Genomic DNA, 144,179 nt, shown 5'->3' with positions numbered 1-144,179 from the left:
AAGTATAGAAGGTGAAATCTAAATCGTTACCAGAACATTAAATTAAAAATGTTATGAAATATTATATACCCACGCTATAAAATATTATAAGACAGAAATATTGTGAATCAGAAACTTTAAAAGTACAAAATTATTTGAGTTTCCTATACCAACTTAATCCATAAATTGGTAAGAAATATTTAATTAGCATTATAAGTTAGACCTTCAGAAACAAGTGTGAAAACCGCATCAAATTTAGTGCAGTACATTTTGCTGTCTGAACAAACATAGACAGACAAAGAATTTAATTAATATTTTTTTATTGATATCTAATTATTACAATTTTGAATTCCTCTCTAATCGCGATAGAATTTATTTACAATGATAAAGTAGAAGTAATAAATAAATTTGAAGAGTAGATAACAAGATACAAGAATACAATAAAAATTATAATATATATAATAATAATAGATAATAATAATAATAGATATAAAAGACACAACACAAGCAACCGGAACAAACTTAATAGATAAAAAAATTAATATCAAAAATTTGTTTTTATTTAAATGGAACAGGATGTACATATGTTATGGACCAAGTGATTAATGTGGGCATTATAGAAAATTCCCGGCCTTTATTTATTTATAATATATATACATATTTCTGATGAGCTTTACAGATTTACCAATGCACTCAGCAAAAACTAAAAAATCGAACATTATAATAATACAATAATGGAATAATAATAATAAAAAAAAAATCTAATTATATTTAAAAAAATAAACATTAAAAATGCCTTTCTACGTAATTTGTTACCGCACTGCGAAACTCTGGCGGTACAGTGAAAAAAGTCCAGTTCAGAACTCGCTACTACCTCATAAAGCAGACGTAGCGCCTTCGTGAGTGGCGCCTGATCAGCATAGAATGTCCTGTTGCGTGGTAACGCGAACATTCCGTGATTACGGTCACGCTTATCCAGTACTGGTACAGACATGCTTATAAGATTCAACATAACCGCATTGTACTTAATTCCTCTAATTATACTGTAGAAATACTCTAGCAGAGAGATAAGTTGCCTTACCTTTAGAAAATTTTATCCCACCATACCCATCAGAAAATTGCTCAGATATATATGAAGAGAACCTACATGATATCCATACTGCTGTGGTTTTGTGAATAATGGCTAGCTATATCGGACCAACTAATTAATTATAATTAAAATTTTATTATTTATCACATTTTCTGGTCATTATGAATATTGCTACGTGAACATTGAATATCGCGTGACACGATTTGACCAATCAGAGACCGCAACGATAACGTGTAAAACAGTTATTGATGTTTGTTTATGTAAATAATCATGGATATATCAAAATTGAATGACATGAATCGTCGATTTGACGAAAGATTGAATGAATTATTTATCACTAAAAGGACAAAATACTCAGTTTTTCACCACACGAAAAAGTTAAATCTACAAATTCAAAAAAAAACATAAAAAAACTAGAACATTATCAGCATTTGCGAAGATTTGATGTTATGACGTTTTAAGTTAGGTTTAGGATTATTATAGATGTATTTAAGTTTTTATGTAATAATAAAACATGTTTTTTATTACTCTGTCCCATATGTGACGGATATTGCATGTATAATGCCCGGACAATAAAATTATTTGAATAGTTATTATCAAATTGTCATCTCATGTAGCTTATTTTTCATAATACCCGGGCATTATTCATAATAACCATTTTATCACGTGGTCCATAACAAATACATAGAGGTCGTACAAATAAATGTTTCAAATAAGAATTGTGTATTGTAAGATTTTAATGTGATATATATCATTTATGTCATTTTACACCAAAATCCCGATAATATACGAAAAAGCATATGTCTGCATACTATACAATTAGTCCTTTGCTTGAGAAAGAAATGGCCTTTATCTATTTATATCTATACTTATAATAAATCTGTAGAGAGGTCAATTCTGTACATGAAATATATTTCCAAAATAACTATCAGGGGGCAATTAGTGATCGATACTGATGCCAAAAAAGCAATAAGTAAATTTTTTGTCTGTCTGTATGTTCGTTATAGAAACAAAAACTACTCGACGGATTTTAACGAAACTTGGTACAATTATTCATCATACTTGTACCAAGTTTCGTATACTACATACATTCTGGGCGAGTTATAGTATACTTTTCATCACGCTACGATCAATAGGAGCAAAGCAGTGAAGGGAAATGTGTCTGTTACATCAAAACCACTGAACTGTGAGAAAGGACATATGCTACTTATTTTACGAAAAACGACGGAAACGCGGACAAAGTCGCAGGGAACAGCTAGTAATAAATAAAGCTTTGGCTCGACTACGTTGATTGAGCTCTTTTTCACAGATTAAACCACTACGTATGATTGTTTCAGGGGCTAATTTCACTCAATTCCGTCATCTGTCTTTTTCCGTTACTTGCCAAGCCTGCGACTATTTGAATAACGACGTTTTTGTATGAAGCTATGTTACCGTCCTTAGCTAATATTAACAAATTATGCTTGAATATGGCGGATCATAGCCATCTTGAATAGACTCCATAACTTCACATAATTTCCAAACAGTACTTCACCTATAAATAACTATTTTTAAATATTAAAATAACTTATATGTGTTTTAATAAATTAATATTTTATAATTGTTCTCTATACCAATGTAATTTAATATAGAGAACAAGCCACATTTTTAGCACAATTTTTAATAAATTTTAATTAGTGAATTAACAATAAAATTAATATAGTTAAGTGTATTATCTAATTAATTAATTTACTCGTTCATTTAGTAACGGAGCTATTTTCTATGCTATATTATCAATTTTAATTAATTTCTACAATTAATACTAATGGTAGCATTGTACTATTCGCTCTACTTTTTATCGATATGAATTGAAAATTAATTATAAGGAATTATACTATATTAATAAACGACGGTCAACAATTGCTAGGCAATACTCGCAATAGGTGTCACACCTCTTTTTAATTTTAGACAAATCAAAAAGTATTATCACAATATTCATTTATTTCATTGTACTATTAGTTCGCAAAGGTAACATGCATTTCATTTTTCTAGTTTTACATTATAAGGTCACTGCCAACTCGTATAACATAGTAATTTCTTACTCTGTGTTATTTCTTTAGAATCTAATCTGTGGTGTTATTTTATTTACTCAATTAATTTACCTACTTATAGGTCTATCTAATAATAATTTAATAAATAATACTACTTTTATAAGTACACATAGTATCGCTACCATTTTTCCTGCAGAAAATCAAGAACTGAAAGTTTAAAGAAAATTATGCTACGATAGAAATACGTAATAATTATGTCATCTCCAGCTTCTAAACTTGTCTTAGGATTGTCTTGTGCTTTAACGTTAGGGATCGTTACTTACGTACATGTGAAACAACAAACAGACAGGTAAATGGAAATTATATATATAAATATAATTAATAATCGTCTTCATGAAAACCTCCACTACTTACCCCACTCATGTCTCTAGTCTAGAGAGTTACTAAGGTATAAATATTTATAATATAGATAGTAATGACTTGCCCTTGAGTCGTATGGACTATATTGAGTGTTCATTTACCACCACAGCTAAAGCAACTATGGTTGCATTGCTATCAATTGAAGACAGTTAAGGTATAGCAGTAAAATTACTGGTTATGGGTCTTCATAGTGATTCGGACACAGTGAACCTGTCCAACATTTTGTCTACACTATTCAGAAAATCAAGAATGACAGTCCATATCAATGGTTACCACTTATAGTCCAAAATTATCAGAAACACTAAATGAACTTAGAAACAAAAATATTTAATCAATTGATTTTTGATTGACATCAGCATATTGTCATATGGTCAGATTGTTTGTTTACACTTTCATAAAATTTTATTAAAACAGACTATAATGATCCATTAGTGTGTGTAGCTTGGAAGCAGCACTTATTTTCATGGGCACTACTACAAAAATATCAGCACTATATTTACTGACTAGGATAAAAAGTAGACTATATACTTACCTTGCAGTATGGGTATACCAAATTTCATAGTGATTTGTCATACTGTTAAAGCGCTAAAACAAACTTAATCACTTTCACATTTATAATTTTGGTAATGACTACTAAAGTCATAAATATCTAATCTTATTTTTGAACAAACTGGTATATAAACTTTTTTGTCTTTTTATTGCTTGTATCCATTTAATAATGAAAGTATATATTAAAGTCCTTGATAAGAAACGTTCTCTGTAGTTATAATATTGAATATCAATGTCAATAATAAAGTATTAGGAATATTGTTAAACAGGTATATGAAATTAATCAACACTTTTATTTTTAGAGAGAAAATGCATGAAGGGGTTGTTAGAGACATTGAACGGCAGCAACGAAGGAAAATTGAAAACCTCTACTTGTTACAAAAACAGAATGACCTAACAAAACAAATAAAGAAGGAAATGGAAAATTCATAGACTTAAAAATTTACTAGGCATAGACTATTTATTAAATATAAACTATTAAAAACAATTTGTTAAAAACATAGACATTATTTTTTGTTTTCCTTTAGCCATACATCTAACATCACATCTTTGAGGTTCAAGTTAACACCAGTAGGTGTATTCTTATCTGTAGTATCTATAAAGCCATCATAACTTAGTTTCTGCTTCGCTACTGCTGCTAAACATTCAAATGTGTGTGGTTCCCAAGATGCTAAGTCTGATAATGACTTACGGTCCAGCATTATGTTTGCTCGATCTAAACCCTCCTTAAGAGTAAAATATGTGATATTATGCTGCTCACAAGCAGCTGTGATTCGAGTCTCCCATAAAACTTTCATATCTGCTTTTTTCAGTTTTCTTGCTTTTGTTGCATAAACCAAAGCTCTGTGAACATTTCTAACAGCTATTGAGTAACAATTTCTTCGGCGACCTATATAGTGCGCTGCTAAACGAAAAATTTTCCTTTTTCTCCAAAATTCATCTGGGCCTCGGCTTCTCACCCAATTCACCACTGATAAAAATACCATGGTTCTTTATCTGAAAATAATTTATAGGTTAGATATATATAGCAAAAATATAAAGTATTAGAAGTTCTCTAATCTTGCTTTATGAGAGATTAAAAAAAAATAAGAATAAAATATTATGTAAAACTACCTAAATAAATGAACAAAACACTAATAAGCAACCGTATATATAATAGAATTCGAAACCAAAGATTATTTGACACAGAGGAAAAACATAATTGACTTCATTCAATTGACTGACAGTTCTTACTAAAGATAGTGAAGTGAAGAGTGGCCTAAAAATCGTTAAGTATCGATTGTTAAGTGACAAACTAAATGAAAAGCCAGATCGTATTCGATTATACAATATAATCGAATACGATCTGGCTATAAAATAAATAAAAATACACATACGTTTGCCACATATGCTAAACGTATATTCTTATTATATAATAAAACACAAAGAACATTACACTCAAATGTGATGCACTGTGACAATTATAGACTCAGTAAACAATTAATAGGATATAAAGCAATTTAACTGTTTTAGTGAAAAAATCTAGAAAACATTATTTACCTAAGCAGAGTTGTCTACTTTTTATTTGAACATGTCCATTTTCAAATTTTCTACTTCAGTATTCCTTGATGCCTCTTCATCGTCACTTTCTTCAGGATCTAATTGACATGAAGCGCTGGATACATGAAATTTATCGTTTACAGACATTATGTGCCTAACTTCTGTTTTTTTACCAGATCGCTGATTTCCACAATAATTATTCTGTTTGATTAAAAATCTTACAATCAAAAGCTAAAAGAATAAATAATAGATTAAAAATATTATTTTTAGCACATGCCTTACTAGCCTATGTGAATAGGTACCTAACATAGTCTCAGTCTACTGTACTTACGTTCATAACCTAAGCTATGTACTATATGTAAAATAGTAACTTTAAGGAATAATGAGCACGGGAGCATAACACCAGTCCTCTGAAATAGGGATACATGAAATATACCCTGTGCGTCACACTATGAGAGGCGGTCAAAAAGTTCGCGGAATGGAGGGGTTGGTGGGGGTTGATTTACTTGTCCAAGTAGTCGCTTGTTAAGCACCACATTGAAAGTATATATACCAAGTTTGAACCAAATCGAGTCATTAACTTTTGAGTTATCAACCTGCAAACAAGTGAATCGGGAAGAAGTCAGCAAATATGGAGAAAATTGAACACCGCGTCATTATTAAGTTCCTCACCAAGCAAGAAAAATCTGCTCAGACGATTTTTCAAGAGCTGTTAGCAGTTTACGCGTACTCTACCCTTGGTAAGACTGTTTTACAAGTGGCATGGTCTTTTCAAATAAGGAAAAGAGTCATTGAAGATGACCCTCACTCCGGACGGCCGATTAAGGCCACCACACCGGAAATCGTCGCAAAAGTAGAAAAACTTGTATTAGAGGATACCCGGCTGAAGAAGAAGCAGCTTGCAGCAATGGTTGGAGTACCCGAAACAAGTATTTTAAATATTCTACATCATCATCTTGGCATGACTAAGGTCAATGCAAGATGGGTTCCTAGAATGCTCACTCCACTTCAAAAAAGTGAGTGTGTCGAGTGTTCTCGCCAGTTTTTGGAGCTGTGTGGAGAGAGTAGGGAAGAAGTTATAGCCCGAATTGTTACTGGAGATGCAACCTGGGTTCACCACTATGAATCTAAGTCGAAGCAAGAGTCGATGCAGTGGCATAATAAAAAGTACAGCTCCTCCGAAGAAGTTTAATGGGTCACAATCAGCCGGAAAGATCATGGCGATTATTTTTTTTTTATACAACAAGCTGACGGCACACCTGATGGAAAGTGGTAACCGTTGCCTACAGACATGAGCAGTACCATGGACATAACAGAGTTTACTGTTTTGCCCATGATACCCCCCATGCGTTGCCATTCCTGAGGACTCGGATGTTATTCCTCTGTACCCTGTAAATTCACGCCATGTCCCACCCTTCAAACGAAACACAGCCATGCAAACACAACTGCTTTTCGTTTGAAACACGAATGGGACAAAGGTATCCAAGCAAACGACTTTTGTACAAAGTCCAGTATCTTTTGGGATACAGAACGTATTTTGCTGATCGATTATAAAGATCGTGGTGTGACAGTAACGAGACAGTACCACGCTTCTTTGGACAGATTGAACGAAGCTATCAAAGAAAAAAGAAGAGGAAAACTGTCAAAAGGTGTGCTCCTTTTGGACGACAACGCTCCCGTTCACACGTGTAATGTTGCGACGGCTGCCATCCTCCGATGCGGGTTTGAAAAATTAGATCACCCATCTCATAGTCCAAACTTGGCCCCCAGCGACTATTATTTATTACCAAAAATGAAAAAGGAGCTACGTGGAAAAAAATTTGGCGACGATGAAGAAGTCAAGTCTGCAATTTTGGCCTATTTGGACAAGAAAGGTAAACCTTTTTTTATGGTATAAACAAATTATTTGAGGGATACGAAAAATGTATTAAGGTTAAGAGAGAATATATTGAAAAGGAAAAATAGTTTCATGTTTAATTTCAACCCCTCCCCCCTTATTCTGCGAACTTTTTGACTTCCCCTCGTGTATTCTGTGATGACCACGATTTTATTCATGTCTATAGACAATGATTACCACTTTTCATCAAGTAAGCCATCACCACATTAGTAATTCTATGTACCTATCATTAAAAAAATTTTGTAGTTGTGAATTAAATTCCTTGCATTTCCGGATTACACCTTCAAATATATTGCATTATAGAATGATGTAGATAAAAAAAAATCTACTCAAAAATCTCATTTATTTATCTCTAGTAAAATCTGCCAAACTGTCAGTTTACAGCTCGCTTCATGGTACAAATGGCAAAATATATATCTAGTAAGTAAATAAAGGTCTGTGGGAGAGGACTAAGTAGCTGCAGGTTTTTTTTTCTGTAATTTGTAGACAAATAAATTGAAGCTACACAGCTATTGCGATGTCATTGGATAACCGATATTTATTCATAGATAATCACTTTATATACCTTTAAACTAAAAATTGTATATTTAAATAGATAGGCAACTCACCTCAACTATTATTATTAAAATAAAAATTATTAAATATGCAGACATTGACAACATTATAACTCGACGTAAACGTTTTCCGCAACCCTTTGTATTGATTGAATTTGTTCCCAGCTCCAATAAGTAATTAGATATGCAGGAACCACTTTTGCAACAACTACGATTAAAAAACATTACGGTAACATAACCTAGTCGACAAAATATATTGTTTCTTAGCGATACAGCCCACCTAAACAAAGCATAAACTAATCTATTAATAAAATCGTGTCGATCAGCGCTCGTATGAGAAAAAACAAGACAGCGCGCACATTGCCATCTCATTTTATCTCTTGAACTCGTAGGCGATAACGATTCTATCAATAGATTCGATTGTACTTCGTTTAAAGAGGCTGGATAAATAAATAATATACTCGCTATCCCAACAAACGTCATTCTGCCTTTTCCATGGAGGGGCGGAGATGTTCGTAATGTAGGAAATAGGTAAATTAATCCTCATTGCTAGCAAATTATCCTATTGTTTAATAGATGAAAATGGAATGGTGCATCCGCCTATGCTAACGACATACAATGATAAAGCACCAGTGAAGGATGAAACGATGACGATGAAGACAGGTCAGTTGGCCCATCATGTTGAATTCATATAAATTAACTACAATTATCCCCATTGCAAAATGGGGACCGCGTAGAGATCGATGGGGATCTTAGTCTTCATTGTTAGCAGTATACCCCTTTATAACAATTCCATATTATACCAATGCCTTGCCCCCAATATACCCTATTAGATTAACTTCCACGCCGTCCCTGGAAACCAACGTCATTAATTCCTAGTGAATTGCCCACGATGAGTTGACCGACCTGACTCACCAGTAATCCGCCATCACATACCGATAACGCAAGCGGATTTACCTTTCCAGTCTCACCCCATTAGAAAATAAAAACCACTACCACCACCTATCGTGTCCATGTTTCATTCCAGGATAAAAACTCAAGTTAGAGCAAACAATATCATGACATTTCAACTCATATTATACAAGTCTAAGTATACAAGGTTTTGATTTTATGACCGAGCGGCTGCTTGATGTCAACCGTCTATTGGAAGAAACAATATATATTTACAAAATATTATTAACATCGATTGAGTATATTCGGAGATTAGTGTGAATACCATGGTATGGAATTTTTATATCTTACTAATATAATTAAATTGTACTCGTAAGTAAATGATGTCTGTACATGGAAGATATTTAAGAATAAGTAATATGAGGATCTTAATAAGACTAATTTTGCGTCTGCCAAAATAATATTTTTTAGAAAGTTTGTGTGTCTGTCTGTATATTTGTTCCGATATTACACAAAAATTACTACGCCAAATTGGATGCGGTTTTCACAGTTGTATTTCCGAAGACCTCATTTAAAATCTGATGCATGTTCTTGATACTCCATCTAGGAATGGTCTATTTAATTTTTTCTACTTCTAAAATCCACACGTAGGAGTAGGCAAAATGTTAATATGTACATATTAAGATATGATTGTTAATTGTACCTTAAAGGCACGCTGTCTGTTACCAATGGTTCTTTCTTATTACGCTTGTATAGGGATGGATCCCATTCATAATCTCTCATTTGGTCATACCAATCATAACTGAACCAGTCTTTATATGAGTTTATCTGAAATGTATATTTATTAATAATAGTAACCTACAATATTTTTTTAATAAAAACTTTACTTTTTGGCATTGGACATACCCCACGATGCAGTATGTGCCTGCCCATTAAAAAGACCTATGTTCTCTCAGACATGTCTGCAAAATTTTGCTTACATTCTGTATTGGAACCAGACGATTCTGGGGTGGGCACGTTATCCACCCTATCACTACGGACTAAAGAAAAAAATATTTTCTATACATTATAACACAATTGTGCCCTCATCAGAATAAATTAATTGTACTAATTATAATACCGGCCAAGAGCGAGTCGGACTCAAGTAATGAGGGTTCTGTACAAATTATAATTGAAAAATATTTTTTACAAATTTTCTGTTTTTTAATTTTCCCCTTTATTTGCACTGTATGAAAAGCTTCTTGCCAAAATCCATGATTCTATATCAACGGGAAGTAACTTACAGATTTTCATTCCCCTCCAAATGTCAGAACATATCCTATAAACGACGATATCTTTTGATCTTTTGATTGCGTTAACTTAAAATTTTTACTATTTTACAGCTTCAAACGAATGCAGACTTGAGTATTTGATATTAATTTCAGCTTCGAATCTCCACGCGATACCTCATGAGTGCCGGATAGATATACGGACAAAAACTAATAAGGGTTCCGTTTTTCCTTTTAGATACGGAACCCTAAAAAGGGTTGAAAAATATAAGTACCTAAATGAATTCTATTAGGTAAATACCTATAGTGAGTACGAGTGTACAAATCTAAGGATATACATATTTCTAGCTCTCACTATACATACCCCACAGCACTTTAACGACCACTGTAAGTTATCCATAAACTTTTTATAGTTTAAGAAACTTCTATAATTCTTCATGCTAATATTAAGGTGTTTTGAGGTAGCTTCTTGACACGAGTATATTCGATCGATGCATATAATTATAGCCGCAATGGCTATGATTACGATCCAAAATACACTTAACCACAATGGACAACAGACCACTTTGGCTTTATGACTGAAAGATAATACTTAATTAAAGTATATGGCTGGCCCTACAAAGGCACAGAATAAGCGACACATTAAGAGAGCGTTGTAAAAAGTAAGTACCGAATACTAAAACCTTTTTGAACTATGAACTAAGTTTATTAAAACTAGATCGATGTTTTATAACTATCTAATTGAGATTGTTAAAACTGTAATGAGGTAGTCGCAATAGGTACGACGTCGATGGATGTCTATGACAAAGTTTTATCGCCTATGTCAGAGCTGAACTAAATGTAATTTTATATCCACTAATACTGAATAGTTATATATTTATTTGAGAACTAATTTTAAGTTATATGTATCTTGTGTGAACGAAATGCTTGAATAATTTTAGGCTGTGTTCCATAAACAACCGACTTTAATAGTAGCAAAACCAGTTATTTTTTAATTAGAAACTTAATTTTTTAAATTAAAATAATTAGTAATAACTAGTAGTTTACTTCCGAATCGATTTTGATAAAATTTCTATGGGGACAATCTATAAGTATAGCCTTTCAGATAAAAAAGAATTTTCCAATCAGTTTACAACTGACGAAGTTATGAGGTAACAAACAAAAAAAAAATAGTACAATCGAATTGAGAACCTTATTTTTGGAATCGGTTAAAAAACAAATAATAGGTAAATAAATACTACACTCAATTTTCTTTCCATTAGCAATAGAATACAATATGTGAACATTAGTAGGAAGCATTATTATTCCCAAAAGCAGCAAAAACGCGTTGACTAGATCTGTGCCAGTTATCCATAACATGTCTCCTAGAACTAAAAAAATTAAACAGTCATAATACAGAAATGTGTGATCAATTTTAAAATAAGTAAGTAGGTAGGACATGCATATAACAGTCACTTAATCATGTTAAAATTATATTACTACATAGAAATCGTAAAAATTAATTGCAATAATGCTTGCTTTTATACGCAGATATAAAGGATAATTGCAAATAGTTTTTGCTACGCGGTAAAAATGTATTACATCATCATTAATTATTAGTTAAAAATAAATATATACTTCTCTACAAATCTTGCATATTGCTATTACAATAAAATTGTAATTAGACGATGTCTGTGCATAAGAAATATTTAAGAAAAATATATATCGAAGGCCTTCATTAAAGCTATAGAAATTCTAATGGAACAATCTAAATAATTAATATGTGTGTGAACTTACAAAAAAACATCAGCAGCGACCATGTTATTGAAAAAAATGATATTAACCACAAAAAACATGCAGCCCATAAAATGAATGGATGATTTTGTCCCTCACATTTCATTCTAAACTTTAATACACAATAAAATTCTTATCGAAAATAGGTATGTGTCACTTGTAACTAATAATCAAATCAAAATCAAATTTAAACAAAAAAAAATCAGAGCATAGATAAGTATTTCCGGTAAATTACTAAATTTAAATATCTTTGTGTATATCAGTTTGAATGTGAACTCCAACCTACTTCTAAGAATAAAATTTATATTATCGATCTAGATTACAATCCAATATAATGCAGGTTATCCATTTTATGATTATTTGCTTAACGATAATACGATAAATCGAATAGAAAAACAAACTAATTTATAGGTAATCGGCCATGTTTGTCCTTAGTAATCCATAGATTTTAGAAAATAATTGTCACGACTTTATGAACCATATTAGTCATTGAAATTAATATAAAAGTCTCATTAAAAATTGCCAACAATAGATATTGTATGAAGTGATAAATGCGCAGTTAGAGATTCTGAATTAAGATAGTCATAAATAGGTACCAACACTGTGCTTCATCCTAATGAAAAGTACAACTAAAGAGTAATAACTTACTATGGTCGTCCTGAAAAAAGTAATAATAAACCATATTATTAACAGTTCAAATTATAACATTTATGTACAGGTAATAAAGTAAAATATAGATTCAGTAACAAACAATAAAATATATTTCAGTAATAATATTACAATTTTCAAATAAATCATAGACAATAGGGCTTATAACCTACTTAATGAGCAATAAATTCGATAAAATGATATTTATAAGTAACTTAATCTAATAATTAAAGTTTTGTACAATATATAATTAAATCAGAACACTTACAAGTTAACATTTTTTTTTTTATCTTAAGTAATATTTATTTTCTTACTTAATAACTAATTATTTAAGTAAATAATAAGCATTATATTTAAAAATTAACTATTTTTTCAGCTTCATTCGCATTTTGACGAATCATTATTATTAACGCTTATTCACAAATATCACGATTCACACTTCAATTTATTTATATATATGATCGCCTGTTCATCCTTTTTACAATCTTTAGTCGAAACAATAAATCTCCAAAATATTATACGATAGTTATAAACCAAGATTCACTCATGAATTTACGTCACTAGTAATATCGTTAAAAATCTTTATCTTATCGCATAAGCGTTTGGTTGTAATTCTTTGTTTTTATTACAATTTCTATATAATAATAATATACCTAATTATAGTAGTGGAGATTATGAAAATTTTTTAAACAACGTAGGTAATTGACAATCAAGCATTCAGTCTACCTGATGGTAACACCTTCCGGCCTTCGCAACTCATAAGCACTTGCAACACCATGAGTATTACTCGCGCTTTAAATACATCAGTACCAAGTTAATATTGTGTGGTATATTTTATTCAATGAACGTCTCAGGACGCGTCACATCGCCCATTTTCTTTATTTTCGGTGCGACATTAAATTCGCAGCCAGTGCTCACCAACACATCCTCTACAGTAACACCGTCAGCCAGTTCGGTCAGCGTAAGACCTTTTTCCTTGTCCACTACAAAAACGCACTGAAAATTAAATTATTATAAATCAATTGTATATATTAATGTAGTATTTAAAAAATTATAAAATAATCCTCCTTCAAAATAATACTTATTTTAATGCTGATAACCCTTACATTAAAAAGTGAGAGGTGGTGACCCTATCGTATTTACCACTGTAAATGACTACAATAAAAAATGACAAATAAAAATCTCTTATCTCAATGAGTTTTTTTATAACATATAAAAAGCCAGAATGACTATTAATTTTATACTATCTTACCTTCTCTGTTATTATCATATCAACACAATTCTTCCCAGTGAGCGGCAATGTACATTCAGGTACAATTTTATGGCCACCATTTTTAGCCGCATGCTCCATAGTGACTACAACCTTTGTTCTTGGTGCTGATACCAAGTCCATGGCACCACCCATACCTTTTACCATTTTACCCTGTTCAAAATAATTATTTGAGTAATAAATAGCATGAAAATATAATATACATAATATCTACCTAGACAATTCCTCATTGTGTATTCACTAATCCATGCATGCTGTGTTACTTACACGTAGATAATATTTAACATAAATTACTCACAGGTATCATCCAGTTAGCTAAATCGCCATATTGAGAAACCTGCATGGCTCCCAATATAGTCAAATCAATATGCCCACCACGAATCATCGCAAAACTATCATCGGACGAAAAGAATGACGCACCTGAAAAAGATAACGAAAGCATTATTAAAAAATGTGTCCTACAAAAAAAAACCGACTTCAATTGTGACAAAATCTTCTTGACTTAAAAACTAAACAAACTGAACCGATTTTGATAAAATTCCTATGAGATTAATCTGTAAGTATATCCTTTCAGATAAAAAAAAATAATTCCAAATCTATCAAATCAAGAACTGATGGAGTTATGAGGTAACAAACACAAAAAAATACAATTGAATTGCAAACCTCCTTCTTTTTGAAGTCAATTAAAAATAAAAAAAAAATTGGAATTCTATTTCAAGAAATATATTTGTTACTTTATTTTAATTTATTTAATTAAACATATTATACTCATTTCTAACCAGGGAGTACAGTCACAGTTTCTTTTCCAGCATTAATAAGATCAGCATCCACCTCTTCCTCTGATGGAAAAGGTCCAAGACCAAGAATTCCATTTTCTGATTGCAACAGTACATTTACATTTCTTGGTATGTAATTACTAGCTAACATAGGCATTCCTGAAAATAAATTTATAGTTACAGTTTATAGATATCCTATTATATAATATTATAAATGTGAAAGTTTGTAAAGATGAATGGATGTTGGTACTGTTTCATTCAAAAATCGCTGAACAGATTACAATTAAATATCTTATATAAATAAAATACAAAAGGCAAATGTTCTTTACTTCACTTGACTGATGATACCATCTTGTATTTCCGTCTTCATAAGTTTATAGGAAACCTTTCACATTTAATGCCTTGGAATTTAGGAGAAAAAAGCATCTAATTTCTCACTAGATAAAAATTAAAAATTCTGTCATGTAATTTGTTATAAATAAGTAATATCTAGTACAAAAATTACAATATACCTATTCCAAGATTAGCATGCATCCCATCTTTAAATTCCAAAGCTGCTCTTTTAATGATTCTTTCTCTTAGGATATCTGATGATTTCTTCTCCTTTTGTATTACTGGTTTAGTTACAGTTCTTCTTTCTATCCTTTTCTCATAATTTTCACCTTTTATTATTCTATGTACATATATAGAGGGCACATGTACAAAATCAGGTTCAATTTCATCAACTATTTCTTCCACTTCGGCTATTGTAATACGTGCAGCTCTACACATTGCTGGATTGAAGTTTCTTGCACTTTTTCTAAATATTAAATTTCCATATTTATCTGCTTTCCAAGCCTTTACAAGAGCAAAATCACCTGTAATGGCTTCTTCTAATATATAATCTTTACCCCCAAATTGTTGCTCTTATATCCTAAAAATGTAACTACATATATCAATCTAAAAAAAATTAAGGTATCAAAAAAAAATTTAACTACATATCAATTTTTTTGTTGCAGATCAACATATTTTATTCTCATATATATGGCATTGTAATGGAATTTTTTTTTTTTTTTTTTTTTTTTTTTTATTTTTTTTTTTTTTTTTTTTTTTTTTTTTTTTTTTTTTTTTTTTTTTTTTTTTTTTTTAATTAAAAACAAATTTTATTTTTTTAATAAAAAAAAAAAAAAAATTACAACAGCGAGTACATTGGACCCCGCACTAGGAGAACCTGTATCGCGGGAGTCCATATGGTATCAAAAAAAAAGTTTGTAGAGACATTTATATAAATACTAAAAAAAATAAATACATACAATTAAATATACTAAAGACAAATTATATACGTATCAATAAATGGTATATAATATTAATTCTTACACTTTACTTTTAGCAAAAATCCCAGAGATTATTAAGTTTTTTATATATAAATGGGCACGAATAATAACTAAAGCGCTTTGCAAATGCAGTATGAAAAGCATCATTACTATTTTTGTTGCATTTTCCAAAATATGCAATCATATATGATGAAAAAAACAATGGCTCATCCTTATAGGTATAATTTCCAAGATTATTATTTCAAGTATCAAGGAAATCACAACTGCAGATTTTGTTATTATCACATGAATATTTATGGATAATCAAGGATAATGACCTAGAAGCTTCAAACATATTTAGATTTTGCAGTGTTTAAAGTAAGTAGGTTTGCTCCCAACCAATTTGATACATTAGTTGCAGAGATGTTGTTAATCAAAGACAAAATGATCCTTTTTCATTCAAAGACCGATAGCTCCGCATGAAATGATTGTATTGAGGATTTAAAAAAGTAATTTGAAGCTGAATAAACAAGTTATCTGGTCCATATTATTATTAGGTGATTTTTTTAAATCACCTGAAAAAAAATTGAAAGAAAAATTTTTTGAATTTAGACCCAAAAACTAGTCACTTAGAGCTACAATTTGCTTTTTTTAAAATGTCTCTACAATTATTTTTCTCCAAGTTACAGCCTATTGAAAATCACCTAAAAATTAGAAATTGCTTTTTGATCCCATAATTTTTTCCTTTAGTATATAAATAACAAATCCATCAGATAATATTATTACAATATGTCTTATTAATTCTAACATTTTATGTTTATTTTTATTTATGGAATTTATATTTCCAGCAAATCACACAAAATTTTGACCCTGTGATAATTTATGAAACTATTTAACACTTACTTTTCCCTCTTTAGTGTACTTAATAGGTGATCCACCTTCATGAATTAATGTACCAAAACCTGTAGGTGTAAAAAATGCTGGTATTCCAGCACCACCTGCTCTGAGTCGTTCTGCCAATGTTCCTTGTGGAGTTAATTCTACCTAAAAAGTTAATTTTTCATGTAAATACACTGTTTTAGAAATCATTAGCTTTATATAATATTCCTACATCATTATTTTGCTTTAATAATCCTTACAAATATTATAACTGTGAAAGTGAATTTGTCCTTAACCAATGATATAAAATGTTATTAAATTTGGTATACACATACTATATGGGATACTGAAGGACATAGATTACTTTTTATCCTGGTCAATGAACCTATTCTAGCCATGTGGAAGAGTTCAAAATAAATGATAAATAAGCATATTTATTACATACTAGAGCTAAACAATGTATATAAGTTTAAAAGGGTAAAGGGAAAACTAACTTTTTCAGGAAGTATTATGATAAAATAAACTTTTATTGTTATAACTGTATCTATGTTGTATCTAAATCTTATGTCTGTCTCATCTCTTCATTAAATACACATCTGTAATATAATATACAAACATGCATATTATTTAAGTGCTTACCTCTAATTCCCCATTTAAGAATTGTCTCTCAAATTCAGCATTTTCTCCAACATAAGAGGCAATCATTCTTTTAATCTGTTTACTCTTAAGTAAAATACCCAGGCCAAAATTATCAACACCTGGAAAAAATATTTACATAATAATTAAAATGATGGGTACACATGGGTACATTTATAATTTACAATAGCATAGCACAATATCATATAATTTTACCATCACAAAGTAATAATGAAATTTAAATTTTCATATATGTTCATGATATTATTATGAAAAATTTTGTATTTCTATTAATTTATTATCCACTGAATAACATAAGTACCCCCTTAAATTGATAAGTAAGTAATAGTCCTGAACTACTTGCATCTACTGATTCCTTGCAACATAATGAAGCTGTCACTCTATTGTGGAGTTATTATTAAGTTCTTACTTTTAAATAATTTTAATCATATTATCAATTATATCAAAAGTTCAAAGATTTAAGACTTAAAAAATACTTACCAGCATTATTGGAAACTACCGTAAGACTAGACACATTACTTGCATTCAGAGCTTTTATTAAATTCTCTGGAATACCACATAATCCAAAACCACCAACCAAAAGCTTTGATCCATCTTTAATATCAGCAATTGCTTCTTTAGCATTATTAAAGATTTTATTGGTACTTTTTAATGTGCTATAATTAGCACATAATAATATCTGGGAAATATTACATATAAATTATAATTTATATTACTTAGAGGTTTCAATATTGCTTAATATTATTTATATTAAGAATAATAAGCGTAATACATAAAATTTACCACATACATATTATAATTATTTAGAAAACTCACCTTAGAAAAACTATAGCATAATTTGATTTGTGAATAACTATTTAACTTAACAATAAAAGTAGACATAATTATGATTTATATCTGTACTTATTCCTTTAAGTTTTTCCTCAATTAGGTACAGTATTTAATGTAACAAAGATATATAATACAAATACTATTAAAATTCTTATTTTTAAAAGATATTTAAATAAACTGTAGAGAAAAGACACTACGCCACTGCCGCATAATATTTAAACAAAGATATCTATAAAAGTAAACAATATTTAATTTCAACTATACAGTATACTAATTTAGATAAATTAGTTTTGAACTTAAATGAAATGAAAGAATTTTTTTGACGCCGAATGTCATCAAATCAGCTGATTGTCAAAATAGTAGAACACATTTACAAATACTGCTCGATTTTAGAGAATTTGTAAGTACACAAAAACTCGGTGTAACAACTGTTAACAACCACGATAAAATGATAAGAATACAATTATTAGAGATGTTGTTTGTCTTGCGATTCACGAGGTCAACTGGCCCCTGTTATTTACATATCAACGTAATATTCCAAGTTATTTACATTTTAATTAGGTAAATATCCCAAATATCGTCATGTCACTTGAATATTGAAAAAATTAAAATTAAATATTTGTAATTTTAAATCGTCAATAAATAGTCACTCGCACCGTCCGCCGCTTCGTCCGTGTACCATTGAATATATTAATTGACGAGCATAAAAATAACCTAAATTCTTTTCTATCCTAAATATAGTACAACGATAAATCGAAGAGCACAACATGTATTTTCATCACGATTGATTGAACTCTTAATACTCAAAATACACTTAAGTGGCAGCAGCAAGCAATTTAAGTTTCAAAGCATTTTAAACTTTGCCAATATTTGATAAATACATAATATCGCTTGAATAGTTTCCGTTTTAACTGAACACAAGACTATTCGCAACGCTGCGAGCGGACACGTGACCCTTTCAATAGGAAACAAACTGCACAATGATCTGCACAAGAACTCCTGTACACTTCCGTGTCTGACATGAATCAACTGTGCTCGAATGTCTGATATTTTAGAAAAATTAACTAGAGAATGGAGGAGAGGAGGAAGAAGCGATTGTTAATAATGGGGATTAATAAACCCATTGCTAACAATACACCCTGTCAGGTCGACCTCCTTGCGGTTTCCCCTGAAAACCATCGCGTTCAATTCCAATTCATCACGATGGCCCTGACCTGCCCTTTTATCCTCACCTATCATCCCTCACTAGTGCCCGCTAGCGTACACCGTTAACGTAGGCGGGGTTACCATTCATTATTTTTCATTAGATTAATTGTAAAAGGTCAAAACATCTCATAAAGAATAGAAAAGTGTGAGCAGACCAGATTTCCCAAATTCAAATGAATAAAAGTTACCCAATTTTTTAAGAACCTCACGCTGTCTCTTGGAAAAACCTCGATAGAGAACATATTCCGTAACCAGAGCGCTTGAGGGAGGAAGCAGCTCTGAAACCGCGCTATACGCATAGCACGTTGTTGCACTAAGACGAAGGATTCAAGCTGGTATCTAGATACTTCCGCCCATAAGTGACAATAATATTCCATGTAAGACCAAATTTGCGCCTTATAGAGCAATAATTGTTTGTCTGGCTTAATAGAGAGAAGTAATATTTCATATTACTTCTCCCTATTAAGATCTAAGCATACCGGATTTTTTGGATACCAGTTCCACTTTATCTTCGAAGTGGCCACAAAACTGTAAGTAACTAATGATATCGACACCAAGGATCCCGATACATGATGAAGAGATGATAAGGAATATGTTCTTGAATTTTAAATCTACAGCAAATGGAGTATTTTCTTATTTAAGTTGTAAATGTGAAACCCTATCGCAAAAAGTTTGTTTTTGAAGATTTTTAGATATTTTTAAAACAACAGTGCTAATTAGAGACATCTTTTTATTTTTCCTATAATATGTACCTTTATAAAATATAATTATTTCAGATTTTTTTCTTACAAACTTCGGGGAATGGTTTTTGTTCTTACATTTTGGATCATAACTAAAAAAAACTATGCAGCATGAAAATAAATAAAATCAGTTTTAAAATGTACAAATGTAGCCGTTCATATTATACCCCACTTGGAAATTTCGAGCATCCATTTCGGACTCCCTAATAAAGAAATTAAAAATATTTTCTCAATTATTTCCATTTCAATATGTACGGACCAATGATATGTAAACCTATTTCAAATTTTAAATCAACAGGACTAGTAGGTAATTGCTGAGATATAACACTGTGACAAACGGGCCGACAAAGTCGTCATAAGGGTTCCTTTATACTTTTTTGGTATAGAACGCTAAAAACTTGGCAATATCGAACTGGACCAACCTATGATAGTAGACTATTAGGTAATTAGTACTCGCCTAGACTTCTTTGAACATCTGTTAGTACAACGATCGGCTCATTCACCTTACTATACATATATATATATATATATATATATATATATATATATATATATATATATCTTGAATAAACTTGAATAATGATAACTCGCTAGTCGCAATATAACGCAACACTCAGTGGTTATTACCAGTTTCAGTGAAGCAACTTTTGAATTAAAAATAATCAAATTTAATTGAAAAAAAGATATATTCGTAATACAGATGGTATTTCAGAAATATTGTAAGTATGTATATGGTCAGTCATTGCTTATTTAGTACTGAAAGAATTTGTGTATGACAGTGATGATATACCTAAACCTATGATGAATCTAAAACAAGCACAGCCTAAGTATAACAAAGATGGTAATGATAAGTAACGAGTTACCTAGGTACTTCCAAATGAAAAACTATGAAAACTTAATCGATTACTGAGAATGGTATTTGTATTTTAAATTGTTGCTGCACTATCTGTTTAAACTGACTGGTTTTTAACATGAAACTGAGAAACTAGTAGAGCATGACAAATAAGATTGAAGTGAGGTCAGCTGATTCATCATGATTAATTCGCTAGGAATTAACTACGATCATTTCTAGGGGGAACCGTGCGGAGGTTCACCGTACAGCGTACGAGGTTTGTCCGGAAATTACGTATAAAAGTTTTGTAAAAATTTTATTTTACAATTATTCAGGTAAATCCAATTTTATCCCCTTCAAAGTACTCCCCCTGTGACATAATGCACTTGTGCCAACGCCGTTTCCACTGTGAGAAGGCTGTCCTCTGGTTGTAGGTTTCTCAGCTGCCCCGTCGTAGCTTTTTTTATCTCATTTATGTCCCCCAAATGCCGCCCCCGAAGTACCAATTTGGTTTTTGGGAACAAGAAGAAGTCACACGGGGCCAAATCCGGCGAATAGGGGGGGTGTTCGGTCACCGTAATGGAATTTTTACTCAAAAACTCACGGACAACAAGAGAGGTGTGGGCAGGGGCATTGTCGTGGTGAAGAATCCAACGCCCTCTCGCGCCAATTCTGGACGAACTCGTGCCACACGAGCTTTGAGGCGTCTGAGCACATCGACGTAGAATTTTCCATCAACTGTCTGGCCTGGAGGGACGAATTCTTGATGGACAATCCCCCGAACATCGAAAAAAACAATCAACATTGTCTCGGCCCTCTCTGAATCTTTTTAGCCACTTGTGAACGGTTGGTTCCTTCACAGCATCATCCCCATAAACTGTTCTGAGATCGGCAAAAATTTCACGGCCATTCTTGCCGAGTTTCGAGAGAAACTTGATTACGACGCGCTGCTCTTCAACGGAAGCGGGCTTGCCGACGGGGTAAGAGGTAACTTCACAGATGGCGTGACAAGCCAGTTCGCACCGCACGGCGGTCAGACCAGAACTGAAGCATTGTTAGGGACATAAGGAAGGGGTCCTGCGCTTAACTCCTCTTTCTCGCATTCCAGAACACTTTTATACGAACTTTCCGGACAGACCTCGTATATTGCCATCATCCATGAGTCTCCTTTACTAACAGCCCCACCCCAGTTTTTGAATAGTAACTCCGCTGGCGCTACGTTTTTTATTTTTTATTTTTAATGGATGATAATGAAATGGTAACCCCGCCTGCGCTATCGGTATACACTAGCGGGGCACCAGTGAGGGATAATAGGTAAGGATGAAGCAGGTCAGATAGCCCATCGTGACGAATCTAACTATAAATTAATCACGATGGTTTCTAGGGGGAACCACGTGGAGGTCGACCTGACATATTGCTAGCAATGGAGCTATCAAACTCTAACAATCCCTCATTGCTAACAATCCCTTCCCCCCCCTATCGGATTACGTTGTCGAGGTACTAGTGACCGATGAAGATAGATTATGATCAGTTGGCCCATCGTGGCACATTAAAAATTAATCACAGTGGTTTACAGGGAGAACCACGTGGAGGTCAACCTCAGTGTATATATTCTAAGCAATGGAGATATTAGTCTTTTTTTTTTTTTTTTTTATACTACTTAGAATGGCAAACAAGCTGACGGTCCACCTGGTGGAAAGTGGTAACCGTCGCCTATAGACATGAGCAGTACCATGGACATAACAGAGTATACTGTTCCGCCCATGATACCCCCCATGCGTTGCCATTCCTGAGGACTCAGGTGTTATTCCTCCGTACCCAGTAAATTTAGTCTCCGTTATTAACAATTCCTTCACCCCAGTATCTAGTAGTAGGCATGTTATGCGATATCTTTGCAAATCAGATCTTAAATTGGGCTGGTTTTTAAAGAGAGTTATTATTTTTTTATGTATAATACGTACCAGATTTTTTTTTACAACACAGGGGGCAAATGGGCATGCGGCTCACCTGATGGTAAATGACTACCGCCGCCCGTGATCACCCACAACACCAACGGCATTACAGGTGTGCTGCCGGCCTTTTAAAAAGGAATATGCTCTTGAAGGTTATGATATCGTCGTTGTTGAAGATTAGATGCTTAGCTCGAATCTATGATATTAAGAAAAAACCCACGCACTGCGGCCTGCATTTTAAATAAATAAAATTTTTCCCGTATCTCTGACTCTATCCATGCTACAGATGCAGTATCTACAAAATAAACCACCATTCCAGTCGTAATAGGATCTACTAGAACTTGTTAACTCGGGAGCTTCATTATAAAGATCACAATAAATAACAGAATTGTCCACGATAGTTTATAAGGAGGAGAGCGTAAAGGTACAAATATTTTGTTAACAATCTTCCCATTACTAATAAAAAGTATGTTATGACTAATATATTAGATGCTTATTTGCATATAACACCTAATCCAAAACTTAAAGACGTAAAATAAAAGATAATAGTATTTTTTGTCTTTATAAATACTGTATCGCCTATGTAAAGCTATATTCTATATATATACTATATAGTACAGGTATTACGCTTATTATGTGTATAGTGGATAAATTAAAAGATTTTTGGTTTCATATAACTATGAAACCAAAAATCTTAAAATAAATAATTTAAAAAAGTTAAAATATACTTTCTATGTACTTAGTTATCTATACCTATTACTAATGACTGTGCATAAAAACTAGGCCAAGCACAATTTGCAGACACGTTTATAATATAGTAAGTAGTTTCCGCGGCATTAGTTGCTAGAAATTACTTTTACTAAAACTATCACAATATCACAAAAAAATTGCGTTATTTATGTAGACTTTAGAATATAATATAGATATAAACATGAATCGCACATAAAAATGTAAACTGAACGGCACCATAGATTTGAAATTTGGATATAACAAAATACATTCCATTACTGAATTTCATTCGCGTTTATGTTCACTACGAACTTACATCAATCCACATGCGTATGTATCATACAATGTAGCCTTACATTCAAATAATTTTGTGTACATACTTTATAATTTAAATTTTAATATGCGAATGCTCCTTTTGCATCTTGTTTTTATCTTTAGTTTCCTCCGTTTAGAATCTATCTAAAGATATACTTACAGATTGGTTCCATAGAAATTTTATATTTTTTCGGTTTAATTTAGTTTTTAAATTAAAAAAACTTGTTTTGCCACAATTGAAGTCAATTTCTTTGTGGAACACGTTCTTAAATTATTTCAATACAAGGATTAACAATTTTTTTTTCAATTTCTATTAATAAGTTAATGTTGTTTAAATTATTTTCTCATAGAAATTTATTTTTTATTTATTTATTTAATTTAAAATTAGTGAGTTAATTTTTAATACGAGTATTAACCTAAAATTGGGCATAGAAAGTGTTAGATACAGGATATAACCAATCATACCTAAAATATTCTTAACAAATGTATCTGGATATATATCTGAATTTATTAAATTGTAATAGTAATAAAAATTTGTTTACTCTTATGCGGTCTATCATAAAGTTCACGATCATACGCTAGACAAAAAATGGGCTGTTACAAATTTTTATCTTAAAAGTTTTTTTACTCGATATCTCCTTGATTTGTAGAGACTGTTCTTATTTATTTTATTTTTAAAGGCATCAAAAATCAATATATATTTAATATAAAACTGTAGCTAAAGCTGTTTGTTTAATAAAAATCTCACGACTTTCTCTATAAATAAATTTTAATATGAAAATTTAATACTAAGTTACTTAATGTTTTTAATGTGTAAATGTTTCATTAATTACTGTGAGAGTAGGTACAATAATAATGAAAATTCCATTAACTACGTATAGGTAATAATGATATAATGGCATACCAAGTGAATAAGTAATTAGTACATACAACCTAATATAGGGAGTATCAACTGGATAAATGCTCAAATTAATTCACTGTTAATCAGTATTGTCATTTATTATAAAGAGCGGCAAACATTAGTTTTTGCCCGAAACGACAAAATATTCACAACTGTCCATAGATACCTACTTATGTACATACTATTTTACATAACTGTTTTGTAACACACGTCTATGGAAATGTATTAAATAGGAATCAGTAAAACACGTAAAATATAATACTTATAAATTTACTTATATAAAAACAAGTTTCTGGAGTCGTTCGTATAGGTGGTCAAAAAAAAATTAAAATATGTCAATACCTTAGATCCATCTAATTTTGTATATGGTAATAAACACAATTTTATGAATAACAATAAAAATACAGGAAAATTCTACTTCGACTATTAGGTATTATCATACAAATATCATCATCATGGAATCAAAGTCATTTCAAAATATATCTGCATATCTAGGCCGCAATAGCTATATTTAGTTTAATAATAAATAATACTACCTACGTAGTTGTCTACCTAATCTCATTTTATTATTTAAGTTATGAGGGGACGTGTATTAATCATGGAGAAAAATAATATTTTACTAAATATCATTTTTAAGGAAGGTTAAAAAGTAGTACGTAACAGACATCAGTATAAAATCTTATTAGTAATCCAATAGAATGGAAAATTGTTACTTCATTCTGGTAAATCACGATCTTTTCACCAAGAAAAAAAAATTATATAATATCATACGTAAGAAGAGAGGGGAATTTTTTAAAAATCATCCACACAATTAATGCGCGTCCACTGATATGTCTCATTTTCAGACCGAGCAATATGGAACATTCAAATTTCACATTCTGCTATTACAATTCCAAATTCAATATGGCCGTTTTCTTGTTAATTAAGTACCTATAATATAAATCCTAGCTCAGTCTCCCTGATCTCGCGTCTGTAATGACACCCCACAATTCAATAATAAACTCGTCAGTGAAACCAAATTCCTGAAGATCACTATTGTCAATCGCTTCAGCCAGTTGCATCGAATTAGTTTTCCCATCGGCAAGATCCCACATTTGTGTCGCCAACTCCGTGTCGTTAATGCCCATAAATGTCTCCAATAGTTGATTTATTTTTTCAATCCCGGCCTTTGAATTTTCATCATGCTGAAACAATTTTTTTTAATTAATTTAATATTGCTAAAAGTTATTGTTGGTTTGGTTTATTTTATTTTTTAATCTAGACTGTTATCCGTATACGTAGTACTGATAAGCAATACGATAGATAGTCCGTATTTTCAGCCGATTTTTTGATCGTTTTTATTAAATAGGATTTACTTTACAGTTGGTTCAAAAGTAATTTTATCACGATTGATTTTTTTTATAAAACAAAACTTGTTCACTGCTGAATTTTGTTTTATAAAAAAATAAGAGAGTAATGTACACAAATAATAATTATAATACATTATACATAATACAAGAATTATATAATGTCACTAAAAATAACTCATTATTAACACGTATGTTAATATACAAGTATTAACTAAGTATATTAGTTGAAATAGTAAACACAAACAATACCACAAATGTCAAAAGAGATAAGATATATTGCCTGGGAAGAACTTCCGACTGATAGGAGAGGTACGTATTTAACCTAATTGTATTTCTGTAGTTAGTAAGATTGCTAGCCTTCTCCCAACTTATTTGGGTCAACAAAACACATACTTCAAACTTTTCCATTATTTGCGCTTGACACGCATGCTTTATCACATCTTATAAAAGATTAACAAATATTTCAAAACTTATTATTTTTGTCTATTTGAATAATTACCTCGTTTTCAATCGTAGCTGGCCCATTAGCCTTAAATCTTAAAGTTTCCTTTCCGGATCCATAACTTTGCTTTTTACCCGATTTGGCGCCACCTCTGTTAGGAGGACCTATGGACCCAAACCCACTCTTGAGTGGTGCTATTAATCGAATTATAAATGTCGTTCCTTTGGGAATATCCTTCAATATTTTAGCGACTTCATAATGCCTCTTTCCAACCATGTTCTCTCCGTTCAGCTTCTCAATATGATCGCCGACCTGCATTAAAGTGAATGATTTAATCACATAATAGTTTGTTTCCGGTTTAATTTTATTTTCTTGACGAGGTGAATAGCCGGATTGATGTCGTGACTTCTTATTTTTCAACTGTTAAGAGCAACATTTACTGATCTAGATAAATAAGTGTATAACAGCCTACCTATAAAAACAATTCATATCAGAACAACTAGTCAATATTTTGTATGTACCAATTAGTTTATCCTATTATCTTACTAAGTGTACCAATACTCGTATTTTATATACCTATAAAAGTTTTATAGATATTTAGATATTTTATTACTTAATTTATATATTATTAAATCACGATTAAACATATATAAATTACTGATATTTATACGTATTTAACCGTTTATCATGCGTAGCTATAACAAAATATGAGCGTTGTTACAATTAATTTGCTTCAGCACATGCTGAGTGGTAGCCGCGTTGGCAATAACAAATATGGAGTTTGTTTTCTATTATTAATAAGTATAATTATTGTTGTTATTGGCAAAAAACGTTTTTCTTTTTCTTCCTTTCTTTCTTTCTTTTATATACACATGTGAACCATATCTTAGAAATAATATAGAACTTAAGTAAAAATATTTAATGTTCTCCTTTAAAAAATATATCTATAGATGTTCTTGCAATTAAACTTCTTATTAATCAAATTACCTAATTAAAAACTGTATTCGACAATCAGGTAGTAAACAGAAGCTTTACACTCTATACAGTCTACAACCTTAAGTTATGAATTGAATGACAGCAAAATTACAATATTTGGAGGCATAACACCTTAATTCACAGGAATAGCAATTCATGTGAAATAACCATAGACATAATAATGTATTCCATTATGTTTGCTATGCTTATGATAGTATTCACTTTTAGGCTTCGATTATATCTTTAGGTATATGTAACGGTTATCGCTCTCCATCGTGTAGGTTATCAGTTTGTTTGAATCACATCGTTTATAAAATATTACACATTTGTGAACATACTCTTATTAACTATTAGGTATATGCACATGATATTCATTGATAATGGTGTAAGTAGGTATGCACAGCTTAATAAAATATGTGACAATTTCTACATACCTCTATATGACTTATTTTGGAAGCTATTGAACCTTCTTTAATTTTTTTAATAAATGCATAACCTGCAGCGTTATCAGTAATTGTTAACCCAAGAGCATCTTCTGTTTTGACAATCTCTATTTCCTTTGGTCTGCCTTTTCTATGTGCAAATATAAAATCTTCTAATCCTATTTGTCCTCCAAGGAGTTTTCTCATGTCCACTTTGTGGGTATTCAGAGTGCAAAACAGTATCTGAAACCATACAAAAATAATAAATTGTAGTTTAATCATACTATAGATAATATATAACGAACTGCCTATAAAACCTAAACATATAATTAGCATAAAACTAATTAACTACCTACGCCTAAATATCGCGTGACTAAGAAAATCTTTCTTTACCAGTCAGCGATCTCTTTATTGTTATCTACCATTAACGCTATTATTTTTGATTACAAAACTAAAGTAGACACTAATACCACAGATAATATAATACTACTAATACCTAAATCTAAGACGTCTTATTAAATTATGGCCAATGCCTTCAGCGACCTCGAATTCACTTTAGGTTCAAGGTGTCAATAACCAACAATATCTGTTTTTTTTTTAAATTATGCTTGCTATTCCAACCAGATGAAATTCGAAATAACTTAATTTTATAAAGACACAACTTGTTTATTTAATATTAACACCAATTAAGGGTTCTTTTCGTAAACATAACTAAATAAAAAAAGACATTGATATTCTCTGCAACTTAATACAAAGTAGGAATCAAGCGGTATTTCATATACTATTCCACCGATTTTAATAAAACAGAAATAAACTATTTTAAAAAAGAGAATAATGCTTAACTATTATTAAATTTCGTTGAAATCCTTTCAGTTGAACATTTTTATTTATGATTTGACACTTGGCAATTTACTAGATAATTATAAATATTTTTAAAATATAAAAATCATATCCCACAAATTTTTAAGTAATTGAAATATTTCAAAGTAAGCGGGATTTGAACCCGCACTTTCTAAGCCATGCCGAAGCCAGTTCTCTTACCATGAACTTTCTCGTGATGAGGTAAGTAACAAACAGCCATTTGACATCAATTTTTAATATGTAACTAATTGCAGCCTGAACACCAAAACGCAATAAAATCATAATTATCAAGAAAGACTATAATCTCTTATCTGTACTGACAATGTTACATATAAGTAAAATTTTTTTCAACTACAGCTCATTCTATACAGAGTCAATATAATATTATAGATAACAACAAAAATAAAGGCATGCAAGTGCGTCATTCTCACATAACTTAATTAGGTACCTAATACTATGATTATTATCTATTTTCTGCTTACTAATATGAAAGTTTTTTAAAATATGAAAGTTTTTTAAAATGTTTATATGTTTGTTATTCAATCACTAACTAAACGACTGAATTTTAATAAAATTTGGTATACGGATGTGTTATATCCTAACTCAATACATAGGACAGTTTATATACTGAATCACGCGGACAAAGCTGCGTAAAACTGCTAGCTTATTATAAATATTTAGTTACCTGTAGAAAGATAAATTGTTAGTGGCATTTTAGGAATTTTGAATTTTGTACTTATTAAAATTTAAAATTACGTTTATGCCCATATCATTATAAATATCTGAAAAAATAATATCTATTGATTGGTTTGGTAATTCGTGAAGTATAATTTATTATTGCCAATATTCCAATGAGTGCGTTACTCGTGTAATTTATTAAACAGGTACGTAACGTCATAAGCTTAGGCTATAAAAATAAGCAATATTGGAATAAATATTAACTTTATGAAAGCGTTTGAAGTTTGATCAACAAGAATTAAATATCAATATTTACTGATATTGATTTTTTTAATATTTTTATTACATTTTCATCTTAATTTTTTTTTATAAAAAAACATAAATCAACAAGTGCTGTTGGTATACACTGGCAGAATATCAGTGAGTGTTAAGAGGTGAGGTTGAAGTCAGGTCATCAATTCTCATCACGGTAGGCCAAATAGGTCCTGTAAATATCAGGAATTATTACTACCGCGATGGTTTCCAGGGGAAACCGGATAGAGGATATTGCTAGTAATCGAGCCGCTATCGAAAGACTGCATTACTAACAATACTTTTCCCCCAACACCATAAATCAGTCTATACATATTCAGTAGTATTATTTGTTTAAAATTAGTAATTCTACTCTACATTGATAAGACACACAAATTGAATTAATAAATACCTAAATTATTATTTATTATATTTGTATGTGTTTTTCAATCCGTATACCAAAGAAGAAAGGTAATGTTGATGTGGTGTAGGAATTAAAAATCCAGATTCAATGTCCAGATATTTAGCGTAATGAGTAAAATCCTAAAAGGTACAATAAAACGCAACTCATTAGATTTGTCTCAGTTACGATTGTGCAATTGACGACAGCATACAGCAGTTAAAAGTTTGTTCATTTAACAAGAAGTTTTGGTAATATCCACTTGGTTCTACCACAGAGAAGTACGTGTAATGAAGCAAAAAAATAAACAGTTCACATTATCGCGAACGAAGGCGCTCTTTCATCATTTTCATTAAACTTTTCATCAGATGAACAGTCAGACTATTCGTTACAATTTACAAAATATTTATTCATCCTATTTATTTCAGTAAGACACTGTATTCATATTTATTACTATACTGTATTACCAATGTAGCCGTGTGGTCCCGGCATGGAATGAGCCACCCCCTTCTTTTTGCGTCGATGTTCGTAAGAAGTTAGCGAACTTAATGGTCGAGGGATGGGCAGCAGCATCCCTTTTAAATCATCACTAAAACCTAACTGCGGTTGCCAATCCGCCTACCAAACGTGGCAACTATTGACAAAACCTTCAAAAGCTGAGGCCTATGTTTAGTTCAATGCAGAGTCTTAGAAAGGTAAAGTAGTTCAAGCAATAAAACGGATCTTTCGATGTTTCACCTATTATAATCTTGTAATCAATATCTTAAATGTAACTTAATAAACTAGAAACATAAAAATAGTAATTACTTATGTACCTACAGAATTCTTATTTTATTCATATGATGAGATAAGAAGAAATAATTAATATTCTTATGGTAGAGATATAAAAAATTATATACCAGATTGTTATTGTTTACAGAAATAATAATTTTCTTATTCGGGTTTTATTCGACGCAGTCCTCAAGAAGTTTAAATACAACTTTCTGTACACGTCAACACGCATTATTGGAAAAAAAAAAGAGAATTTTGCCATGTATTTAATGTACGTATCTATTTTACGCAATATCTTTTACAATTCTGAATAAATTATTAAACCGTAAATAAGAGATTAATTCTTAGTACTTTTTTCTATGGTACCTAATTAATTCCTTCGTAATTTATATAGGGATATTTAGTCAGGACTGTACGCTTGAACGCTCAGTTTTTTACAAAGTAAAATTTTAAATTATCCTAGTTGTACCTACTGGTAGGTAGTTAAATGTATTGAGAGTAATACCTACCGTTTAAATAAATATACGCCAATATTTATTTAGAACCATACAAACATTGCGATCTAAATTGGTATTGTTCGTTTTAACATTTATCACTACAACAAGCATTGCGCTGGGTATAATTATGCGAAAAAATAACCTGTGGATAGGTAACCTACAGTACACGCTTGTTTGCTGTTATACAGTACGCTATCGGTCTGTCTATCCGGTCCTTGACCTATGCGTATTCTGGGTCATCGTACAGGCACACATGGCGGAGCATACCTGCCATGACAATTGAAGAAACAGAACAATCGTATAGCATGAATATCTGATAATAGGTAAATCTAATATAGGAATCAAATTCAAATAAACTTATCAAAACATCATTAACATGACTACAATATTATTTAAATAAAAAAAAATTTAGAATAATTAGCATCTTTTTGTATAACTAGGTACCTACTACAAATCAAGTAAAATACCTACCAATTTAAAATGCAAATTAAACAAATTTTCAGATAGCTATCTCTCATGGATTCATCCGCGTGTATCAGTATATACTTATGTATCCTATGTGTTAAGTTAGGATATAACCTACCTATTGGTCAAATTTCATTTTAATCCATTCAGCCGTTTAAGCATGGTTGAGTAACAAACATACTCTACTTTTTAATAGTTTTTCTCTAGATTTTAACTTCGAAGTTGCTAATAAATAAGAGCTCCGAATCTAGTTGGACAACTTGAAGTTAAAATCACTTATGTAAGCCGATATACAATAATTAGTTACATATACCTGAGGTATATGTAATGAGTGACTCACAATGCTTATTCACCAAATTAAATAATTTCAATAACGACGCAATAGCAGAGATATCATCAATATTTTGCTAAGTACAGATTTTTTTTTCTTTTTGAATGAAGATAACATGTAATAATAAGATGTTTCAAATGTGTTCATAATTGACGAATATATCTCATAATATACGCATAAAATACAGTCTAACTGCAACCCTCCTACATTTTCAAATCGATTAACAACAGTTCAAGCTATTTATTTTATAACTTAAACACAGAAAGCCAAAAAACAGTTTATGAGACCGATTATTATCTATCATATCAGGTTACAAAAATATAAAAACGCATCATAACTGATACATCATTGCATCTGTTTACTTATACCTCACTTTTAGAGATGTGATACAGATAGGATAGTGTTAAAATTCCAATTATTATAATTAATGCAATAATTTGGCTGCATGGCCCATATTAATATATGAGAAAGAGACTGCGCCCCTGGCCCGATCCACTTCCTGGCCGCTCAGCCGTGCGCGCTTCCGCACATGCTGACATTATAATCTCGCTTACATAAAATCAACATCACAATAAAGCGTACGCTTTATACAACGATCTTTAAAAAATCATTTTACAGCTATGACATCTGCATAGGTTATTTTCCTTTTTTATACAGAAAAAAATCAACCGACGTCTGTGTTACCCGACTCATACGAATATAACCTGTTATCTTTCAAGACATAATTTATGGTCGTCAATAGATATAATTTGAGTTTGTGTGCTTCATATTGGACCATCTCATCAGTAAACGTCATGTGCGATTGTGGTTAAACGCGCTTAAATTTCATAATAAAAAAAAAACTCTAAGAATACTTTTAGAATGTTTTTACATTAAACAACATCAGAAGAGTAAGGGGAACTCAAGCCTTTCATTACTCGACCTAAATGTGATGTAACTGTACCGTTCTAGATTTATTTGTACACATATAGTACAACAATAAAAATAATATAAAGAAGGCGACAAAGGTAATTCTCGTTGTTTTTTTTACGATAAAAACATTGGAGTAAAAATTATTTTTATAGAATTTGAGGTTTATTTAATTAATTAATTAGAAATACATAATATCTAGATAGAAACGAATTTAAATAATCTTATATCCAATAATCTTCATTTTATTAATTAAATCTCTTGTAAATATATCTGGATCGGACTCTCTATCCGTAAATCTATTTTTTTTTCGAACATTTTTTTTTCATATGAATACATTTCACATTATTGTCAATACTAATAATTCAAATCTTTGGTGACATGAATTCTCTTTTTGCATTCGTAAGAAAATTGTAAGAATGGGTAATTTTTGTTTTTCCTCTCTTTGTTTTATTACACTTCCATTTTCTTTTTATAGAAGGTATTTACCATTTTAGTTAGAGATTTAAATGTTAAGTAATTTTATTCCAACAAAAGAGCCTTGACCTCAGATAGGTACACCCAAAGCATTTTCACAAGCTGTGAAATGTCAGGAAATTTGTGTCCGTGCCATTTTCGCTAGTGACCTTTACGGTATAGGCGATAGCAGCCGTCCGAACGGTGTCTCAAGGACACATATTGTCAAGTCTAATGATAACACAAAAACAGTATACACAGTGAACTGACTGGACAAATTATACATATAATGTAGCAGTTTTAAAGACCACAACGAAATATATAAACTTACTTACGTTGGTCCTGAAAAACACATTACTAAATGTGTTTTTAACAATGAAATGTTTTGATATCGGCTAGATTTTAAACTTACAGCCTTCAGTTTTCGATCTATAAATCTTGTTAGTATACTACTAAACCACAACGTTTTTATTGTCCGTAAGAAAAAAATTATAATACCTTAATATCTGAGTATATTAAAAAAGGACAATAGCTCTAAAATATAACTTAGGTTATAAATAAGAGAGGTATCAATTATATATACACTACTACACTTACAATAGATTGTTAACATACACTTAAAAATATTATTAAATATGTTAGTAATTTCAATTGTTTTCATCATTACGTAAATGGTAAAGTCCTTCAATATTATTGTTCATAATTATCGCTTTGAGTCAAGCAAGTATACGTAATCGATTAGTTATTTTCTTTTTCGATTCCATTTTTTAATCGTTGCGGTTCTAAAAGTTAACATCTTATACGCCATACCTACATAACGTCTAATTAAAATTAAGTCCAATTTTTAGTATCATTTAGTTTAACTTCACAGCTATTCTTCACAAGAATTTCACAAAGAACAAAAAACATTGAATTGATTCATTGTTTGTATTGCGAGCAATTGTGACCTCACCTTCAGTCTTATAAATACAAACCTGCGTAATTAAATTTATATTGATGTATTTTTCTGAGTGAAACTATGAAATATTACTACAATAGTAAAAATATATAGATATTATTATATAATCCGGTACTCTAATTTAGATACTTTATTATATGAAATAGTACATAAATATATTGGCTAGATTAAAATTTGATTTGTTAACTGTCCTTTAAAAAGGAGATGTATTTCAATTCTATATTAATTTTACAAGCAACAGGGTTTCCTCACATATTGTGTTAGTCCCAAGTAATTTTTTTCACATTTGAAGTTTGCTATTTTTAATAAATTAAAATGAGTAATTAGTGGGACCGAAACAAGATGCTAATTTTAATGAATTTCATATCGTACGTGGGTATGATATGAAATTCATGTTGCATCATGTTTTGGTCCCGGAAGTAAATCCTGCATTAAAATAATCCAGAAAATTCGTTTAGAACTTATAAAGACATCGCACTTTTTTTTATATCGAATGAATATGTAACTTCAATAATGTGTAAACATCTACATTTGCAATTAAAGGAACAATCTGTCACAAGTATTTTTTAGTATAAAGCGCACTTGTATTTAATTAAATAAGTAGACTATACAATACGTTGACAACTAACAAATTTATTATTATGTAAAATCATAAGCAATCACATCCTAAATGTCTATAAAGGATCTCGTTGTCCATCAGTGTATAGATATATTTATAATATTATAAGTGCGGAGAAAGAATACATACTTATAATGTGTCACACTTTTCAATCCCAGGAAGTAAGGAGCATACCAGTGCAAAAGAAGGAATACTCAAAGTAAAATCCTGCATTAAGTTTATGCCGTTAGAACGGCGTAATCCTTCTCTTATAGAGAACCATTCGGGAATTGTATGTGTGGCCAACGGTTAGTCGGCGGAGGAAAGGGATTGTTAGTAATGGTGTTTAATTGCTCCATTGCTAGTAATATACTCTAACAGGTCGACCTCCACGTGGTTTCCCTTGGAAACCATCGTGGTTAATTCTAGTGGAAATGTCACGATGGGCTAACTGACCTGCCTTTCATCCTCACCAGTCATCCCTCACTGGTGCCCTGCCAGTGTATACCGATAGTGCGGGCAGGATTACCATTTCATTATCATCCATTAAAAAAAAGATGAATCAGCAATGAGTTATGATAATTGCAAGCATTTCCTTTATTAATATAAAACAAATACCTATTTATTTATAGGTAGATATTGATAACCAGTGACGGAAATCCTGGCAAATACATATCATAACAAAATGACGTGTTAAATGTTAATCACATAATAAAAACTATATACAAGTCAAATACAAATGTATCAATTTGTAATAAATTGAACGCCTATCTACTTTTATAGTTATTTGGTTCACACATAAATTATTATTGTGCCATTTATTGTATATTAATAATAAAAATCGACAGTTCTGTTGTATTAGCTTTGTGATACTTTTTAGATATGCGTCGCGTGCTTTGCTTTTGAAACAAGTATTTTCATTAAATTATATTAATAAATTAAATTGCTCCGCCAGTTTGAGTTACAATATTGTTTTACATGTATATATATATATGTATATATGTATATATATATATATATATATATATATATATATATATATATATATATATATATATATATATATATATATATATATATATAAGAAGTACCGCATATCTACAGGCGTCTATAGGCGACGGTTACCACTTTCCATCAGGTGGGCCGTCAGCTTGTTTGCCATTCTAAGTTGTATAAAAAAAAATCTACAATTAGGTATATTGTACTCGTACCTGTGGTTGTTTAAGGCTTATATAACATACAACGATACCATGCATCTTCTTATCCCATTTGTAAGCACGTATCTCTCCCTATACGAAAAAAATAGTATAATGACTGCCAGGAATATGGGTAATAGTATATATATATATTGAATAGAGCTTTTATCATGTTTTACTAGATTGTGCTAACACATTGTATTCCTACTCCATCACTATACGGAACCATAAATAATCTCTATAAATTGTGATAATCATTTATTACCTACCGTGTACGTAAGTCCATATAGAGTTCGCAATGTACAAATTTATATATTAAACACGAAAATATGAATCTGATAATCATTAGATATCAATAAGGTATACGTGATAACAATAGATAGATATAATTAATTTCTTACATATATAAATTATACTCGTATAAGTGCAAACATAAATATTCTGGATCAATATATTCAAACCTGAGTGATACCTTCTATTTATTTATAGAGAGGCAACCGAAGTAACGATCTACCTGATAGGCAGTGTTCCAAATAAACCTTTTTATATACATAAGTTGACAATCATTACTTTTTATAAAACAAGAAATTGAAAAACAATTAATAACAACAAAAATATAATATATCACGTTGACAGACGGTATTTTTTATTTAAATTTAATGAAATTAATAAATAACTACATAAATAAAAAGAAGCAACATATTTATAAACAGAGACTGTCTTTGAACCTTAAAGAGAGAGGGATTGTTAGTCATCATCATCATATCAGCCTTTAATTGTCCACTGCTGAGGATAAGCCTTCCCCTTAGGGGATTTTGTCAGTAAATGCCAAAATTGGCAAACGGATTGACAACCTTAGTTAACTAGAAGAGACGCTGCTGCCCATCACTCGCCCTCCCTTAGTCACCTCTTACAATACCCACGGGAAAGGAAGGGGGGTCTATTCTATTCCGGGACCACACGGCTACAGATTGTTACTAATGGAAACTAATAGCCTCATTGCTAGCAATACTCTCTCACTAAAAATAAAATTTCAAGACCATTATGAATTAATAATAAATTTCAGTTGAAACTAAGTTTTTAATGCTACGTTATAGTTTTTTCGCTAAACTATCGAATTAAAAATTTCTTTTCAGAGAAAAGTTTAGAAAATGGCTCCTCAGAATGGACACTATTGTAATTTTTTTTAAAACCTGTTTGTGTATCTGTATTCTCCAAAAGAAAGAAACGCAACCCTTACAGGATCACTTCGTTGTCCGTCCGTCCGGACGGTCCGTTTATCAAGACCCTTTTTTCTTAGGAACGCGTAGAGGTATCAAATTGAAATTAATATCATATACTCAGATCTATAAAATCTTAAAGTAGTGAATAAATCAAGCTTCTAAATCTACACAATTAAAAGATAGGGCCGTTTAGTATGTTCCATTTATCTCGCATATTTTGACGTTCGCAAAGGGAATCATAACCTATAGGGTACTTCCCATAAAGAGACGAAGTAGGAATGTAGAGATGATATGTCTCAATAATAGCAATAAAAGTCAAAATAATTTTTTAAAACATTTACCTTTCTGTCTGTATGTTTGTTCCGATATCACGGTCTATTTTCAAAATTCAGACGTACAAATAGCGTGTAAAAGCTAGTCTTTAACACGTACATATTTTGTAACAAGTACCTACGTATTTTGATGATTATATTCAAATGGCTATAAGAATGATCACGATTTGCTGAAATAAGTGTCTAATTCGAATTAAATAACAATTTGAGAACGGTAACAAAGTCACGACCAACGAACTGTTATATTTTTAGTAACGCTATATACTATAGAAAATATAATAGATTGTTACTACTTCGAAAATTTAGGTATAGCCGCATGGCGGAAGTTTTATATTGGCCGAGTATTTAGTGTAATTTGTACAAGGCATTCAACTTCCGTTATCAATGCGGTAACGATATATTCAGTTAATGTGGTGTTGAAAAGTTGCACAGTACCTGAACAAAAAGGATTTACATAACTTCACTATCCAACTTAAACTTTTGTATCTATTTACCTCTATTACTTTTTTTTTATATACGTCTACCATAGAGCAAAACAGGAAGTTCACTATTGAAATATTTTAATTGTATTATATAAGATATTATGTGGGAAACTTATGTTGAACAATGGACAGTGTATGGCAAGATATTACACTATATAAGATGGATATATTTAAAGGATATACGAGTATGCATCAATTTCTAGGTACAGGTAATTTATGCTTAGTTTACTTATTTTGTAACTATTGTAAATACTATACTACATTATGATAAGTAAATAAGTAATAAATATTCTAAAAGGATTACCGACCCTTTTTACTTTTATTTACAACATATAACAGCAAACAAGCTAACGGCCCATTTGATGGAAAGTGGTAATCAGCCTCATACCCTACCCATGAACTAAATTATAAGGTATCTAGTATTCACAGCAATTGTATATAATTCGTAGAAATACAAATTGAACCAACAATGTTTACTTTTCTCCACATTAGATCTCTACCACTAATTTAATAGCATGATTTTAAATGAGTTTCCACAATCGATAGATCTGTGTCATCATAATTTTAATGAGATGAAAAAAAATATAGTATTTCTAAAAGTTTCATAAAAGGATACTTCGTTTGAGTAAGTCTTCTTTTTCTAATAATCTTTCTATATTCCTAAACCCGTGACCTGCCCCGAACGCGAACTATCAAAGTAAATCTTATCTCATCTTTCAATAAAAATTCTAAATTTCCTTAAGTTGCATTAAAGATACTATTATGTACCTGCCTGAATATATAGAAGAATGTATACCTAATTTAAAAAATCAAAGGAAACTAATTTGATAATTTTAATTCAATATTATTACAAAGATCTATAATTTTATTTTTTTTTTTTTTTTATACAACTTACAATGGCAAACAAGCTGACGGCCCACCTGATGGAAAGTGGTAACCGTTGCCTATAGACATGAGCAGTACCATGGACATAACAGAGTATACTGTTTCGCACATGATACCCCCCATGCGTTGCTATTCCTGAGGACTCGGGTGTTATTCCTCTGTACCCAGTAAATTCACGCCATATCCCACCCTTCAAACCGAAACACAGCCATGCAAACACAACTGCTTTACGTTTGAAACACGAATGGGACAGAGGTACCCAAGCAATCGACTTTTGTACAAAGTCTCCCTCTGGTATAATACCGCCAATTGACTTATCAGCATATAAGATATGATAACATTGGTACTATACATTATGTATGTAGGTACGCTATTAATTAATTTAAAGAAAGTGAAAAAAATGTTGCAAATTTTATAGAGTTATGTTACTAATAGTACCTATCTAATAATAGTGCTTTGTTTTTTACACTCACCCTATTACTGAATACTGAATTTACCAGAGGGAGACTTTGTACAAAAGTCGATTGCTTGGGCACCTCTGTCCCATTCGTGTTTCAACCGTGAAGCAGTTGTGTTTGCATGACTGTGTTTCGGTTTGAAGGGTGGGATATGGCGTGAATTTACAGGGTACAGAGGAATAACACCTGAGTCCTCAGGAATGGCAACCCATGGGGGGTATCATGGGTGAAACAGTATAGTCTGCTATGTCCATGGTACTGCTCATGTCTATAGGCGACGGTTACCACTTTCCATCAGGTGGGCCGTCAGCTTGTTTGTCATTCTAAGTTGCATAAAAAAAAAAAAAAAAAAAAAAAAAACATATTAGAATGTGAAAAATAAAAAAGATGTTTGGAAGCTAGTTACTCAATACCGCTTCTTATGGCTGAACTAGATGGATATGTATATATAGCACATACCTATATAGGTTTTATTAATAATATATAATAATATAATCACGAAGAAAAAGGCGCGTGTTATTACTAGTACCTATGTAACCATCATTACATGCCTATTACAGCACTCATAATTAAATATGGATTTCAACCACAGTATAAAGAATACGCTCACTGAATGCATTGCAATATGACATAAATTTTACTCGTAATTTAGCTAAATGTAACGGAAACTAGTAATACGAACAACATTTTATCCCCGACGACTGAAATCACATCTAAATACAGTTCATAATAATAATGCCTATATAAAGTAATAACTAGTACTATACCTTCCGATATTTATAATATATTTGTAAACATTTTTTTTTTCTAACTTTGACATTAAAATGCATATGTATAGTATATTTTTATAACTTAGGTATTTGGAATAAATCCAAAATTAATTTTCTGTGACTCCATTAAGTAATTTCATCTAGTCCGTGTTAATTAGGAGTTATTGGCGATAAATATCGATTACCATTTATTGCAACCTCAGTCTTGCTCTCCTGATGTTTGTTATCTCATCACACGTCATATAAGAAATATATTTTGAGGATCAAACAAACGATGTTGCCTCTGTTTGATAAATACAGATATTAAGTATCTGCTACCTACTTAGATAAATTACTTTTTTATTTTTAAAACTGATATCCATCCATGCATTATAGATTTTATGAAGATAATGATTGTCTATCATTATAAATGCACCAAACAAAATATAATTTACTTAACGCAAAGTATCTATATTACTCAGAGTATCAAATAAAATCAACGCTCCATTTTCTACTAATATTTTTGAAGAAATTTAGAATCTTTCTTCTATATTCTTACAACTTCCAAAACGAAGTATGTACCTACAAGTATTTTGTAATTAGGACCATTCTACTGGTTTTTAACTCTATATGACTCTACCAGGACGAGTTTCTTAATATAAATACGTAGTTACGTATATAACAATATAGGTAGGTACGTAGCTCACACAAAACGACGAAAGTAACTTTCAAGGCTGAATTATCTCATTCATTCATAATTATATATGTGTATTCTCTAAATTATTGGCCATTGTCTAACTGCAATATAGAATGGATGATAGCGCTATTTATTTACTTAAATGGCAGAATCAAGTAAAATTCGACTTAATTACAAAAAGTATGTAATAAAATTACAATATAATGTAGGTACCTGTAAATATACCTATGACTAACTTTAATGGCTACTAGCTAGAGTGATACGTGCTAACAAGGATGTAAAATTAGTACCTAATCTATGTTGAAATAAGTGTTTACAGACCTAAATTCCTAGATACTTTTTGTACGTTACATATATACAACGTAGATCCTATCTACTACCCTTTAAAACTTTATATTAGAATATTATTAAGTAATTACATCCTTACATCTTCAGGTGGGAAGTCGTAACATTCCGCTATCTTCTGGTAAAGTTCCTTGATATTTGAGAACCCGGAGATAAGACCCAGCGGGCTACCGTGGGCCTGCTGACAGTGAAATACCAGCTGCGACTTCTGTGACCCATTGTTATTGTCTACTCCGTTAGGATGACTTTGTGGCTCTTCTATTGGTGCAGAAGGCGTCGGCGGAGGAGGTGCAAGTTTCGACGACTTCTTCTTAAATAACGACATTTCAATGGAACACTATATAACGGTATTATAAATTTCCTTCGAGAACGTCAGTGCGCGCACATTCTACACCCGTTCACTGTAAAAATTTAATCACCACAGTTTCTTATCTTACGAAAACTTTAAAATGTACCGTCGCGTCATAGTACGCGATAGTGTTATCGCCCAATGGCGATGTTGGATAAGATTGTACAATTTAGTTGAAGGTAACTTGGTGCAATGACAGAGACACAAACCGGCCGGAGCGTGCAAGCGGCGACTAACAACGACTGAATTGAACTGAATCATTTCGTTCGTGGTATTCAATGCGAGAATGGAGCGCTCTCGCTTCGACATCGACGCACCTCTCGTGCCGCCGCTCGTTGGCCAAGCGTCATTGCTGGTAATATCATCAAAGGTACTACCTAATGTCATCATCACAAAGTAGTGAGAATATTCCGTGGTCATCCTTCAACCGCCCTATATTCTCTACATAGAATAAATATAGACATACTCATTTTAACAAGTAGTCCCTAAAAAAATTCTCCTAACTTTTTCTTGTAATATTAGAAGAAATAAGTACTCACTTCTACTAAATTATGATGACTATCTACATCAACACATAGAGTAAAATAGATAGAAAGGACAAGATAGACACACAACGTATCATGCTGCTTCTTGTCTATCCATCACACACCCAAAAAGTATATAACCGAGGGGAATCTCACACTAATTGGTAATGAAAGCATACTAGTGTTATGAAAAAATCGCCACATTGAAATTTACATTGAAAGCATATTTACTAACGCCATCTACCTATATGCATTTTTATGACTAAACTGATTTTGATAAAAATGATATTTTACTCTTATATGATTTCAAAGTTTAAATCATAAAAGTAATACACATCTATAATCTAAGGTTTTAGCTAGGTGTCCCGATAAACGTTTTCCCCTACTTACCAGATCCATTCTTTGTTACCGAGATAAAAATTATCCTATCTTTCAAGTAGGAACAAACAATATACACCAGAGGGAGACTTTGTACAATAGTCGTTTGCTTAGGTACCTCTGTCCCATGCGTGTTTCTGCCGTGAAACAGTTGTATTTGCATGTCTATATTCGACGGTTACCACTTTCCATTAGATGGCCCGTCAGCTTGTTTGCCATTGTAAGTTGCATAAATATATATATATATATATATATATATATATATATATATATATATATATATGCAAATTTTAATTAAAATCGACCGTGTATTTCGGAGATCAGCGTAAACGAATATCATGGAATTTTCGTACAAGAGAAATTGTAATTGTTTAGCAATAAAACCAAAGTATATATATATAGATAATTGAATGGTAACCCCGCCTGCGCTATCGGTATACACTGGTGGGGCACCAGTTTTTTTTTAATGGGTGAAAATGGAAGGGCAACTTCGCCCGCGCTATTGGTATACACCGACGAGGCACCAGTGGAAGATGATAGGTGAGAATGAATGCAGGTCATTTGGCCCACCATGATGATTTCGATAAAAATTAACCATGATGGTTTCCAAAGGGAACCGCGTGGAGGTCGACCTGAGAGAGTATATTACTAGCAATGGGGCTGTTAGACCTTATTACTAACAATCCCCCACCGGTGGGGCACCGATTAGGTATGAATAGTAAGGATAAAAATGCCCAGTCAGTTAGCCCATCGTGATGAATTCAACGATAAATTCACGATGGTTACCAGAAGGAACCGCGTGGAGGTCGACCTGATAGGGAATATTGATAGCAATAGGGACTAACCTCCCCAATACTAACAATCCCTTCACTCCGGTCATATATATGTCAGGTCGACCTCCACACGTCTCCCATGAAAACCATCGTCGTTAACATTTGTTGCATTCATCAGGATAAACTAACTAACCAGCTTTCATCTATAATTATCATCACTCACTGGTGCCCTGCCAGCATATATCGATAGCGCACGGGGCGTTACTATTCTATTATCATCCGTTTTATAACTATAATAAAATAGCTAACCCAGCAGACGTTGTCTTACCCCCCTACCGGATCTACTTTTATATCTATACATATAAATAAAATTGGAGTGTCTGTTTGTAATATTGAAATAACCATTTTTTACTACATCTATATATATATATATATATATATATATATATATACGGTACATACACCAAAATAATATTATTTGCCTATTTGTTTCGGCTAATCTCTGAAATAGCTGGACCGATTTTGACGGGACTTTAATTGGCAGATAGTTGAAGTAATAAGGAATAACTTAGGCTACGTTTATTATAGAAAATATCTTTTATTTTAGAAAAATAATGTTGCAATGTCCACGTACTGTCCAGTACCGCGCGGTTAGGCGAAACGAAATTCACTGGATCAGCTAGTCACAATATAAAATCAATATCGGCCACTAACGTAAATGAGCATAGTAACACGAGATTTATTTTATCTATGTCAATAAAAATAAAAAAATAAATGTTGAGAAACGCAAAACTTGTTTGATGTTAGATAATATTTAATTGAAAGTTTTAATTATGAGCTAAGAGCCATTTCTCACATTTGAAGGTATATTTAAAAAACAAAAAATATTGCCCACATTGACTTTATCTGAACTAACTTATTTTGCAAGAGGAATAAGACACCCTGTCAGGTCGACCTACTTGCCTTTCCCCCTGGAAACCATCGTGTGTATTCGAAGTGAATTCATCTCGACGGGCTAAATAACCAGCCATTTCATTCTCATCTATCATATCTCACTGGTGCCTCGCCAGCGTATACCATTAGCGCAGGGGTTACCATTATCATCGATTAAAACATACTTTGAGATTCGTTTTTATTTACATACATAGAAAGTATATTTCTGTCAAGTTTGGTGCCATGTCTCGACATCACACACCATAGAAACCATTAATTATTTATACATGGAAAAATAATAATCTCTCTTTAATAAACTAACGACTAAACCAATTTCGATGAATTAGTCAATTTAAATCATTGGAATGTGTAAATTCCCGCGAAATAAATGCAATAAAATACGTGATAAACGTGAAATTATACGTACTAATCCTAGTTATTTCCTGGGTAATTCGTTACGATAAGACAATTGACTTTCATTCTCATCCATCATCCACTGATATTCCGCCAGCCTATACCAATAGATAGGTAGGACGCAGGCGGAGCTGCCTATTTTCATCTATCAAAAAGCATGTTGATTAAACTAAAAAGCTTTCAGAGACTGGTTTGCTCTTCTGTCAGCGGCTGCATGAAAACAACTCCTACAACAGCAATAGAGTTGGCTTTCAACATAACACCCCTAGACCTGCACATACAGCAGGAAGCGGCCTTAGCCGCTATCCGACTAATGCATCTGGATCTATGGGGTAAAAATCACTACAATCCCCACACTGCTATTCTGAACCAGGCAATCGAATATCAACCTTTGATTGCGGCTCCGTATGACAGGACTCATAATCATTATATATTTAACAAAAAATACCAAGTACAAATAAAAGAAGAGGAAAAGGACCAATCCGGTGTACATGAATTACGCATATATACCGATGGCTCCAAAACTGAGAACGGTTCAGGAGCCGAAGTCTTTTCTTTAGACCTTAATATAAACGTGCACATACCGCTTGGCGACCACAGTTCAATATTCCAATGCGAATGTGTTGCAATAACCGAGGCTGCTGTAGCTGTACATAAGCTAGGAATAAATGGTTTTAGCATTAGATTCTTATCTGACAGTGCAGCAGTACTAAAAGCATTACGAAACAACAAGACAAACAACAAACTAATAATTGAATGCCACCATTCACTGTATACGATATCTTCCAATAACCGAGTTATCCTCCAATGGATAAGAGGGCACAGTGGATCTTATGGTAACGATGCCGCAGATGAACTAGCTAGAAGAGGCTCAGGAACGAGGGTGGTAGGCCCGTATCCACTTCTTCCTCTTCCATTCTCACAACTTCAAATGTGGATTCGTCAAAGATCTGCTGACATACAAAACCAAAGATGGATACAGCCTACTGATTGCAGACAATCAAAATTGGCCATACCTATGTTGAATCAAAGAGTATCAAAACGTTTATTATATCTAGACAGAAAAAACCTCAAAATAATGATTGGGACAATAACGGGTCACTGTCCATTAAACAAACATCTGTACACAATAGGAGCTACAGACAGCCCTCTATGTCGGGGCTGTTTCGACGCCGAAGAAACGGCTACTCACGTAATTCTGGAATGTGAGGCTGTGGCCCATCAACGTTTAGAAATCCTCGGAACGGTGAGGTCGCTCCGTGAGGTCTGTGAAGAACCCAGGAAGCTTCTGCGCTTCTGGGCGGAGCTAGGTTGGCTGCACTAGCCACGACTCATACGCACAATGGCCCAAGTGAGAAGCTAAGCGCGGAAAATGGAGTCTTTTTCACATTCACATTCACAAGCATGTCGATTTTGTAGTGTGGAAATAAAAAATGAAATATGAATTTTATGGTATTTATTTAACAATAGGTCTACGAAGATGCTACAGCCTTTTTGGGAGTAGGTCTGCCTTCTTTGAAGCCATTGCGGAAACGCCTTCTGACAATCTTGAGATGACGCATACGGCCAGTTCCTGTAGTCTTCCTACGTTTGGCTTTTACTGACCAATGATCTGCAATTAAAAAATAAGAAGAAATCATAATTTGTAATTAATTAATAATTAAATATAAAATGTTAAAAACTATAGTTTGTGTGAAACATAAAAAAAATTTAAGAAAATTATGATTCTCAATTTTTTATGCTTAGTTTCAATTACTCTACCTACATTAACAAGGGAATATCGTGCACATTAATATCCCCTCAATCAGTGTAGGATCCAGTAACATAGATAACACAGATATATACATAAAAAACTATAAGCATTTTAAAGGAATTTTACAAAAAAAAGATATAACCTAAATTAATAACTTTGCTAAATGAAATCTTATTGCAAATTGGTGAGGCAGTACTTTTTAAGTTTATATTAGAAGCAAAATATACAACAACATATAAGCACTACATGGAAAAAATATTAAACATCTAAAGAAATTCTAAAGGGTTATAATATAAGATAGTTTATGATTAAAAAAGATGGTAATGAACACTTGTATTCTACCTTGCTTCACATACAGATACCAAACATCTACAAAACAAAATGAAACTACTTGTTAAAGAGCCAGGGAAAAAAGCATTCAAAAGCAATAAAAAAAATTGAGAAAGTAAGAAATAAGGAAAAAGACAAAATTAACAGATGTTCCACACAATGCATTAAAACTACAATGGAAAAAGACTGTTTACTAATTTTAAGACACAAACGGACTATTCTATCAACAAGACAGTCTGTTTAATCCTACTAAATATAAAAAAAAATGTTGACAGACAAAAATAAAGGTGGACCAATGACATTCAAAAATAGTTGGTAAAATATCCATAGGTATCTCAAGATAGTATGTAATAAACATAAATATAAAGATTTTCTAGTACTAACCACAATACTGTAATTATTGTTATACAGTATTAGTTAATTAACATACCCCATTCCTTAAAACTGGTGTTAGTTACAGATATACTTTTTTTGAGAGTTTAATGTTTTATTTTTTTACTATAATAAAAAAATCAAGGGAAAAGAAATCTTTTGAAGCTATTAAGATTTAAGGAATGGATTTCATTAATTAGCATACTGTATAAATTGAAACTGTTGTATATGGATATCTATGTTTAAAGAGGCTTTATTAGTTCTGAAACAATTCTACTATAACATTATATTAGTCATTAAAATAATTATTTTGTTGTAATATTATTTTAAAATTTGAATTTTAGTGACAGAATGATGCTTTAGTAGAGAATAGAATAGAGTCCAATGTATAATATAAACTCTTAGAATTAGGATTTTACTGAATAGCATACTAAATAAAAAACAAGTCATAATTATAAATAACATCATGGATTCTGCTTAATCAGACAATTGATAAATAATCACTTGCAACTTTCTTTAGTATTGGTATTTAAATATTAATTAATCATGTAATCAATGAGTAGATAGACACAAGTTGTACTGATTTTATGTACCTATGTTAGTTGTTGCAAAAAAAGACTTATTTAGGTACTTTTTTTAATTATATGTTACATACAATAGTGCTACAGGGAAGCGATAAACAAAATGTATAATTTTCCATAGCCCACCCTAGCCCAACTACACTAGTTAGATATATTTTTATTTCAAACATAGCAGAAGTCAAAAATTTATATTAAAGTTATCATTTAATTAAACAAGGCTAAATATATGTTTTATTTGTGTTTAACTGTTTTTATCTGTATTTTAATACAAATAAAAACTTTCCACTGTCTATGTCAGAAATATTAACAGATGGAAAAATCACTCACAAGACCGCAATTTGGCTGCAGGGTATCCACACTGAGCGCATTTTGATTTCTGGATGTGATAAGACGATCTGCCACATCTTCTACATAATGTGTGGGTCTTATTACGGCGCTTGCCGAAACTTGAAGTACCTTTCGTCTGAAATAAACATTGATTAGGTTATAACACACTGCGAATTTATTCTGTAAAATAAGACCTAATTCCTTTTAACAAATAATGTAAAAGGCTAAATATGATAAAATATAAAAGTAAAAGTTGTTCAAAAAAAAGATTATTTGTGATTTAAATAAATTAAGAAATAAAACACCTACCATCTTGACAAAACTGACAATGAAAGAGAAAATATAAGTGTTGCCATCTCGGTTTTAGACATTTTGCTAAATTATTATTAAAATTAGTTTAATTGTCATTGGTAAAAATATTCATAAAAACCCATAAAATATTATTAATTGAATTAATTATATCGAAAGCTAATTACAAACAATATTTCTGGACAACACACACATGACACCCCTAATGTTCCAGGCGTCCCTGGGCTAGTGCACAAATTAGAGACTAAGCTAGTGATATTTACTATCAGACGGTTTATATGCTCGTTAACTACCTTTGTATTATAAAAAAGCCAGATTGTTTTTTTTATGACAACAATTTATTTTGTTGAAGTGGGTTTTATACTACTAAAAACAAATTTCCAAAATCTATAGTTTTATATGTTTATATTAATTTGTAGAGCCCACATCTTGCTAAGATACATTTTGTTTATGTTACTTTCTGTTAAATGTTAAATGAAAATATATTATAACTGTTTCTGATGATCTTTATTATTTTAATAGATAAATCACTGGTTTAGTTTATAACGCTATATAGTATCTACCTTTTTTATTATTTATATTTAAATGGAAACCTATATGAACAGTAGTACAACACTATGAATATTTTATCTATAAATTTATTCTCCACACTATTAAAACCAGGGAACAAGGAATTACATAGAAGGAATGATAAAATAAAATCTTTAAATCTTATGGTTGCCTCCTTTCTTCCTATACAATTATAATTAGTAAAAAGAGAACGAAAGATACACCATCTGTTACTATTTTCTCAATTCATAGCAGCCTAGTGCATGAAAATGTTTGATATCAATTATTTGTCAATGACAAATTTTAATTACTAGATATTAATTCGACATAGTTTATGTAGAAAGTATATAAGCAGGTCGTATCTGAATTTGGTATGATTATGCGGCCGTATAACATTTTACACCAACCTTTTTTTTTTATACTACTTAGAATGGCAAACAAGCTGGCAGTCCACCTGATGGAAAGTGGTAACCGTCGCCTATAGACATGAGCAGTACTATGAACATAACAGAGTATACTGTTTCGCCCATGATACACCCCATGCGTTGCCATTCCTTAGGACTCAGATGTTATTCCTCTGTACCCAGTAAATTCACGCCATATCCCACCCTTCAAACCGAAACACAGCCATGCAAACACAGCTGCTTTACGGTTGAAACACGAATGGGACAGAGGTACCTAAGCAATCGACTTTTGTACAAAGTCTCCCTCTGGTAAAACTCCAAAGTCTCCAAAGTCTACAAATTGAAATAAATAGCAACTGATAGTGTATCTTTCGTCCTCTTTTTACTAATTATATATGTATAAGTAGAAAAGAGGCCACTATATGTATTACAGTTTTTATTTGGTTTAGTTTTTATTTTATCATTCCTTCTATATAATTATTTGTTCTTAGAAAGAATCATATAGAAGAATTGATCAAATCGATAAAAAGTATTTTTTTTCGGACACTATTGCCTATTTACTATTTGGTTAACTGTGTTTACAAACTACTATTACAAAGAAGCAGCTCAGCAATAAATAATAATTATCATCATCTATTATTCAAAATTTTTAAGTAGTTTCGAATTAAAAGTTTTTATCTAGACAAAATTAAAAACATATTACCTATATTGTTTGTAAATATATTCAACTGACTTTGGAAAGTTGACATGCATTTCAGGTTTCGTTAATACAAGACCAGGGCTGATTCTGAAGAGACATTTATCTAAGTTTATCTCTTAACCGAATATTTAATTTTGATAATTTTGCAAAATTAAATACCCTAAAATTGAACCATTATATACTAAAATTATATTAATTTTTACTTGAATCTATTAAAGAATTAGTTCTTATTGGTCTTTACAATAAAGCTTTCACTGTAATGTCAAAATAAAATTATAATTTAAAAGAAGTGGCGCCTTATATTCGACTTCATAGTCCAGTGATAATCTGAAATTTCTCTCTCGTCTGTGGTATTGATTTCTTTAGATATAGTCTCTCTAATCTGTGCATTCGTTACTTAGTACTTACCCTGTGAAATAATAAAAATTAAAAATTTTATAGATACTTATTGCACTTTTCTCTTTTGCTCCTTGTTTTTTAGTATAAAATCTTTATAAAATCAAGAAATGTAAGTACCTACCTATTTATGTTAAAAGAAAAACATGTTAGAATAGTTCCGATCAGAACACACCGCGACGTCTGTTTTCAAATTGCGGTATGGACACCCGAAAGTCAATAAACAATATATGTCCATATTTATGCCAAGATTAATGTCATTTCATAAAGACCTAAACATAAAGAATAGGCCACAATGATTATCATTTTCCAGGGGAAACTGCCTGTAAGTTAACCTGATAGTATATATTGCTAGCAATGAAGCAGCTAGTTCCATATTATTATTTATTAAGAAGAAAACCTTTACTCACTCTCTTTGACCTAAGGCCACTGACCAAGTTAATTTATCTTCTTTTCTCTAGTCAAGTATATACCTAAACAGTTTCAAGTGGCGGAACCAGTGCCCATCAGTGGGACATTAATAGTAATAATTATATATATATATATATATATATATATATATATGTATATGTTTCACTTAACAAACTGTGCTCGCAACATTGTTCGCATTGAATGAAATATTTTACAACAGTCAATGGTATTTGACACAGATGCTATGTTATCACCATTTCAAATTGCAGCAAAATCCACTTAATAGCTTTTCTGTATATTGTATGCAAATCATAATTTCCTTAGTTTTATTATATTTCTAAATTTCAAGTACTATATTTTGTTCCATTACTGTATTTCTTTATGAATAAACAATATCATATCTTTAAGAAACTATTAAAATTTGGTTGCAATGTTGCAACTTTAATTAACTTTACGTTTAAATTAATTTGAAATGTATAAACATTTCAAATTAAGTCTGATTAAGAGATAAACGAAATATACAATTATTTTATTTTGTTTCTTAACCACCATTTAGAAGTCACAAGTACCTATTTAAAATATGTAAAAATAATTACATTCTCATTAATAAATGCCTTTTGTTAGGACTTCTATCATACTTCTATTAGTTCCATCAGAATTTACTTAGTAAAAGTAGATTTATTATATATTGTTATATTAAAATTATTATCTCTTTTTCTAGATAACTGTGAAATGGAACTTCTAGATGTTATGAAAAATTTAACTATAAAACATAATTCTAATGAAAATGAACAACAAATATTTAAGTCAGTAGCTGCAGATATAGATGAAATTTCTACTGAAATAGTTTTTGCTGAATATTCAGATAGAATGTTAATTATTATATCTCAGTATCAGAAAATTGGAAGTATGTTGTTGGTACAGAAGGATCAAGTTCCCAATCCCCTAGGTACAAATGATATTTATACAACAAAGGTTATTTTTGGTGCCACAGGGGAAGAGCAGCAGGTAGCAGCAAGATATTTGGCTGAAGCGATCAACATAACAAAACCACTTTGCATTTTCATAAATTTAAAATCATATGATATTGAAACAGTCAAAGCCTGCAAAGACATAATATTAGATCTTAAGAAAGAAGAATCAGATTAACATGTCTTCAACAAGCATTAAAAAATTTAAACCTGTGCATAAATATTATGGTCAACTAGTTCTTGGTCCGCCTGGCGCTGGGAAAACAACATACTGTTCAAAAATGGGAGCATTGTTGAAGAAATTGGGAAGAAATGTTATAATTGTAAATTTAGATCCAGCCAATGACATGATGTCTTATACACCAGACATAGATATAAGAAAATTGATTGATTTCAAAAAAGTAATGGATCAAAAAAATTTGGGGCCTAATGGAGCGCTGTTATATTGTATGGAATATCTAGAAAAAAATATAGACTGGCTTTTAGATAAAATTGATAATAATAATTTTACAAATTTTATATTTGATTTGCCTGGTCAAGTAGAACTTTACAGTCATCATGAGAGCCTAACAAACATTTTTTCTAAATTGACTAATGATAAAAATATTCAGTTATGTGTTGTTCATTTGGTTGATTCACATCATTGTTCAGATGCTGGTAAATTCATAGCAGCATTAATGTTGTCACTCAATGCTATGCTAAAAGTAGGTTTACCACATATAAACTTGCTAACAAAGGTAGATTTGCTTAAGAAACATAAGGATAAATTACATTTTGGGATTGATTTCTATACTGAAGTGTTAGATCTTAATTATTTGTTGGACTGCTTAGACGCTGATATGTTCACAAACAAATATAAGAAACTGAATAGTGCCATTGTGTCAATTATTGAAGACTATAGTTTAGTTAGTTTCCATCTTGTTAATATGATGAATGAAGAAAGTTTACTTGACATTAAAAATTTAGTTGATAAAGCTAATGGATATGTTTTCAAAGCAGAAGAAGGTAGGCATATAAATAGTATGTTAGCGTGTGCAATGGGGGTAGATAAACAAACAAACATTGAACTTGATTAATGGTAATAATCTAAGAGACTCATTATACTAATTGAGTAGTACTATATTCTTAAAATTTTGTAACTGTTTGATGATATGATTTATAATGTAGAAGATTCATTATACTAATTGACTAGTACTGTATTCTCAGAATTTTGTAATTAAATATTTGAAAATCGTTTTAAACATATTTTTATTTATATAAATATTGTTATTTACGTGTAGTTAATTCTAAAATTAATTACACGTAAATAACAATATTTAATTATTCGATATTTAATTATTAATAATTCATACGAATAACGAAATTGCGCGAATTTAAATTATTTATGCACCGCTACTAAGAACAAAATAAAAATTAAATGACAGATATATTGATTACTTCCTAGTTACGTCATTATATATTCCAGATCTTGTGGTACCAGATAAAATATGATAATTTTTATAAGGTTTTATGCATAATTAATAGTAAACTATGAAAAGTTTTATAAGTTCAGATTAATGCATACTGCTTTAAAAACTCCTTAGTCTATTCGGGTGGCATTAATAAAGCGGTATTTTTATATCGTCAAATAGCCTATTGAGATTTACAATTTCATAAATTGATCTACACATAATATTATTTTGGTGCACTGAAGTGTCTATTATTCTTTTTACATGTTTGTATTAGAATCACTTTTTGTCAGTGCATTAAACATTGGTCATTACATATAGACGTATATGAATCATATGCGTATTTTTATATCATGAATACAGCACCGAAATGATATATGACTTCATTATTATAGCGCCTAATGTATAAAAGATAATGAGAAATTTGGCAACGATATTAAAAGTACACCATTAGCTTCATTTATATAGACAATGGTAATCCAAGTATGCATTAGATGGGTTATGAAAATTAATGAAGCAAGTGATATGTGTAGAGGTTCTTTGGCACTTGATTCTCTGCCTACCTCGCATAAAGATATAATAAGCTATATATATTGTAAGTTCAGATTTATATTAAATATGATAAGTAACATCATTACAAACTGCGATTCTAATAATATTTATTGTACTATTAAAATGTTTAATAGATAATATTGCATTAATTTTATTACACTAGTGTAAAGTAATAATAGTTTAGTATTATACAGTGTATTACCTTAATGTGTTACTATAATTGTCACATATTTTTCATCACATCTGCCCTTCATACGCTGTTTTTTACCCAATGGTTAGCTGGTAGAGAATGCCATATGGCATTAAGCTCGCCATTTGTACAAAGTTTTATTGTGCAATAAAGAATAAATAAATAATAGATCACAATTCTCTTAGCATCTTTTTCCATAGAAATAATCTTTGACAAACTAAAAAAATTCCAACCAACAATAGTATATAATAATAGGTATGTACCCATCTTGTACTATGTAGTGCCGTTGGTACAGATTTTTTTCTAGACCGATCTATATTTTTTTCTAGAACTCTATTAATGAAAACTGACATTAGTTTTAAGGAATGGATTTCTTTAATTATTATATTGTATTATCTGTATATTGTTAGTGTTTAATATTTTAAAATATGCTGCAAAAATGACCAATCGTCTACAGCGAATTATAATAAAAGCATCATATTTTTTAATTGTGCACGTTCACAATACAGTTAACGAAAATTGGATGCTCTTCATTTTCAAAATATATGTGATTGCATACGATTGTCTCACAATGTGCATATTTATATATCATGACTGTAAAACTATTCAATATAAAAGCGCTCCTATATCGTAAGATGTTTATATTACTAAATATTAGTTATTATATTGTTACTGATAAATATTAAATAAATCATACGAACAATGTCGCGGGCAACAAATATAAATAAATTCTTTTCTATAATTGCAAGAGCATTTTGATTTCATTGCAGATGTCAAGAAATATAAAAGCTATTTATGATAAGCTTTTGGAGACAGAAAAAGCAATTGATGACTTACTTGATGGTGATAATAAGGCATTTCAAGTATTGCTTCTACATCAGTATAATGATATTAAAGATGCAACACAGATTGTAATTAACCATATAGCAAATCTCGAGGATACCACCATAACTGAAGTACATGAGCGGTTACAACTCAACAATGAATGAAATAAAACAATTTGTTGTATAATAATGGAACGTTTTATTTGAAGACAAATACAACTCTTTACAATTTAAAATTCATCAAATATTTTTTGTGTTCAAAAACTGAAATAGTAATGAACATTTTCAAATTTTTTTATGCAGGTTTACATACTTAAGTTATAAGTGTTTTCAAAAAAGCCACAGTTCCATGTTTGCTACTTCAATTACGAAAAATGTTATGTGTTACATGACAAATATTCTAATATATTTGGATTATATTATGTTGACAATAATTACTATTGCCAGCAAACAAGTTTATAAATTGTAGTAAAGGTATTATTATACTGTTGAATAATCTAAAACTATAGCGCATATTGGATTTAAAAGTAAACATAAATTCTACCTTCTTTAAATCACGACTAACGTAACATTTTAAAAACGTGAAATATAAAAAACATGTATTTTGAATAAGTTTAAACAAAGGCATTTAAAATATATAATCATTATAGAGAATAATGATGTAAATAGTGCCTTTAAATTAAAAGATACGATTTATATACTCAGAAAACATTAACCCCATTGTAAGATTACAATGAATCTTCTGACATTCTTTTATTGTTGATACACATAATTCTTAAACAAATCAAAATACATTGAAGTTAAAACTCTAAACTACACATCGTGTTTATTTTAATAAGCAAGCAATAATATACGTTAAAATGTATAATATAAAGTGCATGTCGAGCTAAGCGACAGCTAGCGAATACTTAGCATTGTGAGTGTTCTCATGCGATGAGAACACTCTGGTATGAGGTGGCGGTCAACTAACGTTGTTGTTAATGACCGCCGCCTTTCTCCACCTGAAGTGGTCGTGTTACGAAGTCAGATGCTTATACTTTATTTGGCAATTAGTCACTGTAAATAGCGCTGCCACGTATGTGTGCAATGCACTCATGTTCTGATCACATTTTGATTCTTAAAATCAATTTTATGTTAATGTAGCAACATAGTTTCTCTATGTTTTGGCCTGGGTATCGTTAAGCGTTCCAAAAATTGTAAAGTCTTCATTTATGTAGTTCCATTCTCGACTGTGTGAACTGTCCAATTACAAAAGAAGGTTCTTGTGTTCGTAATGGAATGTAACTGGTATGCTTATAATTGTGACAGTTTAACCATCAACCGAGTATCTGAGCAAGGTTTGTCTTGATTATTCTCATTAGTCATTCCAGCTAAATTTAAGTATAACAATATAACAAATTTACAAAAATACATATTAATGAAGAACATTCGCCACCATGACTTTCTAAAAATGCATATAAATATATCACTAACAAATCTAAGATTTCCTATCGAAATAATACCCTATAGGATGTAGAAATGTCATTACGCGAATGTTCATCCACTTTTATTAAACGTCTATCGTTAGACTTAAATCTATGAGTTTCAGACTCGTTTCAGGCAGTCCTATAGATTTCAAAGCACCATCAATCATTCAATAAATGCGATTTCTATACTAATTTTACCATCCCTCCCACAATTATATGCTAACATTTGTCGACTCGAATATAATTATCACATTCACAAATACACGACGTTTAATGGGTCGGGTCTAGTCTGTTAAAAATCACTTCAAACATACTCATAGTTCACCATACTCATAATTTAAAACAATGATATACCTATATTATATGTATATTACGAGTCATATAGTGTGTATTAAGACAGTGGTAATAGTATAATTAAAGTGATAAATCCAATAAAATTGTTAAAAACAAGCAAAAATAAAATAATAATGAATCGGGTGATTTTGAACACAAATTATTGCTTTTTAACATCTGCAATTCTTCTAATTCAAAATTTGGGCACGCAAATGTAACTTCATTTTAGAAGTACCTCTTCTAACAGACCGTCTTTAATATTACACACTCAATTCAATCATCAATGCTTAAATAATAGTAAGAAATCCCAAAAACAAGTCTGAAAACATTTGGTTTAATCTATGAGATCAAAAATGTATTATTTCAAATTGTCAGAATTTACCTATGTACTTTGAGAATTACAACCACTTCTAAATGTATGTTGTTTTGTTTGCATATTTCAAATATGAATGTAATAGATCTCATAAACCAAACCAAGCTTAAAAATAAAAATAATAATTTGGTAAATTGTAAATATACTATTTGTAAATAAATAATGTTGACTCAGTACCTTGTATGCTTAAGAATAAAACATATTACATACTAAGTCATCTCACTTTTTAATTAAACATGACTTAACAATCAACATTAATTTATTAATATATATATATATTCTAATTATCACTTGTCCAATAATGGTTGCTGTTAGGTTCTAAACTCTCTAAGAGATACAGTACTATCTCAAGTAGTCGAACCTATCCCTTTGTCTATTTTGATATTTGCCATAGATGTATAAAGATTCATTCAGGACAATATTATATGGGTTTGCCTCATAAGCATATACCAATATATCCAAAGAGTACTTATGTCTTATTAGGGATTATAGAGACGTTGTAATTTGTCTCTGTTGTTTCTTTTTAATATTATTATTAATTGAACACTGAATGTGCCAATTAAAGTAATATAAAATCAGTCTCAAAAATGGGAAGTCTTTTAGATCTTCAGGCACGTATACTTTATGACAGGTGGTAAATACTCACCTTACAGATAATAACTAATCTTTAAATTTAGATTGGTTATGTCTCTGTTTACAAATTTATAATGCAACCCACGTACGTGCTAAAACGATTGTATTCTTTTAATGTCATATGTTATAATTACTGTGTTTTCTCTGAATGCTAGTGAATATTGCACGATAATGCTATTTAATTGGTTATTAACAATTTAAACATCATATTAGAATTGTTTTATAAAGTCACTAGCAACTCAAGAATATTAATCAAATTGTTATAATAAACTTTCCTCAAATAAAAGTAAATTTACGGGCAACATAAATAATTCAGTTCAATACATATAAACTACAAATAAACAAGCGTAAGAGTTACCTTTAGGATAAATTAGTTAGTAACAGGCGCATCACCTTGCCCGATATGTTCCTTTTCAGATATGTGGCTTTGCTCCGCCACCTAAAATATATAGTAATATTATAACTAAATAAAAAAAGTGGAACAATGTATTGCGTGATTACTGATTAAATAAAATCGAGGAAAGCTTGTTGTAGAGTCCTGTGGTTGCTGTTGATAATTTGGCAGTATAAACTTATTCAACTGTCACCTTGTTATTATCAAATAGCTCCAACATTTGAGCGACATTAGCCTTCTGATTAGGGCCTGCTTTCTTCTTCCCTTTACCAACATTCTTCTTCAAATTTTTTGCAGTCTTCGTTTTCTGTTGCTGTGAACCTGTAAATTATTAACAAATAAATTTGTCTAAGCATACTGATAAAAGATAGTGTAAAAAAAAAAAAACAAAAATCAATCAATAAAATATACCATCTGCTTCATTGTCCGCAACCACATTGTCCTCATGTGGACTTCCTTCGTCAACCTGTGACACCATCTCGTCTGGTCTCACAGTTTTACTGTAAAAAATATTACATGATATTATGTATATCTACTGACACATAAAATATAGGGATAGTAGTATGTGCTGCCAATGCAAGCTCTTAAATTATGAATAAAAGAAAGAAAAAGGGTCAGTGTGTTATAGCGACAATAAATTTAAAAGTAAGTTATACATTGGCTTTTGTTAAACATTTTTATTTAATATTTGTGTATATGACAAACATTAATTAAAAATGTATAATAAGTTATATTTGCAGAGGAATAACACCCGAGTCCTCAGGAATGGCAACGCATGGGGGGTATCATGGGCGAAACAGTATGTGTGTGTACTGTTAAGTCCATGGTACTGCTCATGTCTATAGGCGACGGTTACCACTTTCCATCAGGTAGGCCGTCAGCTTGTTCCCCATTCTAAGTCGTATATAAAAAAAAAAAATCATTTCTAGAAAAAATAATACAACTTGATATACAAAAAGATCCTACAGAACTTAAACCTTCTTAGGTGAGAACCGAGAGCGAAGCGAAAGCGGCACGATAATGTTTCCAAGTGTACGTACCCGTTGAGCGTGAGCGTGGCCGGCTTGGCGGGCTCGGCGGAGAGGTCGCGGCGCGGGCGGCGCTGGGTGGCGCGAGGCGCGACGGGCGCGGCGCCCCGCCCGCGGCCGCGCGCCCCGCGACCGCCGCGCGCGCCCCGCGCCCCACGCCATGCGCCGCGCCCGTACGAGTTGCGTGTCGGCGGCGTGTAGCCCACGTAGCTCACCTGTATCGTTCCTTCTATTCTTAATGGCCGAGTAAAACTATCAATTTAATAAGAACCGATGGCCTTGAAACGCATGAACACATATTCATAAGTTGCAGCTCGAAACCATCTCGATCACGTATCGTAATCAGTCCACAGACGCGTCAAATTATAGCACGCCTGTTTTAGTGTCGGGATTAAGAATAGTATCTCCGTCTGCACTATTGGTATATGATGTTGTACCCGTGATAGATAAATAAATGAGGATGAGAGCAGGCCCATTGTAACAAATTTAACTAGAATTAATTGCAATTATTTCCAATGGGAATCTCGTGGAGGATGACCTGATTACCCCATTACTAACAATCCATTTCGATATCACCCATACTAATTGAATGTCTACATTCATTTCAACATTATTAATTGGATAACCAATTTTTTAATATATCTATTATTAAGCCAATACATAGATATTGTAAGTTCAATATATATATACCCATCCCTAGATAGCAACATATGTCACAGCGAGTAATAGTAGACAAATAGGTTATTCTTTTTTAAATATAAGCTTGAAACGAATCTGGGAATATGAACAAAATAAATGAGTGTAATTAATTTTAAGTGAATGTAATTGATTAGAGTTAAATGTGCATACTTTTTACATAATTAAATTTTAAACATTTATCTGTTTAAATGCAATATTATAAAATCATCAGAAAGAAATATATTGTATAAGATTAGGTAAAAAAATATATATATCAAAATTTATCTAAACAAAACCCATGAATTTTAGCAATTCCATATAATTTCAGAACTGTCACATCATGCACACATTAACATGTATGCATGTAGCACACTAATATATTTCCTTATCTCATTTTTTTTATTGTATTTCCCATCTGTTAATATGCGAGTATGTATATAGTCGTTATCATATTTACTATTTCTAAATATGATAATGACAAAACGATAAATGGCAGTTCATTACAATTCATTATAGCCCCAGGATAGGCAATACGTGACAAGCGAGTAGAGACAGTTTGATGCTACCGACCTGCGGATAGCGAGGATGGCGCGTCGGGTAGCTGCCGCCGCCCCACTGCCCGACGACGACGCCGGCGATCTCAAGGCGTGCGGGACGGCCGCGGCCGCGAGCCCAGCCGCCCAGCGAGCCGCCCACCACGCCCGCCACCAGCGGCAGTGGCGGCATCGCGAACTCCACCTCCAGGCCCTCCAGGATTGCCTTACGCATGCGCTCCACCTAGGGCACGTTGTAGCCATGACATTGTTGGGCGTTCATATAGCAAATAGTACACACACTCCTGATCTTCACCAAAGTTTATACAAAAGTCATCTACCTGAATACCTCTATCATCAAGTACTTGAATTACACGGTCTAACTCTTTAAAAATGGTGCAAGGCGTGACGAATACCGTGGTCGTTAATGCATAATGCGATGTCCATTGTGCTGTTTAATTTTATAAGTGATGATTACACCTTTTTCCATTATCCACCATTAGATAGTTTGTGAAGTTAAATAAAAAATTATGGAAGACTCCTTATAGTTTGTAGCAAAAAAAAATGGCACTGTTGCAGGTTACACTGCAGCAATTCACCACAACGGTAATAAAAGAAATCAACTTTCTTTTGTTAAATAATATAGTTACATGTAAATAAATATAAAATAAAGATGGGGTACCTTGACGACGGTGTCTAGATGGTTATCACAGAGCTGCGCGAGATGCTTGCAGTGTGAGGCGCGGTGCAGGTTACGCTGCAGCAGCTTGCCGTCGCAGTAGAGCCAGGGCGCGGCCACCAGCCAGGGTACGGGCGCGCCGCACGCATCGTTGGCCAGCAGTGCCGCCTCTGCACCCGCCATCACTAGCGCCGCCAGCTGCACTCCACGCGAGTTTATCCCGTTCACCTGATACGTCGAATCATATATTAGCATATATATTTTAAAATAAAAACTTTAATAACATGGTTGCAACTATTGATTACTAATACGTTACTAATTTTCTAAATAGTTTTTCTTCTTAATAAAATGAATCTTTTTTATTAAAAAGAAGACTTACGGTCATCTCCTGCAAGTGAAGTGCATTCATGAGATCATTGGAAAAAGCTGTAGCTAAAAAGGCATCTAACTCCTGTCGCCTTAGAATTTGAATTTGTGATGTCATTATGAACCTGCAAACAGTTTACAAGGTTACTTTTTGCAGTTCATATCATCATAAAATTAGTTAATGTAGAATATTTTGATTGTGTTTTTACCTCAATACAGTTGCTAATATAAGCAGATGTTGAGGTACATAAGACGTGTTCAGCATCAGTGGCGTGTCGGAGCGCATGCAAGACAGAAAAGCGCGCATACGCCTACATTTATCATCCTGCGCCGTTCTGTAAAATAGAGAATAAAATAATATAAATAAGAATGTGTATAAAATATTTTTACTAAGGTTTACTAAGGGCTTGCTCAGGGTATTGACAATCTAAATCCGTCTGTCAAAATGTGCAGATCTTCATACAAATATAATTAAAACCTATACATATAAAATTATCGTGTTTGAGCAGTAATTTGATGGGATTCATCAGTGTCATAAAAATATGACTGTAAACCGCTTTGTGGTGAACAGTTAAATAATTGAAACATTTTATAATAACAAAGCTCACCCGAACCAAAGCCTCTGGACTGTTGGTACAGGCCAATCGAGGACCACTCCAGGCACCATCTCAGGGCTCTTGCCAGGATTCACACGAGAATAAATCCATTCAGCTACTTGTACGGTGCAAATACGTTCGTTAGATGCGGAAATACTAGTTGTACCTTCCTCTAAAATAGATAATAAATAATGAAATTAATTATTAGTTATCAATTAATTATTCGGTGAGCCGAAGGGACCCCCGACACCTGCTGAGTAAGAGCCTTTTTAATAACTATAATTTTTTATTCGTTAGTTGCTATAATGACTATCATCTGAATATTATCAATATTCATCATTTCAACTGTTAACTGTCAGTTTTGCTAGTAGTTGCCACGTTAAGCAGGCGGGTTGGCAAACACAGTTAGCCTGTGATGATGTTTTAAAAAGCCGCTGTCCATTCCTCGACCATCAAGCCCCCTCTGTCGCTTCTTATACCACCGAAATATGATCAGTTATAAATTATGCTGATTCAAAACTTATGGATCATAATTGTTTAAACTTACATATTGGGGGGAAAGGGATTGTTAGCAATGGAGACTGAGAATCCCATTGCTAGCAATATACCCAACCAAGTCGACCTCCTTACGGTTCTTCCTGGAAACTATCATGGTTAATTCCTAATGTGCTAACTGGCATCATGATGGGCTAACTGGCCTGTTTTCATTCTCATCTATCACCCTTCACTAGTGCTCCGCCAGCGTATTCCGTTAGCGCAGGCGAGGTTACCATACCATTTTCACCCATAAAAAAAACTTACATATTTAAAAAATTTCATATTAATGTAAAAGTCCTATTCCAATAAATTACTAGAAAAAGTTATTAATCCAAAAAATAATTATAAATAATAAATGTTTGCATTTTCATTAAAATCGATATTTTTGTTTCGTGGTTTTGTTTTATAAATTTAATTTAAATTTTAACAATAAAAAGAAGTAATAGATGGAATATAATAAAAAAGACTTTTTTTCAATGTGTGAACTAATGTTTTCTGCATATTACCTTTGGCTTTTTGGGCCATGAAGCGATGATGATGCATGTTGTATAGAATGGCATAAACATTTTGTCTAATAGGTCTATAAAAATGATGTATAGACGGTATTTCTCGGTGGTTGTCATCTTCCATTAATACATTAAGAGTGATTTGACGGTGCGTGAGAATTGAAAGCATGCTAGGATGCATAAGGCCACGTGCATGCCGCTCTGCACATGTTCGCAACACTTCAGCTGGTGCTGACGGGCAGTTGTCGTCATTTTGAGTTTGCTTATTAACAGCCGACCGGATCTGAAATTGAAATCCGGTTTGAAATGTTAATCTTCAATAGTATAATAAATTACAACTGGTGAATAAACATTAGAATCTAATATTAAAATTTTCATCAAAAAGAATATCTTTTTGGCTCTCTAACCCGTAAAAAGATAAAAATTAATGAGAACATTAGTTTTGTCTATCAGCATTTGTTCCGTTATGGGACTTGTGCTTCAGTTGCTAAACAGCTTTACTAACTCTTTCAGTTTCAAAGGTGGGCTATAGTAGTGAAATTATTATGTATGGTAGCCATAACACATACGCCCTGGAGGTCTAACAACCCCATTGCTGGCACTGTACCCTGTCAGCGTATACCGATAACGCTAAAAAAAACACCTTAGTCCTTAGGGATAACAATGTGTGATACTATGGTGCTGATTATGTATATAGACGTTAGCTTTCACGTTCCATTAAGGTGCATAAAATAATAGGCATAGTTAAATTTTTAGTAAGATTAAATAATTACTGAATGTTACACGATTGTGGAAATAAAATTTTCAATTAATAATTTAAAAATTAGTTTGTCATTTGAATAGTCATTTGGGAAACATGGATACTGTCAATATGTCTCACATATTAAATGTACCACATGAATGAATCGCCGTCCAAAATAATTAAATGAATCAAAATATTAAATATAATTTCTTATTGATATACAAAATAACTTCTGAATCTGGCATTAACACTTGATTTGTATTAATTCCTTTACCATTTATATTCATGCAACGACCTTTATTTGGATATAGAACTAACCGTTACTAGTAGTCTATATAATGTTTTCTACTAGTAATGAATTTCCAACCTTTAGGTCTACACTTGTATTACAAGGTGTTTTACCTCTAATCATCATCATCATCAAGCAATTAAATGTTTAGTTAGTAAAAAAATTTTATGTAAGGAGTCATATTTTAAATAAATTTGTTCATTACATTCATAAGTACTCATGACAGTAATATGAAAGTATTAAAAAAAGACACTAATTAAATAAGGATTCCTGAAAAACATTATCTGGTAAAATGAAAAATGACGGTAATTAATGATTCAGGTACATTCACACCTCTTTCGTAGAAGACTGTTGTTTTTCAGTTTTGCTAGCTTGTTTAGATGGCTGCTGGATGGCAGTGGTGGTGCTCGTGTCTCCGCCGTCGAGAGAAAGTGCGGCTAAACCATGATTCACGTCGATACTCTGCTCTTCAATGCTAAAGTCTGCGTTTATTGATGCATTTGCTGTTGCCAATTTGTAATCTTCCAAGCCTTTTTGCTGTAATTTATCGAGTTTTGAAGATTTTCAACTATCTCAAGTGCTTCGTGTTATAAAATAAAGAAAACTCATAGAGCATAAAAAAGAAAAAAAAAGGATTATCAATTAAATAAAATACTATATATTTAAATTAATGTAAGGAAATTATCAAGTAAAGTTAAAATAATATAATGCACTCTGCACTTATGAAAAATTCATATTTTTATTTAGATCATGCAAAATGATTTTCTTTATTCGCCAATTAGTGCCAATTATGATAATGAAGATGGAAAAGGCGTGGATGACTATTGCAATAACTCTCAATTTATTTTATCAAGAAATGTAAAAACCTCATGTTCAGTTGATTCAGTCGCCAGCTTAGAAGTATCTAAATCACTTGATGTTGACTGTGGACTAATTTCAGGTTTATTCTTTTTATTTGTCTTAGGACGGCGCCCTGAAATATTAAAGCTAATGAGAAATGAGTGACATTTAACAGACTATAAATGCTTTCTGATGTTAATAAGCACAATGAAATATATTGTAAATAAAACTACTCCTGCACAAATTATTTACTAGTTGTATGAATATCAATTTTCTTACCAGATGCAGTTCTGTACTTGAGAAAACCATCTTTGGTACCATTCAAGTAATACTGCACAGCTTGTTTAAGCTTAGCAGCACGCAGATCATTGAGATCTCCAAAGATCTCAATACAAGCAGCATCAATATCTGATGAAGGCAGTTCACGCACAAACTGACACACACTCTTGACTAATGTCTCAGGGGGCACCTGTTGCTATAATGAACAATAGAAATTTTGTAAAAATAAACTTTAAAAAAATATTAAGAAATTGTAAAAACAAATATGTATACATACATTTGTCTTATCCATTGCAGTTAATTGTTCATTTCCAGGCTATTTTAAAAAAAGACTGGGTTAAGCTCTAGTATGGTATTAGAAATTCATTAATTAATTCAAACAAAATTCTTATATACCTTTTTTTGTGTGATTCCCAAGCGTTTGTAGAAATCAGTGAGACTATGTTCGGAAAGTATTGTGCCGCCTAATAGAGCCGCCATAAGACAGAGACGATCTTGTGGGACATCCAGCACTTGTGGCAATTCATGTACCATGTACTCCTTGGTTTCAAGTGACGACTGTATAAACAATAATTAAATATACATGACATGATATACACAAACTTATAAATTTACTTTACATATAACAAAATAAAACAATATATTCAAATTACCCGGTATGTAAGTTTCAACTGAGATGAACTAAAATATCTTGGCGGCTGGAATACTAAATACTCCGCAGAACACCCTATCAAGCCTGCATAAGTTTTTTCACGGCACAAACCAACCACTTCTTGGCAATGATCATCTGAAGATACCATCTAAACAAAACAAAAAAGAAACCATACATACCATATAGAACTGTTAATATTTTGTAATATAACTTCTCTTAATATTACAATACTACTACTACTAAATTAATGTAAGTTTATCTTCTGGTACTAATGCAGGAGACGAGAATAAAAATACCATGATCTACCAGCTGAATATTTAGTACAGAAAGTGATATACCATAATTCTTTATTGTTGTATGGAAATGCATAGAGATACTTTCAAGCTCTGCTTAAAATCTCCACATGATGTGTTATGATTTTAAAACAAAGTTATCTCTATGGCTTATGAGCGATACGAAAAAATAATTTACATTTACTAAAAAGTAGCAGTTCTGATAGTTTTATCTGTCTGGCAGACGTACTTATTTAACATAATTCGTAAATAAAATATATTTACTGTAATTTTACTACTACCTTGACATTTTTTCGTTAAAAGTAACTAACAAAATAAAAATACTTTTATGTTTTACGCAACTTCATAAAATAAGGTCAAATTGTAACCACAGTTTTTTTGGTTGATTTTGAGTAAATATAAATAAGTTTTTGTGATGAAAACAAATAATATATATAATAAAATAAAATTTCGATGAAGTTAGTTCAATTATTTTTCATCATGTTCATAACAAGCAAATAGTCTAATATAAATATTTGGAATTCATTACTCATCTAGCTTTCAGATTTTTAAATGTTACAATATTGATAGATGTTAAATATGTTTGATCTACATTACAGTAGGTATTATTATTTATGTTCGCGACATTATTTGTATATATGTAATCGTAGAGATAATTTATAGTTGTTAAGTCCGTAGTTTTAATCGTTTTTGTATACTGTTATTTTACATAGATTTTACATAGATTTAAGATACCTATAGTGTAAGTTAAATAAAGCATTCTTTGTGTGTTGTTATTATTACCTGCGAATAGAAATAGAAATTGTAAAACAAATAGAAATACGCAAATTGTAATAAATAAATAGACGCTATATGGTACCGTTCTAAAGAGATACGCGTCTCTTTCACTCTCGCCCCGTCCCGCTCGCACAGACTCGCTAACGCGAGTTAGAAATGTTATCGTGCGACCGGGCGGGTATAAAGATAGGCCGCCTCCCGTCGAGCGGCATTCGCTTCCGAGCAGCGACGCACTACACTCGAGAAGAAATAGGACAAGAAGAAAAATACTCTCTTCAGACGGTACCGGAGGCTTCAGAATAGTAATCGCTGCGTTTCACTCCAGCCTGAACCAACGCCCCTACAGTCCACGCTCACCGTACGGCAGTCCATACCGTTCAATTTATTAGAGGAATTTAAGCCAAATAATAGAATTTTAATTTCAAGTAATGTTACTACTCACAATTGGAATATTGAGATAACGTAAGGCTGTTCTTAAACACGAATGTAGACCTGTTGGTGGGACCCACCACACTTTAGGTGGAGGTGTTCCTTTGGTTGCAATATGACGTAGCACCTGAAATAAAAATAATATTAAATGTAATTAATATAAAAGAATAATAATTTTCAAATTAGCATCAGTAACAATATGGCTATCTGGTCTGACTGCACATACTCATATTCTTTCACTATCAAATAGATACACTATATGAATAATGTATCTATTGGAAAAACATAAATATTTAATAAAATAAATTTGTTTTGCTTTGGAATTTTACATATTTTTTGCCATCAAAATCCAAAGTTTTTATGACAGTTAAGGTAAGGAAAGAAAGTAAGGAAATTACAAATATATATATATATATATATATATATATATATATAATATATAAAATGTAATAAAAAACGCCCATGTTAAGAAAACATATATAAAATATATTGTTGCAGGTTCAACGACTCAGCTAAGAAATATCAGCCATTTTAATAATTAAAATTAATAATAGAAATGGTGAAAATTATAAAATTCTTTTTGAAAATTGACAGATAATAAATACCGACGTTGCCACATTTCGCCAAGCTAAAGTTATGAATACTGTTAATTCTAAAAAAGTAATTATTTAAGACTAGCTCCTTAAAGGGTTTTTTCGTAAACATATGTACGCAATGAGCAAAGATAAAGACCTTCTATGCAAGAACATAGAGATGTTCTACGCAAGTTCATAAAATGAAAGCGATAAACTGTATCTAATAATTATTCACTTAACCAATTTCAAATTGGTTTAAAATTTAAATCCATTTAGTTAATTTCTAAAATAAATAGTTAATAGTTACATTTTTTCATCAATATGCACTCCTAATTTAAAAAAAAAAAAAATTCAATATACAGACTACAGTTCAGAATACTATTATATAGACCTACTTATAAATTAAAACATCAATACTAACAAAATTAACTCTCTGTCTGTATGTTGCTTGAACCTGGATCCAGTGTTGTGGGGTTGCTGGAGGTGTGGGATGGGCACCATTAAAGCAAACACATAATGATACTTGGTGCTCAGCAAGAGCCTGTGCTAATGTAGTCAAAAATTGAACGCATCGAGCCCATTGTCCTCCACATGCCCAATCTATAAAAATAAAAAAGGTATTTTAATTGTTTACAAAATAGTCACGATCATTATAATCAGGATTCAAATTTTAAATTGGATTCCATATTGAATAAAATGGGTCTATTATTCATATGATACATTATTTTAGATATTAAACATGCCTGCTTAATACATTAAACGCATCCAAAAGAGCAATCAATCCCTCAAAGTCCATAATAAATTTTCAAAGCCAATATCTTGAGAGGTATGACATATTTTTTTTTTATTTCAATTACAAAAGAATTATACTCTTATTCATATATAGTAAAACCTTATACAAACCTAACCAATTTTGTACTTTTATAATAATAAAAAACCTGTTATTAGCCTTAATATTTTAAATACTAGTATGTAGATCTTAACTGTAACGCCTTTGGTTTCTAATAAATAAAAACCTATTTTAAAGATTACACTGTATTGCCACTTTTTTGAGAAATTAACACAAAAGAGACAAAACAGTTCAATAACTAAAAGAGATTTATAAGAGGTTTGTCGTTTTTATAAGGAGGTATTTAGAATTTTTTTTTTTTGTTGATCACTTTATTTGACTTGTTTCGAAATCTACAAAATACAGATAATTACTTAAAAGGATTAATAATTAAAGCTATGCCATACCTTATACAGTTAAGTAAGTGTACCAAATGTTATCAATATTGTAATAAATATTGTGTATGTCAACCTTCCCCAAATAAATGTAAATAGCATTTTCGTAATAAAAAGTTACATACCTAGTTATGTTTGAATAAATGAATAAACTTGGTCCTGCAAATTTTTGGCAATACAATTTGAAAACTATGACTACTGAATCCAATGAAAGTATATCAGATTAACAAAATTTTATTGCTAAGCCTCACTGTGTCATGAGCTGTCATCCCTCACAGGTGCCTCGCTAGCATATACTGATAGCGCAGACGGGGTTCCATAATCATCTATTTAAAAAAGTGTGAGAATAGAATAAGTATTTTTTTTCTTTATGTATATTGATATGTATATATTTCATAGGATTATCTGATATCCGAAGACGGAGGGGGAGGATACGATAATCCTTAAATCCGGTAACTTATTCTACCACTGGGAGGGTGACTATCCGTTCAATGGCAGTGTCAGGTTCATAGTCCGCAAGTCCCTCGTTAATGAATGAATGAATGATTGAGTATACTTTATTTGCATTATACAATATAGGAAATAAGCAAGGCAATTTACAAACACAACGGTACAATTGTATAAGTACAGTAAGGCGGTCTTATTGCTGAGAGCCATCTTTTCAAGACAACCTTAAGGTAATGGACTAACTGTTGTACAAGTAGGTATGATAGTACTGTATAATAAAAAAAGTATCTTTTGCAAATTAAAAATATTAATATAATGTCTTAAAGATCGAGAGTGTGTCCGCAAGCTGATACACAGAATTACCAAAAGGTATTCGCAAGTGTATGTGCCGACCATGACACAATCCGATGCTGAGGTGGAGGCAATATATGAGGATATTACAAGAGCTATACATTGTTCTAATATTCTATTGAGTATAAGCGAAATTGTATTAGAGGAAGTCCCCATCAATCCCCATCGAATTCGTGTATTCACAGTATTGATGGGGGATTTCAACGCTACACTGGGCACAAGGAAAGAGCATTAGACGATAATAGAGAACTACGGTATAGGGCAGCGAAATCCTAGGGGATAGTTGGCTGGTTTCATGGAGAAGGAAGGACTCTTTATGATGAACTTCCAAAAGCGGCCACAGACACTGAACCTAGGCTAGCCCCAACAGATACACAAAATAGAAATAGACTTCATTATGGCGACTAATTACCATATGTTCAATGATATCCCAGTAATCAACAGATTTAAAACCGGAAGTGATCACCGAATAGTAAGAGGCACATTGACCTGAATATTAGGCTTGAAAGGTTTCGTCTGATGAAGTATACGCTCAGACCTTCGTATGCTCTTATCGAAAACCCCAATGTGTGAAATAATGGACGATATCAACAATAAACTAGTGAAACTGTCTAAGTAGTAGGAGCTAAAATTTGCAAGGCCAATGCTCAAAAATAACCCAAAAACTCTCTGATCGCGCTCTAAATCTTATGAGGAAACGGTGTGCATTATAGTCCCAGTCTTCAACATCTACATTAGAATATAAGCAGCTTAATAGACAAATCTTCAAATGTATACGGCGTGACATACGCCACTTTAATACTACACTCGCGAGCAACCAAATCGACTCGACCCTTGACGGTGTACATATGCACTGATATTACTAAAACGACAAATGTCTATTATAAAATGATATAGCATTCAAAAGCTTAAGATGTAAGCTTTAATTTGATATCATTATTATTAAAATTCATCAATTATTTCTTAAGTAAATGATGTCTGAACGTAAGAGTAGGAAAAATTAGAGTTTAGGAAATGGGCCTAGGTACTGTATTTTGGAAATTAAACAAAAAATGGTAAAAATAGAAAAAAAAAAGAAAAAAATCAATACTTCGTATTGCCCCCTCTAGCCCTTATTACAGCCTGCAGTCTGTTTTTCATTGATCTTATCAATTTTTTGACGTTTTCTTGAGGAATGCCGTCCTACTCCTCTAATGCTGCCTTTAGCTCGTCTACGCTTGAAGGGACTGGATTCCTGGCCTTTTAAGCTCGTCCCATAAGTACTCGATGAGATTCATATCCGGGCCGAGCGCAGGCCAGTCCATCGTGAGTAATTCCACCTCTTCAAGAAACTGCCGAGTGACTCGTGCCGTGTGACAGCGGGCATTGTCGTGCATTAACACGAAGTCTTTGCCGACAAACCCTGCGTAGGGCACAACATGATCGAGTAAGATGTCGGTTATGTTTCGATCAGCTGTTAGCCCGCCTTCTCGGCCGCCCTTAGGTACGAAAACAAACTCAGTTTTTTCCTCTAAGGAAATACCAACCCATATCATGCAGGAACCGCCGCCATACACCACTGTTTCAGCAAAATAGCATTAGGAAAATCGTTCCCCCGGACACCTGTAAACTCGGCCTCTCCTGTCACTCCCATGCAGATACATTCTGCACTCATATGTAAACAGTACCGACCGCCAATGCACAACACTCCAATTGAGATGATTTCGAGTAAATTGAATGCGCGCTTATCGGTGGCCTACAGTCAATTAGGGGTCCGTCGCAGGCCTTTTTGGCGTCAAGTTGGCTTCCTTAAAGCGTCTTCTCACCGTGCATTCGCTTACAGCCACCCCTCGTACACGTCTCAGTTCCTGCTGCATATCAACACCCGTAAGGTGTCGATTGCGCAACGAGGTTAAGACAATTAAGCGGTCGCCTCTCTCTGAAGTGCACCGGTGGCGACTCGTTCTTGATCTCCGATTGAAGGCATTAATCTTTGTATAAACGGGATACAGCAGACTGGCTCAAGTGGAGCTGGGCAACGACTGTTCGCTGGCTTAACCTTGTTGCAACAAGGTAACAACTTGAGCGACTTCTTCTGGTGTGGTATCCATGGTTTCACGAAAACAAGGAATGTAATTTACTGAGATGTGTACCGGTCAACTTGTGATAAGCAACTGATAAGGTAAACCGGATGTGGGCGGGTTTTATAGCGGGGGCAGGTAGCGCAACTCATGTATACCTTATGGAGCAAATTTTCCCTGACGCCCAATTTAAATGCGTCATAAACTCAGCGTTTAAGTTTTTTTAGGGTATTGATGTTAAATGAGAGCATAATTATTTCGAATTACATATCATTTTTATAATTGACATTTGTCGTTTTAGTAAAATCAATGCATATGTGCGCCGTCAAGGGTCGAGTCGATTTGGTTGCTCGCGAGTGTATATACATTGAACAAAATAAAGCTGAATCAAGGCTCCAGTGTTCGCTAAAAATTTTACTATTGGGCGAAGCCAACTGACAAAGTTGAATACCGACACAGGTTATTTAATTTCCGCCATATTTGAGATTTTCAGTGAGATTGAGAAATTCTATGGACAGTTGTATACAACGTGGCACCACCCGAACTAGGTGGCTACCGAAATGGCTTTAGCACCATAGACCACATACATACTACGGCAGATTATACAGAAAATCGAAAAATACGAGGTTTGTCCGGAAAGTACGTATAAAAGTTTTTTAAAAATTTTATTTTACAATTATTCAGGTAAATCAATTTTATCCCCTTCAAAGTACTCCCCCTGTGACATAATGCACTTGTGCCAACGCCGTTTCCACTGTGAGAAGGCTCCTTGAAAGTCCTCTGGTTGTAGGTTTCTCAGCTGCCCCGTCGTAGCTTTTTTTATCTCATTTATGTCCCCCAAATGCCGCCCCCGAAGTACCAATTTGGTTTTTGGGAACAAGAAGAAGTCACACGGGGCCAAATCCGGCGAATAGGGGGGTGTTCGGTCACCGTAATGGAATTTTTACTCAAAAACTCACGGACAACAAGAGAGGTGTGGGCAGGGGCATTGTCGTGGTGAAGAATCCAACGCCCCTCTCGCGCCAATTCTGGACGAACTCGTGCCACACGAGCTTTGAGGCGTCTGAGCACATCGACGTAGAATTTTCCATCAACTGTCTGGCCTGGAGGGACGAATTCTTGATGGACAATCCCCCGAACATCGAAAAAAACAATCAACATTGTCTCGGCCCTCTCTGAATCTTTTTAGCCACTTGTGGACGGTTGGTTCCTTCACAGCATCATCCCCATAAACTGTTCTGAGATCGGCAAAAATTTCACGGCCATTCTTGCCGAGTTTCGAGAGAAACTTGATTACGACGCGCTGCTCTTCAACGGAAGCGGGCTCCATGCCGACGGGGTTTCGTTAAGAGGTAACTTCACAGATGGCGTGACAAGCCAGTTCGCACCGCACGGCGGTCAGACCAGAACTGAAGCATTGTTAGGGACATAAGGAAGGGGTCCTGCGCTTACCTGGCCTCCCCACTCCTCTTTCTCGCATTCCAGAACACTTTTATACGAACTTTCCGGACAGACCTCGTATAATCTGCCACTATGTTTGGCACTTGTGGTCTATGAGAAAGCATTTGAATCGGTCGAAACATCCGATCGGTCGATACTAAAGTCCCTCCACCGGTGCCAGATTGACTATAGGTATATCGAAGTATTGAAGTGTATGTACAGTAAGGCTACTATGTCTATCCGAGTTACGACTATAACGGTTGCGATTGAGAACACTACGCTCGAAGTTGTTGATTAGTATGTATATCTGGGACAAGTTGTCCGAATAGGTAAATCCAACTTCGACCGCGAGGTCAACCGACGAATCCAACTCAGCTAAGCAGCGTTCGGAAACAACACCATATCTTTTCATCCAAAATTACTCAATGTTTGTAGGCGAAGGCCTGTAACCAGAGCGTGTTGCCAATGATGACTTATGGAACCGAAACATGGTCCTACACGATTGCAAAACGTATGCAAAAGCTGGCATACTCAGTGGGCTATAGAGTCTTTGCGTGATAGAATCCGAAACGAGGATATCACAAAAAAAAAACAAAGTAACTGACATAGCCTGAAGGATAAGCAAGCTGAATTGGCAATGGGTTGGTCACATAGCTTAAAGAACAGACAACCGATGGAGAAGAAAGGTCCTTGTGTGGTGATCCCATACAGGCAAATGCAGTGTAGGACGACCCCCCCCCCCCCCCACTAGATAAAGTGACGACCTGAAATGCATTGCAGGGGGACAGTGGACCGTGCCTTATGGCAGTCAATGGGGGAGGCCTGTGTCCAGCAGTGGACAGATAATAGCTGAAATGATGATGATGTATATTTATAGTTGTCGCAATTTATTTATTAATGAATTTTTGACAAAATCCTTTACACAATAATATATGAATAAAATTGTTATAAATATTATAATAAACATTTATTAAAATGTTTTGTATAAATGTGTTAGACCATAAATCTAGCACATAAAGAAGAAATCTAATAATAGATGATTTTGATAATGAACATGATAGTCTCATAAACAATTTACATACATCCCGCAAAGAAATGAATGACACTGATTTTAGATATAAATACCGATTTTGTATTTGTAAAAAATCTATACCCAAAGTTACGTTTTTGCAGAACAAATATAGGGAATTTGTGGTTTTTGCTTAGTAATTAGATATAGAAAAAGTAAAATAATATCTCATGAATGAAAAATACTTATTTGTTTGGAGCATCAGATAAAAATTGCCAAAAATACTGACCCTAATATTAATATTTGGATTTTATGACTGATTTATAGTTTATATAGTTACATAATAAAAAAAATAGTATAATTGGTTCCTATATATTTTATTTTACAGTTATTTTAATATGAAACACCCCAGCATCCCTGTGTACAAATGACCAGGTATACTACCCGGCAATATAGGGTTCCAGGGTTAAACTGTGTTAGAAAAAATAAAATCAGTAATCTCAAAAAACAAAAACTTCAAACCTTTTAATCCTAATCCAGTCTATTTATCTAAGAATAAATAGACATATATATTTAGTATAGACATATTTAGTTTAGTACATATATGTTTTTATCAGGTTATTTATTTAAGTACACACCCATTTATTTGGCATTATCATTGATTTGAACAGTATTTTCATATTTCAGAAGAAGTTAACTAGTAACTACATACTTAAATGAGTAAAGGAAGGTAAGTGAGTATTTATCAATAATCAAAACCGAATCCCAAATTAGTTATTATTCTGTTTAAACAAATATTTTTTAGGAATTAAGCTATTAGTTTATTAAATAATTGTTACTTTGCCTAAGACTTTGTATTTATTTATCTGTATGATACCTCTATTTCTGACATGAAGCAGCTTGGTTTAAGAGGTTGAAATTACTGTGTATGAAGGCATAATACCTAAGCTTTAAGGAATATCAATATGTAAAAGTTAGTTGAGTAAGAGAATACTATGGGCATCACAACATACTTTGTGAAGTTCAACACTTACTCTGTGATGTTACCACTTTCCATCATCAGCTTGTATTTCTAAATTTTATAAAAACTAAATGCCTAGTTTATCAATAAATAAAACTATATTTGCCGTAAGACTTGTTCCACAAAAGACAATGTTTTGATTTGAAAATTAAGCTACTGAACCAATTTTGGTACAACTTCTATTGGACTATTCTGAAAATATATCATTACAGATAAAAAAAAGAATATTGCAAATTGGATTATAAATAAAGCAGTTCCAAGATAACAAAAATTTTATATTTATTATATCAAAACAGCAAATAAAACTGAACAAAACAAATTGAGAACACTCCTCCTCCTCCTCCTTTGAAGTCTATTGAAATCACAAAATTAAAATGCCATAGTACAAGTAATAAGAATTAAAAAAAAAAACAGCTTGTACCAAAATTCAAATAGAAGTTAAGATTTGGCTGTAAAACATAATTTTGATCAGACACTAACTAAAGTTGCCTTTTGAACTAGATCTACATATAAAACTTTTGGATGAGATAAATAAATGAAAATGTTAAAAGTTTAAATATTTATTCTTTAAATAATATGAATGTTTTTAAACTTTATTTACTTAAAATACTATAATTAAATTTACAGTATGCAAATTTGTTTTTTAAATTCATGAAATCTTACCTGAAAAATATCCACCATAGAGACGGTCTAAGCAGCCTTCTGCATCAAGAACTAGACGAAAACCGCCCGCTTGATTTCTAGCGATTCGAAATAGATCAACCCCTACTCCCTCGTTTTCTAAAAATGTTTGTAAATCTTGAATGCCCATGACTAATTAGTTACGATAGCGAAATAGCGACTCGATCGAATGGAACACGTTCGTCTCGACAATGATTGATGGTCTGGAAATCAGAAAAAAACATTAGGCTACCTTCCGATGCCGATTAGGTAGAAGACAGATATATATATATAATGTATTATTGATTACTATTTATAATCTATTAACTAAAAAACTGAAATATTATATCATTTTAAGATCATTATTTTGGTTAAATATAAAATATACAAAGTACCTAACACGTTAAATGAATTCACCGGCATGAATCTCTAGAGTTGCGAAGGTTAATTTTTATATTTATAGACAATAGCCATGAATAGAGAAGTGAGTACTTACTTGGATAAGATTTATTAAATACACAAGAATAAATTTATCATACCTTAGCTAAAAAACCATGCCAACTGCAAATTATGATAGCCTACAGTCGAAAACGGAAGCCATTTGTAATTTTCTCAACCCATTTGCCTCAGATTATTTCATTTCTGCCTTCAGCCTTGCCTACCTTGTCTATGGCAAAGCCAAAGACAAGTTAACCAAGGCCAAAAATAAAACCAGAAAGTTATATAGTTTCTTCTTTTCTTCTTATGCAAATAAAATAAGCACAAAGAGGATGAAAGATATACAATACTATTTTTCTCACCTTGCGGTAGGCTCTAAGCTAAGAACAAGGAAATCTTTAATAGAAAATGTGAATGTAAAAATTTTATTCATTTTGATATGTCAATTATTTGTCATTAACAAATTTTCATTACTAGAATTTTATATTCGACATAGTTTATGTAGAATGTATGCAAGCAAGTTGCACCTGAATTTTGTAGGGTTATACGGCCAATAAAGTGTGGCATATGATGATGAAATTGACTTTTACGGACTAGTCAAAAGGCAGATGTCTATCCCTCTCTAACGCATTAGCATTGTCTTAAATATAACGTATAATACACAATATGTATGCCATCTATTCTATTTCGAAGTTTTTGGGTAAGATCCTAAGAACAAGGAATTACATAGAAGGATAGATAAAATAAAAACTGTGAATCATACCGTTGCCTCCTTCCTTCTCATGCAAATATAATTAGTAAAAAGAGGATGAAAGACACACCATCAGTTGCTATTTTTCTCAATTCATAGCAGGAGAGTGTATAGAAATTGTTTGATATGTCAATTATTTATCAATGACAAATTTTATATTACTAGATTATATATTCGACACAACTTTGTAGAAAATAAAAAAAAAAAAAAATCAGAAAATATGTTAGGTAATAATATCTGAATATGATATATGCAGTTATTAGTTCTAATAGATAATACGATCGTATAACATTTTCTATATACTAGCCTGCTATGAATTGACAATTTTATCACTCCTATGTAATTCCTTGTTCTTAGGGTAAGATAGCCTACAGATTAAAGAACTTATTGATTGTGTTGTTTAAAAAGTGAATTTATCGATATCTATTCTTGTCCATGGATAAAAAAAAAACTAATAAAAATATAATTACGAGCTCGTATTAACACATGTTGTTTTCATTAAGCAATATAAGTATCTATGTTGCGTTTGAGATAGATAATCCTAATTATGTTATTGACACCTTTAAATATTATTCTAATTAAAAGTTTGAAATCAATTAAAATTAATACTTTATGAGTATGAGATATTCATGAGGATTTGATTATTATATGTATGCCACTCTAGTCCTTTCAACTTATCTCGCAACATACATTCAAAATCACACAGTTGTTCAATTTATTAATAATTTTTTTTAGTTTAACCCTCAATATTTTTTCTTTCTGTTTATTGTGTTTTTCCCTGTAATTCAAATGTTACATATTGATATACAGGTTCATAGTATTAGTTTTTGTATACTGGAAGGAACAAAGGTTACCTTAATTTGTTTAATTTAGTAAGTTAACTAACATAATGACGGTATCCGTCATGTATTAGTAGCATTACTCATTTTTTTTTTAATTATTATAACAATTTAAAAGTTGTAACATTTGCATTAATAATAATACAAACGATTAAACAGGTTCCACCATATTATATAATGCACCTAGGACCATATATTTCCAATTAAAAATTATTGTATACCAACGGTAATACACTTACTACTTTTTCAATTGATTAGTTAAATAAGTTGCAATTTCACATGACATACTATATATTTTATAGACTAAGACATAAAAGGAATTAAGGTTTTTTAAAATATGTGCACAATGAGACATTACTGCCCAATGAATATGTGCTCTACAACGTTTTTTCTATTTGTCTCCTAAAGTTTCTTAATCATAAAGTGATCGTCTCGGATGGCGTCTGGTGCATACACTACGACGAAGTGATGCGGTAGCATCTTCGGCCGTAAGATAAGCCTCTTTAATAAGTAGTATTGATGTTAATTGTTAGCATTTTTACTAGTGATAGCGCACTAGGTGATGTTTGATTAGGTGCTGATGTTTCCTCTGAATACGACCCCTGTATTAGTGCAGTTAGAGTATTTGTTCGCGTTTACTCTGAAGATGGTTCCTGAATTTGTAGGGGTGAGGCCTATAATACAGTAGTTGGAACCATATTGGCTTGTGAGTATTGGAATGGGTCTTCGACCATTCTCCCTATTTTAAAAATTTCAACTTCATCAATTGCTCGAGAACGTATATGATTTGCTATTCATATGAACGTTCAAGATTGCTATATATTATTTTTTTACACCATCAGGTATTTGAACTAGGTAGGAATAACGATGAGTATGTTAGTAGCAGGTTGCTAAATTAATTAATTTCTTGTGCGTATATATGGGTCACCACTCTTAAATCCTTTTAAAGGTTGGTCTCCATATAAGTTAGTTTAAATTTTAGTGATTTTCTTATGTCTGTGTGTAGATTATCAAATACACAAGTTAGTTGATGGTCAAACATCGTTTGTGCTGGATATTTGACTATTGTAGGATGTATTACGGTAATTGAACAAAAAAATTCTTAAGCGTTGTTTAAAGTTAGCGCTGTCTTTATTACTTGCCGATGCTTTCACCCACGTCCTGAAGAAAGCGCTGAGAAGGAGCACCGGGGGGTTTTTAGCCGGTAAGAGTCCGGTAGTACCCATATATCTCCCCCGAGGTATGCGGGTCTGCATGAGCATTTCCCCTCGACAAAAAAAGTCTTGAAAGTGCGGATGAGGCACTCTACTAACCTACTGGAGCAAAGGTGGTACAGAGATACTCAGATATGCTAGATTTCATATCGTTTGCTAGAATTTTCAAATTAATCCGACGTAAATTGTTTTATTTACAGGTGACTTTGACGGTGACGATTAGTACTATATTTTTTTAATAGATGAAAATAGAATGGTAACCCATCTTCCCCTGCGCTAATGGAATACGCTGGCGGGGTACCTGTGAGTGATGATAGGTGAAATAAAAAGGCAGGTCAGTTAGTCAATCGTGATAAATACACCTGGAAATCAGCACGACAGTTTCCAGGGGGGACCATGTGGAAGTCGACCTGACAAAGTATATTGCTAGGAATGTGACTGGTAGTTCGCATTACTAACAATCCCTTCCATACTGATTACTATAATATATATAGTTTTAATGTCGTTGTAAGTTGATATTTCAAAGTGCGGTGTGAGTGCTACCTTAACTTCATGGACTATCCAGGGTTAAGGCATATGACAAATAAATGCGCATTTACCGCTAAAAAAATCGCATTTGCTGTGGCTCCACAGTTCCAAGGCACGTCCCTTAACATCTCTAAAAGTATTGGGATCCTTGGTGTCGACATCACTAGTGATGTACAGTTCCGTGGCCATCTCGAAGATAAGGTGAAGCTGGCATCCAAAGAACTCAGTGTGCTCAACAGAGCGAAACATTACTTCACGTCGGATCAGCGATTAAAGCTCTACAAATCGCAAATCCGGCCCCACATGGAGTATTGCTGTCACTTATGGGCGGGAGCACCTAAATACCAGCTTGAACCCTTCGACTCGTTGCAACGACGAGCTATGAGAATTGTCGATGACCCCAGGCTCACAAGCGGTATCGAACCCTTAAGTCTTAGGAGAGATTTTGCCTCACTCTGCGTATTCTACCGCTTATACAACGGATTGTGCTTAGAGGAATTGTTTGTCCTCATGTCCTACAGCCTCAATGGTCGCGTACTGCGCGGTTTCAGAGATGATTCCTCCCACGAACACTCAGATTATGGAATGATCTCTCTGCCGAGGTTTTTTCAAGAGCCTACAGCATGGGGTTCTTCAAAAGGGGGGTAAAGAGGTTTCTTCAGGATCGGCAACGCGCGCGTAATACCTCTGGTATTACAGGTGTTTATAGGCTACGGTAACCACTTACCATCAGATGGGCCGTATGCTTGTTTGCCACCTCAGTGGTATAAAAAAAATTGCTTTTTTACATTGCCCCTGTCTTCATATATTGCATTTAAATTCCAAATAATCTATGAATTTATATAGGTAGGTAGGTAGATATTTAAATCAGTTATTTGCCCAATACTTATCAGTCATACCAGGTCACTTATTCGACTTGAGCAACATGGTTTCTAAGAAAAAAATCGATGATTTGATTGATGATGAGATTGCATAATGGCATTCAAATTGATGCTGTATATACTGATTTCGCAAGCGCATTCGATAGCGTAAATCATCAAATACTAATTAATAAGTCAGTATGGAATTGATGATTGTCAATTGCGCTGGTTTTCGTCATATCTGGTCAATCGTGAACAAGTGGTAGTTATTAACGGATATAAATAAAAAAAAATTATTGCAACTTCTGGAGTACCGCAAGGTTCATACTTGGACCCTATTTTATTTTTGCTTTTCATCAATGATATAATTGACAGCATCCATCATTGTCAGTGTTCACTGTTTGCAGATAACATGAAAATTTCCCGTGAAATTCTATTACCTTCTGATATCGAACTGCTGCAGAGTGGTCTCGATCGGGTTTATCAGTGGTGTAGGAAAAACCATATGTTCCTTGACGCTTCGAAATCTCAACATGTACGCTTTACTAGAAAGAGAAAGAAATTGAAAGCTTATTAAACTATTAACAATACGAAAATTGCTGTTGTAGATCAGGTTTGCGATCTCGGAGTGATTTTGGATGGTAAACTAAGCTTTATTCCTCACTTTGATTATATTGTGGCTAAGGCTGCTAAAATGCTAGGTTTTATTAAACTAAATACAGAAGAATTTAGGCACTTGTCTTCCAAAATATTTTTATTCAATACGTTGGTCAGAAGCATTTTGGAATTTGCTAGTGTTATTTGGAACCCATGTTACAAAATTCACTCGGATCGGATCAAGTTACTTCAATGTTCATTTACAAGACAATTGGTGCGAATCTCCTCTGGACTAAGCAACAGATGTTCCTACGAGGGTAGGTTAATGATCTTTAAGATGTTTTCTCTCCACGAGCTCAGGCGTATACTAGATTTGATATTCCTTCAAGCGATAGTAAATGGATCATCAATGTGCCAAGGGCTATTAGAACCCATAGACATATGTGTCCCTAAATTAAATGCCCGTAATAAATGCAAAGCTGTCTTTAAAATCCTCAGACATAAAACTAATTTAGAGTTACATGCTTCTGTCTCAAGGTTGATCAATACGTACAATTCCTATAAAGAGTCCCTGAATCTTAATATATTTCACGTCCACCCCAAGTCATTCAAGAATAAAATATTAAAAATTCTTTCATAATGCTACCATAATTTTTTCACAATTAATAATTTTAATTCTGTGTGCATTGTTTTAATAATCTATGTTTTAAGTATTGTTATGTTATCCCTTGTATGTTTTTTTATTGTTTAGTTGGTGTCAGTTTTGTTAATATGTAATCGATGACTTAAGAAAATGTTGTGTACATCTGTAATTAGTGTAAATGCAAGATGTAAGCCCTGTATATCAATTAAAATTAATATCTGTATTTACATTGTGGATTTACATTTTCAAATAAATAAATAAAGACTGTGTTTGACTATGTTGTCCTTGAATGTGTTGCATTCACAATAGGGATTTTGACGTTCTACATACTTGTATTACTGCTTTCGTAAGTAAGTCTAGTATTTTAGTTATTTGTGTTGTTAGTTTTGTTGTATCTTAAAAAGTTCTTACCAGAGGGAGACTTTGTACAAAAGTCGATTGCTTGGGTACCTCTGTCCCATTCGTGTTTCAACCGTGAAGCAGTTGTGTTTGCATAACTGTATTTCGGTTTGAAGGATGGGATATGGCGTAAAATTACAGGGTACAGAGGAATAACATCTGAGTCCTCAGGAATGAAATTAAAATTTAATAAAACTATCACAAGCTCAATAATTCCTATGCACATTGACCATGTTTGCATTCCTGTTAATTTTTCAAAATTTTAAATTATGAATATCGCTATATATGAGTGCAGTGCGTATGTAGGTGATTTAAATAATTTTTCCTTTCTTGCTCCTTTTATGATCATTTCTCATTTATTTCCTCACTAACACTCTAATAGTTTAATACAAAATTACTTCTATTTTATTAATTTATCTAATTATTATAATTATTAATTCTATTACCTTCTATTATTTCCCGTCCCGTTTCCTATTTGTTGTAAGTGGCATATATGAACTACCTAAGTTTTTTTAAGGCAACTGTCGATACCGATATATTGCATGAATACATGTATAGATAGTTGTACAGCACTATGGATATATTCATTTGGTTTTTTTTTGTTCATATTACATGTTTTATAATTTTCATGGTGCTGTTACTTCGAAAGGTAACATGCTTTTCAATTTTTATTCTCCAAATTTCGTTGATATAAGTCCAGTGCCAATTCGTATAACGTAGTAATTACTCTGTGACCATAGTCTCTCTAATCTGAGCTTCAGCTTAGACTCACAGAAAGTTTTCACCAGAGGTTCATAGCATTTTCAGTTTCATTTTATACCTATACTTACATATGTTTAGGTAATTGTGTATTGTGTTGGTCTGGTGGTTGGTGACTCTTGTTGATTTCATTCAGTTGATAGGGCGTTTTGAAAGAATTAAAAAAAAAAAAAACTAAATAATGTTTTTGTATCTAGTTACACGATAGCAATAAAATACATTTTGTAGTTTTCTTGCAGTAGGAAATGAAATGTTCTAATAATTATCATCAGTAAAATGCTCTAGATCACAATTTTGTGTATGTTATAATCAGTATTTAATTGATTCAACAAAATTCAAGAATACGTTATGCCGGAGCAAAGCAATGATTATCGTGTCGTAGTTTTTGGAGCTGGTGGTGTGGGTAAAAGCTCCCTTGTTCTTCGTTTTGTAAAAGGCACTTTTAGAGAATCCTACATTCCAACGATCGAAGATACGTACAGACAAGTAAGGACTTTTTTTTATAATTTAAATTTTATAGTTGCGAGGAATATTAATTTATATTTCATAATTTCACCTAAAAGACTATTCCTACATTTTTCAGTACATACTAAAGGAATATGTATTTATTTTAATAAAAAAATAAAATAAAAAAACTTTACCATTTACAAAATCTATTTATTATTTATCTAGATATTAAATTAGCTGGAATTATTATCTCTTTTTGATCTGAAAATAAAACAAGTGTTTTTTAAGTGTTTCTATTTTTTTTAATATAAATTTAAAAGATTAAAATAAGTGTAGTACATATAAGAGATTTCTTCTTCTTCTAACTACCATAAATCTGTTAACATTTAATGATTATTTGTACTTATAAATAACTATTACATAGTATAATCTCATTTTAGCTTTGAAAGACCAATATTATAATAATAGTATGATGATGCATTTTTCTGATTTTTAGAGCAGCTTAGCCATCAATATTTCCTTAATCTAATTTTATTTATAATTAAAAATATTGTCTACTTCACAAAAAAATACAGTTATTTAAATCTGTGCTTATAATTAGTTTAGGATTCTTTTAATTTTTTGGTATATAAACAGTTAAAAAAGGGCTCTATTCATAATAGATTTAAAAAAATATAACGAATGGATTTAAATGTATTATATGTATATTGGATAATTTACTTATTATATATTATATGGCAGTTAAGCCATAGGCTAGAGATGAGATGTGGTTATGATGAAAATAATTATATCAATTGCTCACTGAAATGTTCAGTACATTTCAGTGAGCAATTGATATAATTATTTTCATCAATATCATTGTGTCTGTCAAAGGTATGTACCTACAACATAATGGAAAATCAAATAACATATTAATATATAAGTAGAAGATAAATCTAGATATGATAAAATATATCATACAGTAGAAATGGATAATATTTGTACTACTCTAATAGCTATATATATAAAAAAGGTCATCATCCATTTCTATATCACCCATACCAGTCAGATTTCTGTATTAATTTAGATTTAGTTAATATATAATGAGAGAATATATAATATTGTAATGAAGATTATATCTTGGATTTGGATTTTATATATATAAAATATTGGTTATCCAATATATAAATATTGTTAGTAAAATATATAGATTTTGCTATTTATTACCTACACTTATCATACAGAGTTTTCATAACAAATTAATTAAGAAGTCAATGTAGTCTTCAACATTGTATTTCCAAAATGAAGACTTAGGATATTTCAATTTTATGGCACTAGTATCCTTGAATTCATTGATGGGATGCCAAAAGCCTTGACATATCTATTTGGCTTTATGCCAATAGGAATCTTATGTTATTACTTACAGCTATAATGTAGTACATATGTCCAAATATTATAGGAGTAATATGGAAGTGAAACAGGAAACTACCCAATTGAATAAACAATGAAGTCTTAACTAACTATTATTTGTAATAAAAATGCACACCTTTTTTAACTCGGATAATTAGAAACTATGTTAGCATGATCTAGATATACATATGCAAAAAATACTATAAGAGATACCTTTTTGTTATAATCTATACTCTATTTTTTTAACTTAGTAATTTTAATTAAATTACATATGATACCCATTATCATCATCATCATTATCAGCCTTTAACTGTCAACTGCCATAGGCATAAGCCTCCTCCTAGGGGGTTTTGCTAGTAGTTGCCATGCTTGGCAGGCGGATTGGCAACTGCAGTTAGGCTCTGAAGATGTTTTAAGAGGGATGCTGCTGCCCATCCTTCGCCCTCCTTATATGATACCCATATCAAAAAATATTACCGAATTTTTTATGGATTCTCATTTTAAAAATAATCAATTATGTAGTTGAATATTGAAATTGATTCAGAGGCGCCATTTTTTTAAATCTATCTCTAAAATCTAAATTTCAATATCACAAGGAAATCATTATAAGGACCAGTATCAACTAATTTTTTATAGATTTAAGTCAAAGTTATTGTTATCATGTATGCCTATGTTCAGCAGTGGACAGTTAACTCTGATATGATAATAATATTATTTGAGTTAGTGATGATACATAATGTGTGTTCATGAAATTATCAAACTAAAATATTATTCTGATAGATAGATTTACAGACACAGCACCTTAGAAAAGGCCCAGTATATATGAATTGAAAATTTTGTAACAATGCCATTTTATTTTAAAATATACATTTTAGACATTTTTTCTTTGTGATTAGTTACAGTATATACTTTTCTCTTTATAGGTAATAAGCAGCAACAAAACGATATGCACACTACAAATCACTGACACAACAGGATCTCACCAATTTCCAGCAATGCAAAGATTATCCATTAGCAAGGTAAGATATTCATTACATTTTTTCTTTATTTGTTTGTATAGTTGTAAATCCACCAGCTTGTACTTAAATCCTGCTACTCTAAAAATATATAAAAATAAATTCTGTTCTTAGGGCTCACATCATAAAACAAAGCTCTGTCCAAAATTGTTTACAGTACTGGGTCAGTAATTTGTTAAATATCAAGGACTAGCTCTACAATGCAGCTGAGTTCTGTTCACACTAACATAGAGAAAATTATATTATTATTTTAAAATTATTTTTGCATATAGTATTTTATTTATATAAAAATATATCTTGTATATTTTATAGGGTCATGCTTTTATATTGGTTTATTCTGTCAGTAGTCGACAGTCTTTAGAAGAGTTAAAACCAATATGGCAGACGATAAAAGAAATAAAGGGCACAGATTTGCCAAACATACCAGTGATGTTGGCAGGTAACAAATGTGATGAAAGCCCTGAAATCAGAGAGGTATCTGCAGCAGAGGGTCAGGCACAAGCACAAGCGTGGGGTGTCTCATTCATGGAAACATCAGCTAAAACAAACCATAATGTGACACAGCTGTTTCAGGTATTTATGAATTTTGTTTAAAAATTACTTGTTGAAAGAAATTTCTGCAGAAAATTCGATTATAAGTAAAAATCTATGTGGCAGAAAGTATAGATATTAATTAATTTTAAAATATACAAATGATACCCTTTCGTATGATACCCCACTTAGAATAGTAGGGAAATTAAAATTACTTAGAATTCTAAACAATTTAGACTCGAAAGGTTTTTTTTTATTGAATTTAAGTCTTGTACTACCACAACCTTGACAACACAAAAATAATTTAGATACACGGCAGCATATTAGGTCACTAGGAACTGGCGCTGCAGTAGCCGTCTATTATAATACACGAACTATTTAGTGCTATTTTTTTCCTTTAATAACTTAAAATTTATTTAATATAAATACATAAAATTTTAAGATCTAACTTGGCTCGATTTTACAAGCATAAATAATAATAACTTTTAAATTAACATATATTGACCTTCCAATACAAAAACATTAACTTACATATAATGTTATATACGCAAAGAAAATAAATAGCCCCATATAGGATAACTTGTATGTGAAAACTAGCCAAGTTATGTTGAGATTCAATATAACATCCTAAGTTATCTGAATTTATATAAGTAATTTGATTGTTCAAATTTAAGAAGATATATTTTTAAATAACAAACATTATAAGAGAAAAAGAAAATTACGAAATTGTTTTAAATTTATTTTAGTTGTTATGATTTTGTTTATTTATTTTAATAACTTTATTGACTAATTGAAAATATAGTACAAAAGGCGGGCTTCATGCTAGTAGCATTCTCTACCAGTCAGTTAGTCTTATAAATAAGTTTCGGGATTAACTACAAAACTTAGCATCCAATTAGAATTCAGTTCTTTCTTCTTTTTTTTTTAACTACGCTTTTCTGAATATTGGAGTTGGCTCTTTTTTTCACATTTATGTTTTTGATAGTAAATACATCTACATACATTTTTGATGGTATAGTAAATACCATACATATTTATTGGTAATTAACATGGAGAATAATCAATGAAGGAAATTATTCTAATATATTTAATTATTTACAGGAACTTTTAAATATGGAGAAAAATAGAAACGTCTCTCTTCAAGTAGACGGCAAAGGGAAGAAAAAGAAAGATAAGGTAGTAAAGGACGGTGGCGAAGCGTCAGCCAGCGGGAGGGAGAAATGTCTTGTTATGTAATTACGCTAATAAATAGTTGTGTGAGTATTCGAATACATAAGATAAAATAATTTTGATTCTAGTCATTAAATCCATGTCGCAAATGAATGAAAGCACGATATAGGATAAGTATTGTAATGCATTTAAATTAACGAAATTGTAGTACCTAATATTATTATGCCTTTTAAATAATATTGATTTCCATTTTAATGGAGCTTGAAATTACCAAATTGCATATTTTGCTATATATTAAAATTAAGTTATTTACACTAGTTACATAATAAATAATGACTGACGACGTAATAGAGATGAGACAATTCCGTATAATTGTTAGTGTGAAAATACAACGAAATAAAGGTCATTAGGTGACTAAATGTTAATAAATTTTATGGTATTAATAAATCAACAATTATTCAAGTTCATTTTTTACTAGATATTGATAAACTTTTTAATTAATACAATTCAATATTTGACATGCGTTTATCAATAATGTATTTATTAAAGTTGTTAATAATAATTTTTTATTTACATTGTATTTATATTTTTTATGTTAAGAAATGAAACAGATAATGTCATGGTGGGAAATATTATTTGTGCCAAATTGTAGATGTATGTATTTCTTGACTTTGGCTCACCAAATTATTCTTCATTTCATTATCAACAGGTTTCAATTCATTTACACAGGTTCCATTGGATTTTTATACATAACCCATTCAGATAGGGGTGCTGTGGGTCTGTCAGGAATTTTATACAGTTGCATGTCTATTTAATTATCTACAAATTGTCGAATCTACAGCTTGTTTGTTATATAATGAAGAAAATTTCGTCACATTCAATCCAAATGATCACAAATAACAAAATTTAGGAATCATGGTTTTCAGTTTTTGTATGAATTATATGTATAACAGTTTTGACCTTTCTATGATTGTATTATATTATGCACAGAAAATTATAGCAAATTACAAATACAAAAGCTACTACACAATATAAGTTCTCACTAACATTAATTCATAAATAAAAAACAAAATTAAAATAATTGAATATTAAATAGAATAAAAAAAAATTATCTCGACACAAGAGTAATTTATCAAATTAGCGAAAAGTGAAGAAATTAATTATAACTTTTAGTTGTGGTGTACCTTTTATGAATAGTAGCGTGTAAATATCATTCATTATATCATCTTGCATTCTACCATCTTTGTTAATCGTGACATAAATAGTATGGGACCAAAGTGGAAATAAAACCTGTCGATTGCAAAAAAAAAAAACCCTCAAAATAGATGCAGAATAGACGAAAATATAGCCTAATATACATATATAAAAACATAATGGAATTGTGAACTCATTTTGAAGTAGTTAAAAAAATTGCCGATGAATATTTACATAGGTACTTAATAATAAATAAATACCCAACGAACATGCTACACAGCGCTATCTAGTCCCAAACTAAGTAAGCTTATATTGTGGTTAGGCAATTTGATAGACATACACATTTTTTTTTTAAATAAAGCACTCAGTCATATTCCTTCTTAAAAGGTCGAAAACACTAGCAATTTCTCCGATGTTGCGGGTGTGGCTATAGGTGGCGGCAATCATTTTTTTTACAACTCAGGGGCAAACGAGCATGCGGCTCACCTGATGGTAAGTGACTAACGCCGCCCATGATCACCCACAACACCAACGGTATTGCAGGTGTGCTGCCGGCCTTTTAAAAAGAAATATGCTCTTTTCTTGAAAGTTATGTTGTATTACTACATTTAAGATCAAGTAAGTCACTCGTGCTGGTTTGTCCCCTATGTTATAAAAAAGACCAATATAAATATTCTTATGAATGAAAACATATAGGTATATTATATTGGAATCGAATTAGCGAGTATCAGAAGGCAACCTGTTTTATCGCTATACCACAAGGTCGTCATTTCATATTATTGTGATAACTTCGACTTAGAAAGTGAAATAAGCCTTATTTCATTAAAGTGTTCAGATCACACTTAGATTAAATGTAAACAAAATATATCTTACGATGACATTATCATTTTTTGGTTACGATTTTTAAACATGCATTAACTATTGCATTGGAACGTCGTAAACATTGTAAATTAACTCTAGTCATTATTATAAAGTAGCGGTCGCTAGTTAAAAATGCACTTTATTTAATTAATATCATTCACGACATATCCAATTAGATTTGTCCATATAATATAAAGTTTTATCTAGTCAATAACCATTACTGCGTATGTATCTCATAGTGAGGTAATGTTAATAATTCGAGTTACGGCGCCACTTAGTTCGTATTAATAAGAAATACATAGTTTGAGAAATTAATGTATTGTTAATATTGTTTCTATTGTATTTGTCTGCACAAACCCATAGAGGGTTTTGCAGTCAGAAAAAATTTTAATCGAATCAAATGGCCTTAGTTTTTTCTTGGTCATATTCTGGGTATTAATTTTCTGGTATTGCACATTAGTACCTAATACATATTACAATAATGTTTATTTTGTAGTGTAATTTGTATTGACTTATTTGCTTGTTGGTTAAAGTTGTAATTATAATAAAAATTGTTAAACACTAAACTGTTATAGCTGGACCAAAGTTGTTTGATGTTGAATGATGTAAGTTTACTATGTAGTTTATATTTTATTTCGTGCCTGTTATTATACTTTTCTCACTTGTGTTAATTTTCATCTTTACCATTTCAAATCCTATTTATTGATAAATCTATGTACTCTATACATGGTTTTTTAGAGAAACTACCACAATCTGCTAAGGTATAAAATATAACTATAAATATACAATATACTTAAATATAAATGTGTGAGAAAAAAGTATTTCTATAATAAGAACTAGGAGTTTATCATTTTGTTAAGTTTGCTCATGTGCCCGGTAGTGGAATGTTCGAAATTGTCATTAAGTAATTTCTGATAATGATTTTGAATAATTAATATTTGTTCTTACTATGTTGTTGATATAATTTAGTTATATGCACTAAACTTGTATTATTCGAAGGCGCTGAACCACCAGAGTAATGTAGTGATTTCTCTTAAAGCCTATCAACTCAAGGCCCACCGATATTACTCATTTATAACAACATCGGAAATTCCTATTAACAAAATTATAGTACTAAACTGCATTTTTTAAAGAAATAATAATTGTTTAATCACATCTTATCAAGTACGATTAAAAAATTATATAGCAATTTCGTTATAATCGAATATTAGGGGGCCTTATTATTTTGAATTTGTCAAAACTGTTTCTAAAATGTTTCAAAACCTTGATCTGTAACAAAATTAGAATGGCGTATCGCTATAATCATTATAACTATCTTTTAAGATGGTGCCCATTATATTACATGGCAATAATATAGTAGATAATAGTTTTCATCTTAGCATTGAAATGTTATAGTTATCTTGATAACTAAATAATCATAGAAACATTAATTACATAGAATAAAAATATCGCTGTCTGTTAATTTTATACAATCAAACATAAAAATTTGTTGTCGTAAGTACATAAACATAATATTTCTATAAGATTTTAAGGAAAAATGTATTATTTTGACCGTAGCCAATTGATTTTTTATACTTACCACAAATCGTTTTTCGGAACATTCGTATTGTTTAAAAATCACTTAAGAGATACCCTCATGTTCTGATTTGTTAAATTTTGTCTTAATAATAATAATTATTTATACAGAGCGTATCAGAATAAACAAAAATCATTGTTTGGTATGATCATATGAGTTATAAATGTATCTATTATTGATTTTAGTACCTTCATTCTGCTTACAATGTTAGTGTAAAGAAAAATAATGTTAAAAAAAAATCAGGATCTTTTAGAGTCATTTGAATAATTTGTTACTATGTAAAATAAATAATGCCTATATAAATTTCGTGTTGATTTATGTAATTAATGAGGTTTAATTACTTCTCAAAACTTTAAAATAATGTAATAAAATAATTTACTTTAGATCTGTCATTAATGTACTAAAAATATTTCATATAAAGTTATTTCTTGTCAATCCCTTAAGCAAGACTAAATAATTCACACCCATGTAGACTAATTAGTTATGCTAATATGTCATGCAATCCTATTTGTAATCAATAGTAAAGTAGTATAAAAGCAGCTTCTCAAACTATTGACTGGAAGCTATGTTCAAAATGAGCAAGTGTGTAGGCTGTTATTCCTAACAGTCACTCAAACAATAGTTCTAATTGTTTTATTACAACGGTTTTTGTAATGCGCTTGCAGATATTGTTAACCAATACTAGCAGTGCAGAATGTATCTTTCTACTACAAAGTTAAATTAAAATTACAAATTGCTTTATCATACACAGCTCGATCATATTTTGTATAAAATAGGTATCTATTGCTTAGAATTTCAATTGAATGTCTTCAATTATTACGATTATATTTCTGAAACAATCTTGTGACACTTCTAAGGCATCACAAAATTAAAAGAATTAAAGTACTGTTGTCGGATTTTGATTTACATACTATTTTAACATCCAACATTATCACAATCTAGATATATTTAAAGACTAGAGTCTACTTTAATTTTAAATGATGGCAAATAGTGTTTGTAACGAAATCATTTGTTTACCTATTTGCAAATTAATATCTCCAAATAGGTATACAAATAATTTCGTTCATTGAATATTTTGTACATTTCCTAAAGGCGCAAGATTACGTCTTTAAAATCAACAAATAACAAACTATTTGTTGATTTTAAACGATCCGATTAACGTCGGTTTGATTCCCATAAAAGTATCTATTCATGGTTATGCGTGTTTGTATTGGAATCCTGGCTGCCCCCCCCCCCCCCCCCACCCTGAAAAATGATCTTAAATACCCAAATATATATCTCTAAAATATATTGAAGTATATAACATGATATACTTTTTTATTCTTTGATATAACATCTAACATGGCGTTATCTTTTAATACGTTTACGTTAATTTGTTTTATTAGTAGTTTATGATTGTTTCATATATTTTATTTTACTAAAATATAAATATTTCTTGACACCTACATCATGTTCCTGTAGTAACTCTATTATCACATGCATAACTTTAGCATGTGTTAAGCATTAATATTGGAGGTTTTAACGGCGTTTGGGTTGTGAACACAAGTTCGTAGAACACTTAGTTCAAAATACACAATACCAGAGGGAGACTTTGTACAAAAGTTGTTTTCTTGGGCACCTCTATTCCATTTGCGTTTCTACCTTGAAGCAGTTGTGTTTTGCATGGTTGTGTTTCGGTTTAGAGGGTGGAATATGTCAGTGAATTTACAGGGTACAGAGGAATAACATCTGAGTCCTCAGGAATGGCAACTCATGGGAGATATCATGGACGAAACAGTATACTCTGTTATGTCCATGGTACTGCTCATGTCTATAGGCGACGGTTACCACTTTCCATCAGGTGGGCCATCAACTTGTTTGTCATTTTAAATTGCATTAAAAAAAGGTATATTGCTAGCAATAGGGATATTATACCCATCACTAATAATTCCTTTCTCTCCCTCGGTTGCCGACTAGCGATCGGTCTAAGAACATGGAACAAAAATTGATTTCGATTCCATTGACGAATTCGCTTGATACTTGCCTAGGGGCCAGAACGAAACCAAATAGAATCAACGCTACCTCTGTAGAGCTATTTAGGAGTCATACGTAATTATTTATTTATTTAATAATTTATTGTACACTTTATGCATGTAAATAATATGACAGGTAATTAAATGTCTAAAGGCGATCTTAACTGTAAAAGAAGTATCTTTTAGCAATCTTTCACCATTAATGTTAGCCTCTTACAATTATCAATTGATCTTTTTCCATTTAATCGCAAATGGTGCTGTTTATTGTAGAATAGTGCATTAAGTTTAGCGATTAGGAAATAATCATGCATGAATTTAAAATGAATCGTGCTTATTTTTTGTGTACAATAAAGAATCGTGCTAAGTAATACTATTTTTTTTAACAATTAGCAATCATGCTCGAACTTGTTTGCTGATATAGGCAATTACAATCTTCAATCTAATTTAGAGCTTTGTATTTTCAATTTTTGTTATAACATAGACTTAGTATAGTGTAGAATGTGTAGTATTTCTATTTTATATATTTAGAATATGAAAAATGAAGCGTTACAATTAGTATTCTTAATCTATGTTACAGTGTATTATTTATACTGTCAAGTTGACAATATGTACCAGGCCTGTGCCGGTTAGAACATCGTTGTTGGAATGACGTTTTTCTATGAAACTGTGTTACCACAGACATAAAATCTATCATGGCCATCTTGAATAGGTGCCACGAGAGTCAGAGTTATGGCACCATTTCCAAAATAGCGCTTCACTTATAAATATATATTTTTTAAATATTAATAAAACTAATATGTGTTTAGATAAATTACGTGGTAATAAAAAAATGTAAATAAATTCATATTCAGTATGATACAATACAAAAATAAATGACATTTTTAGCTTAATTTTCAATAGTTTTGAATCGATGAGTAAACAATTATTATAATTAATATAGTTAAGTGTAATTAAAGGTTGCATGTATTATCTAATTGATTAACATGTTCGTTTATATAGTAGCGAGGCTGATTTCTATGCAATATTAGAAATTTTGCTGAATTTGTAAAATTAACTAAAATCTATTAGTGTTCTACCTATCTTGGTTCTTACTGTTTATTGATATGAACTAAAATTGAATTGTGAGTATTATAAGTTACGAAGATGAATAGCACTTAAAATTATATACAAATAATTAATTAAAACGCCACCATTTAAAATAAAAATAATTATAATCATGTTATAGAAATAATGTTATAACTACAAATAGAGCTATTTATTTCATATGTATAATATAATATGTATATATTTTTTAGAATTGAATACGTGTTTTATTTTAGATGCTGTTTGATTCGGCACAATCCTTCCAACTATTGTTTAATACGCCAAAGAAAGTTTGTATTTGTCGCCTGGCAAAAAACTTTGATTAAATTTGTGGTAGAGTAAAATAAAGTAATTAGATATATGTATTATTTTATTGTCTATATTTTATATGCAATTGAAAAAAATATATTATGAACTAGCTAAATATTTTTATTGCAACTGCCGACATTGATATATTAGATGAAGATATATAGTAGTAGTTGTATACCACTATGGATATTCATTTATTTTTCTTTGTTTTTTTTATATAGTGTTTTTATTGTAATGTTACTTGAAAAGTTAACATGATTTTCAGCGTAGTGATTACTTACTTTGTGGTGGGGTTTTAATAATTATATATTTAGTAAGTCTAATAATAAGTAATAATAAATTTAGTAAATTTTCAAATATGATAAAATGAAACCAGTTTATCATATTCGAAGATTTTAAACAATAGAGAAGCTATTTCTTCAACAATATCTATCGGTAGGGATATTCTAGATAGAGCATATTTTATGAATTATGAATATTATTTCTTCTATTCTATTGCTTTGATGTTCCTTGATTGTTGCATAGATTAATTTTCCAGTTTTATCAAAATATGTGTCAGTGCCAACTTCAAACAGTTTTTTTTCAATATTCTCGATCTCATTTGTATTTGCTTGCATTTTTATCTTGTTAATAATTTTTTCCCACCCTTTTTAAGTACTCTTCAGTAAGCTGATGTAATTTAATTATTGAAGATTTTCGTCAGTTGCTTGTATTTACTCAAAATGTCTTCAATTGATTTTGATCCAGCAATAAAACTTTGTTTAAAGTACTTGCATTCGAGCTCTCCAGATTCTACAGAACAGTTAAGGTTGACTCTTGATGATTACATTCGACAAACATATGGTAGCGCCAAAACTTTAGGCAATGTGCTACCTAAAAAATACTTGAATGAAGAGAAATTGGAATCCACCAGGTCAAAGCATAAGAGTGAGAAGAGCGCCAGTAGTAAAACTATACCGATCCCGCAACAAAGTCCACAGCAGATTCAAATACCTGAGCGGGAGAATGATGATGGCTCTGTAATGGATGGAGAATTGGCCTTTGATCTTTTGGAGGAAGATTTAACTTGTGTTGTTTGCAGGCAAATAGCTGTGCAGGCTGGAAATCGCTTAGTAGAATGTGATGCGTGCCATGCTTTGTACCATCAGGTAAGCTACATCTTTATATTTCATTTATCAACTTCTTTATATTTAGATATTTTGAGTTCACCATTTTCATTATTTGTTTGAAAAGATTGGAATTAATAAACAATGGTTTGATAACAAGTGGATTTAAACTCATAACTACTGGGGATTTTAACTATGTTAATAAATCATTAGTTTACAATACTTGTAAACTTAATAATGTAGTTTTTTAAACAAAAATGTTTTATTTATTATTGTCCACAGGATTGTCACAAACCTGTTATTAGTGATAATGATATGGGGTCTGGATGGCAATGTGCTTCATGTCTTTCATCGCAAGGTTTCACAGTTGGATTTTCTAGTAAGACATCATCAGGCTCTAAATCACCAACACGACTGTCAGACTCTACGACACCTGTCAAAATATCATCATCAAGTTCGTCATCCTCTTCACCATCTAAAGTGGTCACACCTAGCATTAATATTATATCAGCAGACAAACGATTGCAAATTATGAAAAAGAAAGCAGCTAAACAGCATGAAAAGAAGAAAAGCTCAAAATAAATGAGCTCATATTTAATTTTAAGGAATAATTTTTTGATGAATTTTAAGTTTGTTATAGTAATAACCAATAATAATAGGTACAATTTTTTTTGTGTTTCCTTATTTGCAGTTTATGAGAGTATATAGCAGTAGTTTCTCATCTTGCTTTCTGTGTTGCAGTTAATTTTTTTCTAAATGTAATGTTCGTTTTTATAGTAATAAAATATGTTGTGCAAAGTAAGTTTGTCTAATTGAATCTATTTATTTAACCATCTAAATAAAATGGGTTATGTGATGTGTTTACAACAGCTTATAATTACTAACATATTTAATAATATTAATAATAATTTGTTCAACATCTTTGTAACATTATGTGTAACTGGTTAACTGATCATATTAATATACTATTTATTATTAACTCTATTGAATTGTAATCCTAAACATCAAGAAACCCCCAGAAATGATATAATCATGGTAAATATCTAAATCATTATTAATTATCTTCTATAAATGTTACATTATTAATAATGAGGAATGAATTTTGATTAATTTATAGTGAAAATAATCAGTAGGCACTAACATAAATAATCTTAATGCTAGAATTTGAAATGCTGTTTATATTTTTTGCTTTGAACATTTGTCAATAAAATATATATATAAAATAAGAAATAAATTTATTCCTATACTTACCTATTTAATTATTTTTCTTATTTTTGCACTTGTGCTGACTTGTTTAATGATGATGATACTTGATTTTGCATATACCATGTCAGGTTTGATGTTGTTGCATTATATTAGATGATATTACGTTCATTGTTTTTATTTTGGCACAATATACTGGACAAATATGTAAATGCAAAAATAAGTGTTACACTACAGAAAGAGGAGCTTTAAATTTTAATCAAAGACAACTAAAAATATCTATTTTTAAGAGCATTCATAACTTTAGCTTGACGAAGTATGGCAACATCAGAATTAACTACTTATACATTTTCAACAATAATAATTTTCAATGTTTTTGAATGATTATTTAAAAAGTCATAAAAAGTGCTCTGTTAGCAAATAAAAACGTTAATCGTGTAAAAATATATTTATTAAGCTGTTGCTGAAAGGTTGGATTGCGATGGCAAAAAAGTATTTAAAATATTCCAAAGCAAAATATGTAGTAGGCGTAAAGTTTTAAGTGGTTTTATACGTAACGTATTTTATGACTAATTCTTTAGTTCATAGACAGCACTTTTTAAATCAACTCGAAACATTGAATTCATCAATTATTATTATTATTATGTTATTTTGATTTTTTTTTCTCAACGTATAGTTGGCTTTATTGCTACGAGTACGGGCTGGCTGCCAAGTATCTCGTAGATTGTACAAATAATTAATTTTGATTAGATGTTAAAAATCGCCGAACAATGGAACAGGTGTTTAGTATTATAGACTTCTGCAGTTCGATGTAAGTGTAGCACGGAAGGTCAAGTGTTCTAAGTGATAAGTGTAGCTGATTCGGGATTACTCCTGTAGTAGATAGGACTATTGGAACTATGGTTGCGGATTGTAAACGCCACATGCGGGTTATTTCGTCCTTTAGATCTGTATATTTTGCCAGTTTCTCAGCTATGGTGTTCTGTACATTGTGTGTATTTGGGACTGCAATATCGATAATATATGCTTTGCGATTAATTTTATCTAGGAGGGTAATATCAGGTCTATTATAATGTGTAGTTTTATCTGTCAAGATAGCACGGTCATAGTATAATTTGTGTGTATTGTTTTCAACTATTACATCATAAATATACCCCATATTTATAGTAGGGTGTGTATGTTTCTGGTATAAGTTTGTATTTCTGAGCTAATTTTTGGTGAATAATGTTGGAAACCTGGTCATGTCTATATTTGTAATCGGTCTGTACTATGGATTTACAAGCTCCTGTAATATGCTGTATGGTCTCCGAATTACTGTTACATCGTCTGCATAAATCTGTCACTAAATTTTGTTTTATAATGAATTTTTGGTAATTTCGAGTTTTGATCACTTGGTCTTGTATGGCAATCATAAATCCCTCCGTTTCCGGGAAAAGAACCCCACAATTTAGCCATTCATTCGACGCTACTTTATCGACGTTAGGTTGGCATAAATCGCTGTAATGTCTCCCATGGAGGGATTTATCACGCCACTCTTCTATTTTTGTTTGCATGTCTGTTTGCTTTTCATTATTTTGTGATTATTATTATCGGCGGGGCACCAGTGAAGGATGACAGGTGAGGATGAAGCAGGTCAGTTAGTCCATCGTGACGAGTTCAACAAGAATTGTTCACGATGGTTTCCAGGGGGAACCACGTGGAGGTCGACCTAACAGGGCATATTGCTGGCAATAGGACTGTCAAACTCCATTGCCAACAATCGATTTCCCCGGGGACTACGTTCAAGATATTATATTTACTTCTCATGGGCATATGGAACATGTTAAATATGCATAGGTACTTTTGTAAACAGTAAATAGTAGATAGGTACAAAAAATTGCTGTACGTTTCTGTTTCAGCCATAGATTTAGTATAACGTACTACGTACAGTGGCGTAACAATAGGGTGGCAGGGCTGGCAAAATGCCACGGACCCCCGACCCAAAACGGGCCCCGGCTGAAGAGGCCGCAAGCTCAGAATTGTTTTTTTACATTGTATTCGTACCTAAGTACTTTATTTTACTTGAAAAGTATTTTTTTACTGATAAGGCCCCATCAAAAGAATTTGCCACAGGCCCCAAATGGTATAGTTACGCCACTGATTACATACTAACAGTTTAGGTACTTTAGACCACGTAATCACGCAACGAATGGGAGGAAAGGTATTGCAAGTAATAGGTAAGTAATAGGGACTAACGGCTATATTGCTAACAATATACACTAGCTAGTTCTCTTTTTTAATAAGTGGTAATACAACGGCGACCCTGACTGTGATATCATTATATGCTGGCGGGTCACCATTGAGAGACGATAGACCTTCAATTATCCTCATAAAGCAGGTCAGTTGGCCCACTGTGTTCTATTCAAAAATAAATTAACTAGGATTGTTTCAGGAGGAACAGCATGGAGCTTGATCTGATAGGGTATCTATATAATAAATAAAAATAAATAAATAAATAATGCTAGCAAGGGTGCAGTTACGCCCCATTACTAACAATCTCTTTCCTCCTAGTCTGGTCAGTTAGCGCATTATGTCGAATTTACTAGGAATTAGAAATTAACATACAATGATTGTTTCCAGAAGTTTGACCTGATGGGATATATTGTTTGGCCAATAACGATGTTTTTTTTTTGCTTAGATAGGTTCTGGATTACAGATACATATTAACCTAACAACTAGTGATAGAGGGGAAAAGGTATTGTTAGTAATGGGGTTTAACTGCCCTATTACTTGCAATACACCCGTATATCAGGTCGACCTCCATGTGGTTCTCCCTGAAAACCATCGTGGTTAATTCTTGTGCAATTCGTCATGATGGGCTAACTGACCTGTTTTCATCGTCACCTATCGTCCCTCACTAGTTTTTCGCTAGCGTATACCGTTAGCGCAGGCGGGGTGACCATTTCATTATCACCCATTAAAAAAAACCAGTGACAGGGAGGAAGGGATTGTTAGTAATGCGTACTACCAGTCTTATTGCTAGCAATATACACTGTCAGGTCGGTCTCCACGTGGTCCCCCCTGGAATCCATCGTGCTGAACTGCCCTGCTTTTTCATTTTCACCTGTCATCTCTCACTGGTGCCCTGCCCGTGTATACCATTAGCGCGGGTGGGTATGCCATTCCATTACAAAAAAAAAAAAACAACTAGTTACTGTTAGTAAATGTTGTTACACCATACCTACTCGTTATAGGCCTTAAGTATCGTACATGGCTCAAGTGGCTCTCTATCCATCTTAGTCGCAACTGGCATATCTTTTCCCTTCTTTATTCAATTCTTTTTAATCCAGCTACACCCCATTATCTAAAAGAACGTTTTTGTATTTTTTGGATAGAGCAATTCTTATTCTTTACGTAGTATTGACAAGTTCCAACTCAAAATTCCTACTCATTCTTCTTCTTTCTATGCCAAATCTTTTTTTTGTGTGTGTTAAATAAATAAATAAGTTATATTTTAATATTAATATGGATGCAAATAAACATACGGTCAGTCTTATGGTAAACGGTTACCGTAGTCTATCTATAACAATACCAGAGATAATAATAAGCGCACGTTGCCGATCTTACAGAAACTTTATTGTCTTTTTGAAGAATCTCATGCTATACTGTCTAGAGTAAAATCCCGTTCTTTATTTTGTTTTATCACATATTTTGCAGTCTGTTCAAAGTATTGTTTGAAATATTCAAAATACTTACTCGAAATAAATTAGTACGTATGCAATATGATTAACGGAAAATACACCTATTGCTAGCCGTTTCATTTGGCTTCACTCGTGCGAACTCACTAAGTTTATTCCTGAGAGAATATGCTAAATCCTTCTCCTATTGTTCATCTATTTTACATAAGGAAACTGTGCAGAATTTTATATCAGTGAGTTTTTTTTCTAATAAGGATACTCATAAGTATAATAGGTACAGTTACTATATTCCTGACTACTCACAGATTACTACGTAACTTTATCGCGAAAAGAAACCAAATTCAGGAAAAAAAGCTTCTCGTTGAATTCTAATGTAACCAATCCCGAGAGCGTTATGTTGCTATTGGCGTATTTCCATGGAAGGGCGGTTCGGTACAGCCCGGATGCTGCATCAGAATGTAACAAGTTAAAACTAAATTGAGATTTATCTGCATGGATATGAAGGTTATTTTCGCGTATAGCTATTGTGGTATGAGGGCGGAATTATTACGCCTTTCATTTTAACATTTTTTTTATCAAATCTGCTTTCATGATACTAGTTTCAGGGCGGAGAGATGTGTGGGCGGTATTACAGTGTTGCAGTAATTTTAAAAGTGAAGTGACACATTGCAATCATTATTAAATGATAATGCTACATACCTTGATAATAAACATTTGTGTTATCTAGAAAGACCTGTTGAGTGTTAATTTTATTTTGATAGTCATACATACATATTTTGAATATTTATAAAGTTGTTTTGATAATTTGGTTGGTAGTGCAAGGTAAGACATCAAATTGTCAGAGTACTTACTATATCTGCAATTTTTATTATATATATTACATAATGAAAATGAATGATTTACATTACATATTTAATCAATATTTTTCTTTTTCTAAATACATTATCTTTGTAAAAATGACTATATATCTATAAAAACCTACCTACTACAATCTCAGTTAGTAATTTGCGATTTTTAACCGACTTTAAAAAAAGGAGGGTCTCAATTCGGTTAGATTTTATTTGTTTGTTATCTCTTAACTCCGTCAGTTGTAAACTGATTTGTAAAAATCTTATTTATCTGAAAGGATATACTTACAGATTGGTCTCATAGAAATTTCATCAAAATCGGTTTAGTAGTTTAGTTTTTAGATTAAAATATCTGGGGTAGTCAGCGTTGAAGTTGGTTTTTATGTGGGATACATTTTTTAATTATTAAAACTATAGGTATATACCTTCACGGTTTTATACACTGTAGGCATAGATATATCTATTTATATTTATTTAATCATAAGATTTTATGAAAATGTTGTTAAATAAATATCTAGCTATGTAATTTTCAATATAGAAAATACGGTCATATCAATTAACTTATTACATTAGCTTCATTATTTCCGCAATACGTACTCGTTTAGTTGTGTACCTATGAATACATGCGAATGTTCCTAGAAAGAACTCTGTGATACTCAGTAGCATGAAGCATGGTAATTAATGAAATTTATTGTTAAATCTTTATTTACTTTTTAAATAAAAGGGTCTCGCCGTGTTTCCTTATGAAATCTGCACTGGCGTCTTTGTTGACACTGATGCCTTTAATATATTGCTAGTTGTTAGAAATAATTTATGACCAATTATTATAATAAAATAATTTCGGTCTTTTAAATGTTTTAAGATACTTTTATAGAAAGTCCTAAATTATATTGTAAGAGAAAATCTGTCGAAGGGAGCTCATTAGCTCGTATAACTGGTACAAGTCTCAATCAGTATCGGCTCACCATATTACGCCTACTTATATACAATTTTTTTTTAATATGTTCCACTCATCACACATCTTTGCAATTGTTATATATTACTGTTAAATATGTATTGAATACATGCATTTTTTTGGTCGGTGTACCTCAAAAAATAGCCACTAAAAATAACCCCTTTTTTTCAATATTTTTTTTTCCTTATAATTATTTGGAAATTTATAAAAAAAAGTAAAGTTAGTTAGGAGCTTTCATGTCGCTTTTGTTTTATTCAAATATCTATTATATTTTTATAGAAAAATAATTTAGGGTTGCAATCCTCATTTTCCATAAACGAATAGGTAACGTTAGGGATTTGATAATTGGTCAAAAAATATTTTTCAAAGACAGTTTCAAAGACAATAAGTTTTCAAAGACACCAGTGCAGATTTCATAAGGAAACACGGCGAGACCCATTAGAATGGTAAATAAGATGAACCTTTTAACAGAAAATACGAGTAGGTATTAATCATTATATATTAATCATCATAAATTAATAATTAAGTAATAAACTATGTTTTTATGCTACCATAACATGTAATTTTACTGTTATAAACGATCCTAACTTTTTATAATTTCTCAAACTTCAAAGTGGAACACAGTACATATAAGAGGTAGAGGTAAAGGTACATATAAGTTGAAGACATTTGTTTTAATTCACCATCTGGTAAATAATTAATAAAATCCTGTTTAACAGTACTTATTATATTTACTCGTGTATTTAGGTACATATTAAACAGTATGAATAACGGACGTGCACGGGTACCGAAATGCGCGCGATGCCGCAACCACGGTCTCATATCAAGCCTTCGGGGACATAAGAAGGCTTGCAGTTACAGATTGTGTCAGTGTCCAAAATGTGGCCTCATTAAGGAAAGGCAGCGCATTATGGCCGCTCAGGTATGTACCTGGTTTTTAATAGAAATTGAATTTTTTAGAAAGTTGATGGCTACGGCTAGAGGTGTAACTACTTATGTTTCGTAAGTATATATGTTTGCACCTACTAAGTTATATCTCCAATTATTGAAGGTGCTGATGGATGATAATGATAGTGAAAAGCACCAGGAATAAAATTAAAAATTAAGATAAATTTAGATTAAAAATAGAATTGAAATTAGAATCCTTACACTGCTACGCTAATGGTATCCTACTTGTTGCATTTTTTTATTTCAGTTTTAAAATTTTGAAAGGCAAACAACCTGACGACATACTTACCTGATGAAAACTAGTAATCGTTGTCTATAGACATGAATAGTTCTGTGAGATGGTACTCCTCAAGTACCTATTTCCATTCGTAATGACAAAATTTTTATGCTTCCATATCTTAATTAATTATTACTAACACATCACTAAAATATATATACTATATAATTCATATTAAAATGGAAATAGTTACAGCTTAGCGGACTCAAACTTTCTTTAATGGCTGATAAGGGAATGGTAAGTATGATAACCCCCTTTGCGCTAACGGTATATGCTGGCGGGTGTCATGGAGCGATGATAGGTGGGTGAGGATGAAAAGGCAGATAAATTAACCCATCATGATGAATTGATCTGAAATTAAGTAAGTACTATAGTTTCCAATTGCAACTGTGAGGAATTTCTGTCATGGAATATTGTTAGCAATGGGATTGCTAGTCCATATTACTAACAATTGTTTTCCCCAGAGAACAGAGATTTGTTTATATAGAGACACTTCTGTCCCACTCATATTTTTGCTACTTTTCCCATGACAACAACTTTTTGGCATTACTGTTATTGAGGATTAGGACGCCAAAAAATATTTCCTGTATGTAGGGTGTGTCCATGTGTGTAAATTGAAGTGTTTTGTGCGGAATATCTCTATGTCATGCTTAATGAGATGTTTTAATCAAGTGTCTAGCGTTCGCAAATTTCCAATGTATTCGTCTAAGTAGGTATAGATTTGTACTAAAATGTAGAAATTTCTATAGTTTAAAGTTTATTATTGATGCTATTTACCTATAAAGAATCATGATTCCTATCAAATTGTGGTTCTAGTCATTAAAATATCATTGAAGATTATACTCGTAAGAAGGTGAGGGCTGATTTTAAAAATATTTCCTTTATATATAGAAAATATATATAAAGGGATTAATTTTAAAATATTAATTTTTAAGTTGGGTTTTTTACAAACTTATGATTATAAGTAACATTGGATTATATTTTATAGCATATAATATTTTTAGAATGAAATATAAACAAAACTTTTATATTTCTTGTCTAATGGGGTGAAATTACAAAATTACCGTCCTTTTAAGCCTTTTCAGCCATTGAGAGTCAGGGTGAGACGCTCGCTATGGGTCTTGATATTGCAAAGGCTTTTGACCGGGTCTGGCGTCGGGGTCTTCTATCTAAACTGCCCTACTATGGACTTCTTGACAGCCTTTGTGAATGGGTTGCCAGTTTTTTTGTCCGGCGGATGCATAAAAATCGTTGTTAAAGGTTGCTGCTCCGAAAGCATGGACATTAACGCTGGTGTCCCGCAGGGCTCTGTGCTATCCCCGTTGTTTCTACTGCATATTAATGATATGTTGTCCTTAGGTGACATTCATTGTTATGCGGATGACAGCACTGGGGATGCCCATTATACGGGTCGTACCAATATCCCTCGTTCCATCGTGGAGGACAATCGTGAACAGCTTGTATCTAAAATCGAGAGAACGTTAACTAAAGTCTCCGATTGGGGACGACAAAACTTAGTCCACTTTAACCCCGCTAAGACACAAGCTTGCGCGTTTACCGCTAAAACAAACCCATTTGCTGTGGCTCCACAGTTCCAAGACACGTCTCTTAACATCTCTAAAAGCGGGGGGAAAGGGATTGTTAGTAATGGAGACTGAGAATCCCATAGCTAGCAATATACCCAACCAAGTCGACCTCCTCGCGGTTCTTCCTGGAAACTATCATGGTTAATTCCTGATGAATTCATGATGGGCTAACTGGCCTGTTTTCATTCTCATCTATCACCCTTCACTGGTGCTCCGCCAGCGTATCCCGTTAGTGCAGGCGGGGTTACCATACCATTTTCACCCATTAAAAAAAACATCTCTAAAAGCATTCAATAACTCATATCAAGGATTCTTGGTGTCGATATCTCTAGTGATGTATAATTCCGTGGCCACCTTGAAGATAAGGTGAAGCTGGCATTCAAAAAACTCGGTGTGCTCAACAGAGCAAAGCATTACTTCACGCCGGATTAGCAATTAAAGCCCTACAAATCGCAAACACGGCCCCACATGTAGCATTGCTGTCACTTATAGGCGGGAGCACCTAAATATCAGCTTGAACCCTTCGATTCGTTGCAACGACGAGCTATGAGAATTGTCGATGATCCCAGACTCACAATCGGTATCGAACCCTCAAGTCTTAAGAGAGATTTTGCATCACTCTGCGTGTTCTACTGCTTGTACAACGTATTGTGCTCAGAGGAATTGTTCAGTATGATGCCCACAGCCACTTTCTACCATCGTACGGCTCGCCATATACAGGGTGTTCATCCTCATGTCCTACAGCCTCAATGGTCGCGTACTGCGCGGTTTCAGAGATGTTTCCTCCCACGAACACTCAGGTTGTGGAATGAGCTCTCTGCCGAGGTTTTTCCAAGAACCTACAGAATGGGGTTCTTTAAAAGGGGGGTAAAGAGGTTTCTTCAGGGTCGGCAACTCACGCGTTATACCTCTGGTATTGCAGGTGTTTATAGGCTACGGTAATCACTTACTTGTATGCTTGTTTGTCACCTCAGTGGTATAAAAAAAAGAAGTGTCCTGAAGTTGATCCTACATATACATTTAAACAAGGTTCAGGATGTGAATTCATAGAAATTGTTGTTATCATATTGAAGAAGTTATGATATTTTCGAGTCAAAAACATTTGATTTCTCAATTATTTCATATTGCTTCGAATTTTTATAAGGGAAATGAAAAATCTAAAAATGGACATTATAGACCTACCGCATAATAGAGTGATTTAGATACCGGCGATAACTAATTCTAAAATAACATGCAATTTAGAAGCGTTAATGTGTTTTAATGTAGTGAAATCGAGAACAGCTAATGCGGCGTCTCAGTTTATTTAAACAAGTGGCACGTGTTTACCGTAGACGCCGGATGAAGCATCGATCGGTTTACACAGTAATGCATCGCTGTCGATGTCTCAGCACTTTTATCCTGAATTTTAAATGCATTATCAAATCATGTTCTTACATAGGTAATTATTGTAAAAGTCTATATGCTCTGTAGATTTTGTTAAGCGTAAATATGTATAATAAGCAAACGCTAGTCTCTGTGGTAAATAAATTAAATAGGTACCATACCTAGATTCATCTAAATACGTATCTATTTATATAAAAATAATTGGTTTAAAACATAGAATAGGTCTAAAAATTGAAAATTTGACGTGTATTTTATATGTCATCTTTCATGTAGGAAGCTATCGAATCTGTATTTTGCTACCAATTTTTAACCGATTTCAGAAAGAAGAAGGTTCTCAATTCGGTTGTATTTTGTTCGTTACCTCATAGCTTCGTTAGTTCTGAACCGATTTGTATTTTTATTTTAAAGATTATTCTTGGAGATTTGTTCCATAGAAATTTTATCAAAATCGGTTCAAGAGGTTAGTTTTTAGATCAAAATAACTGGTTTTCTCACAATTGCAACGTCGAAATATACTTTTTTATGGGAATATACAAATTGTTAACAACAAACACAATAAAGGTACAATATAATTCATGTGACGTAGTTTAACTATAGTTAGGCTGGTAATCTATTAACATAATACCAACAGTAGAGAAAACTTAGTATTATGCGATATGGTATAGATACGGTTGTTATTTATTGTGTACTCGGATTGAGTTTTGTTTATATTTCCAATGAAGCGACGATCTCGCCTGGGGACCTAATAGAGCCCAACGTGGTGGCCGACGGCTATGCAGGGGTGGCTGCTCAGCAAATACAGTTACATCCAATGTTTATCATTGATTTTCCGCTAAATTAATTTAACCACATTACTATTCCTTACATTTTATTCTCAATACTATATTATAGATTAGTTTTTTTAGGTGACGTTTTTAGTTATGTTTCATTTTATAATACTTTAAGTTTAACAAGATTCAGTTTTTGATTAAGATTTTTATTTGTTTTGATTATCACCATATTGCTCGAAAGGTAGCGCCTACCAATAATTTTATTAATACTTGCATATACATAAATAAGACACAGTTAATATGAATAATATGACTAATAGGTTTTTTTTTTTTTTTTTTTTTTTTTTTTTTTTTTTTATAGAACTTAGAATGGCAAACAAGCTGACGGCCCACCTGATGGAAAGTGGTAACCGTCGCCTATACACATGAGCAGTACCGTGGACATAACAGAGTATACTGTTTCGCCCATGATACCCCCCATGCGTTGCCATTCCTGAGGACTTAGGTGTTATTCCTCTGTATATTCACGCCATATCCCACCCTTCAAACCGAAACACAGCCATGCAAACACAACTGCTTCACGGTTGAAACACGAATGGGACAGAGGTAGCAATCGACTTTTGTACAAAGTCTCCCTCTGGTAGGTAGTTGTTGAATGTCAGTAACAACATGAGAGAACTAAGACATTTGATAAATAGGTGGCGCTTAAAAGACAACAAGCGGCTGAAGATAAAATTGCTTTACACTTGGCTTCTGTCGAAAGTGGGACTCCGTTAGAAGCTCTTCCTCCTGGTCGTATTTACGGAATGCGTGTAACCGCACCATGCCCTAGCCCTGGTCCTGAACCTGACTCAGCTGCTGATGATCAAACGGTATTTTATTTATATTTAGTATTTAGTTAATACCAGCTATATTCTATTACTTTGACTTCATATCTTAGGATAAAAAGGATCTTATGTATAAATTTAGGTCATAGTCAACATGTGAACTAAATACCATCTTAAGCATTTAAGCACAATAACAAAATCAAACATCTGTACATTTAAAACATCATGTCATCGTAAACGTTTTGTATAAATAAACGAACATGAATGATGACATTAATTAGTATAATAATCGATTGAATAATTAAGTAAAGATTCTTATTCCTATGTGATATTAAGATAATAATTTTTTTATTGTGAATTTGTCTTATTTCCTATACAGCCGATCCATATAGACAGCGAGACTAGCGACTCTCTACCGGATTGTTGTAGCACCTCTCCAGACTCAGCGGGAAATTCTTCTGCAACCGCACGAAGGTTATCTCATTTCTCAATATTCAGCTTGTTTGCGTTATCTGTTAACGTCTTAAAAGTTTAATCAATTCTTATGAAATTTGGTAACACTTACCTATTTTACCTTATATAGGATGAAGAAGAATTAGGTTGCTATTTATTTTGGCCAGTATATATCTCTACATGTATTTAAAATAATAAAATTTTCATCGTGGCTCCGATAAAACTGTTTATAACACTTCTTCTCCATCCAAAGGTTGCTTGGAAGGGGTCGCTTTTAGCGATAAGGCCGCCCATTATTTTCTCAGTGTGAACATTTCTTGTAATTGTTTGTATCTATTTATAATACGTTAGTATTGTAAGCTTTTGGAGGAAACAATAAAAAATATCTATCTATCTATCTATATACATATATTCTGGTAACTCGGACGAAGCTGCGGATAAAGCTAGTAGCGTAATAGTTGTAAATATTTACTTAAGTACATTAATTTAGTCCATAAATCAGACAATTATTTAATTGTATTGTGTCCATATCTGGAATTAAAGTATCGAAGTGATTTCTTAAATACTGCTCTGCGGGACGGTTATTTATAACCTAGTTTATTTTTAGCAAAGAAATAATAAATATATTATAGTATTTCGTCATGGTGGTATTACTATCTTAACTTATAAACGTCAATGACCAAGAATTAAAATCTCACCGACGCTAAAGATGTTCGTAATTCTTCAGTGATAGAAAATACCTTGGAATACATTCAAACTTGTTACGTGAAATTTTTCGAATATTATATGGATAAATAGTATGTATGTAGTAGTATAAAGTACTTTTTATTTTGAAATAGAGTTGGTGAAACTGATGAAATGGCAGAAGCTGAGGGGGCAGTTAGTACTGCCGGTCTTGAAATGTTAAGGAAATTGTTCCCGGGCAAGAAGCGGTCAGTCCTCGAATTGGTGTTGCGTCGCTGCAACCACGACTTACTTCGCGCTGTTGAACATTTTAACGCTACTCATGTAAGTAAATACTCGTACAAAAATATAATTTTGTATTTTGAAAAAAAATTTAACATTCGCCATTACTATATGTAAATTAGTTTGTCTTGGTAGACAAACAAATTTACATATAAAATGTTTTTTTTGTGAAAACATTTTTTGACGGAATTGATTTCTAATATAAGCTTTGAGACTGTTGTGCGATAAGTAGAAATTCTAATATGTTATAAATGAAAGCTAATGTTAGGTATTTAAAATTTCTCGTGATATGATATGCCTAATAAAATTGATAATTTGTGCCAATAATAAACTGAACATTATATTCCGGTCTTTGACTTCAAACATCAATCCATTGCCAAAAGTCAATTTATAATTGACTTTTGGCAATGGATTATAATATTGAATTTATAATTTTTAAAAAGCTAAATGAGCTTTTTATTCCCTGTGTGGATAATAAGGTAATGATTTTTTTAAGTAATTAATTAAAATTTTTTTTTATACTTGCCTTTAATGATATTAGGTGTTCTGTATAATGATAATAGACATAAACATTTACATGAACCTTTTCGTAGGCTCACCGGGATAAAGTTCCGACATCATTCGGAACAAGTTCGAGCTTCGACGCTTCAGTATCAAGTACCGAAGAGGTAGAATCTAGGTGGTCTGCATTTCGTCCTGTGGGACCGCGAGCTCCTCTACTACCTGCTCTAGTTATGGGGCGAGTATGCGGCTCGGAATGGCTCGTACCACTACCAGCACTGCCTGCTCTCTCCACGCCGCTACTATTACCACTTCAGCATCCACACCAGACGCCGGCACCGTGTAATCCTTGTACACCCGATTGCCGACAGTGTAATTCACATCACTGATTAAAAAATACAAAGGTAGAATTTTATGAGTTTATAGATACAAACATTTCTGTTCACCGTTACATTTATGTTATAATTATTTATCAATGACAACGCTAAAGAAAATTGTATCTAAATATTAAATTGCTTTGCATTCGTATCAATGCGGTATTGATTTTATGCTAATAAATTTTAGAGCTCAATTTATAGTGTTTTTTTATTATAGCCCTGCGTCGTAACCCAATGGTATACTATTCCAGTCTAAATAAAAAACGGTCGTAAGTTTGAATCTGAACGATACCGAAATCTTTTTGTTATTTTTAATTTCAAATTGAATCAACAAAAAAATTTATGATGAAGAAGAAGATCTCATAGGTGATAGAAAGCAATGATAAAACAAAATAAATCCGAAAGAGATATAGCGGTAGACACGTATTCTGCCACTTTGGATTCTAATTTGCTAAACTAAATGTGGACATATCATTCACGATAAAGGCGACAGTCGACACTTGCATTTGAATACCCATTAGAGGGGGAAGAAGGGATTGTTAGTAATGAGGACCAGTAACCCTATTGCTAACAATATGCCCTGTCAGGTCGACCTCCTCGCGGTCCCCATGGAAACCATGGTGTTCAACTATAAGTGAATTAATCACAATGGGCTGACTGACCTGCCTTTCCATGCTCACCTACATTCCTCGCTGGTGCCCCGCCAGCGTATATCGTTAACACAGGCGGGGTTGCCATACCGTTGTCATTTATTAAAAAAATACCCATTAAGAGTTATAATTGTGGGTATATAATTTCCTCTAAATATGGTATGCGTGGGGAAAGCAAGAAGTTACACATGTATAAATAAACTTATTTACATATTTATTATCTATTCTGTTTGTTGATGACATATTATATATAATACTTAGGTAGGCACGTACCTATATTTTATCTATAGTTATGTTAAAGCAAATCAATAAAGTGACAGGTTTGAAAAATAAACCTTAAATAAGTTAACCACACAAACATAAACAGGACCCCTACGCCTACAGCTATTATCACAGACAGTTACAAATCCGTGACAACACTCTAAATTAGGACCGACTGGACTAGATTGTCTTTTCCCAATTTCATTTTATTCCCTGTCCATTTATCTTATTAGATAAAATTTATAAGGTAAGGTAGGTAAGGTTGCTACATCATTGGAATGCTTATTTGTCATCCTAGTGTCTTAAGATCGAGTCCTAGTTTAAATACTGACCTAAACAACCCACAGGGCATATGTTAGGCACAAGGTTTTCACCAACATAACTATATTACACATGTAACTGATTTAAAAGCAATACATACCTATACAAATTAAAAAATATTTGTCACGAACTTGTCAATTAAGCATAACTCGTTAGATTAGATAGAGTATTGAGTGTCAAAAACGGGTCAACAGAGCAAGTAATCCTTAAGTCAAGTTTTAGCTAGCCAATTTGACGTTTAACTAAATTTTTGCTTATATTTTTTAAATCACATAATCGCGCTTTTTTAATGTGGTAAGTAATTGGATTATCAGATATAAATTAAAGTATTCAGCAAATATAAGTATTATTACGAATTGTTTATCTAGTTCTTTCAAATAATTTGAACGAACAATATAATTTTACATTTTATCAACTTGTTCTTAGTAATAAATGCATATTCATATGCTAACCTTATGCACGCACATATGAATAAAAATGTTGACTTGTTTTTAGTGAAGCATTTGTATGGAGACCCTAACTAAATAGTCTAAACTCGTTAAAAAACACTAAAAATAAAACGCGGTTAACTATAGTTGTCACTGTAAAAATATTAAACGCCAATAAACCAAAATATCCCATTGAAATGTGAGGATGTATCGTGTAATTACTAGTAACAGTCTTATTTTTGTTATTTTGACCAATTTATTATATATTGTCGTAAATTATGTCAAATTCATAGTTTACCATTTATTTAGATATTTCGATGTAATAGATTTTTTTATTATTTTTCTGTTATAACTTATACATTAGAGATAGTGAAAATATATAATTAGAGTAACGGCAAAAAATCGCGTTTACCAGTGTTATTATAACTGTCTAATGAACTACAAGTTGTACTGACTTGTCATGATTATTCTTTAATTTATTGTATAAGTTTCTACCTTATTTGCATGTACTTGTAAGTTGAATTACTGTTTCTTTAAACATACCTATTCCCGTTTCACAATCAGAATCTACTTGAAGTACCTAGGTTAATTTACCTCACATCAAAATGTTGTGCTTTTTGATACCGTTAATTATACTTTTTATTATTTTTGATATAAATTATTTTGTGCGTACTTATTTCACAGTGTTAAGTGGTAGAATATATCAAAAAACAGTTCCTTTAAATAATATCACGACCATTTATGGTAAGTGTAATTTGTAGTTTAAACATTATACTCGTATAAATGATGATTTATTTTATTTTTAAGCTACATCCGAAAAGGTGTTCACAATTCCTATTTCGGACCGGGAATGAATGGTGGGAATGGTGAACATTTAGTTTAAATTAAAAAGCGCTGTATTAAAAAGTGATGAGATACATCACTTAAACTACATGCGTAGTTGTTTGTTATGATTGTGGTGACCTTTAAATGTTACTTGTTATTATATTATATAAGTATAGTAATTAAATATTACTTGAAAAATAATAATTTTCGAGTTACTAGCCTCTTATAAATGTCGCTATCAGAAATGATTGTAAAAATGGCGACCGATTACTATTGAGGAAAAAAATAAAACTTTTTTTTATGCAACTTAGAATGATAATGAAATTGATATCAGACAACTGGCAACAATATATATAGTTTATAGAGATAAGTAGTACGGACAGCATAGAATGTATTACAATTATTAGAAATTATCATATACTATATGTTTGTCTACCTACTCGTATTGTAAAGTGATATCTGAATTTAATATTTAAATCATCAAAGTATAGGGTTCTTATTCTGCACGTTTCTTTGCAGGTTTTTGTAGTTTTCATGATTGTGATATAAGATTCCGGCATCTTCGTTTGGCTAGGATACTTCGCGAGATAGATTTTGCAAGATACCATTTTTATGATCGTACTAGAATATATCATCGCAGTAGGGCCCTTAAAATAAAATCTCTACAAGGTTGTACCCATACAATATGCATAAGGCCTGTACATTTGTTTTCATTTTATAAAATAAATACAAAGGTACGTAATATACTGTATATAAATGATAATATTATTAAATTAGTATTTTATTTTGTTGACAATGATGCCACTTTATAAAGCTGACGTCATATATACATGTATATAACCGTTACATTTTTAAATGATAATTAAGTGTATCTTAAAATAGTTTTGAGATATTTATGGTATATATACAGTGACAATATATAAATAGATATTTTATTATCTCACATATATGTAGGTATTTATTCTACACAAAAGATGTTGATTTTGTTTCAGCTTATTTACTGGGACAACCGATCATTATTTTTTGAACACGAATTGATAACAATACCCGACGGAAAAATACGATACTCAATAGTATCACGTCAATATGCTATTGGGAAGAACGGAGAATCTTGTGAATTGCTTCTCGAAAACCTGCCAGGATTTGATAAAAGACCGAACTGTCCAGACTACATTAACGTATGGCTTCATAGCATGAATATAACAAGCACTAAATTGAGAAAGAATATTGAAGAAGATAATAAGTAGATAGGTAATAGCATTATCTATGTGGAATAATAATATAAGCCCATATAAGTACATGTATAATTATTAACTTTAAGATAAACATATTATAAGAAATAAAAGTAATAATAATTTTATGCATACGGTACAACAAGTAAAATAATACATAAAAGTACATAAAATACATAATAAAGTACATAAAAGTAAAATTTGATTCACAACCCAGAATTAATGTCGTAGTATTGTAATGGAGTCCCAAAAATATACAAGTAGTTTCCTTTTGAAAGTCATTTAAAATTCAGTTAATTATTATTCCATGCTATTCGAAGTTGTATAAAGGTTAACTTTTAAACTTCAACTTGAATTTAGTTCCGAATAGAATGTGTGTATTGTGACAAACTTCAAGATGGTAAACCGGTTCAGTGACTCCAGCCTACTAACAGTGACGTTCATAATATTGTAATATTGTGGAAAAGGCCGTATCAGGTGTCAGTTACTAGCATTCACCTTAAATTTAATAATAAGTATATATACATTTATAAATATAGTAATATTATATTAAAGACATGTACTGTATTATTGCGACAATCGTAGCTATCGCCTATATATTATGGGATGTTAATTATTTCTTACGTATTGCCTTTACTATAGGAATTGGAAGATTGTTTTCGAAAAAGTGTGGTGTTAATGACACCACAACTATTTATGGTAAGTTCCCATTTTTTTATATATAAAATATCCATTATGCGCAAATGATTTTATAAGAAATAATATCAAATAGGGTATGTATGTAATATAGATTAGGAAAACAATGCAAATTTATCGTGAGAAAGTAATTAAACAAGATATTTTTGTTTCCTTTGCTATGGGGTCAAAGAATTGTGCTCAAAATTTCAAAACAGGACTAGCTACTAATTGAAGTAGGATTATAGTTATTGAGAGTAGTAATCATATTATTACGATAGAGTTTCTATTATCCATTACTGAATGGTTTTTATTCCAGTTTAGAAATTCAAAATATCAGAAATCATTACAATTAATAAAGCATTTGTAAACATTACAGAAAAAAACAGGCTATATAATGTATATGTAATATAGATTTTATAAATTTAGAAAAAAAAATACAGACATAATGTTATGACCATGTTATGACGTTCAGTTTTCAACCATACCTACTTAATGCAAAAATAACAATTATAATTATTAGCTGTCTATTTATTATAGGAAGCACAATAAATATATTTGCATATATTATTCAATATTAGTATCTGTTCAGAAAACAAAACGGTGGTGGCGACGGTGGTGGTATTGCTCGCAAGCTGTTTGATTAAATATAAATAATCAATTAGAATGTCATTGTTTTATTGAAGAGTTTTATAATAATTCTTGATATGACCATCAAGCATACCACATTAAATTATTTATTGTATTTTTTTTTGATGGGTGAAAATGGTATGGTAACCCCGCCTGCGCTAACGGGATACGCTGGCGGAGCACCAGTGAAGGGTGATAGATGAGAATGAGAACAGGCCATTTAGCCCATCATGATGAATTCATCGGGAATTAACCATGATAGTTTCCAGGGGGAACCGCGAGGAGGTCGACCTGGTTGGGTATATTGCTAGCAATGGGATTCTCAATCTCCATTACTAACAATCCCTTTCCCCCCTACTTATTGTATTAAAACTCATTAAACAGGTAATTATAGGCATAATTACTATTTAAATAGGTACCTAATAAGTAACAGTATTGTAAGTATTCGTATTTAGTGAAATGAATAGGTGAGTAATTAACATAACAAAATTATGACGCAAACAACAAGTAAAAGCGAACCATATCCCTATGTTATATATATATGTCTATGTTCAGTAGTGGACTATTAATGTCTGATATGATGATAATAATATACTTATGTATTATTAAAACTTTATATATGGTATAATGTAGTACCTAGGTACCTATATTATATCATATTATTGTATCAGTAGACGTCCTTACTAATTAAATGTGAAAGTGTTTTTGTTGTTTTTGGCACCTACAAAATTTGACGTACATGTAGTAGGTATTATTTATTTCTGATGTTTATTTTTTGTTCGCACTTATGTATTTATTCAGTAAATAAAATATTATATATTAGGAGGTACTTATTACTTAAATATTATGGTAAACTAATAAATAAATAATGTAATAAGTTATAAAAATTATGATACGTGAATTATAGTGTTACCATATAGGTAATACTGTAACTTAAGATCCTTAGGTATCATCCCTCACTAGTACGAGTACACCGCCAGCCTATAGCACAGCTAATAGCTGAAGCTGGGTTACCATTCCATTTTCTTCGTTTACGTGTGATCGAATAACAACATTCTAAGATCAATATACATATATAATAACTTTAGTCTAACCTTTAAAATTTATACGTGTTCAGGTTTTTGTACAACACAAGATGTGGACATATTCCTCAGGCATATGAATAATGCTCGATACGTACGAGAGCTGGACTTTGCGAGATTTCATTTTTATGACCGCACTGGTATCTATACAAATATAAAAGCAGTTGATGGACACGCACTTCAAGGAGCCTCCAGTATACGCTACAGGCGAACTATTCCAATTTTTACTGCGTATAAGGTGGAAACAAAGGTCAGTATGTATTTAAAATAAACTAACTACTGCAGATTTCATTATTCCGTAAACTCTTTAGATTTTTTTCTTTGTGGAACATATAAGAAGTTTTAATTTCCTATAATTACGTAAATTTGACTTATGAAAGTCTGATAAATCTAAATAGTGTCTGGCAATAAATTTTAAGTAAAATAATTGCGGATACATTATAATAACAACTTATTAATATTTTTATACATATTAAGAATTATTTGTAACAATATTTTATTTTTAATTAATTAAAATAACTGAATGGTAAAGATAAAATCCATTTGTCGTGGCCAACTCACTTCTATTACTTTAAAAAATGCTCCAAATAATAAGCATACTCGACATTTTAGTTGATTTTGTAATATTGGTAATACTAAATAAGCTGTTGATTCATCTGATACAAAATAGTGCCTTTTGCATAGACATGAATAGCAATTTTGGACTACAAATACATTATTCCACCTAGAAGATTCATTGGCCATTCTAAAACTTTGATTTTTACTGTCTAAGATGTAACCAACTTAATATTTTTAATTATTGTTTATATCGCGGCTTTGTTCATGGTCGTATCGTAATGTCAAATAGGCTATAAACTTCCTTAAGAAATAACAAATGCGAAAAGTATTTTTCAAATCCAGCTGGTAGTTTCTGAAATTAGCGCGTTCCAAAAACAATTCTTCTGCTTTATGTCTTAATATATAATAATATAATATAATATATATATATGAAATAATAACTAGACGATGTCTGTACATGCTTTTAAGAAAAATGAATATGAGGGGTCTCAGTAAAGGCAACAGAAGCTAAAATAATATTTTTTTAAACATTTAGTTTATATGTTTGTTCCAACATCACGCAAAATTAATGCAGCAAATTGGATGTAGTTTTCACAATTATATTACATTTGAAAAACTGGTGTATAAATAATCTTGATTTGCCGTCTAGAAGTTTATTTCATTAATTTTCTTACTTCCACGTTTATGAAGTAGCGGACAAAAATGTAGTATTAATATAGATTTATTAGTCAAATTATTATAGTCAAACATTAAATGCAAGTATTAACCTATAACTATTTAGGTAGGCATATAAAATATATTTATTTTTGTATATAATTTACATATAAATATTATATTTTTTAATTTACAGTTAGTTTACTGGGAAGATAAAACCTTGTTCATAGAACAAAAATTTATAACGCTAAGCGACGGCTTTGTGCGTGCCGTTGTACTCTCAAGACAAAATCTTGTTAACGTTGACGCAGCGACACTTTTCAAAGGTATACCAGGCGCTGATAGAAAACCAGAATGTCCCGAAGAAATTAAACATTGGCTCCAAGCTATTGAGGTCTCGAGTGCTAAACTTAGGAAGAAAGATTAATAATATTTTGTAATTAACATTATCATGGTAAAAATAATATAAATTATTTTTGTACTTATTTTTTAAATAAAAGGTTGTGGTTAATCATTAGTCATATTTTGTTTTAAAAGACCTAATTAAAAATCTTTTGTAAACACATCTGTTTGAAACGTACCAAGTGATATTAGATCTCATATTACGCTTCGCAGCAGTACTCTCCCTTGTCACTGCTACGGCTAATGTTACTGTTTATACAACCTGCACATTATGGGTAGAGTTTTTAAAAGCTACAATCGAATGTGTATCTTATTTCTATTTACTATAAAATGAAAAATGTTTTAAAATTTATTTCATTATTAAAATATACCTACACGTGTCAAAAAATACTTGTGGTAGAGTGTGCAATTCTTTATTCAAACTGAAATGCAGCAATGCAAGACCAACTGTTCGATGGCGTAAACAAGTGGGACAAAGATAGTAGTTTTATTTTGGTAATGGCAAGGGCTATAACACATCTTTAGACCATTGTGTTATGGCATATCCTTACGTTATATAGATAAAGTATCTCCATACAAATGCTTCGGGAAAAGCGGGTCTACTTTTTCATATAATTTTGCGTGATAAATAGTTATCAATGTTTCCTGTATAACTTCTATATTTATTTTCTTTTATAATTCTTGCATCTTTTTAATGCGTAAAAACTTAAAGTGCGTAAGTATATAGAACACATAAAAAAACGAGTCAAGTAATTAGCTGACAAAAATTCGACTCGTTTTTGAGACTTGATGCTCTATTTATATAATCTAAGGGTATTACCTATAGGCCGACGTATAATTAATTGGGTATTCATATTTGACGTCATGGTAGTGTTACGGATAGTTATGATGCTAAAAGCTAAAGTAAATGTGTAATTTTTTTAGTATACGACAAATAATAGTAAATAAATAAATAATGCTATCTAATAAATGGGAAACTGAAATTTAGATATCGAATATAGATAAAATATTAAAATTTTAATTTTGTGTTGAGGCTCTCAAATACTGTAAAGCTTTCTATTAGTTTTTAGATTTATTTAATATTATAACATGACACATTAATAACCACAGAGTTGAAGAATTATAGATAAATCATTAACTAAATTAATATCGTTTAAATTACACCGGTGCCGTGTGGGCGGCGAGAAGTCGGAATGCGTGTGAAGTAGCTAGAGATTTTTTCAGCGCTCCTTTATTAACCGTCTGTGAGGAAGCCCGGCGACCACACACAACATTCAAATGTAGATATAACTAAACAGTCTTGATATATTATACGTTTTTAATGTTTGACTTTTACATTAGGCTTTTTTGCCATAATTCTATACACGTTTACGGAACTGTCATAAAGCATAATACATATTATATCACGTTTAGTTAAAAATAGAAACAGATGTCGTATGATGTATGTATGTGTATATTATACCATATATTTCGGTCATTATTATATCATTACCACATTCATTAACAAAATTTCATAAAATATTTTTTATTTTTGTGCCTAAGTAAAATCTATTTGTGGTGGAAAGAATTGTAACAACCATTTTCCACACAAATATGTAAATTTAGCAACGCTAAAAACAACAGTGATTCTAATTAATATTGACTCAATGACTAGGATAGAACTCAATGTTAGGTTTAAACATGCCAAATTACCACGACATATTTCATAAATCAGATTTTAAATATTTAGGTATCTGTTTGAATTTACAATGTGGAATGAAATCATCTATCAAAAGATTATGCGCCGCAGTGATCAGCATTTTACTCAAAAAAGACCGATGGCTTTATTCGTAACAAAATTAAGTTGGGAGTTAACTCTAACGACTGTAAAAGATATTATATAACATACTGATAAAAAATAGAATAGCGAATTGAGAAATTTGGAGGTCGCTTAACTAGTTTTAGGAACGTTTTATTTTTGTTTAACTAACTGAAAAACTCATGAAACTTTTTGAAACATGTGTGTCTTGTCATTTCACATTTTATATAAAAAATAAATAAATAAATTTTAATAGTAATATATAGCATCTAAGAAGAGATTGCCTTCATTACTGTCATGGTCATAAAATACTTCTTGTTAATCACTTATACGTATAAGTGACATGCATAAATCTATATCTATATGTAAGATTTTATTTTTTTTTTATGTTTTTTGCTTAGGTTATTTGTTTATAATGTAGGTATAAACTTCTAAACCAGTTTTAAAAATTATTTTACCTATAGAAAGCTATCAGCAAATAACATAAGCTAACAATTACGCTAAAAAAATTAGGGACTCCTTACGATAATGTAACCCAAAGTATCAATTATTTGTTTATTAAAGCTAATATAAAATACTACCTTATCTTTCTATATATCCGCGCAAAGCTGGGTCGGAACCTTACCCATTTTAATGGTAACAAATATGGAGATTAAATTTCAATATATTTTTTTTTAAATATTAACTTATAAAAATAATTTATAAATGGACAATTAAAAAATATTTTAATTAATTTAAATGCTAATACATTGTTTCATTTTACTCTGTTATTAAAAATACAAATGAATTATGTTTAAAAGTAAAAATTTGGAATGAACAAAAACTGTTGCAAAGTTGAAACTGTATATAAATAATAATATAATACTCAGGAAACATTTATAATATTATGTATGTAAGTATTAATTTATATCGATACTCAAGTATCAAGATTACAACGGAAAGTAGAAATTGTGGTGGCGCTAACCGCGTGTTTCTTGTCGTGCAACAATAACAAAATATCCATTAACTGTAGTGTTTTCTGTTCTTCTAACGTACCGGCGAAAGCATGGATAAAAAGTAAACATTTATAAATGTTAACTTCGATATGACACAAATCTATGGTTAAATATATACACGAAAGACAAAATTTAAAATCGATCTAAAGAAAGTCTGGGTGAAATAAGTGTATTGATTTCACAACAGTCAATAATGCCTGCAATTATCAATCATAAAATATCTTTGAAATACTTCATGTATAAACCGATTATCCTTCAATTGACGAGCAACTTTTTGAATACGTAATGTTAGTGTAATTTATCAGTTAACATAATATTTAAATGATCTTTATGCATTTACGAGTATCAAACATGAAATATCATAAAATTACCTTAGTAAACATTTTTATAAAATTACATGTCTTTTCAAAATTTGTTTATTCGGTATTAGGAATTATTATAATTACACCAAAGTTGTTTACACATGAGTGTATGAAGAACAAGTCGTGACTGAGGGATTATTTTATAAGTTAATACTGACCGATTAGCTGTCTTCACGTATAATACATATTTATCACAAAGTTTGAAAGTTTACTTATACCGTTTTTTTTTGCATCTGCTGATAAAAACATGATATTACATGCGGAAATATTTTTATTTCCAATCGAAATTTTGTTGCAAACAATTATTAATGAATATCTGAATAAATCGTATTGTTTAACTTTGGTCACTGAAACACCTTTTGATATTGTTATTCCTATAAGTTTTACTTACATTATTCCGTATGAAACTGGAAATCTGACGAATCAAATTCTGGAGGTATCAGAAATGGGCTGTTCAGATTATATAGTAAAGATGCGAGAACCAAAAAAATTCATGGTGTCATTTGATGAAGTAAATCATTTAGGAAACACAAGAAGGAGTGATAGAAAAGTAATATTTTTGCCTTACGATGAAAATCAAATTGGTTTACAAAATCTATTAGATATTTTAAAAATGAAACCAACAAAATTCCTTGCGAATTTACTATTGGTTCTTCCTATTTCAAGGAACATATCAGGTTGTATATTATATGATTTGGTATCACATAGATTCGTCGGGCCTGATGAAAAATCTGCCCAACCATTATATATAGATCGCTGGAACTCTTGCACAAGGAAATTTGAAAATAACTCTAATTTGTTTCCTCATGATATGACTAATTTATATGGTAAAACATTAAAAGTGGCTGGTTTTACCTATAAACCCTACGTTCTATTAGATTTAGACCCTACGGTGGAACCACGAGGCCGTGATGGTACGGAAACCAGGATTATAGAAGAATTTTGCAGGTATATAAGTGCAACTAATAATCATAATCGCTACATACTCGTAGTGTAAAACAAAGACGCTTTCCGTCTGTCTTTTCCAATGTATGCTTAAATCTTTCTAATCTATGCAAATGATTTAGATACGTTTTTTTAAATAGATAGAGTGATTCAAGAAGAAGGTTTATATGTATAATACATGCATAATATAGTAAAAAAACACTGACAGTTTTAGATGTTTATGATGTGATGATGTAAATAAACATATTTTTTGCGCTTATATTGCAAACATTGGCTGAACCCTACGAGATAGATCAAAATAATGTACTACAGTATTATACACCTTAAGAAGGCCTACAAAAAAGTTCGCGATGGTATATGTCTATTTCTTAGGGATAACCTACAATAACCATTTTTATCCTTTACTTTTTACATGAAATAATGGCTTATTTACGAAGCGATTTTAAGCAATACAGCATTAATCCTTATCCGATTAAGTACCTTAAATAAATTTTGCATTTAATATAAATCAATATGGCCCTTTACAGCTTGTAATTTAAATAAATATTTTCGAAGATATTACAGATGTAAAATGCAAGAACATAATGGTTGCATTGCACCCGTGCGAAGACGGGGCGGGTCGCTAGTATTATATAGAAAAAAAAAATTAAAAAGATGCGTAAGTGTATTGTTAATACGAAATTTAAATTCCGTTTCTTTGTCTTTAGATGGCTTAACTGCACAATTGAATTGGTAAGAGATGATGAGCACCAGTGGGGAGAAATATACGAAAATAATACTGGAGTTGGTGTGATTGGAAGTCTTATCGAAGACCGCGCAGATGTTGGAATTAGTTCGTAAATACTTGTATAATACATATTCTACTGTTTACTGTTGCTTACACAGTACCATCTATAGATTTTTAAACCATTATGTTTATTTATGTGATATTCTATTTATACTTATAGAATTATGTACACTTATTTAATTTTGTTTTTAGCTGCCATGTATTCATGGTATGACGAATACGTTGTATTAGATTTTTCCACTCCATACATTAGAACGGCAGTAACTTGTGTTGCGCCTTCCCCCAGGTTTGTAATTTTACTCTGTTATACATACTTTAAAAAAATCGTTTTTAATTATTTTTCGCCTACAATAAGTTTTTGTTTACCAGTGATTATTATTATATATTGAAAGTGTTTACTTTCTATTAGTTCTGCTTTTTACTGTAATATGTAATTATAACCAGGATTCTAGCCAGTTGGGAAATGCCGCTATTGCCCTTCACTTTATACATGTGGCTGGCGCTTTTGTTTACTTTAATCTACGCATCTATTGCTCTAACAATTGCACAGGGATGTTCTTCAGACAGAGTCTTATTAACTACATTTGGGATGATGATAACACAGGTGGGTTTTCAACACTTTTTCACAATTATTTTGAAGTCATTTATACGTATGTATTCAATACTTTACTTCAAATTTCGGAATTCATAATTCGTTATAACAAGTTAAATAATCGTAGTATACCTATTTGAGATTAATTGATTAAAACTTATGTAAAGTTTGAGTCACCTTCATCAATTCTAATCTGTTATGTCCATGGTACTGCTCATGTCTATAGGCGACGGTTACCACTTTCCATCAGGTGGAACAAAACAATCAATAAGGTTGAATCTTGTGCAAGTCCCATACTAATTTTATAAGGATTGAAGTTGGTTTATATATCGGATAAAATATTTTATTATCTAAAGGAGGGAGCTTTAAAATTTATTCTGGTTTTGGTATTCTAGGCGTGCCCTAAATGTTTGTCGCCTGGTTCCTCATGACATGAGCTATCATAGCTTGAGGGACAGATGATTGATGTGATTGTGTGGTACTTATTCCTTTTTATGTTTTTCATTTGTTTATGAACCAATATCCCTAAATCATTGTTTTCTTCAAGACTCAGTACTCTGCTGGTTCAACATGGCGTATTCGAAGCATCACTGGTTGGCTCTTGATATCTGGTTTGGTGTTAGACAATGCATATGGCGGTGGACTCGCTTCGGTATTCACAGTACCCAAGTACGAGCCGTCTGTTGACACTGTACAAGATTTAGTGGACAGACAGTTGGAATGGGGTGCGACGCATGATGCTTGGATATTTTCAATTTCACATTCTCAAGAGGTAAAAATATTTATATATAATTAAGAATTCCTATTATAAAATTTCTTTTATATTAAAATAAGACCAGACGTATTATATACCTACATAATAAGTACCGCGGTGCAGAGACTAATTTACCATATCAAATAAAAAAAAAAAACAACTGCTACAATTCGAATACAAATTTTTCATACGTTGTGTGTTCTAAGCTTCTTTTTAGGGTTCCGTATCAAAAACCTTTATTGTGCGGCTTTGTCCGTTCGTCCATCTTTCATATTATAAATCTCAGCAATTACTAATGCTGTCGATTTAAATTTTAGATTAAATTTAGGTACATATCATTGATCTGCGTATATTGCAATGGAAATAATTAGTGAAATATCTTTATTTTCTTTGCTAGGTGTTCAAAACTGATACTCAAAATTTTTCAAAACTGACCTACTAGCCCAAGTGGAATGTCATATGAAAGCGCCTCATTTGTACATTTTAAAACCGATTTTTATTTGTTTTTATGTTTCTTAGTTTTTAGTCATGATCGAAAATGTGAGAAAAATACTTTACCCCGTAGTTTCTGAAGCGAAAAATGTTTGTGACTAGCACCGTTTTTGAGAAATTATTAATGAATCTCCAAAAAGAAACTTAGTTATGCGGTCCAATTTTTAATTCTAATTATGGCTCAAAACAAGAATTTAGGAATTGTAATATGATAACCAGAGGGTGACTTTGTACAAAAGTCGTTTGTTTGAGTACCTCTGTCTTATTCGTGTTTTTACCGTGAAGCAGTTGTATTTACGTGGCTGTTTTGATTTGAAGGGTGGGATATGGCAGTGAATTCAGAGGAATAATACTTTAGTCCTCAGGTATGGCAACAGTATACTTTGTTATGCCCATGATACTGCTCATGTTAATAGGCGACAGTTGCTACTTTCCATCAGGTAGGCCGTCAGCTTGTTTGCCATTCTAAGTTTCATAAAAAAAAATAACCATTTCGTATAAAAAATATAGGCAATAAAGGCCATTTTATGGTATATATATTTATGTACGGAATCTTCGGCGTGTGAATTCATATTACACTTGAGTGGTTTTTTAACTACAGATAACTTACGGCTGCTGAGTAGCGCTAAAGTACGTTTCATCTCTTAGTACTTCTTAAGCAAGATACTTGTTGTAAAATATATGTAAAATGTAAAAATAGGTATTTTATTTTTACCTTGGATATTATGTTATGTTTTATTTCTTTCCAGCCTTTGGTAAAACAGTTGATTAGTTTATTCAGAGTGAAACCAGCTGCAGAACTACGACAAAAAAGTCTTACTAGAAATATTGCCCTTTCTATTGAACGATTGCCTGCAGGTAGTTCCTTAGTATTTTATTTTCAATTACTGTAAAAAACATCTATCCTATACCTATCTGATATTTTCGAAGAATAAAAAAAATATATTTTTTGTAGAATTAGTAAAGAAAAAATATACTTACGAGCTATAATCTTTAATGGGATAGTCAGAAGTAAATTTTTAACTATTGTTGCCGTTGTGCCGAAGGTAAATGTAAAATTCGACATGCTCACATTTCATTCACCATATTAGAATCCAACCTGGTAGAGAATGAATCTACTACCGTCACTCGTATTATTTTGATTTGTTATCGAAATTTTATTATCTGATATTTTCGAAGAATAAAAAAAATATATTTTTTGTAGAATTAGTAAAGAAAAAATATACTTACGAGCTATAATCTTTAATGGGATAGTCAGAAGTAAATTTTTAACTATTGTTGCCGTTGTGCCGAAGGTAAATGTAAAATTCGACATGCTCACATTTCATTCACCATATTAGAATCCAACCTGGTAGAGAATGAATCTACTACCGTCACTCGTATTATTTTGATTTGTTATCGAAATTTTATTATCGGTGAATTAAAAATTTCATTAAATTGTAATTAATACAAAATTATCGACTTTACTCTGTATTGTACTCTATTGGAAAGTTTTAGTATTACTTGGTTATATATTTTTGCACAGGTTACTTTGCAGTTGGTGATTATATAACAAAAGAAGCCATGTTAGATTTGACAGTAATGCAGGAAGATTTCTACTATGAACAGTGTGTGGCTATGTTGAGGAAGAGCTCTCCATATACGAAGAAATTAAATCAATTAGTGGGACGACTACATGAATCAGGTCTTATGATAGCTTGGGAGACACAGGTGAGAATCAGCAGAGTAGACATAAAACAATTATAGAATAAACGCAGGTTATATTTGGGAAATTATTAGGTGATTGCCCTATAAAATAGCACTAAAATCATAGAAAAAATAGGTCATGTTTAAAGGTAAGACTATGTTTGCTATCCCCATTCAGCAATAGTTTTGTTCATGATAAATGCTACTGGATATATCAAATAATGCTATCTAGTTCCGAATCAAGCAGTGCTTGTATTATGGGTATAACTGAAAAAAATAAGTATAGTCTAAATGATTTTGTAAGAATAATTATTATAGTCAGATTTTACTTAGACTATATACAATCTGAGATACTAAATACAAGTGTTTATCTTGTATCGAACCAATAGTACTTTATACTACTCGTATATAACAATTGAAAGATGATGCTAGTCTAAATAAATCGGTAAGCCACCAAGATCGTAAATTTAGTGTTTGGGTTACAGACAATCGCTAGATTGTATATTTTTTCACAATTTTGAGTGAAATTTTCCTATTCGCAAAATTGTAGAAAAATTGTAAAAAAAGTACTTTTTTTTTCGTCGTGCATTTTGTGACACATGATAAATTTACTGAAAAACGATACAATTTTGTGATAGGGTAAAAATACTGAAAATCATATCTATAAGGAGAAAAAAATAATTAACGTTTAGATAAAATAAAAATTCGCATTTGGCAATTTTGATAACAGGTGTCCTTAAAATATTTAAACTTCGAAGTGCAACTAGAAGTACGACTGTCACGTTCTAAAAGAGATATAGAAATTGTGGAGCAACTGAGTTTACGTCATGTAGTGGTAAGTATAATAAATTTCACAAAATAATATAAACATTTTTACTCCATACCTATATCCTATATCACCAGAGGGAGACTTTGTACAAAAGTCGATTGCTTGGGTACCTCTGTCCTATTCGTGTTTCAATCGTGAAGCAGTTGTGTTTGAATGGGTGTGTTTCGGTTTGAAGAGTGGGATATGGCGTGAATTTACAGGGTACAGAGGAATAACACCTGAGTCCTCAGGAATGGCAACATGGCATGGGGGTATCATGGGCGAAACAGTATACTCTGTTATGTCCATGGTACTACCCATGTCTATAGGCGACGGTTATCACTTTCCATCAGGTGGGCCGTCAGCTTGTTTGTCAATCTAAGTTGTGTAAAAAAAAAATCCTACTGTAACCATGCCATGTAACGTTTTGTGATTTTATTTTGAATAGTGACCGTGATTCGCCTATTTACTTTTACGCAACAGCTTTGCCAATTCTTAGTTAAATTAATTAATTCTGAGTTATTTTTAATTCTTTTAGCAGTTAATTAGGTTTTTTTCCTAATTGTTTGTTTCATAATAATTTTGACATGAAATAATTTATATTTTTTTTGTGAACTAAAATCTTAACTAATTTGGGTAAACAATTTTGGTATTTACCTAGGTATGTTTTACTTACGTCACGCATAAAATATACGTCTGTTATGTCCATGGTACTGCTCATGTCTATAGGCGACATTACCACTTTCCATCATGTGGGCCGTAAGCTTGTTTGCCATTCTAAGTTGTATAAAAAAATACGTCTAAATAAGTATTTAAAATATTGTTTAGAATAATAAGAATTTTGTGATATGTTTTGTTATAATATTATTATTTGTCTGTTTTATTTTTAAATAAGTTATTAAAAAAAGGTGCCAAGATTGTTTACCAAAGAGCTAAATACCTACAACTTCTGTAATATGTTTACATATTTCAATTAAGTGGGTACTTATTTATTTACATTAACTTTTCCAGGGAGTCTTCATCATATATGTGACGGGAGTAATTCTCTCTATTCTAATTTGTATAATGGAAATATTAGTTAAAAGGAAACAAACTATACAAGAATAAAATGTGAAGATAAAGGGCGCTAATACCGCAGACACATTATAATACATAGTTCCGCAAGTTTACTGTGGCGAATGAAAGCATAAGTGCATGTCAGATAATGATAGTGGATGTAAGATTGGATCATGTAGTTAATCAATATTTTTTTCATTATTTAATGAGAGATATATAAAGCATACGACAAGTAATAGATACGTATTCATTATATAAAGTATGCAAAAAAACGGAGAACAAAGACAAAAAATATCTATTGTTACTGCTACCTAGGTTTTATTTTTAAAACAATGTAGTAATAACGTAATCGATTAAAGCTCGCCTTGTTATACATTGTGGGAGTGCTAATACCAAAATTGTTGTCAGGAAGTGATTTACGACCGTGGCAAAAGTACCATGAAAGCAGGATTAATGCAATTTATTTCCTTAAAAGATAAAGTAAGGAACAGTATGATTGTTAAATATTGATATCTAGAACGCACCTCATATATTGTGTCATACGATGGTGGCGCTAATGTAGATTTTGTATTTCCTGTCTTTATCTTGCTCTAATGTGTATTGTACAAGCAGCTACAATTAAACGTTTCTTCTAATTAATTTTTATTTTCATTAGTATACTGAAATCTACTGTCAATCCGCAAAAACTTAACAGTGATTATAGAGCAATAGATTATTTTCTATTTACGCAAAAATAGAATGTCTTTTGTAATATGTATTGGTAAAATTTTATGCTACAAAAACCGGTTTTAGTCGTAAGTAATTTTTAATGTAACACACAGATTAGAAAGACTACACTACTACCTAGACTGGTAGCCTTGCGTAGACTAGTTATTTATTATTATAAGTAATTATATTTATTATTATATAATAAATAAAATTTTAAGAATGTTATCCTTTGTTTTATTATTACTAAAAAATATTAATCGAAACGTGCAATTTGACATAAAATTTATATATTTCTTTTATCACATGATTCGCGTTCCAGTAAGAAATATTTACATTTTAGTAATATTAAAAAATTAACTATAGTATTATTATAATCCTATTCGTTTCCATTTTGAACATCAGACTGGCTAATATAACAGGAAAAGGAAGATTTTTTTTGTATGGTTGTATGGTGAGATATTTCTGATCAAATCGGTTTGTGTAAATTGTATGAGTGCGGTCTCTTTTCATTTGGTTATAAACTTTTTGTAGGCTAGCACCAGTCATATACAAAATGTAAAAAATTAAGATTGACAGCAAATATTTGACATAGAGTAAGGATAGTACCAACGATCCCTAAAAACAATGCGGTCCTAATAGATAGAACATGCAACGAGAGTATTAGTTAAAAAGAGAAACCGTTATAAAGACGTGTGAGTAAAACGTGTGAGTAAAATCAGTAATAATTTTTGTCTTGTTTGTATAGGAAAGAGGCTAAGTACAAGGAATTACATAGAAGGAATGATAAAATAAAACCGTACATTTATGGTTGCCTCCTTTCTTCTTATGCAAATATAATTAGTAAAAAGAGGACGAAAGATACACCATCAATTGCTATTTTTATCAATTGATAGCAGGCTAGTGTATAAAAAACGTTTATGTCAAATTTTTGTCAGTGATAAACTTTACATTACTGGATTATATATTCGACATAGTTTATGTAGAAAGTATGCAAGCAGTGGTGTCTGAATTTGGTAGGGTTATACGGTCAATAAAACCAAGTGATATAACATAATGAATTTGACTTCTACGGATTAGTTGCGTTTTTATCTATCCCACTCTAATGCATTGGTAATGTCATAAATACAACGAGCACCACACTATGTGAATTATGCATTCCAACTATTCTATTCCAAAATCTTTGGTACAGAGAAACACAGGTGCAATAATTTCTATTCTAATAAGTCTTATACCATGAAGAGATTTTTAGTTTTACGTACGGTTAATGCTTTCACGCTGCATAATATTATTGAAATAATGAGTAAAGTTATATAGAATAATTAAAACAGTACATATAATATAATTTTATCAAGATATCATAACACAAACCATCAGTTATCCTTATTACACACATCTATATTTTTAACAAAATACCTTGTTTTTTTAATCGTATAAATTACTTTAAAATATTCCTGACATCTTTTTCTATTCATCTTTACTCGTTTCAATTGACCCCAGGTGCCGGCTGTATATGAAAGGCATATGTTTTAATTATTTTTTGAACAACTAATGCTAAAAACATATAAAAGCTATGCGAATCAATTCTATGAGGTGGCAGAGATATAAAATTGGCAAACTACAAAAATTAAATATGTTTGATTTTATGTTGATATTCCCCCCATTTTATAATATCTATGATTAGGGTATTTATTATATTAGGCAACACTAGTAAAAAAAAAAACTCTGTCTCTGTTATTGGCATTGGCGCTTTGATGCGCTTATTGGTTGGTAGTTTTTGTCTTTGCTCACCATTCATACAACGCATCGCGGGAAAAATCGATCGATACTTTGATTGCGAATACGTGCTATTAGATTTTCTATTCTAATTTTTCTTTAATTGTAAAACCAGTTATGCTTATTTAAATATAAATTTGTCTGCTAAAAGTGCCAGAAATTAGAATATGGGTTCCTTCATAATTTTTTGGTTTTCCGTAATTTTAACGACCTCAGCTGAATTTGTTTGGAGGCACCATAATAATGAAGAATTAATACAAGTATTGGAAGAAGTTAATGAAAAATGCCCGAATATTACAAGAGTATACTCTTTGTCTGAACCTTCAGTCCGTAACGTTCCTTTGTACGTCATAGAATTCTCCGATAATCCAGGATTTCATCAAGCATGTGAGTAATATGAATACCCTCAAATAACATATAATAGGTATAATGTTGTAATAATTACATACCTTTTTAAATTCATTACTTACTGTAATATGTATATTTCAGATAAACCTGAAGTAAAATATATTGGAAATATTCATGGAAATGAAGTATTAGGTCGAGAATTGTTGTTAGGATTGGCAGATTACCTATGTGAACAATATTTGCGAGATGAACGCAGTATCAGAGCTCTTATACATAGCACTCGTATCCATTTATTACCAGCAATGAATCCTGATGGCTGGCAATTATCAACAGATACGGTATGTTTACACTTTAGTTACTGTAGTTATTACTCAAGCAACATGCTGACATAAGTGACTAAAAAGGACATAATGTCTATGTCAAGTTAGATAGCACCTTCATACATTTTTTTAATGGCTAAGAATAGAATGGTAACCCTGTGATGAATGGCGCAAGAATTAAGTATTGGTTTCCAGCAGGAACCACATGCAGGTTGATCGAATAGGGTGTACATTTAGCAATGGGGCTGTTAGACTGAATTACTAATAATCCCTCTTTATGGAGTTGTAAATGATACCATACAATTTAAGTAACTGTATAGTTTTTGTTAAGGAAATTTTTTTATGTTTTAGGGTGGACAAGACTATCTTATTGGTCGTAATAATAACCATTCTGTTGATTTAAACAGAAATTTTCCTGATTTGGATGCAATAACGTTTGAGTTTGAAAGACAAGGTGTAAATCATAATAACCATTTGTTAAAGGATTTGGCACGGCTTGCTGAACCAGTAAGTTCTCTGATATTATTAACTTAATATGTAATGGTAGTCGTGCATAGGATATTTAATTTAATATTATGAATTGAGTTTGACATATATTTTAATTTATATTTATGATAATGGTCTTGATTTTACTAATAATTTAAATAATACCAGTTCTGTTTAGTAGTTTGTGTTCACACAAATTAATAATTCTGAAATCAACATTTGTTTGAATCTGCAACATTTGTTGTCCAATGTTTCTTGCCTATATTTCTTGGTTATTCTCCTGTCCTGAATGGGCTTAATAAAAAAATCTTTTTTAATAAAGTTTACTACTTCAATCAAAATTATTATATTATATTACTGAATTAATTCCATTATTTTGGATCGCTAAAGTCTGATTCTTTTGACTCAGTTAATTGTAACTTCCATAAAGTCCATCCATTTTTCTTTAGTTAAATTACAATACTTAATTTAAAATCTATATTAGTTAGAACCTGAAACTCGTGCAGTAATGAGATGGATAATGTCAATACCATTTGTACTGAGTGCTGCAATGCATGGTGGAGATCTTGTTGCTAACTACCCTTATGATGCAAGTAGAAGTGGAGCACCAGTGTCTGAGTATTCAGCAAGTCCTGATGATGATACCTTTAGGTATGTATTATGATATTGAAAACTTACTTTCCACATTTATAGTACTAATAGAAGTATTAAAATAAGTGTTTATATATATATATATATATATATATATATATATATATATATATATATATATATATATATATATATATATATATATATATATTATAGTAATGAAAATAGGTAAAACATATTATTTATTATTTACATAATATTTTCAATTAAAAAATATTTCGATCATTATTTGTGCCGGGAAATAATTTTGCCGTTTATAAAAAAGTTAACATAAGAATTTATAATTAAATTACGGGTGATAAAAAATGGTTTTTACTTTTTTTTATACTTTTTCTAGCTGTTGCCCGCGATTTCATCCGCACAATTACCTAAATACCTTTAGGTATATACTTTTCAAAAATCGTGAGTTGATATTTAAATAAAATCTACCCACCTTTTTCTATTAAATACGAAATGTAAAGAGTAATATTTTCGGTAGGACCATTTAATGTCAATTCTTGTTCAGGCTTTAATTAAATTAATTAAAGCTTTCATTTTGAAATCCAAACAGCATACTAATATAAGACTGGCTATTTGAACATGCTCCTAATAGAAATGAGCTTTGAATTTAATAACTCTTATTTAAATAATATTTTATTTAACTGTATATTTGTTTGTGTACTCTAAATATTAATAGTTGTAGCACTTTAGCTACCCGGTAACAACATGCTTTCTAACTGCATTGGGTTGACTGGAAGAAATCTTTGTCAGAGATAAGTCCACCCTTGCTCACAATATTTATAAATGCATTAACAATGTATATGACAAGTGCAATAAAGAATATATATAACCAACCACCCGTCTTTTTGTGTTCTGTTAATGTTTATTTCATAAAATAAATATTGTGGAATAAATATAATAGTATGCGGTAGTACAAAAAATTGGTATACTTGCAAACATTTGAAATTGATCAAATATACATGTGAACTTATTTAATTACTTAAGATGTTTTTCAGTTGTAATTTTTTTTTTAATTAAGCAGATTTTTTAGCAATTAAGAGTTTATATTCCGCCAAAAGTATAGGTACGAGGGAAGGTCAAAAAGTTCGCGGAATGAGGGAGAAGGCGGTTGACATAAAAAAAAAACTATTTTTTCTTTTCAATATATTCACTTTTAACCTTAATACATTTTTCGTATCTCTAAAATAATTTGTTTATACCTTCGAAAAAAGGTTTAAATTTGCTGTCAAAATGCAGACTTGATTTCTTCATCGTCGCCAATTTTTTTTCCCCACAGCTTCTTTTTGGGAATAAATAATAGTCACTGGAGGCCAAGTCTGGACTGTGAGATGGGTGGTCTAATTTTTCAAACCCGCATCGGTGGATGGTAGCCGTCGCAACATGGCACGTGTGGACGGGAGCGTTGTCGTGCAAAAGGAGCACACCTTTTGACAGCTTTCCTCTTCTTTTTTTCTTGATAGCTTCTTTCAATATATGTAGTTAAGAAGCGTAGTACTGTCTTGTTATAGTTACATCACGATCTTTACAATCAATCAGTAAAATACCTTCTGATACAGAAGGTAGTCGTCATGATCTTTTCGGCCGATTGTGACACTTTAAACTTCTCCGGAGGAGTTGTGCCTTTTTTATACCACTGGTCTGATGATGATGACCCGATTTTTTTTTATACAACTTATAATGACAAACAAGCTGACGGCCCACCTGATGGAAAGTGGTAACCGTCACCTATGAGCAGTACCATGGACATGACAGAGTATACTTTCACCCATGATACCCCCCATACGTTGCCATTCCTGAGGACTTCGATGTTATTCCTCTGTACCCTATAACTTCACGCCATATCCCACCTTTCAAACCGAAACACAGCCATGCAAACACAACTGCTTCACGGTAGAAACACGAAAGGGACAGAGGTACTCAAGCAATCGGCTTTTGTACAAAGTCTCTCTCTGGTTCAAACTTGGTATATATACTCTTAATGAGGTGCTTAATAAGTGACTACCGGGACGAGTAAACCAACCTCCACCAACCCTTCCATTCCGTGAACTTTTTGACCTCCCTCGTATTATTTGTAAAAGATGTTTACTAATATTACTTATATGTAACTTGTTAAATAAGTGTTAATAAAAAAAAACCTGTATGTGTGAAATGTATTCCTAATGCATAGATATTTCCAAGGTCTAAGTTGTCACGTCTTCGAATCCTATAAATTTATTTCTATTTTTACCTTTCAAACTAAAACACTGTCATGTAAGCACAGCTGCTTGATGGCAGAAACATTAGTAGGATGCATTAGTAGGACTCATGCCATCTGTATTAGTAATTTACTACAGATTCTTTCGGGCAATTGAGATAAGGGTAAAACTTGATGATTATCGTTCATGGATAAGACCAGATCTAAGAGAGAGTTTCGATCTACTACTACCAATTACACGGGTTTAATATCTTTACAATGATAGTTACGTTTAAGAATCTAAAAGCACTTAATTTTTGAGCAATTAAAGATTTTGTTGTATATGAGATCCCTAAAATATAATGTTAATCGAGTTTGACAAGATGAAGATTGGCCCATTATGTCGAATTAACAAGAAATCCAAACCATCATGGTTTCCATGGGGATCGGTCTCGCAGTTAATCTAGCAATAGTAGGCCGCTAGTTTATTAACAATACTTTTTCCTCTGAAAAACACAGAAGTGATTATACACCACTTTGACTATACTTTGAATTATTTTATTTAGGGAACTGGCCTTGGCATATGCGTTCGCGCACGCTGATATGGCGTCGGTGAATAGAAGAGGTTGTCATTCTACAAGTTCGGAAGGACAAGCTTATAACTTCGGAAAACAAGGTGGTGTGACCAATGGAGCGGCTTGGTACAGCTTGAAAGGAGGTAAATGCTTATTTTGTTTCTATTTTGTGCTTATACTATAGGTATGCCTGTTCTTGACTTTATTGTTTCATGAAACTTCCCATAATAAAATGACAATCTTCTGGTTTTTTTTTTCTAATTCAGTTTGAATTTGAATAGGTCATTGAATTATTCTTACTATTAATAGATTCTAAGCCTGTTCTAAGCCTTCGTGTCAATGGCATAATCATCAGTTATGATTTCTGACAAAAGTACTAGTAAAGTCTATGGAAAAAATTCTTCAGAGTAGGCAGTTATCAAGGCTTGCATAAATTTCACTATTCATTTGTATAACAATTAACCTAAAGGTTAAAGTTAGTATACCAGAGGAACTTAACACTTAAGCTTATACTTGTTTTACTTACATACGTATGTACACAAAACGGTTTAATTGTACGTTATAGAAATAGCTATATAGTATATCTTTATAGGTGCGTATATTGGTTGATGCCGGATCTGAATATAGTCACGTTAAAAAATTGTTCTACATATTTTTTGTTCTTATTGTGACAGTCTTTTTTGTTATTCTAGTAGGTATCTAACATATTATTCTGTATGTCTAAGTGTCCTTAATTTGTTGTATCTTCAGTGATTATAAGTATCCTGTTTGGAAATCGATAATATCGCTTTAATCTTTTTTTTTTTTTTTTTTTTTTTTTTTTTTTACTTTATTATACACATTAGTTATAAAAATATGACAGAGGTAAACAAAAGTACAAAGGCGAGCTTAACTCTGATAGAATTTTCTTCCAGCAAACCCAAAGTGGAAAGGAGCGTCAATGTCAGCGGATACAGCAGTGTACAATATTTAAATAGCCAAAATTAAATTAATTAGATTATATTATATAGTACAAATACACACATACATATACATAAATATATACCTATATCTATGTATAAACCTACATATACATACAATATACCTACACATATATATAAATAAATATATGTTCATAGAGATAGAAGATGCTCTTTAAGTCTACTCTTAAAAATATTTAGGGATTGACTCTCACGGATAGATATGGGAAGAGAATTCCACAATCTAGCAGCATGGACGGTAAAAGATCCACTATAGCGCGTAGATGAGTGTGAAGGGAGTTTGAGGATAAGAGATTTAATTTAGATAAGACAAATTAAAAAAACGGCAATTAATATATTAGGTACAGGCAATAATAAGTGTAAATTTTAGTTAAATTTTGTAGGTAATTAAGTAATTTACATAAGTATATATTGTTAACGACCTCCGTGGTACAGTGTTAGGCTTTTACTATATTTCTTTGCGTGAATAGTCCGAGGTTCTATTCTTTTCTAAATTGACGCGGTTGAGTGTGTTCTTGATTGTGTCCCTAAAAATTTACCCTATGTCTGGTTTGATGAGTAGGCAATTTGATTGTGTCGCGATTTCAATATAATTATTATATTCATAATAATTTCTTTCCTTTTAAAGAAAACATAATATATTAATCCCCGGCAGAAACATGGTCCTTTTAATATATTTTATTATTAGGTAACAACTTTTAAAAAATACCTTAGTATAGATATCATATAAATTGTTTATATACTTGTGATATTTCAAACACATTACCTACTTCGTTATTGTAGAGAACTTAATGGATTAATATTTTTTATCAAGTCTTATGGGTATTTTTATAGGCTGTATGAAATATTGTAAAATAATGTTTTTTAAAGTCCTAGAAATGAAATTATTAAATTACCACATGACATTTACAATTACGTAGCTGCGTAGTATGTCTATAAGTTAAGGAAATACTCGAAGCAGGAAGCGCAAGGAGTAAGTGATTTGCCTTCCATTGTGCTCTGGCATTTATGTTAAAGTTATGACCGTGAGCGTGAACAGGCTTATAGCATTCTAATTATAGCATCATTTGTCCACTGCTCTTATTCGATATTTTTGTCCAGTTAATAGTCTGAGCCACTTCATTGACTAATGGAATGTAGCATATGGTTGTGTGTATACTTATTGGCGTAGTAGGTTTAAGTTTAAATAATAAAGCAAAATATCGATTTTAAAGTTTACTACGCCGACTAAAAACTAATTCATTAATTGTGAGTTCGAATTAGACTGAGATGCACTCAACTTAAATTTCAGACTTTACAGGGATGGTAAATAAATATACTTGATAAATCTAATAATTTCTATTTGCCACGTTCAACGTTTAATTGGTCAAGCTCATTTAAATAGGCTCTATTGTAAATGTACCGTAATTCATTACGATACCAAATGAATTTACTGGAGTGATTTAATAAGAAAGTTTTTAATCACCGTAAATGCTCATGATACCGAGGATTCATGGACGTTACGATATTATCAAAAATTAAATGAGTCTTGAGATTTTTCATAAAATTACATATATTTTGTTGACGGTCTGGGATTCTAGTTGTAATTTTTGTTGTAATTTTCAGTATAATTTTTTTTTATTTTATAGGAATGCAAGATTTTAATTATTTAGCAACGAATGCTTTTGAAATAACATTGGAATTGGGCTGTGAGAAGTACCCGCCAGAAAGGGATCTGGCAAGGGAGTGGGAAAGAAACCGAGATGCATTGCTAACTTACTTGTGGAAGGCGCATATTGGAGTAAAAGGGATTGTGAGCGACGATACTGGATTCATTCAAAACGCCATCATATCCGTAGTGAATATAACCGGACATATTCCGCGACCGATCCGACACGATGTTACTACAGGTTGGCATTTATATCAATATCATGAATATTAAGCAAGCCACATATGAGCGTGTTTTTTTAATATTTCATACATAATTTATGCTAGATTACAATAAATGGTTAGTTAATATGTCCAGGATTCGGTTCACGACGATGGATTTTTTAATGACACAACATAAGTAAGATATGAAATACGACTTTGAGTTATTAGTACTTAGTTGTTTAACCATGTTATGGTTACCTTTCAATAATATTATATAAAAAAGTTTAATCATTCTGTCGTAAAAATATTTTATCCATTAATTTAATATACATAACCGATAGTTTTACGCAGATATAATTACATTCCTTTTACTATAACTAGCGGTTTTGTGTAAGGAAATTATTAATATCATATGACAGTGGATCCAAAGATAAATATTTCCTAATGGTTGAACAAACGATAAATTTCAAAATAATAAGAATACTACTTATGCTAGTTTTCTGTATTTTCGCATAAATAGCAACACTTTTTTTAAGTGAGTAAAATCATTACATTTATTACCCCTCACACCAAGTCGTTGTTTTTGTGATTCGCATCAATAATGTTAATACGAATTGATTCTCGTGTATATTGGTAATATAAAAAAATATATACCGGCCTTCTTTGCAACTAAAATCCGTGGAAAAATTATTTCAAATGGATAATGTCGCTTAAGTGTTCATTTATTGGTTCTCCCATTCATTCATAAAGAATAATAAAAACAACGAGGCGCATCCTGGAGTGCAATTATTTAGAATTATATGCATTTTAAATATACATACGTCTTAAGCCTGCATTTGAGATCCTCGCTTAACTCAATGAGCGGTCGTTTTACATTTCTTTTATACTAACGACTTGCCCCGGCTTCGCACGGGTGGTAGAGCCATATATGTTTACATTTTTTGCATCAGTTTGTTGCGTCGAGTATAAATTAAATTTTACGATTTTATGGCGTAAAGTGCTATTATATTATATATAAAATACTTAAGGTAATTAACGTATTGATTTTAATAATGATTAATATTATATCTCTCTAAATAGTTTTTGTAATAACTATTCTATTTTATAGAGAAGGAAAGATTGTGTAAGAGTTTTGTTATAAGTGAAACTAGAAGTACATGATTTTAGTTTAGGCTTCTGATTACACTTCTGATTATTTTAAGCGTTTTTGAAAACTTCAACCCTAAAGGGATGAAATAAGGAATGAAAGTTTGTATAAATAGTCTATTACTTTTCAAGTTAGAAATATAAAAGTTTACTTTTAAGGTATTTGATTTTAACAAAACTTTTTCTACCAGATTTTGGAAATTCTACCCCTAAGGGAATAAGATAGGGGTGATTTAATTTATGTGAAAATTTGTGTGTAAATTAAGTTAGGAGGAGTTTCAAAATCAGTCTTTTGCTAAGAAATAAAGTGTTTTATCATTTTTGAAAACTAAATACCACACGAGAGCGAAGCTGCGAGCAAAAATTAGTAATGTAATATATGTCCATGGCAGGTGTGTATGGCGATTATTATCGACTGTTGACACCGGGCCACTACGAACTGACGGCGAGCCACCCCGGCTACTTCCCCGTGTCGCGCGTCATTACAGTTCCACACTTTCAGAATACAGCTACAGTACTCAACTTTAGATTAGAGGTAAGGATATTTAATAAATTATCTCAATACAATGTATAAATTTCTGCGTAAAAAAGTTAGAAGTTAGTTTATATTAATCATCAACATCATCATTTCAGCCATTATCCGTCCACTGCTGGACATAGGCCTCCCCCAGACTTATACTAATAATACGTTCTAATTCCTATAGTTGTAACACAGTTGTAACGTGTTTTACATTTATATCGATTATATATGTGATTTTATTGCACCAATGTTTGTGTAACGTAACTTTACCTAATGCAAATTCGCTCTCTCTGTCCTTTGGCTACCTAATATTGAATACAAAAAACGTTTGGTCGCAATCATCTGTGTTAAAATTAACATAATGTTACTTGACTGTAACTTTGACCCTATATCTTGCATAATACTGTTATCTACTTATCTACTTACTACTATTTACTATAAGACATAGACTTTAACGCAAAAAGCACAATGAAATCACAAACCAATTTAACTTTTTTTCTTTCTTCTATATATTTACATTCGTTTTTTTTTGCCACCAAGCAGCTATGTTTGTTTTGTTTTGAAGGATGTGATATAGTAGTTAAATGCCTGGATGTACGAGGGGCACTATTATCGTAAGTGTCTATAGCGTTTGTTTAAGCCATTAGTATAAAATTAACTTATAAAGATCAAGATCAACTTCAATGTCGTAAATACATATATACCTATCAGTAAGTTAGGTAACGACCGCTACTTCGTCTACGATAATTTTTGTAGACGTCACAAGTTCTTGCTTCTTAAATAGCTTTAGATTTATATTATTTTTATTTCATTAACAACAATATATCAATGGAAAAATGGATACCATAACCGTAATAGTTATGTAATAGATAGAACGTAATAGTTACATTAATGAAAGAAAAAAAAAACATATCTTTTTTTGCTTTCACAATATTGGATATTAAGCTATTAATTTAAACATCAGTTTCAATAAAATGTCTTCAAAAATTTGGATATAAGAATATAAAATCCATGGTGCTGTTCATGTCTCTATATTTTTTATGGTTTTAACCGCACATAGGTGCGGTTACAACAGAAAAACCGTCAGTTTATTTGCCATTTTAATGGTTGCTACGGCACGATGGCAAATCGGTTTTTAATATTAGAATTTTCGTAGTAGGTAATAAATATGAGAGATTTTTAAAGACGATTTATTTGTACTCTATAGTTACGAAATGACGCTCCAATTCATCAAAATTCAGATTGATACGTGCAGTTTCGTTTTAAAAATATGCACGACCCTGTGCAAACTGTTGAGATTGTACTCTTAGAATATTTTAATAGTTAATGGACGGATAAAAACATGTTTGTGACAAGCAGGTCAAGCTTGTATAATTTGCACAGTGATGGGTCTGTATTCTATTTAATATCAAAACAATTAATCGTTCTGTGTGAATACTATGACGTCACTCATGATTCGTGTGTCTGATAACTTTAGCTTATCATTGACGTAAAACGCCCACGAACTTTCGCTTACACGTTGGCGGAGGGTTTAATTTATTTATGGCTGCGTACCTACTACGAATGAATTGCGACATTGATTATATTTTATTCCTAGATGTCTAGCTGTGTAAGTCGTCAGCAATATTTCTCAATTATGAAAAAAATTAATATAACGCAATAGAAACGATACAGTTACCAAGGTATCATCAGAATCGGTTCACAATTAACAAAACCATCGCATTTATGTACGCGATATATACACAAATTAATAAAAAACAAGTACAGTAAACAGAATCATATTTATAGTTGGTTAAAAAATGAATAAAATATTTTTGTTCGCATTACAATTTTAGTTAAGTATATTATGCATATTTTTAACATTTTTAATAGTGTTCCTCATATATTGCGGTGTTTTACACACACTATTTAAACATGTATGACGTTTAAATAGGTAATATGTACTTGTATGTTTTATGATGATAGAATAATTATACTAGTTTATAAAAATAAATGACTTTTTCGAATTTATTAAGAAAAATTATATAGATACATAATATTAAACGTAAAATGCCTAAATTAAATTAAAATATTTATGAAGGTCGCATGTCTACTCGACATTGATCTTGTTTTACAATTGTCAATTTTATTGTCCTATATCCTCCTTTTTATGCCCAGCAGTGCGACGTTAATGGATTTTTAAGGTATGGTAATTTTGTCTTAACCTTTAACATAATGTAATGATTTCAGCCTACATCAAGTTGGTTTGACGACGTGACGAACTTTGGCCAGTACCCGCATGGAGTGCTCAGTCAAGAACGTCGCATCTACAAAAGGTCGCTCTATAAACAGGTTATAAATACTATGTTAGAAAAGAAAGAATCCGGTACGCAATAAATATTTATTCTCACTCACATATTCCGTTAGCTAAATGTTAGTTATGCTACTGAGGTTTACCTATCGATAATTTGATATATAAATTTCCTCTTGAAGCGAATCGCATTTATCACGCGTATAATAGTAATATCATTCCATTATAACCATATACAGTGCTATATAATAAGAAATTCATGAGAAATTAAACAAATTCGTAAATGTATGTACTCGTAAACAGTGAAATTGAGGACGATTAATACTATTTTTTTTAAAATATTAATTGGATAAGTTTTTAAAAATACAAGAATACAATAGGTTTTTACCTTTATTAAAATTGTAGTTGTCAGTTTAGAGATCAGGTTTATATGATAAGGACATTATAGAATATAGTACCAGAACCAGAGTTAGCAAAACTTTCTTAGATTATTTATCTTCATCAGTCACATGAAATCGGTCTCAATATTTTAAATAATTAATAAAATAACAACTGATCCAGATTTGTTGATAAAGAAAACTTATAATTTTATAATTGTGTTTATTGTTGTACTATTATTACATTTTCTAGTCCAACTTTACCTTTTTATAAAATAGACTGCACTATCTGTATATATCTAGTAGTGTGTAGTCGTTTATATTAAATAATATTTTATCTATTTTAAGATCATAATTCTCAGATCTAGTTGAATGTTTCATTAACTAATTTCTCAAGACTATTTAGATTAAAATATTAATCTGCGCGGGTAATTTATTTGAGGCAATTTCTGGACCCGCCTAAATAGACCAATTATTTGATGATTACTTGAATGTTATTATAGTTTGTGAAGAGAGTATTAAATTGAATATGTAGAGGCAGTGCCCTTAAATTTAGTGAAATTATAATTTTGTTATAGATATCGATGTAAAAGTATATATTAAAATAAGTAATGCCAATATTAATGTCTACTGTAATTATTGAGTGTTTAACACTTAAATAATAAAGGATTGTGGTTTGTGTGCACTAACTTGATTTTTATTTTAAAAATATACACCTAATGAAAATATAAACTTTTTTTTTATCGAAAAATATCTTTGAATTGGAAAAATGAAAAACAATTTATAAGATAAAAATTAGAATAAGATTTTCATCAGTAAATAAATTATCTGTAGAATATAAGGTACATATATTATTTGCTAAAACAATTACGAAAATATGTAAAAGTTCAGTGTGGTATCGAATGTAGCTAGTACTGTTTTAGAGGGTCTGTTATAATATATACGTCGTTTACTGTATAAACGTGGAAAATACCATGGACATCAGATGATATATTCTACATAGTGCTAT

At 31.6% G+C, this 144,179-nt stretch overlaps 14 protein-coding genes and 2 long non-coding RNA genes across 25 annotated transcripts; 10 read left to right on the top strand and 6 right to left on the bottom strand.

Moving 5' to 3' along the window:
- Nucleotides 1-4,574: 4,574 nt before the first annotated feature.
- Nucleotides 4,575-5,054, bottom strand: LOC128201227 (39S ribosomal protein L20, mitochondrial-like). The gene has a single exon (XM_052897561.1). It carries the CDS (start codon nucleotides 5,052-5,054, stop codon nucleotides 4,575-4,577), a length of 480 nt encoding a protein of 159 aa, XP_052753521.1.
- Nucleotides 4,958-12,151, bottom strand: LOC128199943 (peripherin-2-like). 2 transcript variants are annotated; one of them, XM_052897318.1, is made up of 7 exons: nucleotides 11,994-12,151; nucleotides 11,461-11,587; nucleotides 10,582-10,795; nucleotides 9,653-9,777; nucleotides 8,113-8,266; nucleotides 5,608-5,838; nucleotides 4,958-5,064 (listed from the first exon to the last, which is right to left on the bottom strand). In XM_052897318.1, the coding sequence occupies exons 1-6, from the start codon at nucleotides 12,094-12,096 to the stop codon at nucleotides 5,629-5,631; spliced, it is 933 nt and encodes a 310-aa protein (XP_052753278.1). In that variant the 5' UTR covers nucleotides 12,097-12,151; the 3' UTR covers nucleotides 4,958-5,064; nucleotides 5,608-5,628. The 2 variants fall into 2 exon arrangements, with proteins under 2 accessions (XP_052753278.1, XP_052753275.1); XM_052897315.1 differs by lacking the exon at nucleotides 11,461-11,587.
- Nucleotides 10,292-10,795, top strand: LOC128201179 (uncharacterized). Its single transcript, XR_008253104.1, has 2 exons — nucleotides 10,292-10,604; nucleotides 10,683-10,795. It is a non-coding gene; the product is annotated as an uncharacterized LOC128201179 (long non-coding RNA).
- Nucleotides 12,152-12,962: 811 nt separating the features above from the next.
- Nucleotides 12,963-18,887, bottom strand: LOC113511576 (succinyl-CoA:3-ketoacid coenzyme A transferase 1, mitochondrial). Its single transcript, XM_052896712.1, is given in 9 exon segments — nucleotides 12,963-13,634; nucleotides 13,891-14,061; nucleotides 14,207-14,328; nucleotides 14,688-14,843; nucleotides 15,197-15,587; nucleotides 16,835-17,020; nucleotides 17,495-17,613; nucleotides 17,993-18,191; nucleotides 18,329-18,887. Coding segments are annotated over 9 exon segments (1,572 nt in total). The 5' UTR covers nucleotides 18,395-18,887; the 3' UTR covers nucleotides 12,963-13,472.
- Nucleotides 18,888-25,094: 6,207 nt separating this feature from the next.
- LOC113511636 (PDZ domain-containing protein GIPC3) lies at nucleotides 25,095-42,391 on the bottom strand. Its single transcript, XM_026895311.3, has 4 exons — nucleotides 41,871-42,391; nucleotides 28,219-28,449; nucleotides 26,867-27,121; nucleotides 25,095-26,202 (listed from the first exon to the last, which is right to left on the bottom strand). The coding sequence occupies exons 1-4, from the start codon at nucleotides 42,111-42,113 to the stop codon at nucleotides 25,963-25,965; spliced, it is 969 nt and encodes a 322-aa protein (XP_026751112.1). The 5' UTR covers nucleotides 42,114-42,391; the 3' UTR covers nucleotides 25,095-25,962.
- A 4,209-nt stretch (nucleotides 42,392-46,600) lies between these two features.
- LOC113511719 (60S ribosomal protein L37) lies at nucleotides 46,601-48,985 on the bottom strand. The gene is made up of 3 exons (XM_026895425.3): nucleotides 48,832-48,985; nucleotides 48,523-48,658; nucleotides 46,601-46,771 (listed from the first exon to the last, which is right to left on the bottom strand). The coding sequence occupies exons 1-3, from the start codon at nucleotides 48,832-48,834 to the stop codon at nucleotides 46,632-46,634; spliced, it is 279 nt and encodes a 92-aa protein (XP_026751226.1). The 5' UTR covers nucleotides 48,835-48,985; the 3' UTR covers nucleotides 46,601-46,631.
- A 783-nt stretch (nucleotides 48,986-49,768) lies between these two features.
- LOC113511925 (GPN-loop GTPase 2) lies at nucleotides 49,769-55,466 on the top strand. 6 transcript variants are annotated; one of them, XR_004224189.2, is made up of 2 exons: nucleotides 49,769-50,992; nucleotides 55,223-55,466. XR_004224189.2 is itself a non-coding variant. In XM_026895653.3 (2 exons), the coding sequence occupies exon 2, from the start codon at nucleotides 52,442-52,444 to the stop codon at nucleotides 53,336-53,338; it is 897 nt and encodes a 298-aa protein (XP_026751454.1). In that variant the 5' UTR covers nucleotides 50,812-50,992; nucleotides 52,286-52,441; the 3' UTR covers nucleotides 53,339-54,760. The 6 variants fall into 6 exon arrangements, 5 of the variants coding, with proteins under 5 accessions (XP_026751454.1, XP_026751452.1, XP_026751455.1 ...); XM_026895653.3 differs by lacking the exon at nucleotides 55,223-55,466 and adding an exon at nucleotides 52,286-54,760 and having other exon boundaries at nucleotides 50,812-50,992; XM_026895651.3 differs by lacking the exon at nucleotides 55,223-55,466 and adding an exon at nucleotides 52,013-54,760 and having other exon boundaries at nucleotides 50,812-50,992.
- A 31-nt stretch (nucleotides 55,467-55,497) lies between these two features.
- LOC113511856 (constitutive coactivator of PPAR-gamma-like protein 1) lies at nucleotides 55,498-77,183 on the bottom strand. 3 transcript variants are annotated; one of them, XM_052897641.1, is made up of 20 exons: nucleotides 77,026-77,183; nucleotides 76,490-76,710; nucleotides 68,696-68,874; nucleotides 67,713-67,826; nucleotides 66,202-66,348; nucleotides 65,945-66,106; nucleotides 65,826-65,864; nucleotides 65,549-65,744; nucleotides 65,296-65,402; nucleotides 64,763-64,966; nucleotides 63,399-63,681; nucleotides 62,368-62,527; nucleotides 61,969-62,094; nucleotides 61,773-61,884; nucleotides 61,397-61,621; nucleotides 60,752-60,958; nucleotides 59,516-59,718; nucleotides 58,887-58,975; nucleotides 58,669-58,796; nucleotides 55,498-58,520 (listed from the first exon to the last, which is right to left on the bottom strand). In XM_052897641.1, the coding sequence occupies exons 2-20, from the start codon at nucleotides 76,635-76,637 to the stop codon at nucleotides 58,452-58,454; spliced, it is 2,898 nt and encodes a 965-aa protein (XP_052753601.1). In that variant the 5' UTR covers nucleotides 76,638-76,710; nucleotides 77,026-77,183; the 3' UTR covers nucleotides 55,498-58,451. The 3 variants fall into 3 exon arrangements, with proteins under 3 accessions (XP_052753601.1, XP_052753602.1, XP_052753605.1); XM_052897642.1 differs by having other exon boundaries at nucleotides 76,983-77,117; XM_052897645.1 differs by lacking the exon at nucleotides 65,826-65,864.
- On the top strand, nucleotides 67,000-69,626 carry LOC128201254 (uncharacterized). The gene is made up of 2 exons (XR_008253135.1): nucleotides 67,000-67,628; nucleotides 68,198-69,626. It is a non-coding gene; the product is annotated as an uncharacterized LOC128201254 (long non-coding RNA).
- Nucleotides 77,184-83,499: 6,316 nt separating the features above from the next.
- LOC113511768 (GTP-binding protein Di-Ras2) lies at nucleotides 83,500-92,587 on the top strand. Its single transcript, XM_026895485.3, has 4 exons — nucleotides 83,500-84,000; nucleotides 86,274-86,369; nucleotides 86,679-86,939; nucleotides 87,999-92,587. Exons 1-4 carry the CDS (start codon nucleotides 83,863-83,865, stop codon nucleotides 88,131-88,133), a joined length of 630 nt encoding a protein of 209 aa, XP_026751286.1. The 5' UTR covers nucleotides 83,500-83,862; the 3' UTR covers nucleotides 88,134-92,587.
- Nucleotides 92,588-95,654: 3,067 nt separating this feature from the next.
- Nucleotides 95,655-97,010, top strand: LOC113511732 (integrator complex subunit 12). The gene is made up of 2 exons (XM_026895440.3): nucleotides 95,655-96,250; nucleotides 96,491-97,010. The coding sequence occupies exons 1-2, from the start codon at nucleotides 95,825-95,827 to the stop codon at nucleotides 96,788-96,790; spliced, it is 726 nt and encodes a 241-aa protein (XP_026751241.1). The 5' UTR covers nucleotides 95,655-95,824; the 3' UTR covers nucleotides 96,791-97,010.
- A 4,657-nt stretch (nucleotides 97,011-101,667) lies between these two features.
- On the top strand, nucleotides 101,668-111,167 carry LOC113511952 (doublesex- and mab-3-related transcription factor dmd-4). The gene is made up of 6 exons (XM_026895683.3): nucleotides 101,668-101,910; nucleotides 103,639-103,813; nucleotides 108,554-108,727; nucleotides 109,062-109,156; nucleotides 109,975-110,143; nucleotides 110,695-111,167. Exons 2-6 carry the CDS (start codon nucleotides 103,655-103,657, stop codon nucleotides 110,989-110,991), a joined length of 894 nt encoding a protein of 297 aa, XP_026751484.2. The 5' UTR covers nucleotides 101,668-101,910; nucleotides 103,639-103,654; the 3' UTR covers nucleotides 110,992-111,167.
- Nucleotides 111,168-113,089: 1,922 nt separating this feature from the next.
- LOC116413571 (protein THEM6-like) lies at nucleotides 113,090-114,928 on the top strand. Its single transcript, XM_031913519.2, has 3 exons — nucleotides 113,090-113,383; nucleotides 113,984-114,198; nucleotides 114,457-114,928. The coding sequence occupies exons 1-3, from the start codon at nucleotides 113,245-113,247 to the stop codon at nucleotides 114,709-114,711; spliced, it is 609 nt and encodes a 202-aa protein (XP_031769379.2). The 5' UTR covers nucleotides 113,090-113,244; the 3' UTR covers nucleotides 114,712-114,928.
- Nucleotides 114,929-115,115: 187 nt separating this feature from the next.
- On the top strand, nucleotides 115,116-118,812 carry LOC113511702 (protein THEM6). The gene is made up of 3 exons (XM_026895400.3): nucleotides 115,116-115,395; nucleotides 117,119-117,333; nucleotides 118,492-118,812. The coding sequence occupies exons 1-3, from the start codon at nucleotides 115,254-115,256 to the stop codon at nucleotides 118,720-118,722; spliced, it is 588 nt and encodes a 195-aa protein (XP_026751201.1). The 5' UTR covers nucleotides 115,116-115,253; the 3' UTR covers nucleotides 118,723-118,812.
- A 2,562-nt stretch (nucleotides 118,813-121,374) lies between these two features.
- On the top strand, nucleotides 121,375-129,905 carry LOC113511657 (glutamate receptor ionotropic, delta-2). Of its 2 annotated transcripts, XM_026895334.3 has the most exons (9): nucleotides 121,375-122,800; nucleotides 123,505-123,629; nucleotides 123,777-123,870; nucleotides 124,029-124,188; nucleotides 124,724-124,948; nucleotides 126,172-126,280; nucleotides 126,948-127,132; nucleotides 127,839-127,943; nucleotides 128,928-129,905. In XM_026895334.3, the coding sequence occupies exons 1-9, from the start codon at nucleotides 122,100-122,102 to the stop codon at nucleotides 129,021-129,023; spliced, it is 1,800 nt and encodes a 599-aa protein (XP_026751135.1). In that variant the 5' UTR covers nucleotides 121,375-122,099; the 3' UTR covers nucleotides 129,024-129,905. The 2 variants fall into 2 exon arrangements, with proteins under 2 accessions (XP_026751135.1, XP_052752270.1); XM_052896310.1 differs by lacking the exon at nucleotides 121,375-122,800 and having other exon boundaries at nucleotides 123,509-123,633.
- Nucleotides 129,906-131,414: 1,509 nt separating this feature from the next.
- LOC113511699 (carboxypeptidase E-like) lies at nucleotides 131,415-143,859 on the top strand. Its single transcript, XM_026895397.3, has 8 exons — nucleotides 131,415-131,840; nucleotides 131,943-132,139; nucleotides 132,473-132,628; nucleotides 133,092-133,258; nucleotides 135,998-136,149; nucleotides 138,615-138,875; nucleotides 140,376-140,518; nucleotides 142,733-143,859. The coding sequence occupies exons 1-8, from the start codon at nucleotides 131,621-131,623 to the stop codon at nucleotides 142,877-142,879; spliced, it is 1,443 nt and encodes a 480-aa protein (XP_026751198.2). The 5' UTR covers nucleotides 131,415-131,620; the 3' UTR covers nucleotides 142,880-143,859.
- The last annotated feature ends 320 nt before the right edge of the window (nucleotides 143,860-144,179 follow it).

This window comes from Galleria mellonella, unplaced genomic scaffold, assembly GCF_026898425.1.
Source record: "Galleria mellonella isolate WM207_F2 unplaced genomic scaffold, CSIRO_AGI_GalMel_v1 utg117, whole genome shotgun sequence".
NCBI classification, from domain to species: domain Eukaryota; kingdom Metazoa; phylum Arthropoda; class Insecta; order Lepidoptera; family Pyralidae; genus Galleria; species Galleria mellonella.
This window is presented reverse-complemented; position numbering and strand designations above follow the sequence as displayed.

Bases quoted from the DNA above. Each gene is read 5' to 3' on its own strand.
- LOC113511699 (XM_026895397.3), top strand. From the start codon at position 131,621: ATGGGTTCCTTCATAATTTTTTGGTTTTCCGTAATTTTAACGACCTCA. The intron at 132,140-132,472 runs GTATGTTTACAC...TTTATGTTTTAG, and splicing joins GGCAATTATCAACAGATACG to GGTGGACAAGACTATCTTAT. The intron at 140,519-142,732 runs GTAAGGATATTT...TAATGATTTCAG, and splicing joins TACTCAACTTTAGATTAGAG to CCTACATCAAGTTGGTTTGA.
- LOC113511952 (XM_026895683.3), top strand. From the start codon at position 103,655: ATGAATAACGGACGTGCACGGGTACCGAAATGCGCGCGATGCCGCAAC. The intron at 109,157-109,974 runs GTTATCTCATTT...ATTTTGAAATAG, and splicing joins TCTTCTGCAACCGCACGAAG to AGTTGGTGAAACTGATGAAA. The intron at 110,144-110,694 runs GTAAGTAAATAC...ACCTTTTCGTAG, and splicing joins AACATTTTAACGCTACTCAT to GCTCACCGGGATAAAGTTCC.
- LOC113511856 (XM_052897641.1), bottom strand. From the start codon at position 76,637: ATGGGCATTCAAGATTTACAAACATTTTTAGAAAACGAGGGAGTAGGG. The intron at 68,875-76,489 runs GTAAGATTTCAT...TTATTTTTATAG, and splicing joins CTATGGTGGATATTTTTCAG to ATTGGGCATGTGGAGGACAA. The intron at 62,095-62,367 runs GTGAGCTTTGTT...TCTATTTTACAG, and splicing joins GTCCAGAGGCTTTGGTTCGG to AACGGCGCAGGATGATAAAT.
- LOC128199943 (XM_052897318.1), bottom strand. From the start codon at position 12,096: ATGAAATGTGAGGGACAAAATCATCCATTCATTTTATGGGCTGCATGT. The intron at 9,778-10,581 runs GTATGTATAGTG...TATACATTTCAG, and splicing joins GGTCGTTAAAGTGCTGTGGG to ATAAACTCATATAAAGACTG. The intron at 5,839-8,112 runs GTGAGTTGCCTA...TTATTCTTTTAG, and splicing joins TTTTAATAATAATAGTTGAG to CTTTTGATTGTAAGATTTTT.
- LOC113511768 (XM_026895485.3), top strand. From the start codon at position 83,863: ATGCCGGAGCAAAGCAATGATTATCGTGTCGTAGTTTTTGGAGCTGGT. The intron at 84,001-86,273 runs GTAAGGACTTTT...TTCTCTTTATAG, and splicing joins TCGAAGATACGTACAGACAA to GTAATAAGCAGCAACAAAAC. The intron at 86,940-87,998 runs GTATTTATGAAT...AATTATTTACAG, and splicing joins ATGTGACACAGCTGTTTCAG to GAACTTTTAAATATGGAGAA.
- LOC128201227 (XM_052897561.1), bottom strand. From the start codon at position 5,054: ATGGTATTTTTATCAGTGGTGAATTGGGTGAGAAGCCGAGGCCCAGAT.
- LOC113511719 (XM_026895425.3), bottom strand. The intron at 46,772-48,522 runs GTGAGTGATTTT...TTTTAATTGCAG, and splicing joins TGCAGCCAAATTGCGGTCTT to ATCATTGGTCAGTAAAAGCC.
- LOC113511636 (XM_026895311.3), bottom strand. From the start codon at position 42,113: ATGTCGTTATTTAAGAAGAAGTCGTCGAAACTTGCACCTCCTCCGCCG. The intron at 28,450-41,870 runs GTAAGGATGTAA...GTATGGTTTCAG, and splicing joins ACGACTTCCCACCTGAAGAT to ATACTGTTTTGCACTCTGAA. The intron at 26,203-26,866 runs GTAATTATTCAA...AAATTGTTTCAG, and splicing joins CAGCTACGATTGAAAACGAG to CATGATGAAAATTCAAAGGC.
- LOC113511732 (XM_026895440.3), top strand. From the start codon at position 95,825: ATGTCTTCAATTGATTTTGATCCAGCAATAAAACTTTGTTTAAAGTAC. The intron at 96,251-96,490 runs GTAAGCTACATC...TATTGTCCACAG, and splicing joins GCCATGCTTTGTACCATCAG to GATTGTCACAAACCTGTTAT.
- LOC116413571 (XM_031913519.2), top strand. From the start codon at position 113,245: ATGTTGTGCTTTTTGATACCGTTAATTATACTTTTTATTATTTTTGAT. The intron at 113,384-113,983 runs GTAAGTGTAATT...GTTTCTTTGCAG, and splicing joins TAATATCACGACCATTTATG to GTTTTTGTAGTTTTCATGAT. The intron at 114,199-114,456 runs GTACGTAATATA...ATTTTGTTTCAG, and splicing joins TTTATAAAATAAATACAAAG to CTTATTTACTGGGACAACCG.
- LOC113511702 (XM_026895400.3), top strand. From the start codon at position 115,254: ATGTACTGTATTATTGCGACAATCGTAGCTATCGCCTATATATTATGG. The intron at 115,396-117,118 runs GTAAGTTCCCAT...ATACGTGTTCAG, and splicing joins TGACACCACAACTATTTATG to GTTTTTGTACAACACAAGAT. The intron at 117,334-118,491 runs GTCAGTATGTAT...TTTAATTTACAG, and splicing joins CGTATAAGGTGGAAACAAAG to TTAGTTTACTGGGAAGATAA.
- LOC113511657 (XM_026895334.3), top strand. From the start codon at position 122,100: ATGATATTACATGCGGAAATATTTTTATTTCCAATCGAAATTTTGTTG. The intron at 122,801-123,504 runs GTATATAAGTGC...CTTTGTCTTTAG, and splicing joins ATTATAGAAGAATTTTGCAG to ATGGCTTAACTGCACAATTG. The intron at 123,630-123,776 runs GTTCGTAAATAC...TTTTGTTTTTAG, and splicing joins CCGCGCAGATGTTGGAATTA to CTGCCATGTATTCATGGTAT.
- LOC113511925 (XM_026895653.3), top strand. From the start codon at position 52,442: ATGTCTTCAACAAGCATTAAAAAATTTAAACCTGTGCATAAATATTAT.